This window comes from Sus scrofa, chromosome X, assembly GCF_054392235.1.
Source record: "Sus scrofa isolate SSC_HxYL_T2T_F1_AM1 chromosome X, Sscrofa_HxYL_maternal_Yorkshire_Landrace_v2.0, whole genome shotgun sequence".
In the NCBI taxonomy this organism is placed as follows: Eukaryota; Metazoa; Chordata; class Mammalia; order Artiodactyla; family Suidae; genus Sus; species Sus scrofa.
This window is the reverse complement of record NC_139401.1, coordinates 95,102,037-95,246,215: the sequence shown is the minus strand read 5'-3', so window position 1 is coordinate 95,246,215 and position 144,179 is coordinate 95,102,037. Positions and strand designations below refer to the sequence as shown.

The window sequence follows — 144,179 nt, the reverse complement described above, 5'->3', positions numbered from 1 at the left end:
ATATGGTGAAATGCTATAGATCACCAATTCCTGGAAAGCGGGAGGTGTGCCTCTTTCATTAAGAAGCCTATACTTTGCTATCACTGGGTTACCTTGCTTCACACAACTCTGGTACTGTGTATTTGGAATAAGTAAATGAGTAAATACACTTCTATGAGTCTGTGGCTTTTTTTTAAAGGATTTATGAAGGAACACACCACCCAAAGTTGGCGAAGACCTATCACACACTCAACTCTACCATCAAATGATTTTTTTAAGTCTCAGTTAAAATCACTTTTCTAAAATACAGGAAAGCAAAGAGCTAAAATTCTGCCAGAGTCAACCTTTAGGAAGGCACTTGCCTCTGTACTAAAATTTTCCATATCGTACACCTCATACCTTACAATTAACTTGAAATAAGTATCCCCTTAAGATCCATAGCTCGAATATTCTTTCATGCCTAAAAGCAGTGTCATGTTAACAAACAAAATCACTTGCAACTTGCCTCAGGAGATCTGGATGTAAATGATCACAGCATTTATGGCTAAGCCAAGCTGTGAGGTCCCTGTGCTTTTTCTTGCCCTCTCCCATCTGTTTGCCAAGAAGATATCACTTGTCTTTCGAGACTCAGCTCAAGGGTCGCAGCCCTCCATGAAGCCTTTCCTTTTTACAGACTTTCCCCCACTATCAGTAAATTTGTCCTGTGCTTCCCTCTACCCACCTCCCCTGCTGCGCTACTACAGACTTCAGGCCACTCTCTAGGAGCCCCATCACATTTGCCTGCGCATGCGCCTGTCTCCTCTGCCAAAGCTCACGCTGTATTTGTTTTTGTAGCTACTCCTCCTAGCTTGGTACCAGGCAACCCATAACCCCTCAGTACGGGTCCATATATTCGAATGTTTTCCTAATTATGCATTATATTCTCCCACTTGTCTGCTCTTTTCATTCTAGCCTTGTAAGTGATTCTACAGCTAAAATAATGAGCCAATCCTAGGACAGAAACTTGATTGTCCAGCAGAGGGAGCCCCAAAGCCCCAGTCAGTGCTGAGGTGGCCTAGCTGATTACCTCTCCAAACTGCAGCCTCGGCTTCAAGCTTTCCCAATGCCCTTTTTCCCCCTGCTCAGGAAAACGTGCCTGTTGGCAAGCCAGACCACGTAGGGACACAGATGGAAGGTGGAAATACAGAGCCAGTCACAGGGATCCTTCCGAAAAGAAAAGCTATGTGTTCAGTTTGGAATCTAAGAAGCTGAAAACAGCAGGCAGAGAGCAACATCAGCAACGAGCACTAAAAGAGACATCAACGTTCCAAGAATAAAAATTATCATTGTTCTTGTTGTTATAGATAACATGACTTGAACACATATTATGTGTCAGGCACTATGCTAAGGGTTTTGCCTATGATTTAACCATCAAATCAGCCTTAGAAAGTAGAGGCCACTATGATCTCCACTTCACAGATAAGGAACCTGAAGCTCAAAGAGGTTCATAGAACTTGCCTGTTTATCTTGATAGTAAGCAATGGAGCCAGGACTCAAACTCCAGTTTGTTTCGTGCAGAGTCCCAACAGGTATCAAGTGTGCTACACTGCCTTTTTTTTTTCTTTTTAGGGCCAAACCTGTGGTATATGGAGGTTCCCAGGCTAGGGGTCAGATCAGAGCTATAGCTGCTGGCCTCCGCTACAGCCACAGCAACACCAGATCCGAGCTGCTTCTGTGACCTACACCACAGATCATGGCAATGCTGGATCCTTAACCCACTGAGCAAGGCCAGGAATCAAACACATAGCATTCTCACAGATACCATGTTGGGTTCTTAACCAGCTGAGCCACAACAGGAACTCCTTTACTGCCTTCTGTAGGGAGAAACTGAAAGCCATAATTCAGGGAAGAAACTGAGACCAGGAAATGTGGTTAAATAGGAATCAAGAACATGGGTTGGGAGTTCTACTCTTGTGGCACAGCAGGTTAAAGATTCAGGTTGTCACTGCAGTGCCTTGGGTCACTGCTGCAGTGCAGGTCCAATCTCTGGCCTGGGAAGCTCCACATGCCACAGGCACAGCCAAAAAAAAAAAAAAGAGTTGATCAGTTGGATAGTTGGGACATTTTTTAGAAATGTATTCACTGTACCACTCAAAATTTATCTTTTTTTTTTTTTTTTGTCTTTGCCATTTCTTGGGCCGCTGCCTCGGCACATGGAGGTTCCCAGGCTAGGGGTCCAATCAGAGCTGTAGCCGCCGGCCTACACCACAGCCACAGCAACTTGGGATCCCAGCCATGTCTGCAACCTACACCACAGCTCACGGCAACGCCAGATCCTTAACCCACTGATCAGGGCCAGGGATCGAACCTGCAACCTCATGGTTCCTAGTCGGATTTGTTAACCACTGAGCCACGACGGGAACTCCAAAATTTATCTTTCATACCACTACTTGGTATGAGTTTATAAAGGGGAGAATTGTCTCCAGAGTGTTTAGAATAGAGCTTTGAGAGGATAGGACACCAGGCAGGTGTAAAGATCAGGAGGCGCCTTTAAGATGCCATGGGAGAAAACACCCTGAGTGAACAAGAAAGATCAGTAACAAGTCTTTTTGCTACTCAGAAGCTAAACCCAGGCCACCATCTCCCAATACCTGGATTCTGCCCAGAGGTCCCCATACTCAGCTGGCCCAGAGGGAAAGGTGTTGGAGGGGAAAGTGTTGCACTTGTAAATGCTTCCGTTTAAGACTTAGGGCATGAATGCTGGTGTTTTGCTATTGCCTTATGATACTGGGCACCTGTTTCACCTCTAAGGGTAGCCGTATTGCTGTACGTCTCACCCCAAGGAAGTCTGATTCCCATTCAGAAATTAACTCCTTCTGGAGGAAAAAGCCAACGAGGAGGACCCCATATGTGTCCAAGCAGAGCCCCCGTGGAGGCAGCTTGCGAGATTTGCACGCCCACGTGTGCAGACATGTGGCAACCCAGCAGAGTGGAAAGTTGCCAGTCAAAACATGTGCCAGCCCAACTGGGGTCACAAATGTTTTCGTGGATGGTATAACCTTCTGTCTCCGAGTGACTGGAGATGTGTCACAGGGGTACAAATTCCTGCCAAATGCCACTCTTCCCAAGCAGTGCCTGAGATAAAGTCTCCACAGCAAACCTTGCCTAGGAATGCCTATTCCAGGGGCCTCTCTGCCTGTCACTGGGGGTGAGAAAGAAGGGAGCTTGACCTTTGGACCTTCAGGCCAAGCCCACTGCTAGTGCTTGGAAGGCCAGTCTTGGCAAGAGTTTAACTAGCCCATCAAACCCGTGATCTCATGGATATTATAGGTTAGTACAAGGCTCCAGTTCAAAGGTGATTCCCAGAATTCCCATTGTGGCTCAGCAGGTTAATAACCCAACACAGTATCCGTGAGGGTCCAGGTTCGATCCCTGGCCTTGCTCAGTGGGTTAAGGATCAGGCATTACCACAAGCTGTGGCATCGGCCAGCAGCTGCAGCTCCAACTCGACCTCTAGCCTGGGAACTTCCATATGCTGCAGATTCAGCCGTAAAAACAAGGAAAAAAAAAAAAGACGATTCCCTTTGAAATTGATTTTTTAAAAATTCAGGAAATAATGGTATTGATGGTATTTGAAATAGCAAAAGTCCATGAAGGAGACCCTCACATAACCCATATTTAGGAACGCCACACTCTCAGAGGAGTGTTACAACAGTGGAAATCCCAGCCACTGGGGCAGGTCTGGTGGGGGAGGGGGGCACCTCTTGAGGAGCAGACCTCAGTTCTCACACCCTAGACTTCTCAGCAAGTGGTCCAGCCTGTCTAATGAAGGACACACCTTCGAAGCCAGAGAGAAGGAGGCTCATGCTTACTGGGGACTAGGGTCTGATTCTTGCCTCCCCATAGAAACCTGAGCAGGGCTTCAGGGCTGAGTCTCCACCAGCCCTCCCACCCCAGATAGGGTGATGGGTTTCACAAAAGCGTTGAAACAAACCTTGTATTTTTTGCTTTTCCTTTTCCATTTTCCCCCACCTTATCTATCCTATAAAAATCTCCACCGTTGTAAAGCTAACCAGATAGTTCATTTGAATTAGCACTAGGGAATTCCTGGATCATAGAGCACAAGTGCTTAAAATAAGTGAATTGCCTAGTTAGCTAAGGAAACGTTTTCTTTAATAGGATGGGTAAAAAAATACTGGTGAATGGGAAGAGGAGATGCTTCTTGCTCATCTCCCATACTTAACAGACTTGGGGGGGAAAGGGAGACAGAAACAAGAGGAATTACAGCCCCGAGATACAGACTAACTGTTCCCACTGGTGCCGAGGGTACAATGAACATGCTCCAGGGAACTCTGCCGGAACACCGGAAGCTTCCAGCTTATCTTAGCATGGCTTAGCCCACTGCAAGTCCCCTCCCACCACTACAGAAGTCCCCCAGAGTTGACATCATTCTAAAATGGTTCCAGATGAACCAATGTGTGCTTGGGGAATAGACCTGAGAACATATTCTTAAAGTCCCACACCTGTAATTCACCCCGCCTGGAACAAACCATCCACAGACCTCAGCTCAGGGCTCTGGCTCCTCCTTAGCAGGACCTTGTACTCAACTCATTGGAATACGAGGATAATTCCCAAATCTTTTCCCTTTGGGGTAAATAAGAGCATAGCTAAAATGAGTTATGGTTCTCATTTCTACCTTGCCTACACCCAAAACATCATCATCGCCAAAAGTATACTCTGCTTCAGGCATTTCTAATTTTTCCCCCCAGAAGTAAAAACTAGCTGTGTCCGTCCACCAAGCACATACAATGTAAGCAATAGATTCTAAAAAAGGGTGCACATACATTTTGAGTTCATCATCTGCATGCCTTTTTCATGTTCCTTTGCATCAACAATCATATAATCACTGCCCAGCCCTTGAGAAACCAGGTTATGAAACAATTTCCCCCTCAACCTCCACCTGAGGTAGGAGATATATAAGCCCCAGGCTGAGTAGCCACAGCTGGTCTCCTGCTGAAGCTTGGAGAAGGAATATCAGTGGGAGCACTGGGCCCTGACTGGGTGCATTTTTGTGGATTGCCCCACCCAACACATGTGCAGAGAAAGCCCTCAGTCCATTGGGAAGAACATGAGGGAGAAGACGCGAGCTGGAATCCATCTTGGCTGAGAGCTGAGTGCTCACACCAGGCTCAAATATGATTGGCCAGGAAAACTGCACCTATATGAGCAACCTAAGCCACCCCTATTGTGTGTAACTCGCTCTGAGCTCACCTGTGTGCTCTTTCACACATATTTTGCTTCTAATAAGTGCTATCTTTTTCACAATCTTTGTCTCTTTGCTGAATTCTTTCATCAAAGTCGGCAAGAACTGAGGTCCTTCTTCCAGCTTTTCGCCACCAGAATCACACCAATGAGCTCAGTGATAGGGACAGTAACTCTTCACAAATTATGGGGGCCCTAGAAGTTAAGTTTTCATATTTGAATACCAAGGTTATTCAGTCATTTCAATTCAAATGATATGAGGGAAAGTTTGAGTACAGATATAAATATCTAGAGTGTAATTTTCCCCTTAGCTTTTGACTCTATATTCAACAGCCTATTAGATACGACAGACATCTGGAAGGCCCTCTGACACCCCAAACCCACATCATCTGCAATCAAATCCATCCCCTTTCTCCAAAACTTGGTCCTTGCCATATTCTTCTCAGTAAGTGGTGCCATTTTCTGGCTCAAGTCAGAAACCCAGGAGTCATCCTTAACATTTGCCTCTTAATCTCTATATTCAGTGCATCAGTAAATTCTATTGCTTCCACCTTAAAAATAAAGCCCGGAGTTCCCGTTGTGACAGCAGTGGAAACAAATCCGACTGGTAGCCATGAGGTTGAGGGTTCCATCCCTGGCCTTGCTCAGTGTGTTATGGATCCAGTGCTGCTGTGAGCTGTGGTGTAGGTTGCAGATGCAGCTTGGATCCTGCATTGCTGTGGCTGTGGTGTAGGCCAGCTGCTGCAGCTCCGATTTGACCCCTAGCCTGGGAACCTCCAAATGTCGTGGGTGCAAACCTATAAAGCAAAAAAAAAATAAATAAATAAAAATAAAAAATAAAAATAAGCCCAAATCTAGTTTCTTCTCTCAACACCTGATCCAAGCTACCATCCTCTCTCACAGAATTGACTGCAAAGGGCTACTAATTGATCTCCCTGAATTGACAGGTTCCACCTTCAAGAATTCTTTCTCCATCCATCAGCCAGTGTGATATTCAGAAAACACATATCAAATCATATTACTACCCGATTTCAAACCCTTCAGTGAGAGACATATAGTGTTCATAAATTGGGAAGAATCAACATAGCAAAGATGCTAATCCTCCCCAAACTGATACAGGGGTTTAATGCAAGATCCTTACAAGATTTTTTCAAAACCTAGACAAGATTGTTCTAAAATTTACATGGAAAGCAAAGCAACTAGAATAGGTCAAACAATTTTGAAAACAAAGAATAAAGTGAAAAGAATCAATCCACTTGATTTCAAGACAGAATTAGAGTAATTAGTACGGTATGGTATTAGCAAAGGGACAAACATATAGATAAGGGAAACACAGAAGTAGGCCCACACAAAAATGCCCAATAGATTTTTGACAATTGTGCAAAAGAATTCAAATGGTGCCAGAGCAATTGAACATAATTGAACATTCATAGGCAAAAAGATAAACCTTGACTTCAGTCTCACCCCTTATATAAAAATGTACTCAAATGGATTACCAACTTAAATGTATATCATAAAACTATAAAAATTTTAGGACAAAAATAGGAGAAAGTCTTCAGGATCTTTGGCTAGGCAAAGAATTCTTAGACATTGTATGAGCCCCCCACAAATTGAAGAATTGGATCTCCTCGAAATTGAAAACTTTTAATTAGATTAAGGTGGTCAAAATGTGCATACTTCCAGTTATGAGATAAATAAGTAGTGGGGATGGAATGTACAACAGGATGACTACAGTTAACAGTGCTTCATGGTATCCTTTAAAAAATGTGAATCACTGTATTATAGTACACTTGTACATCAATTAGACTTCAATAAAAAAATTTTAACAGTGCCGCATAATATATTTTCAAGTTGCTAAGAGAGTAGATCCTAAAAGTTCTCATTAGAAGGGAAAAAATTTTAATTCTATGATAAAATGGATGTTAACTAAACATATTATGGTAATCGTTTCATAACATATGTACGTCAGTCACATCATTATGCTGTATGCCTTGAACTTATATAGGGCTATATGTCAATTACATTTCAACAAAACTGGAAAAAATAAATTTAAAAACTTTTGCTCTTGCAAAGACCCTGTTAAGAACATGAAAAGACAAACTATGAACTAGAAGAAGACATCTGCAAATCACATAACTGGTAAAAAAAAAAAAATCTAGAGTATAGATACATTACTCTCAAAACTCAACAGGAAAAGGAATTCCCATTGTGGTTAAGCAATAATGAATGTAATTGCTATCCATGAGGAGCAGGTTTGATCCCTGACCCCACTTAGTGGGTTAAGAATCTGGTGATGTGGTAAGCTGTGGTGTAAGTCACAGATGCGGCTCGGATCAGGCATTGCTGTGGCTGTGGTGTAGCCCGGCAGCTGCAGCTCCAATTTGACCGGTAGCCTGGGAACTTCCATATGCTGCAGGTGTGGCCCTAAAAGGCAAAAAAAAAAAAAAGGCAAAAGATATGCACAGACATGCACCACAGAGGATATAGAGATGGCAAATAAGCGCATTAAAAGACGTTCAATACCATCAACCAGTAGAAAAATTTTCTTGACGAGATATCAACAATGAGATATCACTACATACCTATCAGAATGGCTAAGAAAAAATGTTGGTGAGGATACAAAGAAAGACTATTAATGATATTGATAGGAATATAAACTTGTACAGCCACTCCAGAAAATTGTTTGGCAGTTTATTTTTAAAAAGCTAAATATATAACTGCCATAAGATCGGCTATCTCATACTTGGGCATTTCTAGCAATGAAATGAAGTTGATGTTCACATAAAAACCTGTACATGAATATTCATGGCAGCTTTTATTCACAATAACCAAAAACAACCCAAATATCAGTAACAGGTGATGGTTAAGCAACACTACTAACGAACAAAAAAGGAACAAACTGAATACAAGCAACAACCTGAAATAGATCTCAAGGGAGTTATGCTGAGTGAAGGAAAATAAGCCAGTTTCAAATGTTATGTACTATATGATTCCATTCACACAACATCCTCAAAGTGGCAAAATTATAGAGACAGACAATAGATCAGTGGGTATCACGAGTTAGGTAGGATACTATGAAGATAGTGATTCCAGGGAGCTTCTTTAAGGTGATGAAACTGCTCTGTATCCTGACAACTGTAATCATTACACAGGTCTACACATGTGATTAAATTACATAACCACACACCCCCACACACACACGCACATGCACATGCACACATCAGATTAAGTTTTGTTCTTGAATTAATGCAGAGGTCCTCAACCACAAGCAGTGTTGCCCACCTCCAGAGGACTTTTGGTAAAATATGGAAATATTTTTGGTTGTGGAAACTGAGGCAAGGGTTGCTACTGGCATCTAGTGGGTAGAGGTCAGGGACTCTGTGAGGCATCCTATGATGCATAGGACTGCACACACAAACACCCACAACAAAGAAGCCTTCAGTTCAAAATGACAACTGTGCCAAGTTTGAAAAGTGCAGAGTTAATAGTACTATACAAATATCAACTTTTCTGTGAGTTCCCATTATGGCTCAGCTACATGGTGTCCATGAGGATTCGAGTTGGATCCCTGGCCTCGCTCAACAGATTAAGGATTCGGCATCGCAAGCTGGGGCGTGTCACAGATGCGGCTCAGATCTAGCGTTGCTGTAGCTGTGGAGTGGGCCAGCAGCTGCAGCTCCGATTCAACCCCTAGACCAGGAACTTCCATACAAGGCAGGTACAGCCATAAAACGAAAAAAAAAAAAAAAAATATATATATATATATATATATATATATATATACCAATTTTTCTGGTTTTGACAAAGCATAGCAGTTATATAAGTTGTAATCATCGGGAAAAACTGGACAAAAGTTATAAAGGAACTCTCTGTATTAAATATTTGACGACTTCTCCTGAGTCAAGCTATTTCAGAATTAAAAGTTATGCAAATTAATGCTACTACTATGACTAATAATGATTCTCCAATGACTCCCCATTGTTCTATCTCCACCTCTTTTTTTTTTTTTGTCTTTTTGCTATTTTTTGGGCCGCTCCCGGGGCATATGGAGGTTCCCAGGCTAGGGGTTGAATCGGAGCTGTAGCTGCCAGCCTATGCTAGAGCCACAGCAACTCAGGATCGGAGCCAAGTCTGCGACCTACACCACAGCTCCCGGCAACACCAGGTCCTTAACCCACTGAGCAAGGCCAGGGATCGGACCCGCATCCTCATGGGTACTAGTCGGGTTCTTAACCCACTGAGCCACAACGGTAACTCTTCTCCACCTTTTATTAGCTGTGCAAACTTGGGCAACTCAAACTCTCTCATTATCATTTTTCTCATATATTATAAAGTGGAATTAATACTGCCATAAGAATTATGTAAACTGATGTTCATAAAAGTGCTCTTTAAATTAGGAAATTCTATCCAAATGTGAAGAACTATTATCACCTTTTAGCCCTGGCTCTCATGTCTCCCCTAGTTCATCTTCAGCCAAGTTGAACTTTAGCCAAACTCTTTCTGTGTCATCTTCATTTTCAGCTATCTGCCTAGACTTTCTCCCCCATCTCTGAACTCCACCCATTGAAACTCTTCCCACGAATAATTAATTCAAAAAAATCCACTGGTTATAAAATAGGGGGGAAAAGGAAAATCTTAAATGTTTAACATTTGAGAAAATGGCTAAGAAAATTGGTAATCTAGTATAGTGCCTGAAACCTATTCATTCATTCAACAAATATTTATTGAGTATCCAATACGTGTCAGACAATTATCTTGACCCTGAAATAAAAAGGTGTGTATGGTAAGCAATAAATATTGGTGGAATGATTGAGAGAACAGATGAATGAATAACAGATGATTTTTCTTGAAATTTAAAAAATTTTGAAGTGTAGGAAATATTGGTGATATAATGTTAGACAATTAAGATAAAATATCAGATAGTTAAATGGCATATAGAACTTGTAAAAAATATAGAAAAAAAGAAAATTGTTATGACCACCTCTGGATGATGAGTGAGGTCATGGGTGAGCTTATTTTATATTATTTTTGGTTTCTTTACATTTCCAAATTTATCATAGCAATCATTCACTACTTTTGTAATTAGAAAGAAAAAAGTATTTTTCCTGTTTCTTTATTAAAGTAGAATTGATTCACAGTGCTGTGCCAATTTCTACTGTACAGCAAAGTGACTCAATCATATATATATATGTATATAGTTTTTAATATACCTTCTTTTTTAATATTCTTTTCCATCATGGTCTATCCCAGGAGACTGGATATAGTTCCTTGTGTTACACAGTAGAACCTTATTGCTTATCCATTCTAAATGTAATAGTTTGCATCTACTAACCCCAAACTTCCAGTCCATTCCACTCCCTCCCCTTCCCCCTTGACAACCACAAGTCTGTTCTCCATGCCTGTGAGTCTGTTTCTGTTCTGTGGAAAGTTTAGATTCCACATATAAGTGATATCACATGGTATTTGTCTTTCTCTTTCTGACTTACTTCACTTAGTATGAGAATCTCAAGTTGCATCCATGTTGTTGCAAATGGCATCATTTTCTTCTTTTTATGGCTGAGTAGTATTCCATTGTGTTTATATACCACATCTTCTTAATCCATTAATCTGTCAATGGACATTTAGGTTGTTTCCATGTCTTGGCTATTGTGAATAGTGCTGCAATGAACATAGGGGTGCATGTAGAAAATAATGTTTATTTTGAAAAAAAAAAAGAACTCCCAGTGTTCTCTTGTGGCACCATGGGTTAAGGATCTGGCATTGTCACTGCTGTGTCTTGGGTCACTGCTATGGTGTCGATTTGATCCCTCGCCCGGCAACTTCCACATGCTGCAGACATGGTCAAAACAAAAAACAAAAACCTCCTAACCACATTTCAAGATTCATCTCCAATTTCACTTCTTCCATGTGTCCAGATTTGGACTGGACATAAACTCTCCCTCCTTTGAACTACCATAAGCTTGCTTTGCTCCTCTCTTGTGGCACATGCCTTGTTCAGCTTTATATTATTATATTAAAATCTCTTAGATATTTTCTTTCTCTCCTGGCCTTGCTCACCTCTGAGGTTCTTGTATACAGTACTTGGATACAGAGTCGGAATACACACACACAGAGAGAGAGAGAGAGAGAGAGAGAGAGAGATGAGGAAGGAAAAGGAGGCTAATAGTTAAGAAGGATAAAGGGACAGGACAGCAGAGCCTTCTCAAAACAGGCAGGAATTCCACAGGCCTCCCTAGACAGCGCTTCAGAGAGGAGAGTGTGATGCTGACTGGTTTCTCAAACCACACCTAAGACCATCATGTAAATCCTGGCCCTTTCCTAGGAAGAACTTTGCCACTTCAGGGTTTGTCTCTTGGGAATGTCCGATGAGCTGGGAGGAAAATGAGAGGATGGAGGCAACACTGGACAGGCTCAGTTAGTAAAAGTCTGCAGAGTCTGGGCCTTGGGTAAGTCAGGCCACCCCATTCAGATTCTCCATATTTGCCAGCCAATTAACAAATCCTTACTGAATGCCTACTGTGAACTCAGCATTCTTTGGGGAACACTAAGAAATCTGTGAAGTGTAAGGAGTTCACAATCTGATTGAAAAATTGAAACACATATCCATATCCATATACACCAACACATTCATGCATTCACACCTGCAGACATTTAAAGGTAACTCACACTCAGGTGATGTGTGATAAGAATAGTTCAGACAGCGAGTGCTGTAAAAGCTCAGAAGACAGTAAGAGTACTCTGGGCTGGAAAGGATGGGAAGACTTCCTCTAAGAGGTGGGAATTGAGGAGTTCCCTGGTGGCCTAGCAGTTAAGGATGCAGCATGGTCCCTGATGTAGCATGGGTTCAGTTCCTGGCCTGGGAACTTCCACATGCCACAGGCATGCCCAAAAATAAAAAAGAGGTGGGGAATGAGCTAGAACTTGAAATAGCTGAAATCCAGTGGTAGTGAGCATATGATATTTTTCTGTATCATAAAATAGACTGAAAGCAAATTAAGGATCAAAGTCATGAAAAGTTTCCCTCTGATGGACCACTATGCAACCATATAGAGCAGGCCTTTGGAGGTTTGAGCCCAGGCTGGCCTAGGCAGTGTAAAGAAATCCTTAGCTGTGGTGTCCCATCAATGATCAATGCTTATAGCCAGTCATTACATATATATAACTGAGTCACTTTACTGTACAGCAGAATTTAACACAACATTGTAAATCAACTATACTTCAATAAAATAAAATAAAGGCCTACTAAGGTTAAAAAAATAAAACAGCAGTCATTCTACAAGCTTTCTGGGAACATAGGCCAAAGAACTTGGGCAGAAATTAAAGAAATATCATGGAATTTTATCCTGCACTCCTGGTTACAACCAAAAGGCCCAGCCTCTGGACTAGAATTTCATGTGCAAAGGATTCCATTCCATTGAACAAAACTGAAGAGTACATGGTGTTCCGAGACAGGATAGGAAATGTAAAAAATCAATCACTTTTATTGCCACATAAAATTACCAGTAATAGCAGACATCTCCAGGCCATTTTTCCTTTCCTCCTGTCCTTTCTAAAAGCTAGGACTACATATGCAAATAGCCTCAATGAGTTTTCCTCTCACTTTGTCCGTGTACACACAGTCTCAAGAATCTGAAGGAATTACAGAGAATGGTGGTTTTCTTAAATGTAGGTATGAGAAGCTTGCATACACCTAATATCTCTAAGAAATCATGCCTATTCTTTTTTTTTTTTAAGCCAAAGTTTTGGCTTCTGACTTGAATGAATAACCTATTTATGATATATAATAAAAATTGACATCAGATCATTGGAATTTCAGAATTTCATCAAAAGCCACCCCACTTTTCCTGTCAGTCTTTCTGTGGCGGATTATCAAGGTGCACTGTAGAAACTTCTGGTCAAGGACTGAAAACATTTCAAATCCCTACCTAGAGACCCCTTGTAGAGAGAAGTAAGAAGGAGAACTATACACTGCTATGAATAGGCTCCTGTAGGCCTTAAGGAACAGAAAATCCCTCCACCTACTCTCACTGCTGGCCGCAGGCAGAACAAGGGACCCCCAGTTGCAGCAGAAACGTAATCTATGAATATGAAACTTCCATAATACTATTGTTCTCCTGAACGCAAGGGTCCTTAAAACTCATCCAGAGATTGCCTCGGTTTACAGACCAGAACAAACACTTCTGATCTTTATTTAAGGGTCATTAGTTCCTTCACAAAGGGATTTTTGCCTGGCAGAAGGACTTGCATGAGTAGAGTGGTTTAACATGGAACTTGGTTTTCAGGAGCACATACCTTGTGTCAGACATGCTAAACCTGCATCAGCCAGTCGGCCTTCAGCAAAGGGAGGGCAGGTGAGTGTGCCATCTTGGTGTGGTCATGCCAAAGCCACACCTAGGTCACCCCAAGCCTTTGTATGGGGACATGAGCTCCATATTATCCTGACATTTAGCTTGTGGAGGCTAATGCCTAATGCCTCCAGCTAAGAGAAATAAAATACTGATTCATGCTACAACATGAACTTAACATTATACCAAGTGAAAGACACAAAAGGCAACATATTGTATGATTCCATTTACATGACTTGTCCAGAATAGGCAAATAGAGAGAGACAGAAAGTAGATTCGTGGTTGCCAAGAGCTGGGGAAGGTGGAAACGGGGAGTGAGTGCGTAATGGGTACAAGTAACCTTTTTGAGTGATGAAAATGTTCTAGAACTAGATAGTGGTGATTGCACAGGATTATGGCTGTACTAAATGCCACTGAACTGTACACTCTTAAGATGGCTAGGATAGTAAATTTCACATCATGTATATTTTACCATGACTTTAAAAAGGAAAAATAACATCCTTTTTTTAGTTCCATTTCTAGCAATTCTATTTGTTTTCTTTCTGATATTTATTTCTATCTCCCCTGTGTTTTGTTTATAGCCGCTCATTTATTTAAACATGTTAAACAGATTTTTAAATAGTTTGCTTCTGGTAGGAAATCTTTGGAGATCTATATCTTTGATTATTGTTTGTGCTGATGGTGGCTTTTTAAAATATTGTCTGCCTGTTTGATTGGGCTTTATCTGTGAGAATCTTGTTCAAGTCTCCATTGGGATAAACTCTTTCAGAAAGGACAAGATTTGTTTCTGCCACATGTCTGGGTTTGCCGCTAAAAATGAATTGGGCTATGCTGATAGTATTCCTCTGAATGCCAGAACAACATGAGGGTAGGCTTGTGATTGCAAACATCAAAGGGCCCTAATAAGAAAGTGAAAAGAAAGTTTATGGAATGGAAAAAAATGTTTGCAAATCCTAAAGAGTCTAGTATCCATATATATAAAGAACTCTTGCAACTCTACAACAAAAAGACAAACACCTAGTTAAAAAATAGGCCAAAGATATGAATAGCCATTTCTCCAGAGAAGATACACAAATGACCAATAAACACATGAAAATATGCTCAACATCCTTAATCATTAGAAAAATGTAAATCAAAACCACAATGATACCACTTCACACCCACTACGATGGCTGTAATTTTTTAAAACCCTGAAAATAACAAGGGTTGGCAAGGATGTAGATAAATTGGAACCCTCGTGCATTGCTGGTAGGAATATAAAATAGTGCAGCTTCTGTGGAAAAGTTTGGTGGTGCCTTGAAAAGTTAAACATATGACCCAGTAGCCCCATTCCTAAATATATGTATTATTATTACTTGCTTTTTAGGGCTTTGGCATATGGAGGTTCCCAGGCTAGGGATCACATTGGAGCTACAGCTGCTGGCCTACAGCACAGCCACAGCAACACAAGATCCAAGCCTCATCTGGGACCTATAACACAGCTTACGGCAACATCGGATCCTTAACCCACTGAATGAGGCTAGGGATTGAACTCACAACCTCATGTTTACCAGTTGGATTCTTTTCCGCTGTGCCACAAGAATTCCTCCACTCCTAAATATATATACCAAAGAACTGAAAACAGATATTCAGGAGTTCCTTTCCTGACGCAGCAGAAACAAATCCGACTAGTGTCGATGAGGATGCAGGTTCGATCCCTGGCCTTGCTCAGTGGGTTAAGGATCCGACGTTGCCATGAGTTGTGGCGTGGGTCTCGGACGCCACTCGGATCCCCCGTTGCTGTGGCTGTGGCATAGGCTGGCAGCTGTAGCTCTGATTCGACCCCTAGCCTGCAAACTTCCATGTACCATGGGTGCAGCCCTAAAAAGCAAAAAATAAAAATAAAATAAAACAGATATTCAAACAAAATTTGTTCGTGAATATTCATAGCAATCAAAGCAGCCAAAAGGTGGAAACAACTCAAATGTACCTCAAGTGATGCAAATAGATAAACAAAATGTGGTCTATCTGTACAATGGAATACTATTCAGTCATAAAAATGAATGAGGTACTGATACATGGCATAACATATATAACCTCAAAAGGAAGATGCTAAGTGAAAGAAATCAGACACAAATGATCACATATTATAAGATCGCATTTGCATGCTATATCCAAAGCAGGAAAATCCATAGTATTTCATTTGAAAGTACATTAGTGTTTACCAGGGGCTGCAAGGGAGGACAGGGAAATGACTGCTAATGGGTATGGACTTTATAGGATGATGAAAATGTTCTTGAATTAGATAATAGCAATGGTTGCATGACATTGTGAATATACTAGAAACGACTGAATAGTATATTTAATTCTCCTAAAAAGTCATAACCTCGAAGTTTCCATGGTGGCTCAGAGGTAATGCACCCAACTAGTATCCATGAGGACTTGGTTTCAATCCCTGGCCTTGCTCAGTGGATTAAGGATCTGGCATTGCCGTGAGCTATGGTGTAGGTCATAGACGTGGCTCTTGGATCTGGTGTTGCTGTGGCTGTGGCGTAGGCCGGCAACTGCAGCTCCGATTTGACCTCTAGCCTGGGAACTTCCATATGCCGTGGGTGTGGTCCTAAAAAGACAAAAAAAGAATCATAACCTCAACAATTACTAAGAATGTTCTCTCTACAAAGCATCATTCTAAAAAGGTTCAAATCCAGGATCCAGCACTTCCTAGCTGGGTGCCTTTAGGCAAGTTACTTAACCTCTCTGTGATTCGACAACACCACCTGTAAAATGAGGGCCATAGAAGTATGCACCTCTATAGGGTTATTATGAGGATTAAATGAGTTAATAGTGTAAAGCACTTGGAACATTGCTTGGCACATAGTAAAAACTAACCAAGAGTTAGATATAGGCATACTTCTTTTTATTGTGCTTTGCAGATATTGCATTTTTACAAATTGAAACGGCATTGTCAGATGATGGTTAGCAATTTTTTTAGCAATAAAGTGCTTTTATTTATTTATTTTTTTGCTGCACCCCTCAGCATGTAGAAATTCCCAGGCTAGGGAGCGAACCTATGCCTCAGCAGTGACCCAAGCCACTGCAGTGACAACGCCAGATCCTTAACCCACTGAGCCATAAGATCTCCCAGCAATAAAGAACTTTTAAATTAAGGTATATGCATTGTTTTTTTGACCCAGTGCTGTTGCACACTTAATAGACTACAATATAGTGTAAGCATAACTTTTATATGCACTGGGAAACAAACGAACAAAAAATCCATGACTTTATTTCGTTATCTACTTTATTGAAATATATGGGACTGAACCCACAGTGTCTCCGAGGTATGCCTGTGTTGTGATCATTTCAATTAATCCTCTCAACAACCCCATGAAGTAGGTACTATTAGTTATTCCCATTTTACAGATGAGAAAACTAAGCCACAAGCAGAATAAGCAGCTCTCCAGGTTGGCCAGCTAGCATTTGGCAGGCAAAGCTAGGATTCAGACACCAGCAGTCTTGCTTCAGGGTCCCTGCTCTCAACTGTTGCCATGCTCCACCTCAAATAAATCTGGTATATCAAGCCCTGAATTTCACAGCTATTTTTGCCTAGGATGAGATTCAATTTGGTCTTTAAGGTTTTCAAAGTGTGAATCAATTCAAGTAAACATGTTAAAAAAAAATATTACCCCGGCTGGTACCCAGATATGGCAAAATATTCAGGGGCACATGAATGACTGAGGCCTTTGGAATGGATTGGCAATGAGATCCTGCTGTGCAGCACTGGGAACTATGTCTAGTCACTTATGACGGAGCATGATAATGTGAGAAAAAAGAATGTATACATGTATGTGTAACTGGGTCACCATGCTGTACAGTAGGAAAAAAAAATGTATTGGGGAAATTTAAAAAAAAAGAAAAAAAAGAAAACACCGGAGTAAACCGTAGAAATCTAAGATATGACAGAACTACCGGAGCTGTTACCAATGTACTAGGTAGGCTACTGTACACCAGAAGTAAAATCTGTATGTATCTCGCTCCAGGCCGTAACTGTTCACCAGGTATCTAGCAAAAGAGGGGGAGGCTTGCAGAACTCAGGGAAAGCCAGCTTGCCGAGGATACATCTTGATTAATGTCAGAGAGAGGTTGTGGGGGTGCCATCCCTTGACATCTATTTGAAAATGAATTGATCCAGCAGCCATCTATTACCTGGCTTCCTACCCGCCAGCCCCCTGAGGGAACATGAAGCACTGGAGATCACAGTGCCCAAAAATATTTTCATTTCTTTTGAAATTAAAAGAAAAAAAATAATATGATCCAGCCCCAATTAGATTCATCTTGATACCAACAGTTATAAAACATAATTTTACAAAAATTTATGAAGGGACCCAAGAAGGCAAAATGCCCAGGGCCCACAACTCTCCTAATGTGGCCTTAACACTAGGACGGGTCTCAGGACCTCTCCCTCCTGTGTCTTCAAGGAACCAGCTCAGCAGCCAGTGCAGGTAGCAACTGCTCCTCTCAGCATCCCCTCAGAGTTGAGCAAAACTGTAGAGACCACGTTTGAAAAATCCAACAGTCTTGGATCTCAAATCTCTGGCTTAGTGAGACTCAGCCGGGGCCTTGGTGCAAGGGGAAAGAGGCCTGGACCAGCACAAAAGAAGGAGACCCCTGGCACTCAGGATTTTTAAAGACTGCCCAAAAGCCGGCTGCCGCAAAATACCTTACCCCTCCACCACTCCTGCCTGGAATCGCACTCCCCCCCCCCCTTTTTTTTTTTTTTTTTTTTTTTTTTTTTTGCTGTTTAAGGCCTCACCAGGGGCATATGGAGGTTCCCAAGCTAGGGGTCTAATCAGAGTTACAGCTGCCAGCCTACACCACAGCCACCCGGGATCCCAGCAGCGTCTGGGATCTACACCACAGCTCACAGCCACACCAGATCCTTAATCCACTGAGCAAGGCCAGGGATCAAACCTGCAACCTCATGGTCTTAGTCGGATTCGTTTCTGCTGTGCCACAACAGGAACTCCAAACTGCACCATTTTCATTTATTTACTCCTTTGAAATAAGATGGCAAGCATACAACAAGAAGTGCACAGATTTTGCAGCCAAACTCGCTCGTATGCCCACGGTCAAGTTGCCTGTCTTCCTTGGGGCTCAGTTTTCTGTGTAAAAAAAATAGGGAAGTAATAATGGTGGTTGTAAAAGCAGGATAAGTTATGCCCAGTGTCAAGCAGAGGTCTCATTTTTAAAGTGATTCTTATACTAGGAAGGACGTTAAAACATCCTGGAACGCCTGTAAACCCCTCTTGGAGGAAGAACAAGAGTCTTCCTTCGTGGCCTCGCCCTTTTATTATTATTATTATTACTATTATTATTCTTATTTGACACATTGGTGAGGGAAATTCTATAAAAATGGAGGGAAAAGAGAGGAAGCGGTAGTGGGTAAGGAGGGAACTCTTTCCGGGTCTAGAGTACCCGCCCGGGAGTAAGGCTCACTTTGGGCACCTGCAGAGCTGGTGCAGTTAAGAGGCGCAGCAACCGAGCACAGCAAATGCTGCTGCACGCGCCTGGAGCTGAAGGAAGGGGCCCGTGCAGCACTGGCATCCTTGGATGCACAAAGCACTTGGCAGGTTTCTGCACTTGCAACTCTGACATGCGTTCATTCTCAAGAGGCACGTGGGGTTTCTTGCAGCATGCATCCGGACTCCTCTGCAAACCCAGTCGCAAACTCCAGTTCCCGGGATGCACGGTGGGATCTGATTTCAAAACACCCCGTGCTAACAGTCTCCGAGGCAATACTTTCATCGTAATCACTAGCGGATTTTGCGCGCGAATGGAACAAAATCCCACAGTCTATCCATTCCACCAAATTCTAGGAAGGGAGAGCCTTGCTCAGAGCCCAAAGCACAACAAACTAACTCTGCTTTGTCGTGCACGGTTGGTTGGGGGCTCGGCGCTTGCCCCAGTGTTATCTCTCTGCCTTTTCCTCTAAGGAAGCGAGGAACACGGCGACATTGGCGGACCGCGGAACATCGAGGGTTGGGCGGAGGAACATTGCCCAAGCACTTCTCCACGAGCTCCAGGATTTAGTGTGAAGTCTTGCCCCCTCCCCCACCCCAAAATAGCTTTCACAATCCAGCACAGCCCCTTGCTCCAATCAGACACTTCGTCCAAGTTGGAAGCAGTTAAACTACAAGTTGGAGTCACCGTTCCCCAGACAAGCGAGCACACTACCAGCACCAGTCTCAAACACACTCGCCCTATTTTATTTACACGCCCTGGCCGCGAGCGCGCCCCCACCAACTCCCACCGACCTCAATTGGAGGCAATGTGAACGCTAGTAGAGGGCGTCTAACAGACGCGAATGCGTAAACTTTGAACCTGCGGAAGGCAACCAACCCCGTATATAAGGCGCGCGAGCCTCCGAATACACGCCAGAAGAGGTTCCGGCTCCAGAAAAGCACCCCTCGTGGGCGCTGGTCCCAGCCAAAGGCCGGATCCCGGGATCGCCAAGACCCCGGGACAGAGTCTGCAGAAGCGCGACGTTTCATTGACAGCAGTCAGGGCATGGAGCACAGCCACCGCGGCACTGGCTACCACAGCCTGGGAGTCGACGAGGACAGAGAAGAACTGCATGGTCAGTGCCTAGACGGGGACAGGTGCTCTGGCAAATTCCAGAAAAAGAAATTTCCCTGGGAAGGGCGGGTGGACGGGACACTACACGCTTGTCGCAGCCCCGCCTCCAACACGGCCCCTGGCCCCCTCCAGCCCATGCACCGTGGGCTCCACCGCCCCGGTCTCTCTCCCTTTTGCTTTCCCCTTTTCCCAGATTTGAAGGCTACCATGACCGCGAAGGTTGTAAGCAGGGAAGAGGGGGGTACCGAACCTGAGCCCGGAGCAGCAGCAGCCGCAGACTACCTCGGCGCGGCAGAGCCCAACCTCCTGGACGACGAAAACCGTGAGGACGTCGGCCGGCTCGAGCCCCCGCAGCAGCTGCAGCTGGAGGAGCCAGCTCCCCCGGCCGCTGAGGGGCCACAGATCGTGGCGAGAAGGCGGCGCCGCTACCGTACTGTGTTCACCGAGTTGCAGCTACAGGAGCTGGAGATCGTCTTCCACCGCACTCAATACCCCGACGTGTTCGCGCGGTAAGCGGCGGGCTCCGGAGGCTCCCAGTTCTCCAGGGGCCCGTGCTTATCCCGAGGCTCTATCCCAGGATCCTCCCCCTCCTTTCCTGGCCAAAAGCCTCTTAGAAGGCTCGTGGGCGCCGTGGGCGCCGGGTCCGCCCCAGCTCTCTGGGGTTGGGGCACTGCGTACAGAGCTTGTGAGGGTGCAGGACAGGAGCGGGACTAGGGTGGAGCGAGCCAGGCGGGGCTTTAAAAGCCTGCTTTAAATGAAAATTTTGGTAATGTGTTCATTGTGGGGGGTTTGCATTCATTTTTTAATATTTTGACTATTGCATTGAAATATTCATCGTGATTACTCAGCTATTTTGCGCACGAGGCGAGCGCCACCCTAGTCTCGGTCCTGCCACGTGGAGCGCTGTTTCCAAGAGGCAGAGTTTTGGCCATTAAAATGCCAGCGACTCTTTCCCACCTCTCACCTTCCCTGAAACCCTTGGGATCCACAGCTTGCTAGGGAACGAAGGAATAGGCCTGTTCTGGCCCGGTAGGAATGGGGGAGCAGGACGAATCGGTGTGAGGTTTAGGGGCGCCCTTTCTGGTTCCGCTGTATTTAGCCTTCGCCCGCCAAAGAGCAGAAAAAATTTCCCTTGAGCACTTGGCCGACGTGGTTTTGGAGTGTCTCCTAGAGCATTCGCTTCTCCTTTTACAATGAATAGAAATACTCTGATTCAAAACACAGCTTTTTTTTTTTTTTTGGACGTTTTATTTATTTTTACAGAGGGATCTCCCAGGAAAAGATTTCCAGGGTAGTTCTCTGCTGTTCTACAAACGGGAAAATTGATTGAGTCATACATATCCGACTAACAGACACACTCTCAGGAATTTAAATATATATATTCGCTTTTTATATCTTACCTAAGAGATAAGTTGTTCATGAGAAAACCCTCCCTAAAGCAAACCTCAAGCTATGTTAGAGCGAACTACACTGGGAGCAGGGCGGGGGAATAAACATATAAATGATATGTTTTATACAAAATTCCAAATACTGAACATTTGCACTTCCCTCCCCCCCCACCCCCCTTAGAGAGGAGATTGCAGGTCGCCTGAATTTGACTGAAGCCAGAGTGCAGGTCAGTAAATCTTCATAAAGCGGTTGGCAGAGCAGCCATTCTAAAACATGCTTTAGGTTTTGTCCAGGAAATTCTCAAGTTGGAGCGTTCTGTTTGTTGTCTTTTCCATGTTTAGCAAGTAAGTTTTGAATATCGGACTCTTTAAGGGTGTAAAATGGAACAAGTAAGCGCAAGCTTATGCAAATTGCCGGTTACCAGAGGGAATATGATTTCTTAAAGGAAAAAAAATAAAGTACACACCTCTCTCCTCTCCTCCCCTCCCCTCTTCTCTTCTCTCTCTCTCTACCCTCTCCCTCTTTCTCTCTCTCTCCTCTCTCTCTCCAGACACACACACATTTTTTTCAATAAATGAAGTTCATCTCCTTCTAACACTGGCATCCTTTAAAAAGGATGTTAGTTGTTCCTAAAGGAATGTTTCTATGCGGAATCATTGGCTCAGTCCTACCTAGGAAGTATTTAAATCAATGCACTGAAGAGCTAGGTTATGAGAAGTTTCAACTATACTAAAATTATTTAAAATACCTAAAACCAGGCATAAACTCTTGGCTGAATGAGAACTTTTAAATATTTCGAATTTGGGGTATTTGGGAAGATATTAATTACTCATATACTCTATTCAAACATAGAACCTAGTACATGAGTAATTAATACATGTTTAGTTAAACTGAGACTGATGCAGGGGGGCGGGGGCAGTGGTGGCTTAAAAACCTAAATCCAGTTGCCTAATCCAGCCACTGTTTTTAAATGTTTGTAAAGCAGTGTAGAGAGTGGCAGCCTTAAATTTTGTTTTTTTGAAAGACTTTGATGTCAGTCTGAAAACAGCTAAAATACTGCATTTATGGTGGTGATGGGGAAAAATTTGCGAGCTTTGGAAAAATTATCCTTAAAAAAGTAAATCCAAAAAGAGAAAGAACAATTTTGAATAAAGTCCCACTGACCTAAGAAGGAGTGAAAGGTTAGAGAAGAATTGTATCCATTCAAGTATATGCATTGCAGGTGCCATACAAATTCAACTTTATGAAACTACCAAATGCATAAGTGAATATTCTCTTGAAGATTGTTTAACATTGTTTAACATCTAATATTTTTCTCTTGTCCTTTTTGGTGGTAATATTCTGAAACGGTGAGTTTTCTGGAATTCAGTTGCGAGGGTGCTCTCATTTCAGGCCACGTTCTCACCTGTGCTGATTTAAAATACTTTTTTCATTTATTCAGGCAGTGATTACAAATTTGTAGCTCATGGGATCAAAGAGTGACTATTTGAGGTCCTAGCACACCATAGTTACATGAAAGAAGTATTTGCCCCCTTTCAAAAAAAATGTGTACACACACACACACACACACACACACACACACACACGTATATGAGATGGCTTAATGGTCTTGCCCCATAATACATGTGTGAATTCAGTGCTGGAAAAGATGTCGTGCCCATCTGTTGTTGGTGTGTGGAATAGCAGACCACCAGACACTGGCATCCTAATGTCACAGGCTGGACCAACAGTCAGGGCTGGTCTCAGGCCAAGTCCTCTACTTTGTCAGACAGACAAGGTGAACCCAGAGGAAAAGAAAAGGTTTGCTAGATTGATTTTCCCCCTCCTTGGGTTTACATAGTCTTAATGGATTTCTGAAAGGAAAATGAGCCAGAAAGCACAAATAAGCAATAAAGACAATGTTCTCATCTACTTCCAAACACTATAGCATAAATTTCCCCAAGAAACTTAATAGATGATTCCTCTATCCATCTTTGGCATAGATGGATAGTAGATGTGTTTTATGAAACCTGTATTGGAAGTCCAGACCTAATACTGACCCATACCAAAATGTGCCATATGTGGGTTTGGGTTATGTTTAGGGAGGTTAAACCACAGGTACATATGAATCCCTCCAAAATGAGCTCTATTACAATAGCCTTCTTCCAATTATGTACCCATGCAGTAGAAGGACACCAAATCCTAAGGTGGGATAGAGAAAAGGTGGCTTCGGGTAGGCAGAGAGAAGATGCCTTTGTCTCACTTTAAACATGCAGTTTGGGAAAGTCCAAAAGGATTAAATACAATATAAAGCCCATAAACTAGTATGTTAAGAGCACACTGAAGTCTAACTGGCAGCTTTTTAGTTTTTTGCTTGCTAATAGTTGGCAAGCCTTTAGGGAGGAGCCTCTTCTGTGACCCCTGACCCCACAGGATTGAACATAATTGGACCTTCACGCTTTAGGAATAATTGATGGCATTGGAGTCTGGATAAGGAGTGGAGCTGGCAGGGTCTAGGGTGCCCTATCACTCTAGGTAGTGGTGGCTCCTTTCCAGGATCCTGAAACTGAAACTAGAGTCAAATGAGCTGACCTTGTCCTGAGCCCAAGAACATTTGAAGGGCAGGGCAGGTTGAAGCATGCAAAATTGACATTATCTGGGGGAAAGGATTTGGGGTTTAGTGAATTTGGATTTAGTTAAGCTAAACCTTCCTTAACGCTCATGGCTAAAATATCAAGGCAGTGCCTGGGGCTTCAGTAATCCTCATGTCGCAGTGAGTCAAGCCACAAAGTCCCCTATGATCGGGCCTCCCTTGACTTACCACCTGTTAAAAGTCTTGGGAGGTTTCAGAGAAAGAATGATCCGTTAAGCATCATTGAAAGAAACCTTCTGTCTTAAAGGTGCAACATGCCCCTATGGATTAGTCACTTCAAGTGGAAGATGGACTTTTCCAAGAGGCGATGGTTGCCCTCAGTGTGACTTCAATGGGGCCCACCTTTATCCCGTGCTCAGCTTCCCCCACAACCAGGATGACACTATCCCTGGTGAGAAGGGGGTGGAGGCAGCTGGACTGCTAATGGTCCAATGTTTCTTTCTTTCTTTTTTTTTTTTTTTTTTTTTTTTTACCTGCAGCATATGAAGGTTCCCAGGCTAGGGGTCCAATCGGAGCTACAGCTGCCTGCCTACACCACAGCCACAGCAACATCAGTCTGAGCCGCATCTGCGACCTACACCAGAGCTCACAGCAATGCCAGATCCTTAACCCACTGAGCAAGGCCAGGGATCAAACCCGTGTCCTCATGGATACTAGTCAGATTCGTTTCCACTGCGCCACGACAGGAACTCCCAGTCCAACATTTATTTATCCCTGTTCCCAGGCGTGGGCATTAACTGCAAGGACCCAGTGCCATTCATCAGTTAGACCCGCATCCAGGACTTGGCAAAAAAAAAAAAAAAAACATTAAGGAATACAAAAAAAAGGGGGCGGGACAAATCATTGTGCCAAAGTCTAGACTAGGCTTGGCTCACTAAGGATTAGTTGAGGGAGGAGATGTGCTGTTTACTTTCCTAAGATATTTTAGCAATAAGGAAACAGCTTCTCCTGCTGCAGTTTACAGTCTCAGTGGCAGACTTGCATGTTGTGTGTTCTCTTATGACATTCGCTGTGTAATATATGAAACCAATGTCTTTTTTCCTATGATTGTAGGTCTGGTTTCAGAACAGAAGGGCCAAGTGGAGAAGGCACCGTAGGGCACTCATGTTTGGAAATCTGGCCCCCGTTGCCTTGGGCCCCCCTGTGGGGATAATCTTTGAAGGGCCCTATCATGCCCTCCCTCTCCTAGAGCCTGCCTGGGGATGCATTCCTGTGGTGCCACAGCCAGTCATGCCACCCAGGCCCCTCCAGCCACTTGTGCTACCTGAGCCACGACCTCTGCCACTCAGGCCACAGCCTCTGCCACCCAGGCCACCCATGATGCCTGTGCCACCCCCACCACCTGTGCCTCCCTTTGCTCTGGCCCCTGTAGGTGTGGCGTGGGCCCCTGTCATCAACGGTCATTACGCAGGTCCCATTTTCTGAACACAGTGTGCATGGCATTTTTTCCCCATGTATCTTTCTGCCAGATATAAAATTGTGCACAGCACATCAAAGGAATTCATCCAAAACCTGTTAAATGAATTGAGTAAATGAACAAAATCAGCTCCTGTTGTTTGGGGAGGGCACATTGTAGTTTAAATAAAGACGCAAATTGACAACATATTGATTGGAGGTGTCCGATGGGATAAGTAGGGTATGCATGGGAATGGCTAAAGCAATGCAATTCAAACAGAATGTCGAACAAGCTTCCTTTCAGAATGTAATAGCTCTGAGTCACCGTAACAGGCCATGCACACAGTCCTCCAGGTGCCTGTGGTGGGTTGACGCTGACCACAGATTCTCCTCCCACCACCCTCATCTATACCCTGCCCTTTGGGGAGCACATGCATGGGTGGGATGGGAGGGGGTGGGTCTAAAGTGAGTGAGAGGACTGTATTTCCAGGTAGGGACATGAGGTCTTCAAGGAGCTCAACAGCCACGGACTCTTAAGGGAACCTTCCTAAGAGGCTGCTCACGGTTGCAAGGGAAGGTGGCAGCCAAATAGCCATTTCTATTCACTGCCTCCCATTTGGTGGAGGTTATGGGGAATAGGAACCATGCTGGCTTAAAGATACCAAAGGTGCCTCTCTTAAGGTCAGAAAAGAGTTCTTCAAAAAAAGAAAAACATGAGGTTGCAGATTCGATCCCTGGCCTCGCTCAGTGGGTTAAGGATCTGGCGTTGCCGTGAGCTCTGGTGTAGGTCACAGACACGGCTCAGATCTAGCATTGCTGTGGCTCTGGTGTAAGCCAGCAGCTGCAGCTCTGATTAGACCCCTAGCCTGGGAGCTTCCATATGACACGTGTGGCCCTAAATAAATAAAAATTTTTTAAAATCCATAAGATGCTTCCCTGAACACGGTTCCAGAATAAGCCCGCATTAAAAAAAGCAGGAGTTCCCATTATGGCCCAGCAGTAAGGAACACAACTAGTATCCATGAGGATGTGGGTTCAAACCCTGGCCCCACTCAGTGGGTTGACGATTTGGTGTTGCCGTGAGCTGTGGTGTAGGTTGCAGACATGGCTCGGATACCACGTTGCTGTGGCTGTGGCTGTGGCTGTGGTGTAGGCCAGCAGCTGTAGCTCTGATTCAAGCCCTAGCCTGGGAACTTACATATGCCATGGGTGCAGCCCTACAAACCAAAAAGGGTGTGGGGGGTAGGTGGGAGAAGGAGGCCAGGCCCACTCTTTTAAAAACATGACTTTCTTTTCGGTAGAACTTATGCTTTGGATCAATTGGTAGCAGTGTACAGTAATTTTATGAACACAGTCATGCTCTGAAATGATTCTGTACAGTGACACCAGAATTTCCTTTCACAGGAGGTGGGTTGGGGAGAAGGAAGCTTATGGAAGACAAGTTTTGCAGCAGTTCTGTGTTCCTAGTTTGAAGGGAAGCTTTAATTTCATGAGAAAGCATATAATTTGTGCGGTATTGGACAACACCACAAAAACATCCCTTCACACCCAGGGATGCCAAAAGTCAGTGAGATGGTTGTATCAAATGTGGGAGGTTAATGCTACTGCGGAGGTCCCAGCCCCTGCTGGGAGTGAGAGGCACCCAAGATGCACCTGTGCCTGCCCATTGCCAGCCTCACCCAGTAATTTCAAAACAACCATCTATATTTCCCATTTTGCCCTCTTCTTGCCAAGACATCAGGTTCCTCAATGCTTTAAGTCCTCTTGGAAATGCAAGGTCTGTACAAATCAAAGTTGCAGGACCCCATACAGCCTTTATACCCTGAGACTCAAAGTCAAACAGTACCCAGTGCACAAATCCCACAGTTAATTCTCAGATCCAGTCTGCCAAACACAGAACAGTTTTTTTTATCTCGGCTGCCTGGGAGAAGCAAAAAAGTAAATACCCTTTTCCATAAGTGGATGAGGTCTTCAAGAGACACACTACTTTTAAAACATATCTAGGAGTTCCTGCTGTAGCTCAGTGGATTAAGAAAATGACTAGTATCCATGAGGACAGATGCGATCACTGGCCTTGCTCAGTGGGTTAAGGATCAGGCATTCCTACAAGCTATAGTGTAGGTGGAAGATGCGACTGGGATCTGGTGTGGCTGTGGCTGTGGCATAAGCTGGCAGCTGCAGCTCTGATTCTACTCCTAGCCTGGGACTTCCATATGCCACAGGTGCAGCCCTAAAAGGGGGAAAAAAATACATACCTAATTCTTCCGGATGCCTGATGATTTAAGGGAGGATGGTAGGATGGAGACATAGGAAATATGCAAAACGTTTCTGCAGATAATAGGTTCCCCTGACTAGGTTTTAAAAGGAAGAGGTCTTTTATTTTTTTTAATTTGATTTTTTTTAAGGCCGCACCCACGGCATATGGAGGTTCCCAGGCTAGGGGTCTAATCGGAGCTGTAGTCGCCAGCCTACGATGGAGCCACAGCAACAAGGGATCCGAGCCACGTCTGTGACCTATACTATAGCTCATGGCAACACCAGATCCTTAACCCACTGAGCGAGGCCAGGGATGGAACCCGCAACTTCATGGTTCCTAGTCGGGTTCATTAACCACTGACCTACAATGGGAACTCCATAAAAGGAAGACATCTTTTAAAATAATCCCGTAAGAGTTCCCGCTGTAGTGCAATGGGATTGGCAGTGTCTCTGCAGCGCCAAGATGCAGGTTCAATCCCCGGGCAGGTGCAGTGGATTAAAAGTTTTGGCGTTGCCAGAGCTGCGTGTAGGTCGCAACTACGGCTGGGATCTGATGGCTGGCCCTGGAACTCCATGTGCCTCAGGGCAGCCAAAAAAATCTGCAAAATAATCCCACAAAGAGTATTCCTCTTAAAGTGCATTTCAAATATCCCTAAGGCATAGATCGGAAATAAATTATTCTAATATAGGGAAATTATTTTGATGTGTTAAAAACCATTAGAAATTGACTATGGGCAAATATATTTACCTGCGCTAGATGGTCTTTATAGATGGCAATTTTGGCTGACAAGTTTTAAAAACACAATCTCAGGAGAAGTACAGGAGCTTTAGCATTTTACAGTAATAATTCTCAATGTGCTCTCTCTAAAGTTGGTTTACATTGATGAACACGTGATCAAATAGTAGTTTTCATGGTCAAATTAAGCAGGGAGAAGTTGTGATGTATTTGGCGGTGGGTGGGGGGGAGAAAGCTTTTTTGATTAGAACCAGATTTATGTAACCTGGATCTTGTCTCAAACAAATCTAGTCAGAACCTGAGGTCTAACTTGGAAAAGTCTGAGAATCAAAATCCCAGCCATTATCTGGACTACAAGTACTTAGGAAAAAACTGATCTCAAAGAAGGTAGGGACTAGAAATAATTATTTAGTTGAGAACACAAGGCTCTTCCTTAAGAACAGCATGAAGAGTGAATTTTTACTTTTATTTTATTTTTATTTATTTTTTTATATTTTTGGCATATGGCATGTGGAATTTCCCAGGCCAGAGACTGAACTCAAGCCACAGTGGTGACAATGCTCAGTCCTTAACCACTAGGCCACCAGGGAACTCCAAAACTTTTAAGCAAGGAATTACATTACTGTAAATTTTTTTTTTGGCTGTGCCCAACATGTGGAAGTTCCTGGGCTAGGGATCAAGCCCATGCCACAGCAGTAACCAGAGCCACAGCAGTGACAATGCTGATCCTTAACCCACTGAGCCGCCAGAGAACTCTTGTAAATGTACTTTTCTAATGGGAAAAGAGTTTGATCTGATTTTTTTTTAAAAAAAGAACAATCAGACATTTTCCTGAATTCTGAATGTAAGGTATTATGTCTAAGGGTGGCCATGCTCTGAGCATACACAGGTGTACTCTTTTCCCACCCAGACATTTGGTGCTGGTGTGACTCTTAGAATTGATGAAAACCTGAAAGTAAAATAATGGTGTGAAATACCAGAGCACTTTCCTGTATTTCCTGATGGGTAAATCCTACCTTGTCTAATTTTGAGTCCTGTAGCCCAGGGCCTCCTGTTGATAGGGGTGGGGGCATTGGTATAGAGTGGTACATAGATAGGGGTTCTTAAACCTTGAGTGGATGCTTGCCGGAGGCAAACCATGTCATAACATAACCTGCACCACAAACCCTTCTTCCTAAGTACACTGCACAAAATAATCATTCAGGGATTCATTTGAGGCTTTCCTGATGCTCCTTCCCAATCAGGTGAGGTAACAGAACGTCCCCAAAGAGAAAAATCCCTTGCTTCAGACAGCTCTTCTTCTTAGCAGGCATGTTCTCATTTTCCTTGAATGTATTTCCACACAAGACCACATTAGCCTGGTAAATAAGACAGTCGTTCATGAGCCCTGCAGTGAAAGGACGGCGACAACAGGGAACCCATCCCCTCCTGTCATGCCACTCTTCCAAGCCGAGTGCCTTTCTTCTTCTGAGGGACACTGGGCTTAGAGGAAGAGACCTTGGTGTTCTGTCTGAATTGGAGGGTGCTGTCACAGTCATCCAGTCCTCTCCTTCATTTTGCAGATGAGGAAACCCAGGCCCAGAGAACTGGAGTGGCCCACACCCTGGGTGGCATGCACAGTTCATCCTGGAGAAGGCTAGCCCAGGGGTAGCCCACACCAGCCCAGGTTCAACTCCTCTGTGCTTATCACCTCCATCTGCCCAGAACTCTTTCCTTCAAGGGGCTACAAACTCAAGGCTCCTTCCCAAGTCTCGGCACTGGGCCATTTTACCTCTAGGAAAAGTAAGCAACGTCCCCTGAAGGCATGCAGTATCCTAGTGTCCACTCTTGAACACTGAACAGCAGGGGTTTGAGAGAGTGATGCAGGCTGTACCCTCCTCACAAAAAGCCAAGTGTGCTTCCACTACAATAACCCTCGTTTCCCTCAATCCCCTGGCAAAGCTGTGCCTGCCAACTGGCAGCCCAACCCATAGGCCACAGCCAGCTCTGGGCTTGTGTTGAATTAACTTTTTTTGTAAAGTAGGCTAATAGTTTGGAAACTGTCATTATGCAATTAGTATTCATTTTGAAATGTGGTTATTTATGCTCTGCCTTGATCAATGTCGCACTCTCTCCTTCTCAGATGTCATGGCAAGGCTGTGAGGCAGGGACCCAAAGCGCCATGGTGTAAATTTAATTTTCAAATGCACCCCAATGGCCTGTATGCCTCCCCATGCAAAGTGTGGCTCTTAAGGAGTCTGTCTGGATTCCGAACATTTACATGCAAATATTTTTAGGCTCTGGGAATACAAAGGGCTCCTTCTGAAAGCACACTCTGTTGTGCTTTACAAACAAGGGGACACAAGTGATTGAAGAGGCGGCATACAGTCATGGGCAGCATAATTGATACACCTGGACCCTTCTGAAACACAGCTCCCCCTCCCCCGCCACCCCAAAAAAACTAGGGCCTCTCTGAGAACTGTAGAGCTGGAACACGATTTTCTATTCTTGGCCCAAGGATCTTGGTTTAGGAGGGAAAAAAGAGTAGAGACCAAGGAATAGTCCGACCGGCTCCCCTTGAACAAGGGAGACAAAGAGATGAAGCAAAAGATGTTTTGAAATGAGGAGTGGAAAAAAGAGGCCTTGGTGACCCAGGGAAGAAAGAAATCCATGTCCATGGCTGGGCCCTGAGCTGTTGCTGGGGCTGGGGAATAGGGAACTGGGGAGTAAGTGAGCACTGGCAGCTGGGTAGTGGCTCTGGGAGGTCGCCAGTGGGGCACAAGGAGGTGGCCTGGCCATCTGGGCTTTACACAAAAAAGAAGAAAGGAAAAACAGAACTCAGGTTAATATGTGCATCAGTCCCTAATATCTCTTTGCATAGTCCTCTTCACAAGGTAAAGCAAGAGGGGCTCCTCTTTCTCTTTTCCTCTCATCTCTACATTCCTTGAACTCGAATCATCACTTCAAGGGGGTCTCGCCAGGACTGAAATGTTCATGAGGCAAGAGGGAAAGTCAGGACCAAGAGGGAGCCCCAGCACCTCAAAAACAAAACAAAACCAAAAAACCACCCAGGGTAGTTCTGTCTTCATTTAATCCTGAAGGAATTTCCAAGGATGTCCAAAGACTTCCATGAGCCCACCTACAATGTCAAAACCTCAGTTCCAATAGGGGAATCAGATAGAATATTGCAGGATTGTTGCTCATTCTTCTGTTATTTGTTTAACCTAAAGGCTTAGACTTCAGGCATCCCCATGGCCAAATATGTTCTTGCATTAGGCGAACACATCCTACAGCCTCATAACTCTCTCTGCTTACACTCTGTTTAAGCGGGTGACCGGTCCATTCATTCCAAACAGAAAGGAAGGAAGCTGGTTACCAGCTGCGATCCTAGGAAACATGTGGGATGTGAAGAGATGAGAAAGTTGTCTTCACAAGTCATGAGGTCGAGGATCAAGTATAACAAGCAAAGTCAAGGCCAGAAACAAATGTCCTTTAACCTCATGCTAAAGCCTGGCCCTACCCCTCCTTATTTCCTCCCCTGTGAATCAGGAGAAAGTTTCAATCCACTGACAAAATTCAAATGGTATTTTTAATAAGCTCTATTAATACCTCCTTTCATACACCATTATCTCAATTAAATAGCATCCCATTTGAAGGGAACTTTAGTTTATCAGGACTGTATATTTATTACAAGAAAAAGCAAATCCTCAGGAAAGTCTTTTTACCCTCTTTTCCCCTTTTTTTAAAAGTGTTTGTTGGAGTTCCCTGATGGCATTGTAGGTTAAGGATCCAGCGTTGTCACTCTGTGGTTCTAGTTACAGCTGTGGCATGGGTTTGATTCCTGGCCTGGGAATTTCTGCATCCCATGGGTCCAGCCAAAAAAAAAGGTGGTTTTTTAAATTTTAATTTTTCTGGTTTTCTTCCCCTCTGTTGCTTCCATCGGATTGTGCTTTGTATAACCATTTAGAGGTAGTTCTGGGGGTCAGCCCACATTCAGTCTAATTGCCTACATCTCTTCCAGTTACTGTCTCAGCAAGAAAATTTGATCTCCAGAACGAGGAGTCTGTGACACTGCACCCTCACAGCGGATCCCTAGAACAGGCCACGCTCATTTCTGACCCTACACCCTTGCTTGTACTGTTCCTGTGCCCCTTTCTCATGCTGCTGAATCATTCAGTGCTTACTTGCTTCTCATTTGCCTTTTTCTCCTGCAGTCACTGCTCCCCCCTTTTCCAGACAAGCCTACCCACCTGTTGCTTCCCTTCCCTAAGTTCCTTTAGGCTTGAAGTATGGATCACCCTTTTGACAAGACCCTCCATAGCTCTGGCAACTTGCTGAAACTTAATCATTTCATAGATTCAATTCTTATAGCCTTTACCTGCACAGCAAGAACTGGACATTTCTGCCTATTGTCTTGTTCCCACATTGCACCGAGGATGTTGCTTTACATTTAACAATAAAAAATATTGATAACTGGCAACAGCTAAAATTTCCCAAGGGCTTATGATGTGCTGAATATTGTCCTGAGCAATATTCATGGATTGCGATGATAACTATTCTACAGATGAGGAAACTAAGACACAAAGGAGGAGTGTTCATTGTGGCTCAGTGGGTAAAGACACCTGACATGGTGTCTATGAGGTTGTGGGTTCGATCCCTGACCTCTCTCACTGGGTTAAGGATCCGGTGTTGCTGCAAGCTGCAGCATAGGTCACAAATGCAGCTTGGATCTGGCATTGCTAAGGCTGTGACAAAGGCCTGTAGATGCAGCTCAGATTCGATCCCTGGCTGGGGAACTTCCATATGTCACAGGTGTGGCCATAAAAAGAGAAAAAATAAAAATAAAAATTTAAATGACATAAAGAGGTTAAGTAACCTGCCCTGAATCGTACAGCTGATAAGTGACTATAATAGAAAATTCAAACCAAAGTCTTTGTCACTTTGATGTATACATAATCATTGAAGAAAACACTGAATTTTTTTCCTGGATTCTTTTTTGTTTTTGTTTTTTTTAAGGTCCTGCAGCATTTGGAAATTACCAGGCTAGGGGTGAAATCCGAGCTACAACTGCCGGCCTACACCACAGCCAAAGCACCACAGAATCCAAACCGTGTCCACAGTTCTTGGCAACACCGGATCCTTAACCCACTAAGTGAGTCCTGGGATCAAACCTGAAACCTCATGGGTACTAGTTGCATTCATAGCCTGCTGAGTCACAAGGGAAACTTGTATTTCCTGGATTCTTTAAATATAAGAGGAAAATGGACTAATGAATGTCTTCACAATTTTTTCAATAAAAAAGATGGAAATGCACAAAACATAGGTTTCTTGTTAAACTTCAGTTCATCAAAAAGTTCCACTAAGAAGAATAACCCCATTTCTTGGGCACTCTGATGTGTTAAGGATTTGCTTTCACATAACTTCATGCAGTATTTCTGGATAAAAATCATTATGTATCAGAGTGGGTTAGGGATCCAGTGTTGCTGTGAGCTCTGGTGTAGGTCGCTGACTCAACTCGGATACTGCGTTGCTATCTATGGCTGTGGCTAGGCAGGCAGCGGCAGCTCCCATTGGATCCCTACCCTGGGAACTTCCATATGCCGCAGGTATGACTGTAAAAAGAGAAAGAAAAAAAAAGAATGACCCCCACCAGCTGCTGAGTTACTCCAATTGAGGTCAAATGAGAAACAATTGTGCATTTACGGCAGAACTTTTCCAACGTGAAATTCCAATTGGCTAACCCAAGGAAATATTTCATAAATCTAGTGGCCAAATATCATCAAACTCCTTCCTATAGAAAACATGAGCAAATCCTCATCAGAAAAGAAAGCCTGGTGAGCCAGAGACTGGCAAAGCCAGTGTGCCAGGAGAGTGTCCTGGCTCACAAGTCTGTATTGACTGAGAAGTATTCAGGAAGGAATTTTTTTTTTATTTGTCCTTTTGCCTTTTCTTTTTTTATTTTTTATTTTTATTTTTTTATTTTTTTGTCTTTTTGTTGTTGTTGCTATTTCTTTAGCCGCTCCCGCGGCATATGGAGGTTCCCAGGCTAGGGGTTGAATCGGAGCTGTAGCCACCGGCCTACGCCAGAGCCACAGCAACGCGGGATCCGAGCCGCGTCTGCAACCTACACCACAGCTCACGGCAACGCCGGATCGTTAACCCACTGAGCAAGGGCAGGGACCGAACCCGCAACCTCATGGTTCCTAGTCGGATCCGTTAACCACTGCGCCACGACGGGAACTTTTTTTAAGGCACTTTTTTTAAGTCCTTTCAAAAACAGATTAGTGATTAAAAACTTTGTCTTGCAATCGCTTAATCAGTGGCATAATTGGACCCACGAGTTCAAAAGGACATAGACTACAACAAGTTGCCCCCCTTCCACCCACAGCTGCCCCGCCCCCAAGTCCCACCCTTAGAATCTTGCCTTGGGCTCTGGGTGCCAGCCTTGGCCGCTAGAGGGTCTCAGATCGCAGTGGTTTAACTTCAGCGGAAAAGGGATCGGTGTAGCAATGGTGTAAATGAAAACGATTCCTTCCTCTCAGCTGAGCTGAGCTTCCACTGGAACCGCCCTCAGCAAGCACGGCTCCGCCAGTCGCCCGAGCCCTCCCGCCTGTGCACTCAGGTATCCCATTGCTTCCCATTCGAGAAGCACAGGCTGCTCCCAGGAAACCCGGGTAAGAGGAGGGCGGGCGAGGCGAGGGAGGGGGTGTTCCCTCTAGGACTAACGCTTGTATTGACTAACCTTGGGGCGCATAGACCAACCACTTTTGTTTGCAAAGTTGCGATTTATAGGCAATCAATACGGACGACCAGCCTGCGTTCAAGCCACAGGGTTTTACCCCCACTGAAAACGTTCTTAGAAATTTCCCCCAATTCCCAACCCAAGTCGCAAAACTTTTCTAAATTTAGCTCTTGAATCTCACCCTGTGACCAGTTGTTTCTACATAGAGGATATCCGATAGTGTGGTCAGTTTTTTTTTTTTTTCTTCTTCTTCTTAACATCATTTCATAAATATTTTTCCACATTTAATCATATTCTTCACATTGATCATTTTAATGTTTGCATTCATGTACTGGAATTTGCATATAGTTTTTTTTCCTGGTAGATAATGGGCAATTGAGAGCTATTTGTTGGATTAATAAACATCTTTGTGTGCATAGGTAGATACGGACATAGAGGTTTTTTCCTTCTACATTATTTCCTCAGGCTAAATTTCTGGACCTGGAATACATTCGTCAGAGGGTAAGAATTTTTTTCTTTCCTCTAGTTACATATTGCTGCAGAAGGAGTTTTGGTTAAAAACACAAGGTTCAGGAGTTCCTTCGTAGCTCAGTGGGTTAGGGATCCCGAGTTGTCACTTCTGTGGCTAGGGTTTAATCCCTGGCCTGGGAACTTCAGCATGCTGTGGGTGAGGCAAAAACGAAAACGCAACACAGCACTGGGTTTGGACTTCATCAAAGTTTGACTAAGCTGGTTCTGCCTATACTAGCTATGTGAGGGTGGACTAGTTACCTCACGTCTCTGAGTCACAGTTTTCTCCATTATTCAAGGGGAGAAACGATAGTCCCCTAGAGCAGAAATGTTATGAGGTAGGTGGGTGGGCTACTGTGGTTTTTATGATCACTACTTCCAACATATGTATTTCCCCTAGCCTCACAAATATTGGGTTTTAATCTTTGAAAACACGTTTTTGATTGATTCAATAGTTACAAAACGTAATTTTTGGTATTTGTAATTCCTTGTCCCATAAACTGGTTTACCTGTTTTTCAGGTATTGATTTATATTCTATGTGCTTTTTGTTCTGCACATGGTCTGTCCTCTTCCCCACAGTTGGGATTATACTTTATCGAATAATTGTGCTTATGGAGAGCTGTCTATTCCGTTCTTTAGATTTGATCCTGCTTGATTTTAACTCAGTGAAAATCCCAGCTGAGCTCACTTGTGACCTATAGTAGATGTGTAGTTCTAAGTTCATTTTTCCCACATTGCTATCCAGTTGTTCCGAAGTCCTTACTTAACATCAAGCATTTTGCTCATTGTTTTATGATCGCATATTTGACATCTATCAATGTTATATATGCTAAAAGCTACTGCCAACCTCCCTCCTCTGTTCCACTGATAGATATTTCACTTTTGATCCAGTATTCCAGTCTTAAAGATTACTGCTTTGTAGCTTGGTTTAACTTGTAGTGAGATAAATGTTTACTTATTACTTTGTAGACTATTTTTTGTTTTCTTGCTCATTTCCCCCTTTTGATTGAAATTGTGTTAAAGTTAGAAAATCATTGGGAACGAATTGTCATATTTACAAATATCCTGTCTTCCCATTCAAAAGCAGGTTTATAGCAGGCCATTTTACCAAAAAAAAAAAATCTGAATCCTACATATTTCTGTCAGTAACACTGAAGTTTCACAACTGTCCCTAATCTATTCTACTTTTAGTAAGAGGGTCCAATTCCCTTTCTAACATTCAGCATCCGTGGTAAGAAGAATAATACCTCCTCCAAAAGAGGCTATGTCCTATTCCCTGGAACTTGTGAACATGCTACATTACATGCCGAAAAAGAATTACCATAGAAGATAGAATTAAGGTTGTTAAGCAGCTGACTTTAAAATAGGGAGGTGGGAGTTTCACGGTAGCTCAGCAGTAACTAACCCAACTACTAGCCATGAGGATGCGGGTTTGATCTCTGGCCTCGCTCAATGAGTTAAGGATCTGGTGTTGCTGTGAGTTGTGCTGTAGGTTGCAGATGCAGCTTGGATCTGGTGTTACTGCAGCTGTGGCATAAACTGGCAGCTGCGGCTCTGATTCGATCTCTAGCCTGGGAACTTCTGTATGCCTTGAGTGTGGCCCTAAAAAGATAAATAAATTAATTAATTAATTAATCCATACATACATACATAAATACATAAATAAAATGGGGAAACGATCTGGATTATTAGGGTGGATCCAGTGTAGGTACAGGGGCCCTTAAAAGTAAAAGAGGGAGGCAAAAGAGTAGGTCAAAGTGATAAGATGTGATCCGATTTGTAAAATTTTCACACCATCCCAAGACTTTCTCAAACATATGTCTTCTTTTATTCTTTTTGTGGCTGCAATGCAGCAAATGGAAATTCCTGGAGCTGGGGTCAAATTAGAACTGCAGCTGGCAGCCTATGGCACAGACACAGCAACACTGAATCCGAGCTGCTTCTGTGTCCTGCACAGCCGCAGCTTGCAGCGACGGCAAACACAGGATCCTTAACCCACTGAGCCAGGCCAGGGACTGAACCTGCATCCTCACGGACACTATGTCATGTTCTTAACCTACTGAGCCACAACGGGAACTCCTTAAACATATATCTTTCCCTGAAACTCCAGAAAAGATTTCCTAGAATCACTTAGCACTAGTTTTCTTTTTTTTTTCTTTTTTGTCTTTTTGTCCTCTTTAGGGCCACACCCGCGGCATATGGAAGTTCCCAGGCTAGGGGTCTTATTGGAGCTACAGCTGCTGGCCTACGCCACAGCCACAGCAACACCAGATCCTAGCCGAATTTGCAACCTACACCACAGCTCATGGCAACACCAGATCCTTAACCAACTGAGCAAGGCCAGGGATCGAACCTGAAACCTCATGGTTCCTAGTCGGATTCGTTTCCGCTGTGCCATGACGGGAACTCCCGGCACTAGTTTTCAAGTATCCGAAAACTTTTCTTAAGGAGTTCCCATCGTGACTCAGCAGAAACAAATCTGACTAGCATCCATCAGGACACAGGTTTAATCCCTGGCCTCGCTCAGTGGATTAAGGATCCTGCGTTGCTGTGGCTGTGGTATGGGCCAGAGGCTACAGCTCCGATTGGACCCCTAGCCTGGGGACCTCTATATGCTGTGGGTGAGGCCCTAAAAAGACAAAAAAGAACCACTTTTCTTAGGATGAAAAGACAAAAGGCCATGCAGCTTGTGGCAGACCGGATTAGGAATTTCCATACCAAACCTACTGTGCTTTTGACAATTAAAATCTTTAGATGTAGAATGCCCGTTCATTTCAAAGTATAAAGTATACTTTCCTTTTATTTCACATATACAAATGTATGGAGACACTAATCATGGACCACATATTGCTGGGATAACATATGATGGGACTAAATCTAAGAGGCTGGTTAGAAAGGGAATAAAATTTCCCTTCATTGGGACACATTGGTGAATATAGCACTATTATAAATCATCCCCCCTTTGGTAGCTTTCATTTATTGAGCCTTTACTCTGTGCCAAGTGATGTGCTGGATCATTAAAATGGAGGATCTTATTTGATCATCCCATTAATCCTAAGAGTTAAGTATTAATACTTCCATTTAAAAATGAGGAAGTTGTTGCCCACAGTCACAAAGTGAATAAAAGCTAGGATTTGAAGTCAAGTCTGTCTGACTCCAAAGCCCTTGCTTGGTCAAGTTTAAAACAGTGGTAAAGGAGTTCCCGTCGTGGGTCAGTGGTTAACGAATCCGACTAGGAACGAAGAGGTTGCAGGTTCGATCCCTGGCCTTGCTCAGTGGGTTAAGGATCAGGCGTTGCTGTGAGCAGTGGTGTAGGTCACAGACGCAGCTCGGATCCTGCGTTGCTGTAGCTGTAGTGTAGGCCAGCAGCTACAGCTCCGATTGGACCCCTAGCCTGGGAACCTCCATATGCCGCAGGTGCGGCCCTAGAAAAGGAAAAAAAAAAAAAAAGACAAAAACACACACACACACAAAAAGTGGTAAAGCATGGAGATGCTAGTGTTAGAGTGATCTGGCTTCCAGTCCTAACCCTGGCAGTTGTTTGTTCCAGCTGTTTTTTCCTGGGAAAGTTACCTAACCTCTATGCCTTCAGCATTCTTCTCTGTGAGACTGGAATAATAAGAGAACTGATGCAAGGAATAAATAATATATGTACTTAGCACAACCTTTAGCCAAAGAGTAAGCACTCAGGAAAGGGTCACTATCACTCTACACTGTCTCCTATCATCATACTATAACCTGCCGTGTCACCTTTCATATGCGGCACAACAGAAAGAGCCTGACTAGGTAGGAGTCAGGTGTTCTGGGTTCTGGTGACAGCTCTATTACCATCTCTGTAATCTGAACAAGCCACTTAATCCACCGTATGTATATTGTTTCATACAGAATTGTAAGAGCAAAACTCTGCCCCATGTACACAAAGTTGTTCTAGGTATCGAGTGAAATTAAATATATTTTTTTGAAAATCAGAAATGTATAAAAGGATAAAGATATTACACAGACTTAAGGAATCATTCCATCAGTTACCTTCTAGAGATCAGAATATCCTATTCATATTTCTACTCCCGTCCCGCTTTCCTGGACCAACCCTTCTCATTCTTATTTCTCCTCAAAGAAAGAGAAAGGAAATCAGATGGAGTGAATAACATGGAGAAGAAATAAAAAAGTTAGAGTGGATATTAGATAATAATAAAGAATTGGTTGGGAGTTCCCATTGTGGCTCAGTGGGTTAAGAACCTGACTAGTAACCATGACAATGCGGGTTCGATACCTGGTCTCACTCAGTGGGTTAAGGATCCGGCGTGGCTGTGGTGTAGGCCGGCAGCTGCAGTTCCAATTGGACTCCTAGCCTGGGAACTTCCATAGGCTGTAGGTGTGGACCTTAAAAGCAAAAAAAAAAAAAAAAAAAAAAGAATTTGTCATGTTTTGTCTGCGAGAGTAATACCATAGTTCTGTTTATAAAAAGGGTCTATTTTCTAGAGACACATATTGACATATTTACTGATAAGATGATATGATGTCTGGATTTGCTTCAGAATAATCCAGGGGTGGAGGAGTAGGGGTGTAGTGGAATAGGTGAGGGCATTGGTGTAACAAGATTGGCTATGAATGACAATTATTAATACTGGATGGTGTGTGCGTGGGGGTTCATCTTGTGATTACCTCTACTTTTGTATACACTTGACTTTTTTCCATAATAAAACTTGAAAAGAAATTAAGGGTTGCATGCCCCCATGCCTAAAGAGCCAGGCAGGTAACATAAATGAAGGAAGCAAAACAGGTGGGAACTGGGAAAGAACATGTCCCATCCAAAGGGGACGGCCACACTCAGCTCCAGCTGACTGTTGCTGGATGGGAATGCAGGGCTTGGCTGCCAGATTTCCCAGGTTTTCAAGAAATGCCAAAAATAAAAAGTTGTAATGAAATCTTCCAATCTCAGAATGTTTGTAACTCATTTAAATATGTTTTATAGACACTATGCTGGCCAACTAAAACATGTCCGAGGAACAAGTCTAAAGATAAGAAATGTGGGAGTTCTTGTGGTGGCTCAGTGGGTTAAAGAACCCGACTAGTATCCATGAGGCTGCAGGTTCGATCCCTGGCCTCACTCAGTGGGTTAAGAATCTGGCATTGCCGTGAGCTGTGGTGTAGGTCGAAGACTCAGCTCGGATCCCGCATTGCTGTGGCTGTGGCATAGGCAGGCAGCTGCTGTTCCAATTGAACCCCTAGCCTGGGAACTTCCGTATGTTTCAGGTGAGTCCCAAAAAGACAAAAAGAAAGAAAAAAAGAAAAGAAATGTGATGGCGGCTTATACCTCAGTAGTAACAATGGCATTGGTGAGAAGTGGTCAGATTCTGGATGAATTTTACAGATAGAGCCAACAGAGTTTGCTGATAGATTGAGAGAAAATTGTGAACTAAAGATTCAGGGATGTCGTCAAAGATGATTCTATCTAGTGCAGCTTCATTTTCTAGTTCACTTCTGCTATTTTTGTGTGTGACATTTCTTGTTTTATTAGCCTAAATTTTTTAATAGTTATTTCTCCAATACAATTTTTCTACCTTACAGCACAGTGACCCAGTTATACATACATGTACACATTCTATTTTCTCACATTATCATGCTCCATCATAAGTGACTAGACATAGTTCCTAGTCAGCAGAAGGAAGAAAATCTGCTATTTTTTTTATTATTACTTGCCTTCTACTCTCTTTAGTTTTATTAGCTTGTTCTGTCTCTGAATTATACACTTAGTGAAATAATTTTAAGCTTTTCTTCTTTTTAATATAAGCATTTAAGGCATTAATTTCCTGAGAGTAATATTTAGTTGCACACCTTGAGTTTTGATGCATACCATTCTCTTCCAATCAGTTGTGGTTTTTAGTTTCAGAATTTCTTCACTGACATGAGTTGCATAAAAGTGCATTTTCCACCTTTGAAACATGTTTTTTTCCCTAATCATCTTTTTTTTTTAATTTTCTTAATTTATCTACATTGTGGTCAAAGTGATCTGAAGAAGATATTTTTAAAAAATTCTTCAAAGGAATTTTTTAAGTTTTTATTTATATTATAGTTGATTTACAGTGTTGTGTCAATTTCTGTTGTACAGCATATCGACCCATTCACACACACACACACACATATATATATATATATATATATACACATTCTTTTTCTCACACTGTCTGGTATATGGTCCAATTTCATGAAAATGTTGTGTTGGGGAGTTCCTGTTGTGGCTCAGCAGGTTAAGAATCCGACTAGTATGCACGAAGCTGTGGGTTCAATCCCTGGCCTCGCTCAGTGGCTTAAGGCTCTGGCATTGCCATAAGCTGCAGCGTAGATCACAGACGCGAACTGCAAAGCAAAAGAGAAATTCATTTTATTTACCCCATCATTTTTTACTAAACTTGGGAGATATTTTGTTTGCCTCTGGTTCTTGATCTCTAAAATGGGTCCAGGAGTTCCCATTGTGGCTCAGCAGTAACTAACCAGACTAGTATTCATGAGGACTCGGGTTTGACTCCTGGCCTCGCTCAATGGGTTAAGGATCCGGCGTTTACATAAGCTGCAGGGTAGGTCGAAGATGTGACTTGGATCCCTCCTTGCTTTGGCTGTGGTGTAGGCTGACAGCTGCAGCTCCAATTCAACCCCTAGCCCGGGGACTTCCATATGCTGCAGGTGCAGCCCTAATAAGGAAATTAAAATTAAAAGATTAAAAAATGTTATGTTGGCTTGCTGAAAATTCTGTAATAATTTGGCATAGCGTTCTATATATTCCATTAGGTTAAGCTTGGTAATTGTGTTGTTCAAATCTATATCCTTATTAAATTTTTATCTGCCTGGCCTAAAAACTACCGAGATAAAATTGTTTAAAACTCCCACTATGGTGTTAATTTGTCAGTATGTCCTTATAGTTCTGTAAATTTTGCCTTATGTATTTTGAAGCTATATTGTTGGGCATATTCAAAATTAGAATTTCTGTAGTCTTATCATGACTTGAAACTTGTAACATGACTTAGTGACCGCTTTGTTTGTAGTAATGATATTTGCCCTCAAGCCTATCTTTTTTTTTAATTAAAATTTTTTTTTAATTTTTTTGCTTTTTAGGGCCAACCTGAGGCATATGGAGGTTCCAAGGCTAGGGGTCTAATCAGAGCTACAGCTGCCAACCTACACCACAGCCACAGCAACGCCAGATCTGAGCCGAGTCTTAAACCTATACCACAGCTCACGGCAACACTGGATCCTTAACTCACCGAGCAAGGCCAGGGATCAGACCCGCAACATCATGGTTCCTAGTCGGATTCATTTCCACTGCGCCATGATGGGAACTCCCAAGTCTATCTTCTTAATACAGCTATATCATCTTTCTTTTGATTAGTATTTGTCCGATATCGCTCCTATTGTTTGACTTTCAACCTTTGTGGGTCTTCATGTCATAGACACATCTGTTGTAAAGAGCACTTGGATTATCTTTAAAAACCTGGTCACGCTTTTTTTTTTTTTTTTTTTTTTTTTTTTTTTTTTTTTTTTTGCTTTTTAAGGCTGCCCTGGCGGCATATGAAAGTTCCCAGGCTAGGGGTCGAATCAGACCTACAGCTGCCAGCCACATCCACAGCAATGCAGGATCCAAACTGTGTCTGCGAACTACACCGCAGCTCACAGCGACCCCAGATCACTGACTCACTGATGGAGGCCATGGATCAAACCCACATCCTCATGGATATGAGTCGGATTCATTTCCACTGTGCCACTATGGGAGCTCCCTGTCTTTTAGCATCAGTTGTTTTGTTATTTAAAATATGGTTCAATTTCTTTCAGCCATTTTGTGATTTCCTTATGTACTATTTTCTCTTTGTTTTTTTCTTGCCTTCTTCCATATTAAAGTTTATTTTTTCTTACTCTATTTTTTCTCTTTACAGATTTTAAGTTATAGCCTATGTTCTTATTTTTAGTAGTTATCTTTAAAATTCAAATTTAATTTGTAGTCTATACAACGTCCTTAAAATGTTTTGACTCTGATTATGTCCTGCTAACTTAAATGCTAATTTTAAAGCATTTTATTGAAATATAACATACTTACAGAACATTGCACGTTACGTACAGCTCACCAAATTTCTACAAACTGAACACATTATTTTTTTTTTCTTTTTAGTGCTTCACTTGTAGCATATGGAAGTTCCCAGGTTAGGGGTCAAATCAGAGCTGCAGCTGCTGGCCGACGGCAGAGCCACTGCAACACTGGATCCAAGCTTCATCTGTGACCCATGCTTTAGCTTGTGGCAACCCACTGAGTGAAGCCAGGGATCAAATCCCCATCATCATGGATACTAGTTGGGTTCCCAACCTGCCAAGCCACCACGGGGACTCCTGAACACATTCACTAATCAGCACTGTATCAAGAAACAGAATATTCATTACCAGTACCCCAGAAGGCCTCCTCAGATACTCTCCTAGTCATTACGGGCATCCCAGACCGTAAGGGTAACCACTATCCGAGCTCTAGCCATAAGTTATTTTCACCTGTATTTCGGCCACTATACAGATAGTCTGTACTCCTTTGTATTTGGTTTATTTTGATCAACATCATGTTTGCAAAATTAATCCATATTGTGGTTATAATTATAGATCATTTATGATCAAGATTGCATAGTATTTTTTTTTTCTTTTTAGGGTCACACCTTTCTATAGGGTATATATTTAAGAGTGGAATTGCAGATTAAGGTAGGATACTGCCAAATAATTTTGCAGAGTTCTAGTTTCTCTACCCTTCACCCATACTTGGATATGTGCTGTTTGTAATCTCTTTCAGTTTTGGCTTTTTAACCCCACAAAGTAGATATTATTTTCTATTGTTAATATTTTAGATTTATCAGTATGTTTTCCTTTTGGAGCTTCACCATTCTTTATTCCACTTTTTTGGGGATAACTGACACACAGTGAAATGCACAGATCTTAAGCATAGTTACCCTTTCTTCTTGAATATCAGACCTCCTTTTGGGATTATTTTTCTTTTTCCTAAAGCAGTTCATTTAGAAACTTAGAGAGTCTGTTGGTAATCTCTGCTTTTTATTTTTAAAATGCTTTTATATGGTCCTCATACTTTAAAACTTTTAATTATTAAAAATTCAAACATATTTAAAATCAAGAGAATATAATTAACTCCCATGTACCTCCCGCCTAGCTTCAACAATTATCCAATCATGCCAACTTTCTTTCATCTTTACCCCCACTTGGATTATTTTGAAGGAAATTCCAGATATATCATTTCAGCCATACATATGTCAATATTTATCTCTAAAACATAAACAATTTAAAAATTAAAAATAACCTGGAGTTCCCTTCGTGGCTCAGCGGAAACAAATCTGACTAGCATCTGTGAGGATGCAGGTTTGACCCCTGGCCTTGCTCAGTGAGTTAAGGATCTGGCAATGCCCTGAGCTATGATGTAGGTCACAGACGTGGCTTGGATCTGGTGTTGCTGTGGCTGTGGTGTAGACCAGTGGCTACAGCTCTGATCTAACCCCTAGCCTGGGAACCTCCATATGCCATAGGTGAGGCCCTAAAAAGACAAAAAAAAAAAATTGAAGATAACCACAATATCATTATCATGCTAGGAAAAATCAATTCTTTGATACTTGAGATCATTGAATATTCAGTGTTATATGTTCGTATTTCTCATGTCTTTTAATTGATAAGATTCTTCCTCCATCTTTTTTTCCTTGCAATTTTTTGTTCAGGAAATTGGGTTGTTTGTCCTGTTGTGTTTCCCTGAGTATGGATTTTGCAAATTGTATCCTTTTGGTTTCATCTGAGTTCATCCGAACGCAAACCAACTAGCTATGTACAATCCTGAACCAAAGAACACACTTATATAAACTGGGCCATCAAAATTTACACTTTATTTCTTCTAAAGTTATGTAAACAATGATGTCATAACTCCATACAATGTGAAGTGCTAGGTAATCAAGCACCCCCCGTGTGTCTATTTATTCTTTTTTATAGTGTTTTACATGTATATCAAATAGTGACTTAACTAACAAAATTTAACAAGAAGATCAGATATCAGAGGAGATCGGGTGCATTAGGGTGGTATGGACATAGATGAGATGGTCAGTATCAGAACTGGCAGACAATTCTAAAAGTGAGGATAACTTTAACTACTTTTTTTAACGTGTCATTTCTTAAAAATTTAAATATAGTTGATTTACAATGTTGGGCTAATTTCTGCTATACAGCAGTAAACCAGGATAATATTAAGAAATGTGTTAACATGGGGAAAGGTAGATGGAAAGTGAAAATTTTAACTTAAAAACATATTTCTTTCAAAAATCAAGTAGAAGCTAGGTGTCAAAACCCCTCTTCTATAAATTATGGTGTTTTTAAATTATATAATAAAGTATTAACTTAATCTGAATTCTTTGGAGAGGTTTTAAACAAATACTCAATGTAAATAAATCCTTTTAATAGCTCTTATTTAAATATACTCATAGAATGCTGATGACAAGGCAGTGTTCTTAATGCACATAACATAAATGCAGTTAATACCACTAAGCAAACAAGACATATTTGTTATCCTGTGATCATAGATGAGTCACTAAGTAGAATAATTAATCACAAATAAGTAGGCTCACTGACAGTTCTTCCCTTGCAAGGCAGTTAGAAACTCTAAATTTATAAGCTATGAGTTTATTCTAGCTATAAACAGACACAAGTGTCAGAGTATTCAGGAAATTTGTGTGCAGTTAACCTAAAATGATGACCATCTTATATTTTGGCATATCTTTATCATATAGGGGATTGGGCAAATATATAAAGTGAAACCAAATATCTACAGATAATTTTTTTTTTGTCCTTTTGCCTTTTCTAGGGCCGATCCCGCGGCATATGGAGGTTCCCAGGTTAGGGGTCGAATCGGAGCTGTAGCCACTGGCCTACGCCACAGCCACAACAACGCGGGATCCGAGCTGCATCTTCGACCTATACCACAGCTCACGGCAACGCCGGATCCTTAACCCACTGAGCAAGGCCAGGGATTGAACCCGCAACCTCATGGTTCCTAGCCGGATTTGTTAACCACTGAGCCACGATGGGAACTCCTCTACAGATAATTTTGAAGAATGTAATACTATGAACTATTTTAATGGAATAAAATTTAAAAATAAGATAATTTCAATAACAGGTCACTGCAACATCAAAGAATAAATTATCTTAATTTCATCAACCTGTAAAATGGCTTTGCTTCATTTTGCAATGACTAGAACTTGTAACTTTAATAAGTAGTATTATCATGATCTTAAATCATGTTGGAAGGAACAGGGCTTTACAAAGAGACAAACAATATTCGTGATTTCAACAAATGTTCTCTTTCATGGAGTTCCCATCGTGGCTCAGAGTAAATGAATATAACTAGCATCCATGAGGATGCAGGATCAATCCCTGGCCTCGCTCAGTGAGTTAGGGATCCAGTGTTTTGCCTTGAGCTGTGGTGTAGGTCACAGACATGGCTCAGATCTGGAGTTGCTGTGGCTGTGACGTAGGCCAGCAGCTACAGCTCCAATTCGACCTCTAGCCTGGGAACCTCCATATGCTGAGGATGCAGCCCTAAAAAGACAAAAAATATATAAATATATTCTCTTTCAAAAGCAGGGGAAAATGAACAGTGGCGCTTGGATTTTGTAAGTGACTCTATTTGATTTGAAATCTCCATTAATCTCAGATTAACAGAACTATTATTTATATTATTGTTATTATTGTCTTTTGAGGGCTGCACCTGCAGCATATAGAAGTTCCCAGGCTAGGGGTTGAATCAGAGCTGTAGCTGCCAGCCTACACCATAGCTGCAGCAACACAGGATCCGCGCTGCATCTGCGACCTACCAAAGTTCATGGCAACACTGGATCCTTAACCCACTGAGCAAGGCCAGGGATCGAGTCCACGTCCTCACGGATACTGGTCAGGTTCATTCCCACTGCACCACCACTTGAACTCCATATATTAAATTAGCAAAGTTCTTTGCACATGTGCAAGTAACCATGGGGCTATAAAAATGAAAACAAGGACTGGTGGGGGAGACAAATAAATCCTGCTAGCTGTAAGGAAGAATGGCATACAGGCTAAAGCTCCCTTAGAATACTTCTTTCCTACTTTCCTGGCATTAAAAAAAAAAAGCTCTCCTTTAATGAAATGCATCTTGGCTCCCACTCTAAAAACCAAAGCAACATAATGTAAGCTGTGTGAACGCAGAGACTGTATCTGCTTATTTACCACTTATTTGCTAGTGCTTAATACAGTGCCTAGCATACAGGAGGCATCCAGCAGATATTGCTGAATCCATAGATGAGGAAGCAGCAGCTGAGTTTTCCTTTGCAACATTAACAAGGATGAAACAGGAAGTCATTCCGCTGTGTATTTAGTAAATAACGTATTTGTTATCTATTGCTGCCTAACAAATTACCCCAAAATTTAGCAGCTTAAAACAACACGCATTTATTATCTCATAGTTTCTGTGGGTCAGGAAGCTGGACATGACTTAGGTGCTTGAGATTAGGCTCTCTCACAAGGCTGCAGTTGTTCTCGAGGCGCCACTGGAAAGGATCCACTTCCTAGCTCACTCACAATGGTTGGCAGGATTCAGTTCCTCGTGGGCATTTTTACCAAGGCCTCAGTCCCTTGGTTCCTTACTATGAGGGCCTCTCTGCAGAGCATGTCACAGGATGGCAGCTTGCTTCATCAGCATGAGCAACCAAGAGGACAGGAGAAATTACAAGACAGACAGATGTCAGTCTTCTGTAAACTAATCACAGACGTGACATCTTACCCCTTTTGCTGTATTCTGTCACTTAAAGCAAGTCACTAGGTCCAGCCCACATCAAGGGAAGGGTATAACACAAAGCAGTGAATCGCTGTGATCTTTGGGGGTCACATCAGAATGTTGAGTAGACTGGCTGATTTGAGTGTAGGATAAATGAAGAAACTGCACAGAAGATGAAGCTGGAAAGTAGACTGAGGTCAGGCCAACCATGGAGGGGTCAGGCCATCTCTCCAGGAGGTAGAGATGTCTGAACTTTGTTCTGATGCTCACTACTCAAAATGTAGTTCATGTTATCAGCAGCATGCATATCACACCTAAATATTTGCTAGAAAGACAGAACCTCAGGCTCTTACCACAGACCCATGGGATCAGAGTCTGCCATTGTAACAAGATCCTATGTACATTAAAGTTTTTTAAATGCTGCTCTTGTTACTGAGGAGGAGAAAACAGCTTTTGTAAAGACTGAAACATGAAAGGAAAAGGAGGAATGAATCAAAGATGACTACATGTTTTGAGAACACAAGATTATTAGGAGATTTATAGAAGACTACAGTTGACCCTCAGTATCTGTGGTTCCCATACTTCATTCTGCATTAGAATCACCTGAGGAGCTTTTACAAAGAGGTGCCCAGCTCCTTGGAGAAATGCTGATTCTAGGGCTGGAGCATCTTGTAGAAAAATAAAGTGCTGAAAATACAAAAGGATATGGGTAGCTCAAAGGGGAACTGGAGCTAACCTCTTAAGAGTTCCCAACATCCAAAGCTGTAAATATTTGAGCATCTAAATAAATAACATATTACTAGGTCATAACCCAAAGTAAAAAATAAATATCCATTAATTCATAACTGATATAAATGACTGAATACATAAATAAATGGAGAGGTCAATTTTCCATAGAGAATTCCTAGTAATATATGCAGATATTTCACTCTCCAGGAGGTAAAACCCGTTTGCCCTCTGCCACTGAGTGTGAGCTGAACTGAGTGACTTGCTTCAAGAAAAAAAAAAAAAAAAGAGAATGAGAAGTTTCTGAAAAAATAGTAGCTTTGCAATTAAGAGCCTGGGAAACACTGATAAATTTAGCCTGACTAGTGTTAATTTATGCTGACAGTATGTACTCTTCAAGATGATGTGATGAGAATGGTACCTCACTTTTGTGGTAATCCTCCCCAAATCTCAAAACCCCAGTCTAACCATGAGAAAAACCCAAACTGAGGATGACATTCTATAAAATACCTCACCAATTCTCCTTATATTCATCAAGAGAATGAAAAACCAGTAAAGACAGAAACTCAGACCAGGGGAAGCTAAGGGGACATGATGATTCAGTGCAATGAAGACTCCTGGACTGGATTCTGGAAGATAAAAGACATTAGTGTCAAAACTAGTGAAATCTGAATAATGAATGATGAAATAACTTTGAGTATAGCTGTAGTTTAGGTAATAGTTATGTACCAATGTTAATTTCTTAATTTTGACAAATGTACCATAATTAAGATATTAACTTTAGGGCACTGGGTAACAGGTTTACAGGAACTTTGTACTATTTTTACAACTTTTCTATAAACCTAAAATGATTCCCAAATAAAATGTTCATTATAAAACAGACATCCAGGCCTCACGTCTGAGATTCTAATTTGTCTGGGTAAGTGAGGGGGAGTGATGGTTAACCATCATTATTTTCTAGAAATTCCCCAGATGATTCTATTGTTCAGCAGGGTAGAAAATTATTATATTAGTGGTTCTCAAACTCAGGTGTGCATCAGAATCCTCGGGGGGTGGAGGGCTTGCCAGGCCCCCACCCTGAGTTTGTGATTTATAGTAGGTCTGGGGGTGGGGCCTGAGAATTGCACCTCTCACAAGTTGTCAAGTGATATGATTTTGCTGGTGTGGGCTCCACACTTTAACCACTGCTGTATACCAGCATCCTATGGTGATTTTTCTCAAAACACTATGAAAAGTAACAGCATGATACAAAGCAGTGTGATTCAATATAAAGAACACTAGTCTTCAGCTCAAGAGACTTGAATTCTAGTCCTCAATTTGTCATCATTCAACTATAGGACCTAGATGAAGCACTTAATACCTCTCTTAGCCTCAAGCTTCTCATTTGTAAAATAGACTGGTTAATTGACCATTAAATCAAAAGAAAAATCTCTTTCAGTTTTTCAGATTGCCATCCAGTTCTGTTATCTCAGATTTGATAAGCAATTCCAAGATGTCTAACCCAGTATTTCTAAAATATTAGTGGAAAGAGTTCCCGCCGTGGCTCAGTGGTTAACAAACCTGACTGGTATCCATGAGGACTCAGGTTCGATCCCTTGCCTTGCTCAGGGGGTTAAGGATCTGGCATTGCAGTAAGCTATGGTGTAGGTCACAGATGTGGCTCAGATCCCCGAGTTCCTGTGGCTGTGGCCAGCAGCTGCAGCTCCAATTCAACCCCTAGCCTGGGAACTTCCATATGCCACAGGTGCAGCTGTTAAAAATAAATAAACAAAATCCAGGAGTTCCCATTGTGGCTCAGCGGTAATGAACCCGACTAGTAACCATGAGGAGGTGGGTTTGATCCCTGGCCTTGCTCAGTGGGTTAAGGACCTGGCGTGGCCGTGAGCTGTGGTGTAGTTCGAAAACTCGGCTCGGATCTGGTGTTGCTGTGGCATAGGCAGGCAGTTGTAGCTCAGATTAGACTCCTAGCCTGGGAACCTCCATATGCCGCAGGTGCGGCCCTAAAAAGACAAAAGATAAAAAAAGTGTTTTTTAAAAAACATTAGTGGAAGATTTTTCTCTAAAATACATGCTACAATCATGAAGTAACGAAGATAATTTAATCAATAAGGCAGAGCTAATACATCCAAATTAATAACATCCTCATTTCATGTCATCACCATACACCTCATCCAAATATGTCACTGCCCAAAATATTTCTGAAACTCCTCTAATATACATCAAAGCTAGTTTTTAGGCCATACAAGAAAAACAGTCTTACTACTTTTAAAATCACACCTCAATGACTAAAAGCCAGCTTTCTCACCCACATTAGCCACCAGACAGCCCTTCAAATGACCCTTGGTTATTTCTAAATTCCAAAATTGCTCTAAAAGAACAGTCTTAGCCATTAGGGGGAAGAAAATTTATTTAAGAATTTGATAAAAGATATGCAGACCTCCCCAGAAAAATACATCAGCATGCAAAATAATTTTAATCCGTAGACTCTTAGAAACTCCCAATCTGGGGAGATAAAAGATTTACCACTACTAGGAAAATCCAAATGTTCCAAAAAGACTCAGAAGGAATCATCTGGAGCCAACTCATCTGAAAGAAACAAATGCACAATATGAAAAGCACTGGACTTGGGCTGTGAATAAGGCACCTCAAGATATGGCTTCTGACATGGCTGTCACTGACCAGTTTGGAGCCAAGAAGTCACTTTCCTCTTAGTGTCAATTTCTACATTTGCAAAATGGAGGAGAAAAGGGGATTGAGCTACATCAATGGTTCTCCATGTGTTCATTGGCCCAGCATCAATATCACCTAGGAACTCAATAAAAATGCCTACTGAATCAGAAACTCTAGGAGTGGGGCCTGGCCATCTGTATTTTAACAAGCCCTCCAGGGGATTCTGATGACACTCAAGTTTGAGAACCACCAAGCTAAATGATCCCTAAAGTCCCTTATACTCTAAAATTCTACAAATTTATTTGGAAAATATAAACTTCAGTAAGTGAAAATACAAAATCAAAACCAACAGTGTCAGTCACATCTGTTTAAAAAGATTCAACTATACTTCATTTTAAAAAAGAAGAGGTTGGAGTTCCCTTTGTGGCTCACTGGTTAACAAATGTGACTAGGATCCATGAGGATGCAGGTTCAATCCCTGGCCTCCCTCAGTGGGTTAAGGATCCAGCATTACCGTGAGCTGTGGTGTAGGTCGCAGATGCGGCTCAGATCTGACATTGCTGTGGTGCGGGCCGGCGGCTGCAGCTCCAATTCAAACCCCTAGCCTGGGAACTTCCATATGCCACAGGTGCAGCCATAAAAAACAAAAAAGTAAAAAATAAATACATTTAAAAAGAGGTTTTCTAAAATTAATTTCTAAGGGATAAAAGGCTAAGAATCTCTACCTTATGTCTCCCACAGTACCCTTACATAATTCTTTACAAATACCAGGTATTCATATCCTTACCATGTGGTACAATTTTGGCTGAAAAAAAACTTCTTTGACCCAGAGGTAGGTGAGACAGAAAATACCTGGTTCAATTTATTTGAACAGTTAGTTCCTTCCCTTCTGCCTGCTATCCAAATTATTCCATGGCTTTATTCACAAAGTAGCAAGAAAACAACTGGGATTTGTTTTTACCTAAAAGCAACAGACATCTCATTTTCACTGAAAATTTCCTCAAGATACAGTATCAGGACTTATCAAGCAATAAAAATAATTATTCTACCTTAGTGCTAACTAAAGCAGGATTAGTTTGAAATTAATAAGACTGGGGTTCCCATCGTGGCTCAGCAGAAATGAATCTGACTAGCATCCATAAGGACGCAGGTTCGATCCCTGGCCTCGCTCAGTGGGTTAAGGATCTGGCATTGCCATGAGCTGTAGTGTAGGTCGCAGACGCAGCTCGGATCTGACATTGCTGGGGCTGTGGTGGAGGCAGGCAGCTGCAGCTCCAATTCAACTCCTAGCCTGGCAACCTCCATATACTGCGGGTGTGGCCCTAAAAAGACAAAAAAAAAAAAAAAAAAAAAAACAAATTAATAAGACCAATGGCTATGGTTTTGATTTCAAACAAGCCAGATAATTGATAAGGAATTATTTTTATTGAGGTATGATATCACAGTTTTGTATATAATAGAAGTACCGTTTTTTTTTTTTTTTTAAGAAATCTGATATATAATCTTTAAAAATGTCACCTGTGAGCTTTAGTATCACTGGGTGTTGCAGTAAGGTGAGTGGATGGGAGGATAAAAGAAATAAGATTGGCCATGAGAGAAGAGTTGAAGTAGATATGGTTATGTGGGTATTAATTTTACTGTCCTACTTGAAAATTTTTAAAAGACAAAGCAGAAAAATATATCAATTCAATTATCTCCTGGTTTTGAGAAAAAAGAATAAGCATGTAACAGAGGATCCTGGCAACCAAATGAATAAACTGGAATGTTAAAAATGATATTTACCCATTATAAGGGGAAGTAACACTGTACCTAAATTAGTATCTATCAACCTATTACTAAGAAACACAGATAATAGAAACATCCCACTTGTCAGACTCAAATAACAGTGACTCCATTAAGGCTCTCACAGCACAAGAATAAAGAAATACTCTGAGGGGTGATTCTGAAACTCATACTTCCACTTATTTATAAGCAGGTTTTTTTTTTTAATGGAGTGTTTAAAAGTTTACATCCAAGTATTATCACTTAAAATTGATTTTGCATCAGGGAAGGATGAACTGAGAAAACTCCATGGCAGTACTCTTTGCAACAATAAAAACAGAAATTGGCACCCAATTTCCACATTATTCAAACATTAGGTCACATTCGTAGTAAAATGAAATAGTCAACATTTGAGAAATTTCTCCACTGAGATAGTGGCTTTAGTGAAGTAAAAAATTCACTCTCCTTCCCATACCAATCACTCCTAACAAGGTAACTGTGGGCAGCAGTTTTGAGTCACTGATTACTGTCGACTGGTAAAATAATGATAGTGGTCACTACATAAAACATCAAATCTCTAGACTAGTACTATTCACAAGAACTTTCTGTGATGATGGAAATGTTCTGTATCCTGTATTTTCCAATACAGAAGCCTCCTGCTATATGCTACTAGTAGCACTTGAAGTGGTGCTAATGGCACCGAGGAATTAAATTTTAATTTGAATTCATCTAAATAGGTACATGTGGCTAGTGGTTACCATAATGAACAGCATATACAGCTCTAGAGTACCTAAGGGAAGAAAAACACACACACTTATGTATATGTTTCACTCAATATCTAACTCACATTTATTAAAAATTGAAGATTACAGAAAAGCAGGAATAATATTGGCTTTATTAAACAAGCTCAATTAACCTACCTTTGACTAATAAATCAAAGTATTTAATATCACAAAAGGAATTTTGAGCATGAGGTCAGTTCCAACCTCTGAAATTAAAAACAAAAGAAAAGCAGCTAGGACAGTTTCTGAAGGAGAGAGCAACCACAGACCTCCCTCTAGTGGCAAGAGATAAAGTTGCTGCTGAAAAGTTAAATTGCTGCTGTACCTATACATAAAACTGCTCACAGACATTTCTTTTATATAATTACAACTGAAAAACTCTAGAACAATATGTAAGGAAAATTATATTTTTTAAACAAGGATTTGACCTAATTTTCATTTAACTATGAAAGCTGAACTCTCCAGAAATCTGATCTTTCCAGGAAAAAAAAATAATGATTTGACAATGACATTTGGGAAATTGGGGCTTTCACAAAGCAAAAGTTTATAGAGGCTTAACCAAACTGTGAGCAAAAGAAAAGAGAGCAGTTCTTCTCTGTTGATAAATGTTCTGGGATGGGACATGAAAAGGAGTGGATTCAGAAGTATAAAGTAGTAAGCAGCAGTGGGTTTGTAAAAATTCATGGTACATCAAAAGAGACAATTTAAAATATTACAAGCTCTTAATAATGAAAACACTTTTCATTCTTAAAATGAGTTTCAAAAGACAGCTCTGCCACATTGCCATTTTAATTACAAGCATACATACTCATTTAGATTTAACTATTGAACTACTTACTCTCAAGTACAAGAAGGAACTCAAAATAGAAATGACTTGTGTTACAGCTATTGTTTTTCCCTCACGGCTTCAGGAAAAACAGCTTTTATATACACTGTAGTAAGTACAGAATGTACAGAAGACAGTTATATATACAAAAGTGCATTAATATAGTAATACATTTAGCAGAAATACAGGAAAAAAATCCTGGTTAACAATCTGATACATTACAGTATTTAAGACTACTTGAAGATTCTCCAAACCAGTCAACTTCCTACTTGCTTTGGTTATGATATTGATGCTACATAACTAACCTTTGAAACTAAAAAAAACAAAAACAAAAACAAAAAAACACAAATTTTTAACCATCTGTGAAATGTTTTACATATAATTAATAGCTTTTGACAACAGTTCTATAAAACTCCCAATGTAAAGATTTAGAATGGATAATAGCTGTATCTAAATTAGAATGATCAAAGAGGAAATTAAATTGATCCACTACAGGAACAGACATGGTCTGCTCCATTCCTAAAAGCCTCTGCTAGATAACCTAACCCCAAAGTCTCAACTTAAATCCAAGTTGGTCAGCTACTATTTAAAGAGCAAGCAGCTCCACAAAACAAGCCATGGCTTCAGGCCACTGTTCCTTAGAACAATTCAGAATAGGTAAGTGTTAACTTGTCATTTATACATATTAATTCTACAACTACCTTTATATAGTCAAAATGCATATGTATAATTAGAGCAATTCTCCCCTTTTGTACCCCCATCCCTCACCACAAAAAAAGAACACAGATTTTCACAGGTTCCACTGACCACAAAGATGTAACAAAGAAATCTGACAATAAAAGCGTTACATATTGAAATCAGAGAAGACCAAATCAGTTTTTCCAAGTTCAGTATGAATATCGAATTAAAAATTAATTTACCATTATGTGATCTAGATTAAAACATTAATAACCTTGATTTAAATTATAATTATGAGGGGGGCTGAAAAACAATTTTAATATTATAAAAAATATAAAAATAAAATTTTAGTGAGTCAACCCAAATCTTCGGCTATACCATGCAATTTCCTTACTCTTAACAGCCAGTTACTTAGAGGAATTTTCAGAGTTCCTTCTAAGCCTTTTGGAATAAGTAAGTTATTTCCAAAAAAATAAGAATTAAGCATATCTAAGGAGCTATATTTCAGATACTTTGCTGACAGGGATGCCTAGATCTAAATACCTTTCGGATGCTTCTCGCCCACTTAGCATAATTTCATTGTAAAGATAAAATTTATCTTACTTTGTCAGACTTAAAATGAATCCAAAGTTACCACAGTACATGTGTATACAAATACTTATTTTCTACCTAATAGTCGTTTTAAAGATTAAGTTTACCTGTAAGTTTAGACATGTTGAATGTCAGTGTGTTCAACATCAATACTACGATTTGAAAATAGCTGGAAAATTCCTGTCAACCATCTCAAACTATAAACTAACTTCAAGTAATCCCCTTCCCAATTCTGAGCAAACATTTTTCTTATAGATAGAAGTGCTAAAAGGTAATCTGTTAAAGGGAAGGGACATGTTTGGCTATCACACGAATGAATACAAAAGAATCTCTATAAAGTTAACTAGAGAATCAACTTGCCATATAATCTCTGTTCTTGAAGTATTTCTGCCTTGAAAATTCTCTCTCCAGAGTTATCTGGGTTTAAAAAGTATTCTGGTTTATGACATTTTTCAGGGAAAAAATAAAAGGAAAACATTAAGCTATAATTTAGATAAAACTTCAGTATTCTTCAGTGACCTAACTGGGCCAAGAATAAAGTTACACAAATGAAATTTAAGATGTGAAGTTTTTTGTTTTGCTATACACTCTATTATTCATTGATTGGTTCGATTTAATGCCTTTACTTACTGATATCCAACAGCAGGGGCATTTTATAGAAACGAATTACAACATTTACATTTGAGTTTGGAAAAGCCTGACACTGATGAAAAGTATAGAGTTCACCTTTAAGGCACATGAGGCTATAAAGAGTAAGCCACAAACAGAGAACTGCTAGAGAATCCTGGAAACAAGACGTCTATATTTGTCATGTACTAACATTTTTGGCTTGAATATGAAGACATTTGATTTAAGTTTCACAATTTTTAAAGCTAATCAGAACCTGGATACTTTTGTAAGTAGTTTTTTGAATTTTTTCCTTCGTGAGGGTTTTTCGTACTTTTAAGAGCTGAATAAAATGAGATGTTCACTGTATCCATAGTCATCAAATTGCAAGCATGTTTCTGGGATTAATTTAGCAATATTTAGTTAGTAACCAAAAGGACTGACAAGATGGGCAAAACTGCCACAGCCTAACTAAAAATGAAACAAATCTCAAGGGAAAAAAAAAGTGTTATTTTACTCTCAGTCCTTCTTGGGACAGCATGAATTAGCCCCTTACACTCTATTATACATTAGACTACATGGCCTGACTTTAATTCAGTTGCAAAACTGTAGATAAACACGTACCATTTTGTTTAAACTCAAGGTTCACACTTTTAAAAACTGGGATAGGGACTGACAGACCTCTATAAGATCCCTTTTTCCCAGTTTTGTTGAGATAATTGACATACATATAAGATTTCTAATAAAATGTTTCTGGATGAATCTGAGGGAATTTTATCATGCCCTCAGTTAACAAGGCTTATTTTTAACAGGAAAGACTCATTTGCTCCAATGTCAATTCTCTACAGATAAGAACTGACACTGGAACAAATAAGTCTCATTTCTTTTTTTTTTAATGGCCAAACTTGCAGCATATGGAAGTTCCCAGGCTAGGGGTTGAATCAGAGCTGCAGCTGAGGCCTACACCACAGCCACAGCAACACCGGATCTGAGCTGCACCTGTGACCTAGGCTGCAGCTGTGGCAATGCCAGATCCTTAACCCACTGAGCAGAAGGCCAGGGATTGAACCTGCATCCTCACAGAGAAAAGGTAGGGTCCTTAACCCACTGAGCCACAAAGGGAACTCCAAGTCTCACATTTTTATAATTTGTTAGGGTTTGTATTTAAAAAGTAAAAAATATTGAGTTGGATTTGTTTTAAATGAACTCAGAAAAGAGACCAGACTGTATTACCTATTCTAAGAAAGAAGTAATTCAAACTTGATCTACATGAGACATTAAAACCAAAAATAAAAAAAATAGCGCATTAACAAAGATAAGAGAATTTTTTGTCTTTTGCTATTAGGTTTTTTTTTTTTTTTTTTGCGGCGGGGGGATAGAAGACTTTGTAATCTCCCTCTTTGATCATAAGAAACCCAAGTTATTTAAATTTTTTAATTTTCTTTCAATCTCTTCTGAGCCAACTTAATGAGCTATCTCTAATTTACTGTACCATAAAGACAGTGCATCCAGATTTACCAAAATTTCATGGCACACTTTACTATAAACACTCAAACCGTTATAAACTTTAAAGATTGGCTTTGTGGCACTTTGGTAAGCTTGATCAATAGTGATTTAAGTTAAATCTAGGGTGATAAGACTGCGTGACTATTGGGAGAGTAGAGGAATTGGTCTTATTACATCATGACCCTGTTTAGGATTTTTTTACTAACCACTGTCAAGTAAGTTATCACCAAGTATTTAATAGATAAATGCTGCTCTATGGTCTCCAAAAGTGGCCTGTTTCCCTTGAAGAGTAGGTAAAGAGAACAGGCAATCATTCTCTGGAATTTTGCTGTTGCTAAGAGCAGGTAGAGAATTCAGCTGTATTTGCTTTTCTCTCCATTTACTCTTCCTAGATTTTGAAGGGAAAACACAACGAGGTGGACCCCTTCCATCTTCCTCAGAGTATTTTGGGATCTTTCCCAAAGCTCTCTTTGGGCCTTCTAAGCTAGTTAGGAGCACCAAAGAGGGGGTAAGAGGAAAGTAAGAAGGACTACTCCAACTGATAACCATATACACATATATACTTTAAAAATTTTTAAAGTATGAATTTAGTAGTCTTCGAAATGTTACAATCATACCACAGACCTCAGCAAAGCTGCAATGTATCAATTTCTTTCCCTCAGTTTCAATTCTTTAACCTTAGAAACCAAAATGGAATCAAAATTTCAAAACACATGATTGTAAGCAAAGGTTAAGCCTTTATATCAAATGAGAATTAAGAGTTTAAGTTATTCATCTTTTTAACAATTGATATGATACAATGTGAAAAAAAGTAGCAATCTATCAACATCTGACTCCAGAGTTTAAAAAAATATTGATTGCAACTCCTCCTACAAAAGCATGATTACCTCCCAAGTTTCCATAATAAAAAGAAAATTATGAAAGTCACAAAGCAGCTTGATTGTCAGTAGTATCAGTTTCCATTTTCTTTAACCCATGTGAATGTTTAAAGATGTGTGGGAAAATAAAAGGAATCACACTACTTCTAATGTTCATGATGACAAACTCCATGAAAATACTTTAAAAGACTCCATGATTTCACATTTAAAATTAGAGTTCTATTAGTAGCCAAGAAGCTAAATTTTTTTTTTCTGCATCTCACTGCTCAGTGTACATCTAGCGATTTATTGAGTTTAGCAGAACTGTAAGGGTTTTCTTTAGTTAATTTTGAACAATAACCTATTCACATGCCAAAAGCTGTTATAGCAATTATTTTAAAATTAGAGCTGTGCTGAAAATAAAAAGACCTACAGAAAGAACTTAATAGAGATATCTTCTGCCTTTAAGACAATTTCACAGCCTAGAATTTCAAAAAGCAGTGGAAAAGCAGAATTGGTTGTTCTGCTTAATTGATTTCTCCATTTGAATGTTAATCAACATAGTATCAAGTCTAAAATTCAGCTACTAGTAACATTTTCTCAGTAGTCATCACTTACAGAAAAGATTCTGAATTCACATAAAGTGAAAAACAAAACAAAGATATTAGGGCCTTTTTTTTACACTTTTGAGTTAATAATGAATGAAAACAGATAGAACTAAACTTAATGAAGGCACTATTGTAAACAGCAATCCACACTTCACCTCCACAACTGCAAAAAAAGATGTCCACTAGAAATTTAGAATTACACTATGGCCCTTTAAAAAAACTAAGTAATTGTAACATTAAGAAGGAAACTGAATAATGATCTCCACACATGTATACTGACATAATACACTATTTGTCAGCAATACCTTGAAATCTTCTAAACTGTAAAAGTACTAGTCTGAAAAAGCCCATTTAACCACCCTAAAGTTTAAATAGTTAAAACATTTACTAAATCAGTGGTTCTTAAAACTAGAGTGTGTGGCAGAATAATCTGGTGCCTGTTAAAACACAATGCTAGGCCTCTCCGCCAGAATTTCTGATTCACTAGGTCTTGGGGTGGGGCCCAAGAATATGCATTCCTAACAACTTCTCAGGTGATGCTGAAGCGGCTGACTCAAGGACCAGCTGCTGAGAACCACTGACCTAAATTATTAAAGGTACATAAGCACAGCTCTAACCAAAAGTTTGGTCAAGATGCATGTAAACAAATAAGGATAGAATACTTTAATGCTTAGAAAGAACACTGATAAAGTCACCCTTATTACATCAGAACATCTACATCTGCTTCATGGTCTTCCTCAGTCACTTTCAAGGACAGCACTTCTTCATTAAGGAAGAGCCCACTGAGCCTCTCCTTCCGAGCCTGCCTTTGCTCTTTCAGCTGCCTCTTGCGTAAGGCCTTCTGCTGTAACTTCCGCTGCTTGGATCGCTTCTGTCAAAATAAAAATTTCTAAATCAGTAAAGTTCAGTTCAGGCATATCCACCCCAAAGTATTTTATGGATCAAATTCTACACTTTCAGATTAGGAATGTTCAAATTCCTCTGCAGTACATCCTGGTTCCAGTAAGTGAGCCAAAAGCTTAGACTTGAAAATGATTCAAGATTCTATATATATATGGTATTTGATGAGTGACTCTTCTGAGAGGGAAGGGTTGAACCTTGATCATCTGACCAATTATGGATAACCAATCATTTTCTAAGACTTTTTAAATATCAAATTAAGGCACACTGGTGTCAGTGCAGGGTAATAAACATGTAGTGAACAAATGTAGAGAACTCTGCCAAAATCTCTAGTACTTATGCTTTTAAAGGGGCCTTGCATCCAAAAGCACTAGCAATTTTATAATGGCTAGGAAAGAACCATGTCTTTTTCATATTAAGCAAATACCATCTTAAAAGCCCATTAGAAATTCAGTGGGTACTCTATTCCTCGTCACTGGTGAATGGATGCCAAAAATGAATGACCACATATCCAGAGGAAACCCTTGGCAACCAAGAAAACTGGCTATGTTTCTGCTACTTCGGTAAGAACCAGGGAAGGAATCACTATCTATCTTCTAGTCACCACTGGGTTCCCAAAGAGTTATAGAGATACTCTTATCATATCCATATGTTGGCTCTAGACTGTGGCCACTGCAAAGAACCAAACTCCCCTGCTAAGCATCACAGAACCATTCCCTATACACTTAAACTTCCTATTTTTTAATGTTCCCAATAATATCACACAGAATTTTTTCAACTGTGAAAAGAATAGACAGAAATGAGAGAAAGCATTATTACATTTTAAAACGAGTTAAGAAGAAACATTCAAGATTAAAACATTAAGAAAACACTTACACACAAAAGACATATACGGAACATTTTTAGGAGCGAATAGACAGCAACATCAGCAACATAGTAAGATCCGCTCAATAGTAAGTTGCAGTCAGTATTGCAATCTTGAGACTCACTCATTATTTCCATCAATTTATCTTACTTAAAACAGACACAAAAATCAGATAAAATTGAAGGTGATATGGCTGTGGGTCAAAACAGCTTTTCAAAGCACTCAGCCTAGAGGGCTTTGTTCAATAGCAGAGAATCCTGCTTGTTCAATTAAAACCAAAACCCACAGGCATCTAGACAGCAGGATAATTTTAACTCTCCAAGAAATTTATATGAAGGAATACTAATGTTAATATTGAAAGGTAAAGTTTTGTATTGATTAGACGTTTTACTTTTGAATCCCGAATCCGCTCTGCTGCACTTGCAGACAAGTTGCTGTCACTGTGTGCTCGACTCATGTTGGCACTGGAGTTTGAAGCAGAGTTTCCAACACTGGACCCACTGCTGCTTGCAGAACTGACCATGCTGGCACTGCTGCTGCTGGCACTGGCACTGGCACCGCTCACTCCACTGGTGCTTGCGCAGCTGAAGTTGCTTCTCTTCCAGGCCTCTCTTGCAGGCCGTAGGCGAGGGCTATGCTCCTTGATATAGTTTCTGACCTTGGAAAGGACAGACAGAAACTGGTTAGTGTTGTTCCCTAATGTTCTGCCCTCAAAATACTGGAGGAAAGAAGAATACTGTACATATATTAAAGATTGTCAAAACTGCTACAGATGTACACAGGCAGAATATAAAGACTCTCTAAATGAACAAACAAGTACCAGAAAAATTGACAATTTTCAAAATTCTAGAATACAGATTATGAAGCTAGATTTTTTTAAAGGAAATAAAGTATAATCAGTAAGTGGAAGGCCACTAGTCTTCAGAATTTAGGATTTTAAGAAAATACCACTCAAAAACAGAAACTAACAATAAAAATAGATGAGATAAGGTATTTTTTTAAGGCCACCACTTAAGTTGATTTAAGTAAATTGCTGATTACATCTAAGATTAAGGTGTTTCTCAGATCTTAACTAGGGGCCCACAGTACCTGTCTTCAAATGCAAGGAATCAATTTACCATACTAATGAAAAATGGGCTGGAATGTAGAAAATTATAGTATGTCTGTTGAGAGAAATACCAAAATGAGAGAAATTTTTCACAAATGATAAATGCAAAAAAATTGTAAAAACCAAAACCAAAGTAGAATATTCAGCTATGTACCAGAGAAAAAGACTATATTTAGAAAATACTAGAAATGTGTATTTCAGAATAGCAGAAGAAAAATCAGCCAGGCTCAATTACTCCATAAGCCTACTTAAATTCCCCAGCTCAGATGTTCACTCAAGCACAGCTCTCAAAAATCAGTATTTTGATTCTGTCAATTGGTCTTTTTTAAGCTGAGTTAGAATAAATCTATACCTTAGCATAAACACCCCTTAAATTGTGAAATTATGTTTCAAAATCTACACAACTAAAAAGCAGGTTTTAGATGCCCATGATCTCAGAAAGGTACTGCTAGGTGAGATGTACATAGAACATCTTAAAACCACATGTTCTAATATTCACAGCAGTGATTTTGACCTTAATTATCTATGTATTTACATTTCACAGCAGTGATTTTGACCTTAATTATCTATGTATTTACATTTCACAGCAGTGATTTTGACCTTAATTATCTATGTATTTACATATGACTATTCAAGTATACATGGCATAAAACAATGGTATTTTCAATAGCTGTACAATCTGTATTTTCTTTACATACCTGCTTCAGTTTTTCATCTGTGAGACAGTTAAGTTCAATAATAAACTCACTGTCTGTAGGGGAGATTTGAGCAGAAGGATCAATTATTTTAATAATATCAAGTTGCTCCCGAAGACCCATCTCAGTACTGACTTTACGACTCAGATACTCAATATATTCCACCTATATGATGAAAAATTATAATAAATAAGATCAATGCCAAAACCTTTCATCTTTTAGTGAGTAATTTACAATGTTTTAAATATCAGAAGCACTTAATATTGTATTTGTTCCCTGCAAAACAATTAAAGCTCAAATTCATATTTACCAAGCAATCCAAATTTATCCAGTAGCTTTAAACAGGCAATAAATCAAGCTTCATATATTTTCCACCTATAATTAAGAATGGTGAGGAGTTCCTGTCATGGCTCAACGGTAACGAACCTGCCTAGTATCCATGAGGATGCAGGTTCAATCCCTGGCCTCACTCAGTGGGTTAAGGATCTGGCGTTGCCGTGACCTGTGGTGTAGGTCACAGGCATAGCTCGGATCCAGCGTTGCTATGGCTGTGGCATAGGCTGGCAGCTATATAGCTCTGATTCCACCCCTAGCCTGGGAACTTCCATATGCCAGAGGTGCAGCCCTAAAAAGACCAAAAACAAACAAAGAAAAAAGAATGTCAAGATCTCTACCTGCTCATCGTTTGTCATTGCACTCCAAGGAAGTTCATCTAAATTCCGGTGCTTGTTTTTCTTTTTAGGAAGCAGGCACGGTGAACTTGGAATACTGGGTATGACATCAGAAAGTACATCACTTCCACTGGCAATGTCACTGCCTGGTAACTTTATAAAAATAAAGAGAAGGGGGTAGGGAAAGTGAAATTTTTAAAAAGTAAAATTTAATGCCACAACATGTTTCGTATTTATTAAAAATTAATAAAAGGCTAATGCCAAATACAGAAGACATTAACTCTGATCCACTCCTATTTTAGACAAAGTAACAACATCAACATGATCTTTGTATATATAGTCACTCACTCAATGAGAGGTATTTTCCAAAAGCTTAAAATCACAATCAAGACTTGTTAAAATGCTAACTTAAGAGTCAATCATCATTAAGGTTTTAAATTCGTAATGCGAATGTACACTAAGGCTAACACAGCATAATGAACATGGAGCTCCTGTCTCCATCTCAGGAGACTTGAGTGATTTGCCACTACCTGGCTTTTTGTCATACACTGTGCTAGACATACTGCCAATATAAGGACAAATAAATCATGGCCCCTGTCAAGTCAGTATTAATAACCTCAAGACAATTAAAATAATTTAAAATATGTTGTTAATATAAAGAAAAACACATAAGGACCAGAAGTATTATTTAAAAAAAACTAGAAAAAATGGTAAGAGACAACATGTCAATAAGGGAGAAAGCAAGCAAGCCTATCACACAAAAAAATCAAATCAGCAAAAAGATGTGCTATAGTTTTATACTGCCTATTAAAAGCCAGTTAGAATGGATTTAATTTTTTATAGCTTTATTGAGTTATAACTGATATACAAAGGACCGTACATACTTCATATATACAATTTGATGACTTTGGATACACGCATACACCTGTGAAACCATCACCACAATGAAGGTAATAAACATATTCTTTGCCAGGATGGATTTAATTTTAAGTCATTCATAAAAAAAATAAAATATTTTCTTCTACAAGGAGTACATAACAATTTTCAAAAATAACGCTTTTTTTTTGTCTTTTTTTTTTTTTTTTTTTTTTTTTTTTGCTATTTCTTGGGCCGCTCCCGCGGCATATGGAGGTTCCCAGGCTAGGGGTCCAATCGGAGCTGTAGCCACCCGCCCATGCCAGAGCCACAGCAACGCGGGATCCGAGCCGCGTCTGCAACCCACACCACAGCTCACGGCAACGCCCGATCATTAGCCCACTGAGCAAGGGCAGGGACCGAACCCGCAATCTCATGGTTCCTAGTTGGATTCATTAACCACTGCACCACGACGGGAACTCTGCTTTTGTTTTTACAAGGTACAAAACAGTACCTTTTATGTTGTTTTGGTTCTACTGACTTTGCAATTATATCTGAACTCTAGATGATTACTAGGTTTTTGAAGTTACCAAAAAAGAAAAGCCATTTTAGCCATGAAGATTATTGCAATCACATGTACTTGGTCTCCTATTGTATCCATAGCACTATGATAGGTATAAGGATTTCAAAGGAGTATAAGTCATGGTCCTTACACAAGAACTTTATATTCTTTTTTTTTTTTTTTTGTCTTTCTGTCTTTTCTAGGGCCACTCCTGCAGCATATGGAGGTTCCCAGGCTAGGGGTTTAATCGGAGCTGTAGCCACTGGCCTATGCCAGAGCCACAGCAATGCGGGATCCGAGCCGCGTCTGCAACCTACACCACAGCTCACGGCAACGCCAGATCCTTAACCCAATAAGCAAGGCCAGGGATCGAACCCGCCAACTCATGGTTCCTAGTCAGATTCGTTAACCACTGAGCCACGACGGGAACGCCAAGAACTTTATATTCTACTTGGAAAGATAATACAATAGCACAAACCTGTAATTAAACAACATAGCAAATAATGAATACAGGTTGGAGATGACAAGGCACCAATGGAAATACCTAGCAGTGAGTTAAAGTTGCAAGATTAAACCTTAGAGAACTACAAAGGGGTGGGCACTGGGGAGTCAACTGCATTAGAAGAGATGACTGAAGCCACAAAATGGGGTTGATCACTATGCAAAGTGACCATGTTTAGACTGAAGTTATCTAAATCAGCTATTACTATTAAAACCTGCATTTTCATTTTGACAGTCATTGATGAATCCAAGTGCATATGTGACATCCAACAATCTGTATTATTTCCTTTAAAATCACATTAACTAACACTGCTTGAATTGTTCACCCTTAGCCCAAATGTCATCTAGTCAACGTCATGAAAGAATGATTGCCAAATGCACACATATGAAGGCGATCTCTTTTCCAGCCTTTAATGTCAATAAAATACTTTGCTATTTTCCCTTTGAAAAACTTCAAATCACAACATTACTAATGTTAAAGATCTCCCTGGGGTTCCTATAACATAACAAGATACTCCTTACCAGATGAAAGGCCTCACCTTACTGCAAGCTCCCTTGATAAATTAAGTAGAGAAAGGAACTCTCAAAATATCTATACTCTCAATATTTAAGAAAAAACTTCATTTAAATCTTTAGGGAATATCTGCTAAATGCCATACTATATGTTAAGCACTTTAATTCCAGCCTTTAATTGTTTATGTGTTTGTTGGGAGATGGGTGGTAAAAAAAACAGGCAATTAACAGTTCTTTGGCTATATTTTCCCTGGGGAGAAGTTAAAAGATACCAAACAGTTCAAATCCCAGTCCCACTGCTCACTAGCCATGTGATCTTGTGGAATTTAGCTTGCTTCTTTGAGCCTCAGAATCTTCAGTAAGTTACTGTCATCCATCTCAAAGGACTGTTGAGATATTTAAATGAGGTAACGTCTGGCACACAGGTGACACACAATAAATTGACGTATGTCCCTTTTTCTATATTTTGCCATGGCTTTATACCTTTAAAAAAGGTATCATAAACCCTTAGAGAATACTACATGTTGCTAAAGCAGCTGGGTTAAGTTTCATAAGGAATGATGGCATGGGGAAAAGGAAGAGGCATTCAGGTAAGGAGAATACACACTACTTTATAAAACAGATAATTAACAAAAACCTATTGTATAGTACAGGGAAATCTATTCAGTAGTTTGTAAAATCTATATGGGAAAAGAGAATGGAGATACATGCACACACACACACACACACACAAAATCTATAAAACTGATTCACTTTGCTGTACATCTGAAACCAACAAAACATTTTAAGTCAACTAAACTCCAATACAATAAAATAAAAAAACAAAAACCTAGAGGTGGAGGGAAAAAACCTAGGATGAGGTTAAGGAAACCAATATAATTAAAACAGAAAATCAATGCTAGGAATTTGAAAGCTTAATAAAAAAAAAAAAAAAAGAACTGTTACATGATATGAAGTAGTAGACCAAAAACATTTTCTAAGTAGAAGTAATGATGAAACTGGTCTTGAGGGAAGATGAATTAAAAAGCAGTATGGGGGAGTTCCCTGGTAGGCTAATGGTCAGGGGTCTGGTGTTGTCACTGCTGTGGCTGCCGTTCAATTCTGGCCTAGGAATTTCATGCCTTGGGCCAAAAAAATAAAAACAAACCAAAAAACCCCAAAAGAAACAAACAAAAAATAAAAAAATCAGTATGGGGACAAAATAGTGAGGAAAGACCAGAATTAGGAAGCTCTTGTTGTGATCTAGGCCTGGACTAAGAGAAGCGGAAATGGAAAGAATAATGAGAATAGATAAGGAAAATTTCAAATGAAGTACAATTTACAAGACTGTATGGATATGGATAACAGTCAAATGACCATATGTCATTTGACCATAACCCATCTAGGTTAACATACAAGCCCTGAAGACTTCACTTTCTATAGCAAGAGACCTGAAGCAATGTTCTATAGTTCTAGCCCAACACCTCATTTTACAAATAAGGGAAAAATGATATCCAGGGAGGGTCACATGGTTACAGGCAGCATCCAAAGCAGAAAACAAATCCAATCCACATAGTCCAGAACTATGTTAGGCCGTCTTGCCCTCCACGTAGTTTGGAATGAGAGAAGAACGCAATTTGGAAAATGGAGAGTTTGTAGTGATAATGAGAAAAGCACAAGTGTCCTATAAAATGACAATAGTCATTTTTCAATACACCAGAAGACATGTCACAAAGCAGTGTTTTTTTTTTTTTCCCCATGAAAACACTAATTTGAAGTTACATTACTGATCAACGATTCAGCATCAGATAATGGGTTAGCATTAAATAATAAGGTCATTCAAGTGGAAATGCCAAGTAGTCAATTGGAGATATTGGATTAGAGCTGCAGATGTACAGGAGAATTAATTATATGGGCTCCTGTGTATTTATTAGACCAGTGATTTTCCATTTTATAACTGATAATATATTTCAGGATAAAAATGCTTAATAATTCTCCTCTCATATTTTTCATGGACAACAATATTTGCTATATTTATATTATAATCAGTAATTGTGCAAGTAAGGAGAATTAAATCAAACCTCTGCCATATTTTCTGCAGTATGCAGCAAAATTTTATGAGAAAGCTCATTTCTATAACAGCTGATGTGCAATTTCAAATTGCACCTCTAGGTTTCATGCATGACAGCTGAATTACTCACTCTTTAAATTTTCTATGCTTTCCTGCTCAACAATAAAATAATTTCTCAGGCTCTAAGACTAGTCAAATATATCTTTAATAATAAAAGGACTTCAAGCAAAGGAAACTATCAGCAAAGCAAAATGCTTTGATGCTACTTCAAATGCTAAAATGCTATTTCATTCCAAGGTTAAAATCCTGCCTTATCAAGTAGTTAGCATTTCTTTTCCCAGAGAATATATGAATCATTTATATTTACTTTAGTAGTAACCAAAACATCTGTTTAAAAGAAAGATTTAAACAGATACATATTTTAATCACAACAGAGATAATGTGAATTTTTAAACTATAGTCAACAATTTTTAGCCTGTATTAATTCTAACACATAATTTGTAATTACCTTCTGGGATAATTTACTGTTCATCATTATGATACCCCACGAAGACAAGAGAGCATTTGAAACCTTTCAGCATATTTAAATAGCAAATATCCATGGTAACAGAGTACCCACACTCCAATTTCAGAAGTGGGAAAACACATTACTAAGGCAGGCCTTATTTTTGTTTCAATGTTGTAGTCAGTCATGTGCATTAATGGTGAGTGTTTGGGGATAGTTTTCCACTCTACACATAAAATGAGTGAAGAAGTCAGCAATTAAAGTTAAAAACCGCCTGCCACTTTGCAACACTATAAGAACTCTAAATAAGTCACATGAAATAAGCAGAAAAAAATATTTCTCAGAATGAGCAGAACTCCATCTGATTACACTTTATTAAGAATCCTTATAGTCTGATTTTAAATACAAAATGTGAACTTTAAAATAGGCACTGAAGAATAAAAAGGTACCCACACAAAGATGCTCACTGCTGTGTTATATATAATAGAAAAAAATTAAACAGATGTAAATAGGGGAATGTTTTCATAGGTTCTGGAACATCTAGTACCAGGAATATTATATACTCATTAAATGAGTAATTTGAAGGTCATGAAAAAGTTTATATGTTAAATGAGGAAATTTTATTATACTGTCTTATCCAGAAGAAAAGGGAACACTGACTCATTCTATGAGGCCAAAATGATACTACAATATCACAAGAAAGGAAAATTACAGACCAATATCCCTTATGAATACAGATGCAAAAGTCCTCAACAAAATACTAATAAGCCAAATCCAGCAGCACATTAAAAAGATTATATACCATGACCAATTAGGATTAATCCCAGGAATACAAGGGTGGGTCAACATACAAAAATCAATCAATGTAATTCATCATACTAATAGAATGAAGGAAAGAAACTGCATGATCATCTCAACAAATGCAGAAAAAGCATTTGACAAAAGCTAACACCCTTTCAGATAAAAATGTTGAACAAAGCAGAAATAAAAGGGAAATGCCTTTATATGATAATCAAGGGCGTTTATGAATAATCTACAGCTAACACACTCAATGGTGAAAGACTGAAAGCTTCTCCCCCAAGATCAGGAAAAGAAAAACAAGGATGCCTGCTTTTGGCACTTCTATTCCACACTGTACTGGAAATCTAGTCAGGGCAACTGAGCAAGGAAAAAAAAACTATTCAGATCGGAAAGGAAGAAGGAAAACTACCTCTATTCACTAATGACATAATCTGGAGTTCCTGTCATGGCGCAGTGATTAATGAATCCAACTAGGAACCATGAGGTTGAGGGTTCGATCCCTGGCCTTGCTCAGTGGGTTAAGGGATCCAGCGTTGCCGTGAGCTGTAGTGTAGGCTGCAAACGTGGCTTAGATCCCACGTTGCTGTGGCTCTGGCGTAGGCCGGTGGCTACAGCTCCAATTCAACCTCTAGCCTGGGAACCTCCATATGCTGCAGGAGCAGCCCTAGAAAAGGCAAAAAAGACAATGAATGAATGAATGATATAATCTTAAATATAGAAATCCCCAAAGAATCTACACAGAAAAAAGAATCTATTTGGAGTTCCCGTTGTGGCGCAGTGGTTAACGAATCCAACTAGGAACCATGAGGTTGAGGGTTTGATCCCTGGCCTTGCTCATTGGGTTAAGGATCAGGCGTTGCCGTGAGCTATGGTGTAGGTTGCAGACGTGGCTCAGATCCTGCATTGTTGTGGCTCTGGCATAGGCCAGAGGCTACAGCTCCAATTAGACCCCTAGTCTGGGAACCTCCATATGCCGTGGAAACGGCCCTAGAAACGGCAAAAAAAAAAGAAAGAAAAAATCTATGAAAGCTTATAATAAAGGAGTTCAGCAAAGTTGCAGGATATAAAATCATTATATGAAACAACTGTATTTCTATACACTAGCAATGGATAATCCAAAAATGAAATTAAGAAAATAAATCCATTTACAGCTGTATCAAGAGAATAAAATGTTTAGGAATTAAACTGAACCAAGGAGCTATAATACTTAAACACTGAAAACTATAAAACAACATTAAAAGAAATTAAAGAAGGCCTAAATAAATAAAGACATTCCATCCCATGTTCATGGACTGGAATATTTAATAATCCTAAGATAGCAATATTCCCCAAATTCATCTATAGATTCAACGCAATCCCCATCAAAATTTCAACTACCCTTTTTGCAGAAATGGACAACCTGATTCTAAAAATGAGGCCCTCAAATAGCCAAAACAATCTTGATAAAGAAGAACAAAGTCGGAGGGTTCACACTTCCTGATTTCAAATATTACTACAAAGCTAGAATAAACAAAACATAAGGATATCCTGCCCTAAGGATACACATATGTATCTATGGAATAGAACTGAGAGTCCAGAACTAAACCTACACATGTCTATGACCAATTCATTTCCACAAGTGTACTGAGACTGTTAGATGAGGAAAAAAATATAGCTTTTCAACAAGTGGTGTTGGGACGACTGGATATCTTCATGCAAAAAGAATGAATTTAGGTTCCTACCTTATACCATGTACAAAAAGTAACTCAAAAGGGTCAAAGACCTAGATGTAGGAAAATAAACTCTAAAACGCTAAGAGGGAAACAGATGAAAAACTACATGACCCTGGATCAAGCAATGGTTTTTAAAATATGACATTATAGGCAAAACATTGCAAGAAAAAAAATCATTTGGACGTCTTGAAAATTGAAACTTCTGTGTATTAAAGGATACTATCAAGTGAACAGGCACTATCAGTGAAAAGACAAATGGGAAGTGTTTTTCCAAATCACATATATGATAAGAGTCTAGTAGCCATCATATTTAAAGCATTCTTATAATTAAACAATAAAAGACAATTCAAAAATGAATAGAGGATTTGAATAGACATTTTCCCAAAAAAGATATGCAAATGGACATGAAAAGAGGATCAACATCGTTAGTCACTAGGGAAATGCAAATCAAAACCACAATGAATTATCACTTTACACATGATAGGATGGCTATAATAAAAAAGACAATGATGTGGAGAAGCTGGAACTTTGATATATTGCTCGTGGAAATGTAAAATGGTACAGCCACTTTGGCACTTCCTCAAAAATTAAACGTAAAGTTCTCACATGACCCAGAAACTCCAGTGTATATAATAATATACATCCATATGAAAACCTACCTGATTGTTAATAGCAGTATTATTTGTAACAGCCCCCAAATGAATACAAACCCATCAGCTGATGAATGAATAAATAAAATGTGATTTTTCCATAAAATAGAATATTCAACCATTAAAAAATTGCTATGGACTAAATGTTTGTCACCCCCCAAATCCACATCTTAAATCCCCAATCCCCAGTGTGATGATATTTGGACATGGGGTTCTGGGAGGTAACTAGGTTTATATGAAGTATGAGAGTAGAACCTCCATGATTGGACTGATGACCGTATAAGCAGACCAAGAGACCAGAGGTCACTGCCTCCTCTCTATGTGAGCATACAGCAAAAGGCAGCCATTTGCCAACCAGGAAGAGGGTACACACCACAACCTGAGCAGGATGGCATTGTGATCTTGGACTTTTGGGGTCCAGAACTGTGATAAATAAGTGTTTGTTGCTTAAACCACCCGGTCTATAGTATTTGTTATGGCAGCTTAAGCTGACTTAAGATAGGAATGAAATACTGTTACATGCTATAACATGGAGGAACCTTAAAGACATTATGCTAGGTGAAAGACTCCAGCCACAAAAGGCCACATATTATATGAGTACATTTATATGAAATGTTCAGAAAGGCAAATCCATAAAGTAAATTAGTGGTTGCCAGGTGATGGGGATGGGGGGACTGGTACTATCTGCTAACTGATATGGGTTTCTTTTGGAATGGTAGAAATGTCCTGGAATTAGATAGTGGTGTTGGCTGTACAACACTGTAAGTATATTAAAAATTACTGAATTACACATATTGAAATTATTAAAATGGTGCACTTTATCTCAACTTAAAAATTTTTTGATAATTTTTATCTAAATCCTATTTATAACTATATATGAAATAGAAGCATTTGAAATAATATAAAATATAAAAATAGAGGGATTATTTTTTCCACTTTAAAAACCTCTTAATTTTCAGTATAGCATTGTTTATAACAAGAAAAAACTGAAACCAATCTAAATATTCATTATAGGGAATTAATTAAGTTATGATGCAACTATCACAAAGAATGGGATGTATTAGTTGAAAAAAAACAGAGGGCCAAACAGTGGTTGAAGTATGTTCCCATTTTTGTGTCTTTTTAATACTGTGCAAACCTACTTTATCTGCACAAGCTCTTACCAATGGTAATCACAGCAGAGTGGGACTTGGAGATTTATTTTTAATTTGTGTCATTCTGTATTGTTTGATATTTTAATAAAAAATGAAATAAAATATTTGATTCCTCTTTTAGAAAACAACTTCAAATATTTAGATGGTTTTCAAACATAGTAGGTATTCAAGTATTGGTTGAATACAACAGTTACTGTATATTTTTGTATACAGTAACAGTTACTGTATATTTTAGCTTCAAATGCTGTTTTCCTTTACAATCAGAAAACGGATGTTGCAATAACATGATCTTTATTTTCTGAAAGACTGTCTGGAAATGCTGCCTTATAATGAGTGCAACTTGCCACAAATCCATTTTACGTGGTATACATGCCACGGAAGAAAAAAAAACTGGGTGAAAAATATCTCTACATGTGAAGAGAATAAGATTATAAAATGAGAAATTATATTTCCGATCATAATGAAAAATTATTTATGATAACAGTGGTTTGTGATCTTAGATGTATAATGTGACCCTGTGTAAAGGTATATGCTTATAAGAACATGAAGGCTATTTATTAGTGAAGAGTAAATTTGATTGGATTCATGAACAAAAAGGTACTGATGATATGAAACAGCAACTTTATACAAGTACTAAATTACATGAAAATGTACAAAAGGTATCTATAGCATGAGAAGCCTTAAGAGGTTCATTAGCAAAAATAAAAGATACATATTTCGTATAACTCTTAATGCTGTCAGAGAATCTCTTGGACTAGCTAAACACTAGAGAAATTTACGTTGAGGGAGATGAAAACACCAAAACAGAAATTCATATTTCTACTTATGGAGTAACAATGGCAATATAAGGAAAACAAAAACACCTACCTGCCATTCAAATTCGCTATCTGACCAATCCCAGTATGTGCTAATAGAAGAAGAGACATCACTGCAGACACTCCCCTCAGGGAATAAATCAAAAGATGTGAAGTCTTGGTCATCTAATAGGGAATAGCAATCATCTTGATCTCCAACAGAAACCGATGAAAACAGCTCCTCACTGCATTCTGAGCTGGCCACACTTGTTCCACAGGAAGTTAAGTTCCACCTTAAAAGCAACACACAAAATAAATCACAATGAAAACTACAAAATACACGATTTTAAGATACTGATAGGATATTTATGACATTTATAGGAATATGAGTATATTTTTAGATATGATAATGATATTGTGATTATTTTCAAAAGAGCCCTTATTTTTAAGGATATATACTAAAATATTTATGCATAAAATATGTCCGCAATTTGCCTTAAAATAATAAGAGGTTGAGGAATCAGTAGGGGTATAGATAAAGCACAGTGATGTATTAATTGTTGAAGCTGCATGATGGGTATATGGGGTTCATTACACTATTCTCTACTTTTATATTTGCATATTTGACTGACTGAAGCCAGACTGAGTTCAAATTCTTGCTCTTTCACTTACTTGCTGTTTGATCTTAAGCAAAACACACCCTCTCTAAGCCTGAGTCCTCATCTTTTTCCCCCCCCTTTTTCAGCCACAGCCTTGGCATATGGAAGTACCTAGGGCCAAAAATCAAATCCAAACTGGAGCTCTGACCTACACCACAGCTGCAGCAATGCTGGATCCTTATTTAACCCACCATGCCAGGTCAGGAGCCGGGATCGAACCAGTGCCTCCACAGAGACAAGCCAGATCATGAACCCACTGCACCACAGTGGGAACTCCATGGGACCTCAGCTTTAAAATGCAGTTACTGTGAACATTATATGAGAATGCATGAAGATTCAGCAGATATAAAATGTGCTCAATACATGACAGCTATTATTATCATTAAAGGAAGAGGGTAGCCATTGCAAAGCAGAGCAAAGCACCAACAAAGTACACAGGGCAGAAGCTCAAAATGTTTCTTATATTTAAATAACTTCTACATATCATTGATATGCAGGATCATTGCAAAGATGTTGGAAAAAAGGAGTGTGATAAAGAAGATTAAAATGACCACAAATTTCACTAACCAGCAGTAACTAATCTATAATATTTTGGTACTTTTTTCTACATGCATATATTTATTTTTTCACAGAATCAGCATTCTGTGTGTATACATATATATGAAATACACATAATATATTTTAGCCTCCTGCTTTTATTCATCTAACATTATATACTGAACATTTACCCAAGTATATTACTTGAGAACATTTTAACGCTTGTATAGTATTCCATTGATTAAATGTATCATAATATATTTAACATTATTCCTTCAATAACATATACTTAGTCTATTTCCAATTTTGGGGGTATTACAAATAATAATGAGATGAACCTTTCTGTTTATAATTATTGATCCAAACATATAATCTCTCAGGACAGATTACTTGAAAGTAAATTACTGAGTCAAAGAATATGAACATTTCTAAGAGTGATGGTATACTTAACCCAAGTACCTTTCTAAAAGGCTGCACCAATTTATACTCCCCAAAGCAGTATATAAAAGTGTTCATTTCACTACACCTTAAAAGCACTGGCATTTTCATTAAATTTTTTTTTTTACCTATCTGATAGGAGAAAAACACTTTTATACCAATTTCATTTTCTTTGATTACTGGCAAAAACAAAATTAAAAATATGTATTAGCTATTTTGCTATAGCATTTTATGATGTGTTAATATTTTCCTTGTTGATTTTATAAGAGTTCTTTGTCTATTAAGAATATTAACATTTTATCTGTATTACTTGTTGCAGGGTTATATATTTTTCTTTTTTTTTTGGTCTTGAAATCTACAAATCTGTCTTCTTTTATAAATTTCCACTAGCGTGATATTATTAACAAGATAATCTTCATTGCTTTGGCAGTAGCCTAGAGAATTAATCCTTAAAGAATGATTTAGTATGCCCAACACTAATAAGGTACTGAAATAATGACTTCCTGAAGAAAAGCCTGTTATTTACCTATTATTAGGTTGTTTCTCATCCTTCATTAAATCCAGGTTTTTCTTGAATTGCTTGTTTCATTTTCTAACTTCCCTTCTTATTTTATATAGCTAATCTTAATTCCAAAGTTCTTGCTTTACAAAATTTGGCAACCTGACAATTTTATGGCACCTTTTACCTTTGTGCTAAAGGTAGAGTATTTTAAAGCATTGAAACGCACACACACTCTAAACTACTATAGTTCAGTACATATAAAAGTAGATGTCAACAAACTTTACAAAAAGGAAAAAAATCTAAAACTCATCTGAAGCATCTTAGAATACCTGTAATATTACTTAGTTTCATCACATGCTTGCTAGGTAAGCAGTATCCTTGTTTTTAAAAAATCAACAAACTTAGTTGAATTAACCAAATTGCCTAGGTCATGCAATAAGGCAATATAAAGCTGTGAATAGCAATTACAAGTTCTGTGCTTTCACACACAGAACATTTAGTCAGTATCTTCAATGTGCCAAATCCTGTGTCATGTACCAGAAAAAGCATTTAATGAGAATTTCTTTTCAGCTTCCAAAAATTCAGTAGAAACGTGCTTCTTTTTCATGAGTAATGATGACTCTTTTTAAAAGAACTACGCCATATTTAACAATCTAATGATTAAATCACTGACAAAGGAATCAGGAATATGCTTCGTTTTGTGTTCTTACCTTAGGGCAAAATCAGGATGTTCCTCAGCTTTCCAAATATATAACTTTATAACAGATATAACAAGGTTCTGGGCACTCTTAGAAGCCTTAGCTCTTTGTTCTTTTTTCTTCTTTTTAAAAATTAACAACAGCAAGGAAACTGGCCTCATGCTTGAAACAATCATTTACAAAATAGAAAAACTTTTAGAGTTAAAAAATTCTGTAATAGAATTTTTTCTAATAAGCAAATTTTTTATCATTATTGTAAGACAACATGGATTAAAAACAAAGTAGGAAGTGCTTTCACCCACTGCTGGTGGGAACGTTAAACTGGCATTGGCACAATCTTTCTGAAAAGCAATTTAGTAGTTTTTGTATAAAGAGCTTTAAAAAGGTTCATGCCTTTGGATCCAGTAATTGCCTTTCTAAGAATCTATTCCTTTCCCCAAATAGAAATTTGGGAAAAAGATGTATGTACAAACATGTCTAAACAATACTGCAATAGCAAAAAAAAAAAAAAAAAAAAAAAAGGGAAAGCAAATGCCCCAGAACATTGGGAATAATTAAATGATATATCAATATTTGAATAATGGTGTTTTTAGAATCATTAAAAAGTAATATTTTCAGATTACTGAAAAATCATACTTTTCAGACTACTGAAAAAGAAAATATAATATAACTGCAAATAACTTGGTCACAAATTATACAGAGACTGATCTTGACTTTTAAAATTATATATGTGTGTAGAAAGAGCTTTAAAAGTAACATCAAAATATTGACAGCTGTTATCTTCAGTGAAAAAGATCATAAGTAGTCTTTATAGTTTTGTATATGCCCACAGTTTTCTATAGTGAACTTTTACAATAGAGATTTAAGTGGGTTTTTGTTTTTGTTTTGGCCACATCTATAGCATTTGGAAGTTCCTGGGCCAAGGATCTAACTTGAGCCATGGCAACGACAACCCCAAATCCTTAACTGCTAGGCCGCCAGGGAACTCCCTAAGTGGTTCTTTTAGGCTGTTCTGTTGGTTTCAAATGTGTTATGCAAGACCACTGTATATGTATGCTCATCACTGAATTCTTCAAATTTACAAAAGCTGTACATCTTATTCCACTAAGAGAAAACTACCTAACATTAAGATCCTAGCTATAACCATGAAATTATTCAGAGAAGACTTTCCATATCTTAAAAGAAAAATGTTGAAAAGAATCCACAAAATGGGGTTTAACTCAAGAACTAGGCTTGCTGCCCAAATTTTAATTAAAAAAAAAAAAAAGAAGGCCAAGAACATTTATCTGCAAGGCTTTTCAGCAAGAATACACAGATGAAGGGCTTTCGAAGGTATTTTCATAAAATTAATAAAAGCATGTGCACACTTATACACTCTTCTGCAGCCCTTTCTCTCTCAGGTAGACCTAACCATCCTACCCCTCAGGATGAGAATCCAGGCAATGAGCACTGTGGAATAAAGTCCTACAGTCAAGTTAATGAAAGCAATTCCAAATCCATGCCATTCATTCTCAGGTAACAGTCCCCTATTATCACTTGTAATTCATCACTGACTCCCTGCCAGAATCCCCATACAGCCACCCTGACCTCTGCTACTCCTCTGGAGCCCAACTGACCATCAAGGCCCCAAATTAGAGAGCAGACACAACCCCCCTATGCCATTCAAATTTCCAACTCTCTTCCCAGAGACCTCAATTGTCTTGGGATCATTACATCCCTCTTACCCCTCTACAGTCTGGGAAGTAAACAACATTCCAGGTCATTTCTAAGGCTAATTCTTTCATTTGGGCTTCTGAGTAAATGCCATCCATTTCCTGTCATCCCCCCTGCTCTGTGGGGACTGCTTTTCTGTGAGCTGCTTCTATGATGCTAAAATATCTGGAGTTCCCTTCGTGGTGCAGTGGTTAATGAATCCGACTAGGAACCATGAGGTTGCGGGTTCGGAACCTGCCCTTGCTCAGTGGGTTAATGATCCGGTGTTGCCATGAGCTGTGGTGTAGGTTGCAGACGCAGCTCGGATCCAGCGTTGCTGTGGCTCTGGCATAGGCCAGTGGCTGCAGCTCCCATTCAACCCCTAGCCTGGGAACTTCCATATGCCGCGGGAGCGGCCCAAGAAATAGCAAAAAAAAAAAAAAAAAAATGACAAAAAAAAAAAAAAAGCTTAAAATATCTATTCTTGGGAAATAAAAACTCAACAAGGCAAAAAAAAAAAAAAATGAAGAGGCCTTCACTTTTTTTTTTCAAATTACCACATCTCTCCTTCCTTTCCCTACTAAATTTATTGAAATGTTTCTTCTATTCTCTCAACCTTCGTAACCCACAGTTCTGCTTCTACCACACTACTGGTATTTCTGATTATCCCCAAATCTAGAGATGTAGCCAGGACAGTTCTCCAAAGCCTGATCCCCATTCTCAATTTGTCACAGGTCCCCAAACCAAATTTCCCCTCCCTCAGTAACCTATCTCACTTCATGAAACATGGTTCTTCTACCTGCAACTCACAGCTCTTCCGCACCTCTAATTCTCTATCAAGATAGGAAAACTGTGGGTGGAACAAAAAGCGCATGGTAGTCTTGGGCTTTTTGTAGTTAATGGTGATTGAAAATGGGGCTTGGAAGTCACAAAACTGAGTAACTGTTTCATACAATATGCAGTTCATTTTGTATCCTGCCAATAGGGTGTACAAAAGTGAGGTACTGTCCTCCCACATGCTTTTCACAATTGTTCAGTGTCAAAGTACTGATGTACTCATGAAAGATAAAGAGAACACACTGAGTAGTTCATATTAACTTCCATTATCTCACAACTTAATTATAGGACCTACTAATATCATTATACATTTTTCAACTTGCTAAATGATATCCTTTTTTATGACAGTGGAGGTTACAGTGGACAATGCTAAGAGAAAACCCACAATTATATCAGAAAAACCCTGTCTCTGATGAACCAAAAGAGCCTTAAAATATATATATATATATATTCCATATTGATGTTTCTGTTAACAATAATTAAATTTTTTGGCTTATTGAAATTTATTTTACCCCTCCCCCAAATTCTATACAAATCCAACTTGGTCATAAAACCCTAAAAGATACTCCTAGAAAAGTGTGAATTCTTATGAAGCTGGCTATGTTCATGTAATTTATTTTCTATTGAACCTAGACGGGTGACACACCAATCTACATCACCAATCTGGGTGATTCTAATCTGAACACAACACGAACATTCAAATTTAGGGATCGTAAGTAACAGTGCCTTCACTTTTGTATATGGAATGGGTGATCAATGGGGACCTGCTGTATAGCACAGGGAAATCTACTTAATGTTCTGTGATAACCTGTTTGGGAATGGATATGTGTCTATGTATGGCTGAATCACTTTGCTGCACAAAAGAAATTAACACAACATTGTAAGTCAACTATACGTCAATAAAACTAAATTTTAAAAAAAGCAAGAGTGCCTTGACTCTCTTGGTTAATGAAGACTGCATATACAGCCCAGAGACCAGTATATGAGCAGTCAAAAAACTCATCATCATAAGCACCTTATCAACGGTATTATTTAAACAATCTTCACAGTTTTGTTACCAGGCAACAAGGAAGAAGCAAAACAAAAGGTAAATCAAGTACCTACCCTCTGACAAGCTTTCTACTTTCAATGAAAACTTGTTTTATAATGATTAAACCCAAGGCAGGATATCAGTACTCTGCTATTCAGATCCGACTGTTGCTTGATTTGGCAAATGATGCGATGTGAAGAAAAAACTGACACATACAACTCCAAAATAAAAGAACTCCCTAATCTAAACTTTGCCCATATACATGATTTAGCTGTCTGCTTCTTCCTGAAAAGGAATGACTGGAAGCATATGGTCTTCTCAAACGCCATCTTGAGAGGGGGTAAGAAGGCAGAACATTCCAGAAGGAGGAAAGATTTAAAAAGCAAAGTAGCCTAGGGAAGAAACATCATCTTCCGTAAGTATTGTTAATTCTGCTTCCCATAATCTCTGCTGAAAAGGGTACAGAGCAGGACACATCAGACCTCCAAGCCTTGTGAAAAGCTTGAAGGAGAGGGAGGTTTTTAAAAAAGCAGGCAGTAACTAGAAAAAATAATGCTTAACTTGGGAAAACTAGGGCTGAACAGGAACCTCCCCCTCTATCTTCACCACCTCATTTTGGAAAAACAACCTTGACCGCACCAAGGTTTGTGAGAAAAGGGTTAGAAAAACACAAGGAAAAATGGGGAGGAGGAGAGAGAACAGGACAAGCTGTAAGATATGTATTTATTCGCCTTGCTTCACCCCCCATCCCCCCCACATATTTTGGCAGTGCTTACCCTCAGCCTGTCCCCACTCCCTTGCCCTCATCGTCAGAGCAGGCTATTTCTGCGAACATTAACTTCCCTGTGTTTATTTACCCCAATGCTGCAAAACCTAAATATCAAATATGTGCATAAGTATTCTTTTATTTCCCAATTCCAACTATCTTAAGCACACTTGATTTCATCAATACATTGTGTTCATGTTATAGTCACATCACGGGTTAGAAAAGCTTCTGTGAGTTAGTCTAAGAAACTATAACAACCATTTATAACACTGGAGCCATTAGTTCTGTTCCAAGTTTCATCACTGGCTTCAAAGAAGTAATCCTGGCTTTGCCTAACTCGGTTTTATGACCTTGAACTCAGTCTTTTCTTTCTGGGCCTCAGTTCCCTCATTTTTGCAATGAGGATTTGGAATAGTTGTAAGAAATTTACTATCACTTCCGTTTTAAATGTTTTATAGTGACGCTCTCTATGATTACAGTCTTGCTTCCAGACTGTAACTTCCTTTTAGGTAAGAATCATATTTTATATATTCCCTCTACTTGGTTTGGTATAAACTCAGTAAATCTGTAGACTGATTTAAGGGGTGGGGGAGGGGGCATGCAAAAGACATTAGAATGTGGAGGGATTTGTTCATGGTCATTTTGTAAACTGGATCAGAAATCAGAACTAGACTCCTTAACTCAATTCCAGTATTTTCTATAGCTTAATTCCTCTTCTCCTCCCTCCTCCCTTGTTCTCCACACAACCTCCCAGGCGTGTGTGTGTGTGTGTGTGTGTGTGTGTGTGTGTGTGTGTATAATATGCACCTATATTACGGTTTGAGGCTATGTGTAAAAAATCTTCAAATCCCTCACATTTGACACACATTTAAATGTCTGCATGAGAGAATTCTCCAGAACACTGTACCTTCCAATAAAAACCAGTTAGGGGATGCATCCTCTGAATAAATCTGTATAAACAAGCCCATCCTAAGCTTCGCTCCATCCCTCCACTGGGGGAGCAAACCAAAGGATATGCTTCAGGAAGGAATCTTCCAGATTTAAGCTTATACATCTTGGCAGAGCCCAAAGCGCTAGGGCAAAGAGTTCATAGAGGAGAGGAAAAAAAGAGTCGTCAGGTTTCCTAGAGCTTCACTAAAAAATGGGGGGGGGGGCTATGAGAAATAGGGCTATGAGACAGGTTAAAAATTGCGAAATGGAAGATTCTAGCTTTTAAAAATGCCACCTCTCAGAAGATCCCTGCATTGATTCTAAGCCATCCGAAACCCACTCTATACGTACCGGAAATGGAAGGGGTTAAACTTTTGCGGATTGATGGAAACAGGGAAGCATCTAAAAATCCAGGGTGGGGGCCTGAGATCCTCAGGGTCCAGATGGAGCGGGAAGGGGGCGGGAGATGTCGCTGGGTCAGAAGATGAATAGGGGGGTAAAGAGAGAGTAAAATGCCGGCCAAAAGGAAAATCGGAGGGCAGAGGTGAAAGAGGGAGAGGGAAGGAGCCCGGGAATGAGCGCAGGGCGGAGGAAGGTGGGGGAGGGGACGACTGGAAGCGCAGACCCGAGGCGGAGGGCCAGGATGGGGGACACCCGGGAGGCAGGGGTGTGGGCCATCAGCCCCTGGCCCCGGCGGAGCTTCGTACCTGTTGGTGTGGAAGCGGTGGAGAGGGTCCGTGCGATGGCAAGAGGAGAGCTGGCAGCCGAAGTCGCTGATGTCCAGGCAGCCCGGCTCCTCGCTCGGGCAGGTGCCCACCCCGCGAGGGGGTCCCAGAAGCGGGAAGGGCTCCTCGGGGGTTAGAAACTTCTCATACGACGTGGTGGCTGACGCCTCGTCGGACATGGTTGGAGATGGCCTGGCTCGGGCTCCTACTCTGGCCACGGGCTGCTCCCGCGCCTGTCCCTGCCCCCACTCTAACCTGTCGGCAGTCGCCGCTGCGCCGGGGTGTGCCCGCTGCAGCTCACTGGCAGGCTGCGCGCCGCGGCCCACCGCTGCCCCGGGAGTGCCAGGCGGCACGTAGGGGCTGCTCGACGCCACAGGGGCCCGCCGGCCACCCAGTCAGCGCCTCGGTGGCCTCTGCAGCCGCCTCAGCCGTCGCCGTCGCCGCCGCCGCCGCCGCCCGACCCAACCCAGTCAGCGCAGGGCCGCGCCGCGCCGCGCCGCGCCGCGCCGCCGCGCCGCCGCCGCCGCCGCCGCCGCCGCCCGGCCCGCCCACTGCGCTCGCAGCTCGCGACTGCTGCAGTCCGCCAGGCGCCCGCAGGGAGGGGAAGGGCGGCGAGAAGCTGCTCCCTGTGCCCCCTGCTGGCGCGGAGGAGGAACTGAATCTCGGTTCGCCGCAGCCCGCGCCTCCCGCCCAGCCCCGCCCCGCTCCACGCGTCAAATCAGGGATTCTAGGCGCTGGAAGGGCCCGGTGCCGCAGGCCAACCTCCACCCCCGCTTTCTCACCCTCGGCCGATTACTAAGCAGCAAGCCGCAGCCCTGAGAAAAGGGACTTGGCCAAGGTCATACTGAGGGTGCGTGAGAAAGAATTCGGAGGCTCTGGTTCCCAGCGCACTCGATCACCCCGTCCCAATTCAACAAGTATTTCTTGAGCTCCTGCGGGGTGTGTGCCCAGCACTGTGCAGTGAGCTGCAGGGGAAGTAAGCCAAGTAGGAAAAATAGTCCCCGCTTCACCCTTGATCACCTAACCCAGAGAACTCTGCGCAACAGACACCAGGCTGCTTAGAGTTGCTGGACACGTAGTGCTCTTTTGTGCTCTGTGCTCTTGTTCGCATTATGTATTCTGCTTGGAATGTCCTGCCATTTCTCCACTGCTAATCCTTAAAGCCCCAGCTCAAACGTTACCTCCTCTGTGAAGCCTTCCCTGACTCCCAAATGAGACAGGCATTCCTGCCAATGATCTCATAGAAGATATATTATGATATACATGTTCAACTTAAATCAACTTATAGGTGTTACATGCTTTTCTTCCTATCCCTTTCTCTTTTCTCCGTCTTCTGACAAGTGGTTCTAGATCTTTCTTGGAAGATAAGTTTTTGAAAAATAAGTCGGAGGAAAACGCAAGATTGCCAACTACTTATTTTGCCAAATAAAGACAATTTTTTAAACTTACTACTATTTTATAAAAGGAAACACATTCTCATATAAAATGATAAGGTCATAGTCCCTCAATAAAAACATTAAGTATACTTAGCTTTATGGCAAAACATTACAATCAACCTTGAGGGAAGCACAGATCTGAAGTAAGTGGAAAGGAAGAAGAGAGAACGTAGCAGGAAGAGGAGGATAAAGGGGGTTGGGAGAAGTGGAGAGTTGTCACAGGAGCCTCAGTCTTAAACTCTGTGCCTTGTCCTATTTATTCAACCTATAAGGAAAACAACTCCTTAACCACTCCTTAAAATTTATATATTGTCTTGCTTCAGTTATTTGGTTACTCTAAATGTTGAGTATGTCTGTCTTCTTTCATTTAATTTAAAGATCGTGGAAGTGAGAGTAATGATGGTTTTGACCAGTGGTTCACAATGCTCCAATGCCCAAAGGCCTGGGACAAGTGAGAAAGAATAGGCCATAGCTTAGTCCCCACAAACAAGAGATCTTATTGTCCAAATGAAGCAAGAGTCAAGTGCTGCATTATAAATACAGGTACTCAGGTAATAGCACCAGAAAGTATTAAGAAGAAGCTGGCAAAAATCATCAAACTTAAACAAATCTTTTTTACACACACTATACAAGGACAGTGTTTTTCCAACTGGAATCCAATGACAGTCTGAGCTTTTTTACAAGTATGTTTTACATTCAGTTTTAAGCATATTTCTGTAGTATCTGGATCATTGAATGATAACTGCCACATAATTATGACTTTTTTGAGTCTGTTTTTAAAACCAAGTTGGCACAAGGTAATACTACTTTAATTGTCATGAGCTAGTGAGAAAACAAATGAGGTGAACCTCCTACTTCATGGCTTGCTGTACAAATGAAGATTTTTCTAGTAGTTTGAAAATGGAAAGTGATGGGAAAGGAGAGTCCTCACAAGGAATACAAACAAACATGTTGGAGGTCAAGAGCATATTCAGGTTTCTAAAGGCAGTTTTGTCTCAACCAACAGCATATATCACATTAAATTAACTTTTTAATTTGTGCATAACTTGTAAATTTACTTTGAATTTGCATAGGAGCTTTATGAAGAGCAGAGTCCATATTTAGTTTTATGTTTGTTTATACTTAAGAGATAGTATTACAAAAGGAATTCACATAAATGATTGGGTCTGAGAGAATGTTTTTCTTTTAAAAGGATTCCCTTGAGTATATTTTTCAGCTGAGAAATAGAGATATAGCTAATGACAGAAGTACATAGAGAATGTGTACTATGCATGTAATGTTTATTTTAATATATGGTAATGATGTTCTAGTCCATATTTACCAAGTTCTTAGTCACTGGGAGTTGATGACTATTATGTATCCTCCCTTCTTCCCCTACTTCGATTTGCTTGGTTTATCCCTTGGGTGTACCTAGTCTGAATGCATTTACCCAATTCATCCCTCCCTCCTGTTATAATTGAAATGGAATAATTCTAATATGTATATATTAATTCTCGACCTTTGAGGATCTGGGCCTGGAAGGCAACCCTGGGGTGACCTACCTTCCTCCAGTGCATAACTTATCACCCAGAGAGATGATGGACTGCAAGAGGGTTGTGAAGAGACTGAATGGGACTGAGAATTGCCAACCAGTCTTTATCATTTTGGTTACTATTGGAGAGAAATGTATTGAACTTGACCCAATGAGCTATGATCTAACACTTATAATTTTTTCATGTGTTTGATGGATGCAGAGTATGTATGTATATGTATCTACATCTATATCCTCATCTATATCTAGATATATTGAATAATATGTTGTATATATAAAATCAGATCCCCAAATATCACCAGTACAACCTGCTGATAAAACGAACACTGAGTGTACTTATCACAGCAAGAGAGAACATCTACTCCACAAAGATTTGGCAGCATTTCAAAGGGAAGAGGTAAGACTAGAATTCAATAACATTGGAAGTTTGGTTTAAAGTAGAGATTTCAGTGTGGAGACTCCATTAGGATTGAGTAAGAATCATGATACAACACTCCAGGAGTGATGGAGCAGCAAGGCAAGAATTGAGGTAAAAAATCCAGAGAATCTTAGGGTGCAAACTTCGTTGATGCTTTCAACTGAAGCACTGGTAGGTCTTTTGGGAAATTCTTATGAAGGGCATATGATCTGTGTCTAGACTAATTTTTTTTGCATGTGGATATCCAGTTGTTCCAGCATCATCTGTTGAAAAGAGTACCTTTTTCTCCATTGTATTACCTTTACACCTTTGTCAAAGATTATTTTATGTGGGTCTATATTGGGACTTCTTATGCTGTTCCACTGATCTATTTGTCTATTATTTTGCCAATATCACACTGTTTTGATTACTGTAGCTTTTTTTTCTTTTTAGGGCCACAGGTGTGGCATATGGAAGTTTCCAGGCTGGGTTGAATCAGAACTACAGCTGCTGGCCCACACCACAGCCACAGCAACGCAGGATCCCTGACCCACTGAGTGAAGCCAGGGATGGAACCTGCATCCTCATGGATACTACTCAGGTTCGTTCCCACTGCACCACAGTGGGAACTTCCTGATTACTGTAGCTTTTATAGTAGGTCTTCAAGTCTGGTAGTATCAGTTCTCTGTTCTTTTTCAACATTGTTTGGGCTATTCTGGGTCTTTTGACTCTATATATAAACTTTAGAATCAGTTTATCAATATCCACAAAATAATTTTTTGGGATTTTGACTGAAATTGAATTGAATCTATAGATCAAGTTAGGAAGAACTAGCATCTTGACAATACTGAGTTTTCCTTCCATGAACATGGAATATCTCTCCATGTTCTTTAATTAGAATTTTATAGTTTTACATATATATATGTGTACATATATATGGAACTAAGAATATATATGTATGTATATTCCTGGCCTCGCTTATATATTTATATATATATATATATATACACATATATATATATATATATATATATATATGGAACTAAGAATATATATGTATGTGTGTATATATATATATATTCTTAGTTAGATTTACACCTAAGTATTTTATTTTGGAGGTACCAATGTAAATAATGTTGTGTGTTTAATTTCAAATTCCACTTGTCCGTTGCTGGTATATAGGAAAGTAATTCACTTTTGGATATTAACCCTGTATCCTGCCAATGTTCTTATGATGAGCAATCAAGCCATTTGCCTGGGCAGAACAGCCCTGAAAATAAAGAGATGCTCATGATGACAAAGTAATAACAAAGTTATATTAACAGAGACAGTAAAGCCTAGATCTAGTTCTCAGAGTCCAGGCTGAGTATGGGGCTAGACAGTTTGGGTTCCTAGTTTTCCTTGAATAGACCATGAATATCTAAGGTGTAATCATTCTGGATTTTCACTGTTGTTTGAGCTGTCACAGTCATATATCAAGTTTCTGTCTACGGTTGTTCCAATCTCCAAATTTCCCACAGTGATTGTTTAAACCTCTGTAGCAGGTTTTTCTGCTCCTTCTGCTATCTAGCCATTTGTGAGATTGTTTGACAGAACAACAACCATGATGAAGATCATATATCTGAAACTGCAAAACAAACAATACTAAATACTGAAAGAAGGATTATGATCAGAGTTTGTACGTCTGACTATGATCAGGGTTTGTGGTTCACTTCTCAGCCAGGAACCGAGAGTGTCTATATTAAACCAAGGGAATATATCCCATCCCCGATGTGAAGAGTCTGCCGAACCAGCCATGAGGTCAGTCTTCAAACTACCTAAATTCTGATTACTTGGTTTACTTCCTGGAGACCTCTCAGAGATAATCTGCATGGGTCTAAGCACAAGATTCTATTGCTAAAATAATCTCCCTCAAGGAGCCAATCTTCTATGGCAACTCAATTCTCAACCATCACCTGCTCAATTTCATGAACTTCTGGGGCAAGAAGTTCTATCATCTTAGTGGCTGTATTAGTTTCCTAAGGCTGCTATAACAAATTGTCACAAACTTGGTAGTTAAAACAACAGAATTTTATTCTTGTACAGTTCTGAAGGCTATAAATTTGAAATCTAGCAGGACCATACTCACTCCAGAGGGTCTAGGAGAGAAGTGGTTCCTTGCTTCTTTCGGCTTCTGTAGCTGCCCTGGCATTCATGGGCTTATAGCCAGATTTCCTCAACATCTGCCTTCATCTTCACATTGCATTCTTTGTGTGTCCGTCAAATCTTCCTCTGCCTTGGAGTTCCCATTGTGCCTCAGTGGTAACAAACTTGACTAGCATCCATGAAGACTCAAGTTTGATCACTCAGTGGGTTAAGGATCTGGCATTGCCATGAGCTGTGGTGTAGGTGTTGCAGACATGGATTGGATCTAGCATTGCTGGCTGTGGCATAGGTCAGCAGCTGCAGCTCCGATTCAACCCCTAGTCTGGGAACTTCCATATGCTGCAAGTGCAGCCCTAAAAAGCAAAATAGAATAGAATAGAATAGAATATCTTCCTCTGCCTCACTTTTATAAGGACACTTGTCTTTAGATTTAGGACCCACCCAGATAATCCAGGATAAGATCCTCCTCTCAAAATCCTTAACTTAATCACATTTTTTATACAGTAATATTCAGAGATTTCAGGGATTAAAAAGTGGAAACATCTTTCAGGGGCTACCATTCAGCCCACTGCAGAGGCATTGTCTAAATCACTTGATATTCTCTGAACCACAGCATGTAAGATTTGCTCTACTTTCTGGTCCTTTTATAAAGCATGAAATTAAGAGGCCTGAGAAGGGGGGGAAATCCAGAATTCCCCCAAAGTAGTTAGGGTTTCAGTTCTCTAATTGGAGCCCCCTCCCTTTTTTCCTTTCTTGAATTAAATTATCTGCTTTATCCTTTTTCCTAGAGGACAAATCAGTGGGCCAAAATGTATGATATCAGAGACAATCCCAATAATACAACTAATTTCCAAAGTTTTAGACAAAATATCTATAAGGATAATGATTGCACCTACTTTCAAGAAAGACAGTAAACAGACATCTGATTTACCAAAAAAAAAGCGATGGACATAATTTTATGGAGGAAAAGTTATAAGATATAATAGAGGTATAATGTACATTCTATACCATAAATATACAAAACATACAGGAACAATATATTGACAGAGTATCAAGAATACTAACTAAAGAGATTCAGTAAGTCTGGAGCAGGTACCAAAAACACCCTACATATTTTAATGGAACTCCATAGGTTAAGTCTGATGTGCATCCTCACTTAAAAACTACTGGCTTTGAAGATGCTAGATTCAAAATAATAGGAAGTAAGGTTGTGGCCAAGTAAAGGTTTAAAATAATCACTGAAGTTATAACTGTTAACGCTATACTGATACTGCCTAATATTCTCAGCCAAAGCACCATCAGGACTCTGATAATAGAAATATCATGGAGACCAAGGGCACTGAGAAATCTCTAGGTACTTCACACTTAGCATACAATTCCTGAAATTTTCATATTAATATATTTTCCATACAAATTTAACCTGGGGAAGGCTGAGCATCTCTTCTCATTAGACAACTCTTCCCATGCATTTCATCAATAGTAACACTGAATAAACATAATAGCTTCTAGCACCCCTCTTTTTTCTAAGGTAAAAGAACTTTTTTTTTTTTTTTTTTTGCTTTTTAGGGCCACGCCTGTGGCATATGGAAGTTCCCAGGCTAGGTGTTGAATCAGAGGTACACTTGCCAGCTTATACCACAGCCACAGCAATGCAGGATCTGAGCTGCATCTGCAACCTACACCACAGCTCACGGCAACGCCAGATCCTTAACCCACTGAGCGAGGCCAGGGATCAAACCCGTGTCCTCATGGATACAGTTGGGCTCATTACCACTGAGCCATGATAGGAACTCCCAAGAACAAGTCTTTTTGATTGTCCAGGGGCCCTCTAGAAAATGTCAAAGATAACTTTAGATGCAAGTTATTTTATTTCATTTTACATTTAGGATTCAAACTTAGGAAAGAAACAAAATCAAAAGTTGTCAGGAGATTTGGATACTTAGGATAGTTGGTGAAAAGAAACAGTATTTGGCTCTTCATATGAAAGGGACAACGAAGAATTTAAAAACAAACATAGGAGGTAACATGATTATTAAGAACCTTAGCTCTTTCATAAGTGAGGAAGCTTTGTTTTCTTAAATAATCAAGGACATGATAAAGTCAACACAAAGCATATAAAACTATTCTGGTAAAACAGGAAATCTTTTTTTATCTAGGCAGATTACACAGAATATCCCTTCATATAGTAGGTAAAGGACATAAACAGTTAGTGTCTTGAACTACGCTAGGCCCTGGAAATACAAAATAAATGAGACATACTCTAAATCTTCCAAGATTTTACAATCCAGGTAAGGAAACAGATATGATTTTTTAAGTGAAAAACCATGACAGATTGCTAATTGTCTATCACATATCCTTTCTCCCCCATTCTTTCTAAGTGATAAAACATGATTTTTTAGGTAGTTTTATACCCAAATGGGGAAAAATGTAATTTCTCAGTTTTCTTTTCAGTTGGGGTGCCCAGATGACTAAATATAGGTCAATGGTATATAGGTGGAAGTTGTTGGGTGGGGCTTCCTAGAAAGCTTCCTAATTTTATCCATGTGTATGTGTGTGTGCACATATAGGCACTGGGGTGGGGGAGGAGTGAGTGCTTATGAAGCTGCTAAGCCAGGATGCCATTTTGCATTGCCTTTTTACTCATTTTTGCCTAGGACATGGATAAGATGGTTGGAGCTATAGCAAACATATTGTTACATTGAGAAAACTTTGAGTTAGGAAGACAGAGTTTGAGCTTAGAAAAGATAGCAGAAAGATGAAAGGAGCTGCTATAATAATATTGACCTGCCTACTTTTGGATTTCTTTTATGTTATAGAGAAATAATGGGCCTCTTAATGACAGGCAAACACAACTGCTAACTGATGCAACATATAATTATAATATAGTGAGATGCACCGTCTAAAAGAGGTATGTATAAAGACATATGAGTGCACATTTAAGGAAAGGGTTAATTCTGCTTAGGAAAAGGGAGACTAGGAAGGGCTTCACAGAGGGAGTGACAAATGGCCTGGGACTTTAGAATATGAGTATCTGTCCACTAGGCTGAGAAAAATAGGCATTTTGAATCAGTGACACTGAAATTCCATATCATTTCTGAGGTGAAACTGGTGAATGTTGAAAGATAGATGAAAGACTTATGTTTTTTATTAGAAATGGATGATGTAATAATAATCATATTCAATCATGGAAACTCTTAAGTGTTCATAGCCAGAAAAGTATTGAGAAATACCAACAGAGGGTACTATAATAATAAAATTTACATATCTGCCCTCATATAATTTTCTTATTTCTGAAAAGTAAATAAGATATATTATTCCCCTGTATAATTCTATCCATCTCAACGTTTAGGTACTTAAAAAAATTTTTTTAGCTTTTTTTTGGGGGGCTGTACCTGCAGCATATGGAGGTTCCCAAGCTAGGGGTGGAATCAGAACCACAGACAGCAACTCAGGATCCAAGCCACATCTGCAACCTACACCACAGTTCACAGCAATGCTAGATCCTTAACCCACTGAGCAAGGCCAGGGATCAAAACCACATCCTCATGGACACTATGTAGGGTTCTTAAGCTGCTGAGCCACAACAAGAACTCCAATGATATTTTCTTCTTATGAAAACAGAGAATGCTTATTTCAGTTACCAAATAAAAAGCAACCACTTAAAAGACCCTCCATAACCTGATTTTTTTTTGAGGGAGGATATGATCAATATATTTTATAAAAATTAAAATAACATATAATATACAAATGAATACATGTAAATAAATAAAATGGAACTAATTATGAGAGGTTACACTAAAAGGAATATACTCAAATATACACAGAAATAAGTTTTCAGATATCTTTGAGTCTTAATTTAGATGGGAACTAATTGAGAGGATAATCCCAGTGAAAATAATTGTCTTGGCACCTTTTTTTTTCTTTTTAGGGCCAAACCCGCAGCATATGGAAGTTTCCAGGTTAGAAGTTGAATTGGAGCTACAGCTGCTGGCCTACACCACAGCCACAGCAATGCAGGATCCAAGCCACATCTGCAACCTAAACCACAGCTAACTTGCAATGCCAGATCCCCAACCCACTAACTGAGGCCTGGGATCAAAATGGCATCCTCAAGGACACTAGTCAGATTCATTTCTGCTGGGCCACAATGGGAACTCCTTAGAACTTTTGTTTTAAGCCAGAAGAGTGAATTTAGTTAACTGTTTTGGTATGGGTGGCTTTACAAGGGATGTATAATAGGATATTTGTGTTGGAGGGAAAAAAAAACAAATGAGATACCAGAAGTTATGGATTTTGTATCCTTGCAAATTTAAATTAAAAACTCTGGTCATTTTCAACCTGAACACTATTCAATCAATACCTATATACTTCTACAATACTATGATCAAGGTTTATAATGATGATCCCAATATGTCTTCTGATTCATAGCAGAATTTTAAAATTAGGATATATTTTCATTATTTGCCAACTGGTAGTCTGGTCTGCTTTTTAACACTTCTAGATTAATTAGAGCATCCTTATCAGGTATATGACATTGGGCTTGTTCTTTGGCTGAATTCAGCAACAAAGTTAACAGAAATGAAACAACCAGTAGCTAATAAATAAATTTAAGCTTCATGATATTAGAACAAGAATATTTATCACAAAATAATTATAATCTAACCAAATTTTTAAGAAATGTCATATAGCTTTTTCTAATAATTATGAGATTTTTTTCACATTCTATAGTGAAAAAAATTACAATGAAGCATGATTGAATCTACCATCACTTCTAATTTGATAGAATGTGGCCTGTTAGAGTCAACGAGACAAGTGATGTTAGAAATAGGTTAGATCTCATTTTCATTTAAGTTAGGTCATGCATCCAAGTTTAACTTGAGGCTCTCTATTCAGTTGCAGCTTAACACACCCCTGGCTTCCCTAGAGATGGTTATAACTGTTCTGCCTACAAAGGGGGGCCTACAGAGGGCCTTGTTTACTTAGTCCTCCAATAAACATGAGATAAGAATGAGTCAGTAAAGGGAACTCCCCTACACTGTTGGTGGGAACATAAATTGGAGCAGCCACTGTTGAAAACAGTATGGAAGTTCCTTAAAAAGAATGCTAAAAATAGAGTTGCCATATGATCCAGCAATCCTGGGCATATACCTGAGAAAACTCTAATTCAAAAAGATATATGTACCCCAATGTTCATAGCAGCAGTATTCACAATAGCCAAGACATGGAAAAAACCTAAATGTCCACTGACAGAGGAATAGATAAAGAATAGATATGTATGTGGTACATAGATAGATATAGATATAGATAGATATATACATATACACACATATGGTGTATATATATCATATATACATATATATGTATGCGCACACACATATATGGAATACTACTTAACCATAAAAAAGAATGAAATACTGCCATTTGCAGCAACATGGATGCAACCCGAGATTCTCATCTTAAGTGAAGTAAATCAAAGACAAATATATGATATCACTTATATGTGGAATCTAAAATACAATACAAATGAACTTCTTTACAAAACAGAAACCGACTCACAGATTTTGGGGAAAAAAAACCTATGGTTATCAAAAAGGAAAAAGGGGGTGGATGAGGGATAAATTAGGATGAGTCTTGGGGAGGGTAACCTGAAATAGAGCCTGAGGTTGGAGGGGGTTCTTCATATGATTTATTGAGGGAGTGCACTCAAGTGCAGAAGAGGGATAGAAGCAGGATAGGGCAGGGAGAAAAACTTAAGCCAACTGGAGACCACTTTAAGCCAGCCTGACCTCACAAAGAGTGCTGGGGTATATTATGCACCACAGAATTGGTCTACCTTGAGGCAAGGTGGCTGGTATTATGTACCCTCATCATCAGTCACTGACTGCAGCTTGCAGGAGTGGGGGAGTGGGGGTATTGTAGAGTACTGAAGCTCTTACTCTGCAGAGTGCAATTCTTCAGAAAATGAAGCAGCTGTAGTTAGCTGCTAACACCTACAGCTGCTGGGGGATGGGTCCACCTGCCTTGTAAAGGGGGCCCGAACTGGTCACCAGCAGTGTGTGTACATTGCAGTATAGAAACACTGTTATGGGAGTTCCTGCTGTGGTGCAATGCGATTGGCAGCATCTTGGGAGTGCTTGGATGCAGGTTTGTTCCCTGGCTCAGCACAGTGGGTTATGGATCTGGTGTTGCCGCAGCTGCCACTCAGATCTGATCCCTGGCCTGGGAACTCCGTGTGCTTGCGAGTGGCCAAAAATGAAAAAAAAAAAAAAAGGAAAAAAGAAAAAAGAAACAATGTCATGTGTGTCAGGACCCCAGATGAGCCCTTAAGAAAATGCCGGGGAAGGGGAAGAGGAGTGGGATGGACAGGGAGTTCGGGGTAAGTAGATGTAAACTTATATTTGGAATGGATAAGCAATGGGGTCCTACTGGGAACTATGTCCAACCTCTTGAGTCTCAAAACATGATGGAAGTTAGTATGAAAAAAAAAAGAATGTACATATATGTATGTCTGAGTCACTTTGCTGTACAACAGAAATTGAAAGAACACTGTAAATCAACTATAACAAAAATTTTTTAAAAATTAAAACTAAAATAAAAGATACTTACAAAATTAAAAATACATATATAATGGAAAGATACCACAGAAGCACTGCAGAACTTGAACACAAATATGTATGACGTTGTTTCTAAAACTATGAGAACTGGGATGAGACGCTGGGAACAACCTCTCTTTTTAACACTGGGTTTAGGAATATCCTCTCACCTTACCTATTCCCTTTGCTAAGCAGTAGCAGCTGGTGGTGGCTTCTGTGATCAGAGCAAAATGCCCAGCAGTGAAAGAACTGGATTGGTTAGGAGAATTTAAAGCAGATGAAGTCTCTGTAATGTGGATACAGGGTTTAGGGTGAAAGGAGCTGTAACCAGCAGAGTCTCTTGCTTGTATCTGAGATCTGCACCCAACCTCTCTGCTTTGTTGATTTCTACTGGCCCTTGGGACATCATTGTTGGCTTGTTTTCCTTCTGTGAAACACTTTTGCTTTGAACCAGGATTTTCATCTTTTCTGGCATCTGGAACTGGACTTTTGACAGCTTTATCCCTATGCTGACATTTTCTAATAGTTTGACACTAGAAATATGGGGGAAATTAAATTAAAAGCTTTCTCATGCTACCTCTCTCCTTTAAAAAAAAAAAAAAAACGAAAAAACTTAGCCACTTAGCCACTTTAAGTAGAAGACCAAGCCCAGACATGCATGCTATTATTGTTGGGTATTGGGGGGAAAAAAGACAAGTTGATTCTTCTGCAATTCAAGCCCAAAGGCTTTGCTGGGCGTGCAGGGGAATGAGTTCTGAAGTTCCAAAAGAGAGTAAAGAAGGTCGGGTAGCTACAAGAGTGGTATGGGGGTGGAGAGAAAACAATATTTGGTCTACTTTCAGCATACTTGGGGACTTACCTTCTGCTTCCCCAGTTCCTTTGCCATCACCAGTCTTTCTCCTAAAAAAAAAAAAAAAAAAAAAAAAAAAAAAAAAAAAAAAACACCGTGGACTGCCTGAAAATAAGTTGGGAAGTGGGACTGAGTGGATATGGAGCAAGAATAACAAGACCTGGGTACTGTAGGCTGTGATTTTGAAAGGAATTCCTTTTTGTTTAATCTGGGAAAGAGATTTTCTTGCGCTCTTGGGCTGAGAAAGAAATAAATACCTGATTCTACTGGCTGCTAATATAGAAATAACTACCACTTTGGCTGGAGTCAGAATAGTACATTAAAGAGTCTCTTGGTGTTGTCCTAAAACAAGCAAAATCTTTGTTAATATCCAAGCTTTACAGATTGATGGGATGAGGTGGGGATCGTTCACCTTTTATCTCCAGTGGCCTTAGGCAGTATGGGCAGCAATGGGGCCTATGTGACACAGTGTAGCACAATAATTGAGCTAGGTATGACTTACTATTTTAGTCATCTTCTTTGCTGCCAGCCTTCAAGGGAGAGACTCTTGCTTTATTGCCTACTGTCCTTCTACCTCTAAAGAGAACGGAGCCTTCCTGACCTGCATGGATACTGAAGCAACTCTTAAGGAACAGAAGAGCACTTGAAATTAATTTATGGCCATTTTCTCAGTGATATTTGAGAAGGGGCAAGACATATCTGAGTTTAAGTCTTGGGCTCTATTTGTTACTAGCTCTGTGGCAGTGGGCAAGTTATTGAGTTACCTGCTATCTCACTGGCCTGAATTTTCTAAGTTGCTTAGAAAAAAAGAGGAGAGAGAGAGATGACTTATAACTACCACCAATAATTGTGAGGATTAAATGGGTGTAAAGCACTTAACACAGTACCTGGTCCATAGATGCTCAAATATTAACCATGATTATCACTTAATATTTATCAGCTGGAAGGTCTTAGTGGAGAAAACATCTCTATCAAAGTCAATAATTACGGAGTTCCCATCGTGGCACAGTGGTTAACGAATCCAACTAGGAACCATGAGGTTGTGGGTTCGATCCCTGCCCTTGCTCAGTGGGTCGCAGACACGGCTGGGATCCTGCGTTGCTGTGGCTCTGGCGTAGGCCGGCGGATACAGCTCCGATTGGACCCCTAGCCTGGGAACCTCCATATGCCGGAGGAGTGGCCCAAGAAATGGCAAAAAGACAAAATAAATAAATAAATTTATTTTAAAAAAGTCAATAATTATAACTTCTATTTCAATATACTGCTTAACTCTATACTAGGCAATGTTCTAGGTGCTGCTTGCATGTGAACTTTTAAAATTCTCACTACCACTCTAGAGATACATCTTACTGTCATACCCATTCTACACTTGAGAAAGCCAAGGAATAGCATGTTCAAATCCCTTGCCCAAGATTCCACAGTTGGTTAGTGGAAGAGTGGAGATAAACCCAGAAAGTCAGGTTTACTAAGTCTGTGCCCTTAACCACTGAGGTATGTGATTTTTTTAAATTTATTTTTTTGTCTTTTGTCCCTTTAGGGCCACACCCGCGGCATATGGAGGTTCCCAGGCTAGGGGTCTAATTGGAGCTGTAGCTGCCGGCCTACCCCACAGCTCACGGCAATGCCGGATCCTTAACCCACTGAGCGAGGCCAGGGAACGAACCCACAACCTCATGGTTCCTAGTCGGATTTGTTTCCCCTGCGCCAGAACAGGAACTCCAGTATGTGATTAAATAGACAAGAACCAAAAGGAGATGGGTAATGGAGGGTAGAAAAAGCATGGGTTTAAGGTGAACAGTCAGAAACCAAATTTAGAGTCTGGCTTGGTCCGGAAGCTTAAAGGCATCATTATGAACTGTTCATGCTGTCAACAAGTTAAGCTCCTATTTAAAAATGAGTTGGTAAGCTTACAAGTCAACTTACAAGCCAGTTGAGAAAATGTTCAATAGATAATTACAACTAAGAGGAAAGGCCTAATATTTTATGTCTTTTACCAGGTAAAGGTCCGCCAACTCCCAACCGAGCAATCTGCATGCCAGGGGGCGTTGATGGTCCAATGAATATGGACGTGAAAGGGTTAAGGTCAGAGTCTCGGGGTGCTGCGAGCGGAGGCGAAGAGGACTGTGGGAGTTCCGTCGTACGTGGCCCCAGGGGCGCCTGGGAAATATCCTGTGCGCGTCTCTATTATGATCGAGTGTAAATGAGGGCCGCCGGCAGGCTGGAAACTAGCTACTGCGGTCGCAGTTGCTCTCTGAAGCCGCAAGGTAGGGGCGATCGGCTGCCGCTGCCAGGAGAGCGGACGATGCGGAGGTTTGTAACACTGTTCTGGGCTGAAGGCGTAGGCACGGCCTGCCTGCAGCCGCGCTGGGTTAGAGAACGAAAGTGAGAGGGCGTGAGGAGTGGGGGGAACTGACAGACTGACGGACCCAGCGGCGAGAATTGATGGCGTGTGTGTCGGAAGCGGGCGGGTAACTGTAGGTGTTGAGATGTGTGACTCTTCTGCATAGTGTTTGGGGATGGAAGAGGCGGCAAGCAGATGAATGGAGGGTAAAATCAGCAGGATGAAAAAGTGTTGTCGGCTGGGCACCAGCACATGTGAATCGTACCTATACAGGATGACTCTCCTTCCCCCTCCCCCACCCCGCGTCATGTTCCCTGGCCAGGAGTTGAACCCGCGCCGCAGCAGCGACCGGAAGCGCCGCAAAGACAGCGCCGGATCCCCAGCCTGCGCCACAAGCGAACTCCCAGGATGATTTTATTAGGCCCCTGATTTCAGATTCAATTTTTAATGAGTTGACTCCCTTTAACAGATAGCAACTACTTGCTCTGTGTTGGGTACTGGACTAGAGGCTCTATGAGGAGAAAAATTAACCTTTATTCTTGATAGTTACAGCATGTCAGTTACTATATGTATTTGGAGGCAGGCAATTATAATACAAGGATATAGACATAGATGCATCTCATTTTTTAAAAACCTCCTGAGGGTGCCATTTGGAATAACCTTTGATGTAGTGATTTGACATATATTTTGAAGGTAAAATAAGCAAGGAAAACTATGTGCAGTTTTCTCTCGGCATGCTCCCTTCCTTTTTAGCTCAGGTGAAGCTACCTAGAGAACTGAGTTGGACTTAAAGCCCAAACTAGTTTATTCCCAGTGAGAGCATTTGCCCATCACAGTGGCACTTCCAGGACTCCTGATGGAAAGTCATTCTTACCCAAGAGCAAGACCTCCCCTTGCATGCATAGCCTGCAGGTTCTAGGTAGGCCTATAGTGCAGGAGTCAAGGGCTCTCTGGCTTAAGCATTTGAAACACTGCTGTGTTGGCTCTTTGGTTTTCTAGCAAACTCAGTTCATAGCAGGGACTTGTGCATTTACCTGGAATCCTAAGCAATAAAAAATTTTAAATCATCAAACCTGCTGCTTTGTTTACCAGAGAAATAGCAGTATAGAAGACAGTCTAAGTGTTTCTCAAACTTTCCTGTGCATCAGAATCAGCAGCCGGGGGAGGTGGGGGCGGGGGGAGGGGGGACTTCTTAAAACACAGATTGCTGGGTTCCACCACAGAGTTGCTGATTCAGTGGTTCTGGGGTAGACCCACAGATTTACATTTCTAACAAGTTTCCAGAAGATGCCAATACTGTTGATTCTGGACTGCACTTGGAGAACTACTGATCTAAACAGAACTGAGATTAGTAAACCAGAAAGGACATCTCTAGGGAATACTAGGCACACTCCCACAGGTTAGACAAGTCTAAATTAAGTCACAGTAGATATGAAATAACATGGATGTGTTTTTGTTGTTCATTTGTATATTTTGAATGGAGGAGCAAAGATGAATCTTCCTGAACTAAAAGTAAGGTTTGCACCAGTTTTTCTTCACTCATAGAGTTCAGCATTCCTTAAATTGTTTAAAAAACAAAGTAGTTATTTTCTTTTCAGATCCCTTTCTGAGTTATATTCAAGTAACTAGTTATTTACAGAGCTCATACCTCCACTTGTATCATCACCAAAAAAATGAGGTGTTCCTAAATTCTGGTAGTAAATTGTGTTTGAAGTTACAAAATGAAAAGGTAATTGGAACAATCAACACAGAAGGATTAGTATAAGGAGCCAGAATTGAGATGGTGTGATGAGTAGTTTTATTTTTTTTCACCCGCAATGAAACCCCTCCCTCTTCAGAAGGAATAATCAGTTTATTTACTTTAGAGCACAGAGGGAACCAAAAATCTTACTGTGTCAGAGAATAACGTGAAACCTTCCTTTTGGGATTGGCCTAAACAGCCTATATCCCCAGTTCTGCATACCCTCCAAACCCTCCCACAAGCCTGAAAAAGACCAGGACACATTTTCAGAAATGTCACTAATCAGTCTAGACACATCAGTGCTGGATTCCACATCTCCCCCCCAGGCCAGTTACAAAACAAAATGAATAAAATACCCAAACCAAAAGTGCAGACACATAAAACATACACAAAAGAGTCCAAATAACCTGGCCTAAGTTTACTGTGAATCTTTTCAGGGGTAAGCAAAATGCTAGGAAGATCAGTGCCGTAGATGTTTCAGAAATCTAAGGGTCTGTGATAGTCACATTTCAAGGAAATCAGCAGGACACTATAGGGGAGGAAAACGTTTAACCCAACCCTCTTAGGGTTCCTGGCTGGGTCTGAAAATGCAACTGACAAAGTCAGGTTAACAGGAGAGAAGTGTGCAAGTGTATTTAATGGAAGTTTTATGTGACACAAGGCCCATCATAGGGAAATGAAGACCCAAAGAAACAGCTGAGCATTTTATGCTAGGTTTGACGAAGAGTGGGAAGTCATGGAGAAATATGACAAAGAGTATGAAGGAAGTGTAGTCAACTGGGGGAGACTTTCTCTGTGTCTCTTTGTATTTGGAGATAAAGATGTTCCTTTCCTCTAGATATAGGGAGGGGACCTCACATGAGGGTTTTATGACCTGTTTCAGAGGAGAAGAGTTATGAGAGGTCAGCTGATCTTCCTGCTTCTGCCATTTACTCAAACTCTTTCAGCTTTAAAATATTCAGTACGCCGGAGTTCCCGTCGTGGCTCAGCAGTATCTAGTATCCATGAGGACTCGGGTTCAATCCCTGGCTTTGCTCAGTGGGTTAAGGATCCAATGTTGCCATAAGCTGTGGTGTAGACTATAGACGCAGCTCAGATCTGGCGTTGCTGTGGCTCTGGCCAGCAGCTACAGCTCTGATTCTATCCCTAGCTTGGGAACTTCCATATGCCATGAGTGAGCCCCTAAAAAGACAAAAAAAAAAAAAATTCAGTATGTCATGGTGCCATATTTTGGGGTAGCATGTTTTAAACCCCATCAATAGTCACACACATGACTTTTGAGTATTAATTACGTTTCACATATGGTAGGTGAGCCTCTCATTTATCCTTATGCACTGATTCCTTCCCGCCTCACCAGTCCTCATCTCTGCCTAGTTTGTACTTAGTCTTATAGACAATATAATTTTCTATGAGATGTGAAGAAATAAAAGGAAATGAAACAAACATATGTTAGTTTCAACTATGCATCCCTGAGTCCTAAGTGATTCCTAGGTAGGAATGACTCTAATTTTGTTGCTTGAACACTGAATAGCTTATGGACTCTGAGAGCAAACAGATAGATGCTAAAGAGAATTTGGGGCCATGTGTGTCAGAGCAACAAACACATGATTACTCCAGAATTCTTTAGACAGGATTGGTTCCAATTCAGATTTCCTGCTTGTTACAGCTGACTCCTTAAACAACTTTATTTTTTTTTTCCTTTTTTAGCTGCCCTGCAGCATACGGAGTTCCAGGGCCAAGAGATCAGATTGGAGCCGCAGTTGCAACAGCAGATCCTTAACCCACTGTGCCAGCCCGAGGATCAAACCTGTGTTCCAGCACCCCAGAGACTCCACCAAGCAGAACAACAGGAACATCATCCCTAAACAACTTTAAATCAGTGTGTATCTCTAACTTGAAGTGGCGTAAGGTTTCAGGTCACACAGATAACCACAAGGCTATGGATGTCATTATTTTGTTTGGAATGGTTTTTCAGAAGATCAGGGTTCTTGCATCAAGTGTAATGTAGAGAAGAGAAGGGTAACTATCATAATTAATGTATGTTATTTCTTTGCAAAATAAGATTAAACTGAAGAACTCACTAGGAAGAGGAGGCAGATATGTATTTTGTAATCTGGAGTCTGCAACTGATGAGCCAGTTGCTGGGTGTACAACTATTGCTTTTCCCACAGCAGAGGCCTAAACACCCGTATGCCTGCGTCCAGGTTGCCCTTAGGTCCTGTGACCTGTTGGTAACAGGGTAGCTATTGCTGCTGTTTATTATGATAACTTTCCTGTACTTGTTAAGGTGATGAAAAAACCCTGACAACCTAATCTTATATAAATATATATTTTTGAACTATAGGAACGTTTTAACAGCTTCTGGAGATATAAGGAATTCATATAATTGAATGTATGAATGCCAAAACTGCATGTAAAAGAGCCAAATCCAACCTCTTCTTCAAAGCTGGAGGTCAGGACATTGGAAATGGCCTTGTCTGAAATGTGTTCTCTAATTTCAAGGTGCTTCAAGGAGTTGTCAGTGCCCTCCAGCCAATAGACCACCAGGAACATAACCTGTGGTTGAACAAGTCAGGTTGATTACTCAGTGTGTCAAGGGAGAATGCCCACCATGGGGAACTTGTGGAACATTTCAGAGAGTATAAGAAAGGATTTATTATAGGATTTGGACTTGCTTTCCATGGTTTGGGGGAGGATTTAAGGAAGTAAGGCTTCACTCTGGATTGGATTCTGTTAGGAAGTAACAGACTCTACATAAGACTAATTCCATGATTGGATATCTTAATGAATTTTTTCTAGCAGGATACACTAGAAGGAGACTAGTTGGTAAAGTAGCAGCAATCACTATTAGCCAGGATAGGAGGATGTCTGATCATTTTTTGGTTTGGTCAAAGTTCATTGTTTTGTCTCTTTTCAGAAATGATTATGCAGTGGTCCTGCTTTTGTCACAGAGGGCCCCTGTCTGATGTGGAGGGTCTGTGAAATTGTTTATGTTCATCAGGAGAACACCAAGGCCTAGTAGCTGTAAGGGCCAGGCCAACTCCCATACATTGGTGGTTGCTTTTCTCCTCAGAGAGATCAGTGCCAGGTCCAGCAGCCTGTAGGAGACCAATTTCCCTTTCTGCCAGGAGCATATATAGCAGAGAAATAGATGTAAACAGGAGAGATTGGGGGCTGCATGTGGATAAAAGCATCTGGTTACCCTCTAACAGAACTTGGGAGCATCAGTGAAAAATAGAAGTCCCCGTGGTTGTTTTCCTGTTAAAAAAGCGATAGGACTATACTTGAGCAAGACAAGTGGATAGGAGAATGTAGCAGATTGTGTTTTTCAAAGATGGCCACAATAGTATCTCTCATCCCACACTCTCTTCTGTAATGTGACCTTACCATCCTTCCATTGAGAAGTAGAATTGATGTCCCCCCTGCTTTGAATCTGGGCAGACTTTGATTGTTGGAGTCATTAGAATAGGGAGAAATCAGACTCTCTGACTTCTGAGGCTAGACCATAAGAGGCAGTGCAGCTTTTGCCTTATTTGCGGGGACCTTGACCTTTAGGGTCCTGAGCTTCCACTTAAGAAGTCTAACTACCTTGAGGCTGCCATGCTTTGAGAAAGCCCAGGCCCATATCAAGGCCAACTGTAGGTCCTGTGGTCAGCAGCCCCAGTTGACATCCTACCTAATAGCCGGCATCAACCAGGAGACCTATGAATGAAGACACCTCTAGATGATTAAAGCCTGCTTTGCTGTGGCTCTGGCATAGGCCAGTGGCTATAGCTCTGATTTGACCCCTAGCCTGGGAACCTCCATATGCCGTGGGTGTGGCCCCAGAAAAGACAAAAATAAAATAAAATAAAAATAAATGTTGTGTTTATTTCTGTCGTTATTATTATTAAAATTGTTGAATGGTCTTGGCACCCTTGTTGAAAATCAGTCACCATAAAGGTCTGAGCTTATTTCTGGAATCTATCTGATCTGTATATTTATCCTCTGCCAGTACCAGTCTTAATTACTGTAGCTTTGGGATAATTTTTGAAAACGTGAACTGTGAGCCCTCTTTATTCTTTTTTTTCAAGATTGTTTTGGCTGTTTTGGGTTCTTTGCATTTCCATGTAAATTTTAGGATCATCTCATCCATTTCTGTAAGACAGCTAGGATCTTTATGGGGGTTATGCTGAATCTGTAGATTGATTTGCCGAGTATTGCCATATTAACAATATTAAGTCTTCTGATCCATGGGCATGGGATTCTTTATATTTACTTCAACCTTGTTTTGTAGTTTTCAGTATACAGGTCTTACACTTCTTTTGTTAAATTAATTCTGAAGCAATTTTTTTGCTATTATAAATGGAGTCTTTTTTTTATTAATTTCCTATTTGGAGTGTTCATTTGCTAGTGTATAGAAATGTAGTTGCTTTTTGTATGTTGACCTGTAACCTTGCTGAATTTATTATTTGTAATAGTATTTTTGTGACTCCTTAGGATTTTACATGTAAAAGATCATGCCTCCTACAAAGAGAGAGTTTCATCTCTTCCTCTCCTTCATAACCAAAGGATAAGTAGCGTTTACCCTCCTCTACATCATTGTATGAGGTTGAAGGAAAACACTATATTATTTCCAATGACACATATGAAATTTTATTCTTTTAAGCTGGCAGAAAATGGTTCACTTTTCAAGCTTCCATATGAGTCTATATTTTACACACAGGAGTAGCTCTTGCTGGCTAAGTCATTCAGTCTGTAAGTTAGAATAGAAGTTCTAGTACTATTATTGGAATTGTGTAATCAGTGGGCCTTCAAAGATATTGGTTCCAAATGTTAAGTACAACCACCAACTGACCTCATGATTATGGGCCAAGTACAGAATATCTCAGTCTCTTGTTTCATAAAAATTCATGTGAATTTGCTGTATGGCTTTTTCAGTGTGTTCCAGCCCTACAGAACTCCCCCATTGGAATCTCGATCCTCCTCCTCCTATTGGTTCTGCTTATTCCCTCTGTACAGTCTTCTTTGAGAAGTATTCCTGTCCATTCACACATACCCCAATCTTTTCTAACACTCAAGGCCCCAAATCAGTGCCACTTGTTTGGAAACCTAGATCTGTTGTCCTCTTCATCGCTCTTCCCTGTTTCTCTTTTCTGTCACCTTCACTTTTACATTATAGTTACCTGGGCATCTGCTTGGCCTTCTTACTAGTCTGTGAGCCCCTGGAAAACAGTCCATATAAGAATGATGGGTGGGGTTCCCCACAGCTCCAAGATGAGTGTTTTATTCATCTTCAGGATCCATAGAGAGGACCCCTGAGCCTTTCCAACATAGATACTCTTTATTTTTTTCTCCCTTCATTGTCCTGGCTAAAACCACCAACACAGTGTTGAATAGAGGTGGCAAGAATGGAAATTCTTGTCTTGTTTCTGGTCTTATGACGTGTGTGAATTCCTTTATTACTTTGAGTTTATCTTTCTTGGAATTTGTTGAGCTTCCTGGATTTATAGATTAATGTTTTCATCAAATTTGGAGAATTTCAGGCATGTTTTCTTCAAATATACTTTCTGTCCCTTCCTTCTCCTTTCCTTCTGGGGCCCATTATGGGTACATTGGTGTGCTCAATGGTCTCCCATAGATATCTGAAGCTCTGCATTTTTCTTCATTCTTTTTTTTTTTTTTTTCTGTTCCTTAGTCTGGCCAGTCTCAATTGACCTGTCTTCAATTTTGATGATTCTTTCTTTTTTTTTTTTTTTTTGTCTTTTTTTTGCTATTTCTTGGGCCGCTCCCTCAGCATATGGAGGTTCCCAGGCTAGGTGTCGAATCGGAGCTGTAGCCACCAGCTTACGCCAGAGCCACAGCAACGCGGGATCCGAGCCGCGTCTGCAACCTACACCACAGCTCACGGCAACGCCAGATTGTTAACCCACTGAGCAAGGCCAGGGACCGAACCCACAACCTCATGGTTCCTAGTCGGAACCTCATGGTTCCTAGTCGGAACCTCATGGTTCCTAGTCGGAACCTCATGGTTCCTAGTCGGAACCTCATGGTTCCTAGTCGGAACCTCATGGTTCCTAGTCGGAACCTCATGGTTCCTAGTCGGAACCTCATGGTTCCTAGTCGGAACCTCATGGTTCCTAGTCGGAACCTCATGGTTCCTAGTCGGAACCTCATGGTTCCTAGTCGGAACCTCATGGTTCCTAGTCGGAACCTCATGGTTCCTAGTCGGAACCTCATGGTTCCTAGTCGGAACCTCATGGTTCCTAGTCGGAACCTCATGGTTCCTAGTCGGAACCTCATGGTTCCTAGTCGGAACCTCATGGTTCCTAGTCGGAACCTCATGGTTCCTAGTCGGAACCTCATGGTTCCTAGTCGGAACCTCATGGTTCCTAGTCGGAACCTCATGGTTCCTAGTCGGAACCTCATGGTTCCTAGTCGGAACCTCATGGTTCCTAGTCGGATTCGTTAACCACTGCGCCACGATGGGAACTCCCTGATGATTCTTTCTTCTGCCAGTTCATATTTGCTGTTGAGCCCCTCCAGTAAATATTTCATTTTATTTATTATACTTTTCAAGTCCAGAATTTCTTTTTGACTCTTCTTAATAACTTCTCTTTATCTATATTCTCTATATGGTGAAGCATCTTTATCATACTATGTCTTTCCACATGGTTTGCTTTAATGAGTTCTTTGACATATTTATATATAGGTTATTTGAAACCTTTGTCTAGTAAGTCTGATGTCTCATCTTCCTCAGGGACAGTTTCTATTGACTGTTTTTTTTTTTTCCCTTCCTGTATTTAGGCCATACTTTGTTCCTTTTTTTCTTTTTTTTTTCTTTTTTTCTTTTTTTTTCCTGGCCGCACCTGCAGCATGTGGAAGTTCCTCGGCCAGGAATTGGACCCATGCTGCAGTTGCAGTCTGCACCACAGCTGTGACAAAACCAGATCCTTAACCCACTGCACCACAAGGGAACTCCCCCCTTCCTTTCCTTTCTTTGGCATGTCTCATAATTTTTTTTGTTTAAAAGTGGACATTTTAAATAATGTGGCAACTCACATTAACATGGCTGGGGTTTGTTGTTGTTGCTGTTTTTATTGTTGCTATTTATTCAGTGTCTTTCTTGGACTAATTTTGTAAAATCTGTATTTCCTGTTGTGTGCAGCCACTGAGGTCTTGCCCAATGTCATCACTAAGCTTGTAGCTTAGCTGTCAGCTAATAATTGGTCAGATGTTTCCTAAAATGTCTTGAATCAGTAACCCTCCTACCTTTTGCAGAAGTGCTCTGTGTGTATTGTGGTATGCTGTCAGTGCTCTGGTAGGCAGTGCTCGATTCTGCCTTAGTCTTCACTTCCTGTTTTTATAGACTCTCAAGGTTAGCCAGAGGTGAGAGATGAGAACCTTCTAATTTCTTTCCTGGGCATGTGCACAGCCCTGCACATGTGTTTACTTTAAGATCCTCAGAAATATATCAGAGCTATTCAGAGATCTTTTTGGACATCTGATTCCCAGGATCTTGCTTTTAAGTTTTTTGGTCAGTCTCGTCTTTTTTCCCCAACAGATGGCCTAGGCAGCTGTGATGTTAAACAATTGCCACTGACTGTATTTGGCAAATGCCCTGTAGATAGGGCTTTTCCCACTATCGCACGTCCTGCTGAGTCATAGCAAATAACTATAAGCCATGTGAAGTAGGCTTTTTCAGGGACCTGACAGGTCGCATAGTGATAGTGCTCAGAGGATGGAGTTTTTGAGGAACTCCAGGCTGTTCTATCCCTGTTAGTCATGGTGATGGTTAGGCAGCTGGCTTTCATGGCATTTTACCATGAGTGTGAGGCTGCTGGTTTTCAAGGCTCCCACTGATCAGGAGGGAGGGTGATTCAAATAGGGCAAGTTAAAAGGCCCCAAAGATCAGGGTTCTTAGCAAGATTCAGCCATTTTCTTTCTTTCTTTTTTTTTTTTTTTTTTTTTTTTAGGGCTGCATGTGTAGCATATGGAAGTTCCCAGGCCAGGAGTTGAATCGGAGCTGCAGCTGCTGGCCTATGCCACAGACACCTGAAAACCTGGAGGTATATTTGAGCCAAACTTATCCAAATCCCCTTTACAGTTCAGTGTATCCCACAGAAATTTTATTGGGCTTGGACCTTTCCTTTAGAAGGAATTTGGGAGAGAATGATATTACAAAGTGGGAGATGGGGGGAGATCCCACTGTCAAACAGTAGGTTAAGAATCCAACTGCAGTGGCTTGGGTCACTGTGGGAGAGTGGGTTCAGTCGCCAGCCAGGTGCAGTGGGTTAAAGGATCTGGTGTTGCTGCAGCTGTGGCTCAGATTCAGTCCCTGGCCTGGGAACTTCCATATGCCATGAGTGGGGCCATAAAAATAAAAAAGAAGGAAGTTCTGTTGTGGCTTTGTGATAATGAACCAGCGGCAACAGCTCCGATTCAACCCCTAGCCTTGGAACTTACATATGCTGTGGGTGCAGCCCTAAAAAGAACAAAAAATATTAAAAAAAAAAAGAGGGAGGCAGTATATCATAGTGGTCAAGAACTCAGATTCTGATGTCAGGCTACTTAAGTTCAAATCCTTTCTTTCTGTTTATGTGCTTATTAGTTGTATAATCCTGGGCAATTTAACCTCTCTGGCCCTATTATCTTTATCCATGAAATGGGAATACCTTCCTGCATCACAGGTTTGGTGTGAAGATTAAATGGGATCAATAGTGTAAAGTACAATGCCTTGCACAGAGTAAGTGCTTACCAAAAGTCAGCCATGTATTTTTTCTTTCAGTTTTGAGATATAGTTGACATCCAGCACTGTATAAGTTTAAGGTATACAGTATAATGATTTGATTTACATATATCATGAATAAGTTTATAAACAATAAGTTTAATGAACATCCATCATCTCATATAGATACAGAATTAAAGAAACAGAAAAAAATGTTTTATTGTGATGAGAACACTTAGGATTTAGTCTCTTGACAACTTTCATATGTAATATGAGGCAGTGTTAATTATATTTATCATGTTGTACTTTACATCCCTAAGGCAGCCATATTTTTATGAGTCCAGCCAGGAATCCAGGTACTAAATGCACAAAGCTGGAAACCAGGTAGGTATGGTCATAATTGAAATTGTTTATGAATGCTTCCTTCAATTGCTTTGTTTGTTTCTGTACAGTTCACCTTTAGAATTTGGTAGCATCTTCTTGAAAAGACCAGCATGTTTCCATCATGTTAGGAAGAATTGTATGAAGTGGTTTTTGTTTATGTTTGAGTTAGAACATTAAATGGAGAATGCTCACTTTGGGGGTAGAGGATGCAGGGCTGCAACAGAGGCAGAGATTCCACAGTGAGAAACCCCAGGACCTAGATGAGATTCATAGGGATGGAGTCAAGTTCTTGATTAGTTTAACCTCCTATGAGGAGAATCTCCTACCTGAGCTTTTCTCTCCTTGGGTTTCGGAGGTCCAAGGTTTTTATTTATTCAATCCTCATACAGGCATTGGGTGAGGGGAGCAGTAGTACTTTTTTTAAACTAGGGCATGGGCTCTGGAGCCAGGTCGGGCTTAAATTTGAGCCCTAACATTTCCTAGCTCTGTGACCTTGGGCAATTTACCTAACCTGCAGGATCATAGTATCTGTCTCACAGGATTATTATCAAAGTTAAGTGACCTAATACATGTATGTATAAAGGACTTAAACAAGTTCCTGGCATACATTAAATGCTCAACAAAGATTAACTACTTTTAAAAAAACATTTGTTTTTAATTTTTATTCTTTTGAGGTGTAGTTGATTTATAATACTATGTACATTTTCAGGTGTAGAAGATGATAGTGATTCACAATTTTTAAAAGTTATACCACATTTATAGTTACTATAAAATATTGCTATATTCCTCTTGCTGTAAAACATATCCTGTAGTCTATTTATTTAGCTTATTTATTTTATACATAGCAGTTTGGACCTCTTTATCTCTTGCCCCTATTTTGCTCCTCCTCCCTTCCCTCTCACCACTGGTAACCACTAGTTTGTTCCCTATGTCTTTGAGACTTAAAAAAGAATGAAATTTTGCCATTTGTAACAACATGGATGCACGTGGAGGGTATTATGCTAGGTGAAAGTCAAACAGAGAAAGACAAATACTATATAATATCACATATATGTGCAACTAAAAAATAAAACAGGAGTTCCCATAGTGGCTCGGTGGTTAACGAACTCAACTAGCATTCATGAGGATGTGGGTTCTATCCCTGGGCTTGCTCAGTGGGTTAAGGATCTGGTGTTGCCATGAGCTGTGGTATACATTGCAGATGCGGCTCAGATCCTGTGTTGCTATGGCTGTGATGTAGGCCAGCAGCTGCAGCTCCAATTCAACCCCTAGCCTGGGAACCTCCATATGCCACAAGTGCAACCCTAAAAAAATGACAAAAAGACAAAAAAAGTAATAATAATAAAATAAAAAATAAAACAAACTGGTGGATATAATATAACTACTTTTATAGTGGGGGAAAGTGATTATTTTAATTCTCTGTTTACATGTTTAACTCTGTTTATATGCTCAATTAGTTTTGTTCACCATTGTGTCTCCCATGCCTAAATAAGTTGGTTAGATGAATAAATGCTCACCCATCCTAATACAGTGAGAGGTGCTTGAGTACAAAGTACTTTGTTGGACACGAGGGATATGATATGTTATGCTTAACTTTGAGCGGTTCAGGAAATATTTGGTTGAAGGGGCTTTCCCTTCCAGAATTTTCAGTATAGTCAGAACTATGAGAGCTACCTGCGTCCGAGAACTCGGTAAAGCGATGCTAGAGAGCCACCAGGTGGCAGTACCACACAGGGACTCAAGCAGCAGAGGAAAAGATGAGCTCTTTCCAGCCAAGGGATCATGTTCTGGTCTGGAGCAGTTTTTCTCTCCTCTCCACAGAAATTCAAGCTGTGATTTCTTCCTCTTTGTTCTGCTGATCTTGGAGCACTACCCTACTCAAGGCTACTTGGGAGCCACTTGGTGCTCTAGCTGCTCTGTCTTTACAAGTCAGAAGAGAGAAACAATATTGAGAATGTTTCCAGTTCTTCAGATATTGGACTTCTGGGAGTTCCTGTCGTGGCTCAGCAGAAACAAATCTGAGTAGCATCCATGAGGACGCAGGTTCGATCCCTGGCCTTGCTCAGTGGGTTAAGGATCCGGCATTGCCGTGAGCTGTAGTGTAGGTTGCAGACGCGGCTCAGATCCTGTGTTGCTGTGGCTGTGGTGTAGGCCGGCGGCTACAGCTCCAATTAGAACCCTAGCCTGGGAACCTCCATATGCTGCAGGTGCAGCCCTAAAAAGACAAAAAACAAAACAAAGCAAAACAAACAAACAAACAGATATTGGGCTTCTAACTCCCATACCACTGACCTGTCTCTCCTGTTGTGCCCTGGATAGAATTAAAAGGATGAGAGGGAAGCAAAACTAACATTTTTTGACACAGCAGGCACAATATCAGAAGTTTTATATAATCACATCATTGAATTGTCCCAGAACCATGAGAGATTTTGTCATTTTTATCCATTATCTTGCTTTAGCAATTATTAACATACTCACAGCCAGTCTTGTTTCAGCTAGAACCCCTACCTAACACCACTAGATTATGTTATGGTAAATCCCAGATAATTTTTAATTGCATAATTCAATTTTTAAATACTTCCTCACATACCTGTAGAAGATGACTTTTAAACACACCACAGTACCATTATAACACTTTAAAAACCCCAAGCAGGAGTTCCCGTCGTGGCGCAGTGGTTAACGAATCCGACTAGGAACCATGAGGTTGCGGGTTCGGTCCCTGCCCTTGCTCAGTGGGTTAACGATCCGGCGTTGCCGTGAGCTGTGGTGTAGGTTGCAGACGCGGCTCGGATCCTGCGTTGCTGTGCCTCTGGTGTAGGCCGGTGGCTACAGCTCCGATTCAACCCCTAGCCTGGGAACCTCCATATGCCGCGGGAGCCGCCCAAGAAATAGCAACAACAACAACAAAAAAAGACCAAAAGACAAAAAAAAAAAAAAAAAAAAAAAAAAACCCCAAGCAATAATACTATAACATTATCAAATATATACCTGGTGTTCAAATTTTCCTTATTATCTCATTTTAAAAATTGCGTTTGGTTAATTCAAATCAGGATTGGAAGAAAGTTCATAGATTTAATTCATTTGATACATGAGCTATGAGCCATTTTACATAGAAACTGAGGGTCAGAGAAGATCATCTGTTCAGTACTTAAAAACAGTTTTCTGGAGTTGCTGTCGTAGCTCAGTGGAAACAAATCTGACTAGCATCCATGAGGACGTAGGTTCAATCCCTGGCCTCGCTCAGTGGGTTAAGGATCCGGCATTGCTATGAGTTGTGGTGTAAGTTGCAGACGCAGCTCAGATGCTGTGTTGCTGTGGCTCTGGCATAGGCTGGCGGCTACAGCTGTGATTACACCCCTAGCCTGGGAACCGCCATGTGCCGTGGGTGTGGCCCCCAAAAAAATTCTATTGAATTAGACCTGGTACCAAATGTCAGGGATAGAAAGATTAGGAAGACCTAGGTCTCTGCTTCAAGGAACTCAATCTTATGCTCCTGTAATGCTCTGTGAATATATCTATCATAGGACTTAATAGATTATGTCATTAGTATGTGGTTATATATCTGTCTTCCCAGATAGGTGGCAAATTCCTTAAAAGGTAGGGGCCAGTTCATGGTTAACATTATATTCCTAATACTTAGCATAGTTCCTGGTACAGAGTAAGTATTTTTTTTTTTTGTCTTTTTTAAAAATCTTTTTTTTTTTAGGGCTGCACCCACAGCATATGGAGATTCCCAGGCTAGGGATCTAATCGGAGCTGTAGCCGCCAGCCTACGCCAGAGACACAGCAATACAGGATCCGGGCCATGTCTGAGACCTACACCACAGCTCACAGCAACACTGGATCCCAACCTACTAAGCAAGGCCAGGGATTGAACCTGCAACCTCATGGTTCCTAGTCGGATTCATTTCCACTGTGCCACAATGAGAACTCCTAGATTAGGTATTTAACAACTATGGGGAAGGGAATAATTTTTTTTGTCTTTTTTTAGTGCTGTACCCGTGGCATATGGAGGTTCCCAGGCTATGGGTCCAATCAGAGCTACAGCTGCTGGCCAACACCACAGCCACAGCAATGCCAGATCCAAACTGCGTCTGTGACCTACACCACAGCTCAGGGGAATGAAGGATCCTTAACCCACTGAGTAAGGCCAGGGATTGAACCTACAACCTCATGGTTCCTAGTTGGATTCGTTAACCACTGAGCCATGATGGGAACTCCCAGGAAAGGAAAAATTTTGTCTGACCAGGCAGTGGGAACCAGTGAAGTGTTTCAAGCCAGGCTGGGCAGTGACATGATTATCATTGTAGGTAGGTGATGCATGTCATCATTTGGATGGGAGGCATGGCAGACTGGAAGGAGAGAAGAGACTATTGCTGAATTCAAGCCAGAGAGGATGAGAGCCGGACAATAGCAGCGAGTATGAAGAGGAGGAAACAGACTGAAGAGTTAACTGAGGATATGAATTCGGCAGTATTTGGTAGAGAATGAAAAGTTCCAGGTTTCTGGCTTGGGTAGTGGTGGTACCACCAATAAATTAAAGAGAGAAGCGAGTTTGGGGTGGGAAATTCGTTTGTTTTGGACCTGCTAAGGTGTGTCTGTATGATCTTCAGGAGGCACTATCCATGAGGATGTGTGAGACCAGAGCCCAGGCAGGAGGTCAGGAGTGAAGATCAGGGGATCACAGCATGTAGGTAGAGCTTGAAAGCCTGGCGGTGGATGCCATCACTCAGGACAGGACCTGCAGTGAAACAGGGAGTGGACTAAGTGACACTTACCAAGGGAGTAGAGAATGAGAAGCCCGTGAGAAAGATGAAAAAGGAATAGCTGCAGAGACTGGAAGAAAATTGGGGAATATGGTGCCCAGAGAGGATAAGTGTTCAGGAGGCAGTGTGTGGGAGTAGTTGACATGCTTGAGGCAGGTAGGGAGGTGGTGGTGGTGGAGAGCTCAGTATTGAGGCTTCGGTGTTGTCAGTGGTGGAGGAGTGGCAGCAAGTGAGCCTAAAAAGGCCAGTTGGGCCCTCGTTCGAAAGGACTTTTGTCACTTGCCTATGGAGTTAAGATTTCATTATATAGATAATGGGGAGTCATCAAGGGGTTTCAGAAAGGACTGACTTGGTCAAATCGGGATGTTCTAGAAAGATCAGACTGAGGCATCGAGGAGGATGCTATGGAGATAACAGCACTGGACGCAGGGCTTCTTGGGGTGGAACATAGTGGCACTTGGGCTGTGGCTGTATGGACTGTCTTCCAGAATCTTTAGTAGGTGAAACTGGCAGGCATTGAAAACGGTAGCTGGAGTTCTCATTGTGGCTAAACGGTAATGAACCCAACTAGTATCCATGAGGATGATGAGACCAGAGACGTGAATACCAATAGGAATCTATAGCTCATCCTGCATGCTGACTGCAGTCTCGTCTTCAGACAAGCTTCCTCCCTGTAGTTGTAAAAGGGCCACCAGCAGTTCCCATCCACACATCTTTAAATGGTGCCACAAAAGTGGGACACAATATTTTCCCCCATTTGGAGTTACCATCATGGCTCAGTGGTTAATGAACCCGAGTAGCATCCATGAGGACCCGGGTTCAATCCCCAGCATCACTCAGTGGGTTAAGGATCTGGCATTTCCATGAGCTATGGTGTAGGTCACAGACGCAGCTTGGATCCTGCATTGCTGGGGCTCTGGAGTAGGAAGGCGGCTACAGCTCCGATTGGACCCCTAGCCTGGGAACCTCCATATGCTGTGGGTGCAGCCCTAAAAAGACACAAAAAAAAAATTTCCCCCCATTTAAGTTGTTTTTTTTAAAAAATTAAAAGAAAGATTCTGACTGTTGTGATCTGGATCAGATGTTCATATATAAGCCAATCAAATGAATGGTGACTAGGGAGATGAGAGGGTACTAGGAAGTCCCCACTAGAACTGCATGGCTGGACAAGAGAGGAGTAGCACTCCTAAGAAACAGGGTTTTCTTTTCAAGGAAAGGGAAAGACTCTGGATAAACAAATAAAAATCTAACAGGGTTCTTGTATTCTCTGCCTCCACTGGTGGTACTACATCTTTACCTGGATGGAATGCAACTGGTCACTATTCATTATGAGCATATTTTCCTTTATATCCTTGGGCATAGGTATAATAGCTGCTTAAAAACACCTATCTGCTAATTCCAACATCTAGGTCAACTTGGGGGTCAGTCTTAATTGATTACCTATTTTCTTCATTATGGGTCACATTTTTCTGTTTCCAATATGTCCAATCATTTGGATTTGTCAGAGGACATGTTGTAGAGACTCTGGATTTCACTGTGTCCCTCTGAAGGGTATTGATTTTTTTTTGTTTTAGATGGTAGTTAACTTGACAGAACTCAAATTTCATATTTAGTTTCCCCTGCAATAAGCAGCAGCTAAAATTTCTATTCAGTTCTTTTAGCTTTATCTGAGCTATTTTGAGACTGCCCTGTACATGCACAGTTTAGAAGTTGGACAGAGATTTAGGCAGAGTTACTACACATAATTTAGGGCTCAACCCGTCAAGATCCCTCCATTCCAGTATTTTACCTCCAGAGGCTCCAGATACTAAAACCTTTTATCCTTTGGTAAAGACTCAGTTTTACTCACCTAACAGTCACTAATTGGAGCCTGCTCTGTGACCAAAAGCCTGAAAAATTGGGAATCTCACCTAAATCTAATCCTATCCTTTAGGTATAGATTCTCTTCCAGTTTCTTCTTTCTTCAGGTTGTTTGTCAATACTTTCAGGTAATTGTATTTTAGTATTTTGTCCAGAGTATATCTGAAGGAAAGGTGGGCTCTATAGAAGCTACCTGGTAATTTACTGGAAGCCAGAACCTACTGTGTAACCTGTTGTCAATGTAGCAAGAATGTTCTAGTGGGGTAGTAAGAAATTATACCCAAATTATATCTGGATGTTAGCTGTCAGTAATGTGGCTTTAAAAAGGCAGTTTTTATAACCAGATAAGCTAAGCATGATAAAGTTTCAGGGTGACAGGTTTTCAGGTATTAGAAGCTTGATAAGCCCCCACTTAGGCTCTGCCATAAACTGAAATAACTTCACTCTGGACAGGCAGAGTCCTACTGCCACCAATTTGAGTGCCTCTTCCGATGAGATTCACTCTTTAAATATCCCCTATCCTAATATCTCCTGGTCACCTCTGCTCTTAAAAGTATTATCTGAGGTTATGGTAGTAAATATAACTTCTATACAATTTGTAGATCAGAATGAGAAGCCAAGACACCCCCCAGCCCCATCTCCTGCCAAACCTAGCATCTGGGATGGAGAAGAGTGGATAAATTGAAAAGCTTTTTAGCCAATTGAATGGTCAGGGATTGTTGATAAAGTATATAAGGGGGAATTAGAGAGATGGGAGAGCTAAGGGTGACTTCCAGGTTTCTGCCTTGGGCGTCTCACAGGATTGTCAGTATAAAATCGAGAATATAAGAATGAGTGAGTTTAAGGGGGAAGATGAATTCAGCTTTGGCCATGTTTGAGGTACCTGTCGGAGTACATAAGAGTCTGGAGGACTGGAGAGAGATCTGGGATGAAGATGTGTGTTGGGGAATCATCAGTCACTCAGTGATAGATGAGGCCTTAGGCCTAGATGATATAACCAGATAGCATGTGCTGGGTGAGAAGAGAACTGATAACAAAGCCCAGCATTTAAGAGGAGAGCGTAAGAAATGAGTCACTTTAGGAGACTGAGAAACAGCCAGAATCATTAAAAGCATACAGGAAAGTTGGTATACAAGAGCCAGGGAAGGAAAATTTCATGAAGTTAGTGGTCCAGTTAGTATGTCAAGTTCAGCAGAAAAATCAATCTAAGCAAGTACCAAAAAGCATGCATTGGATTTAACAACTAAGAGGTCTTTACCTTAGAGATTGTGATTTCAGTGGGATGGCAAGGAGTGTTGCCAGACTGTAGTTTGAGGAGTGCACAGGGGTGGTAGACTCTTAACATGTATTTCCTGTTAACCATTCCTCTCAGTAATCATACCCCTGTACTGTGCCCTAGTCTTGAATCTGGTGGGCTCTGTAAATAAGTTTAACTGATAGAATGCAGGGAGGTGATGCTGCTTAACTTACAAGGGTACGTCATAAGAAGCCTTGTGGTTTTTGCCTTGGTCTTTTAGATCCCTGAGCAATCATCTAAGAAGTCTGATCACCTGAATAGACCACATGGAGAGACTGTGGGAGCACATGAAGAGAGGTGGGCAGGGGGAACCCAGCTGCATCCAACAATCCAGAAATCCCTAACAAGATGCTAGACATGAAGGAAACCATCTTGGATCCACCAGATCAACCTAGCCACCAGCTGGATACCACTGAGAGATGCCAGTGGAGCAGAATTGTCCAATAAGCCTTGCCCAAATTTCTCACCCACACAATTATGAGTATAATAAAATGATTATTGTTTTCAGCCCCAAGTTTTGCAGTGGCTTATTACATAGCTGTGTGTAACAGGAACATTGGGCATTCAAGGGATAGAGATTGTAAATGCATGTTGTACTTGAATAAGCTTGGGAAGGGAGAGATCAGATGGCAGCTGGAAGGTCTCATAAAATTGTTGGAGGATATTTTTAAAGATGGCAGAGACTTGAACATGTTCACATGCTGGTGGGAAGGAGCTAGAAGAAAGAAGGTTGAAGATACAGAAGAGAGGGGAGGTGGCTGATGGATGGGGTTTCTGAGAAGGAAAGGGATGAGCTCCAGAGCTCCAGTTAAGAAGCTGATCTTGGATTCAGGGAGGCAAGATGGCGGAAGAGTAGGGGGACATGCTCGCCTGCTCCCACAAACACAACAACAAAAAAACCCCGCATCTACAGGTTAAACGACTCACACAGAACATCAATCAATCGCTGGCAGAACCTAAACGCCAATAACAGCAAGAATCTTGTGACATAACTGGGTAAAACAAGAGAAAAGAGAGTGAGAGAAGGTGAATCCAAACTGGATGGGCGCCCCCGAAAGGGAACTGTGGAGGAGAAAGAGATCCCACACCCTGGAAAGTCACCTACTCATCGGAAAGATCAACCAAATCAGCGAATCTCCACATGCAGAGAAGAGCGCAGCAGTTAAGTCAGAGTACTGAAAAGCAGAGCGAGAACCAAACAGATCATCTGAACTACTGGCACAGTCACCAAAAATTGAGTCACTTGGGTGGGGGCTGGGCACCAAGACCTCGGCTCTGGAGGTTAGTACCCCGGGAACAGGACGGGGCTGGGGTGGGCAGAGTGGAGACTGCTTGGGGGGGGGGGGTCCTAGGAACTGGTCTGTCAGGTTTGACAGGGCAGTCTTTGGGGGGAGGGGTCTAAAAACTGGTCTGTCAGGTTTGACAGGGCAGAGACTGCCTGGGAAACTAGAAAGCAGAGTGTTGCGGGAGGAGGGAGCAATACGCTAAGGGCTGGGAAATGGAAAGCCACATCAGAGGGGACCTGGGAGAAGAGCTGGATTTGCAGGAGAGACAAGGTGCCAGTGTTGGGGAGGGGAGAGAAGAAGGGGTGGGCCCCCATAGAATACTCCCCACACCACAGCGAGCTCACTGGCCTGCCAGCTATCAGAAAGCTATGCTTCCCAGTACATCTCCCCTCCCCCTACCCCGCACAAATGCGCTGGACCTGGGGCTGCCTGCCATCCCAGAGGGCTGGCCTCAATAATTGCCGGAAGCCTACCACCCCAGGGGCTTTCCCTGCCCTGGCCTGCTTGCCCTCTGGAGGGGCTACACCCCGCGGAGCAGCACCAAACACCGCCAGCCCCCAGGAAAAGGCCTGCAGCCTAGAAAAGCTAGAACAAGCTTGGCCGCGTTGTGAAAAATCTGCCTACATTCTCAGGCAGTCCTTCCGAGTCGGGCTGCCCTGGGGAAGAGCCTCTTGGGTTCTCAGCAGCCCAGCTAGCTGCTATAGCCCTTGGGGGCTGCTGCACTCCCAAGGAACAGCTGCCCAGTACCACCAGCCCCCTGAAAGAGCCCCACAGCCCAAAAACACCAGAGCAAGCTCTGCCTGGTTGAGTGAAATCTGCTTCCATCGTGGTGTGGAACTCCCAGTCCTGTCTGCCTTCAGGAAGTCCTCCTTGCTTCAGAGAGACCCTGTCAGCCCCACCCACCCTCTGGAAAAGCCACGCTGCCTCAAAGAAGACTGACCAACAATGCCAGCCCTCAGGAAACATTCCACAGCAGTGACAAGGCAAATACTGCCCAGCCACGGCGAGTACAACTCCACCAGGAAAAAGAAAGCAACAAGCAAGGTGAAGAAGCTGAGAAACCATCCCCAGTTAAACCAACAGGAGAACTCACCTAAAGCAGTCAAAAATGAAACAGACCTCTGCAGCCTGACAGACCTGGAGTTCAAAAGAGAAATAGTGAAAATACTGAAGGAATTAAGAGACGATATGAACAGTAATGCCGACACCCTCAAAAAGGAACTAGAAAATATAAGGAGGAGCCAAGAAAAAGTAGAACATTCATTTGCAGAGATACAAACTGAACTAAGGGCAGTAAAAACCAGAATGAATAATGCAGAAGAACGAATTAGTGATGTGGAAGATAGAATAATGGAAATCACCTAATCAGGTCAGCAGACAGAAAACCAAATGAAAAAACATGAAAGCAATATAAGAGACCTATGGGATAATATAAAGCGGGCCAATCTACGCATAATAGGAATTCCAGGAGTAGAAAAAGATAAGGGGATGGAAAATATATTTGAAGTAAATTATCGCTGGAAACTTTGCAAATCTAAAGGATACTGAGTTCAAGATACAGGAAGCACAGAGGGCCCCAAAAAAGTTGAACCCAAATAGACCCACACTGAGACACATTATAATAAAAATGGCAAAAATTAGTGATAAAGAGAGGATCCTAAAGGCAGCAAGAGAAAAGCAGAATGTTACCTACAAGGGAAACCCCATAAGGCTATCAGCTGATTTCTCTACAGAAACACTACAGGCCAGGAGGGAGTGGCAAGAGATATTTAAAGTGCTAAAAGGAAAAAATATGCAACCTAGAATACTCTATCCAGCAAGAATATCATTTAAAATGGAGGGGAAATAAAAATTTTTTCCCACAAGCAAAAGCTAAAAGAACACAGCAATACAAAACCCAGGCTAAAAGAAATACTGAAAGGGATTCTCTAAACCAAAAAGAAAGGAAGAAAAGAAAGGGAGGGGGAAAAAAAAGAGGAAGAACTAGGATTGAGGAAACCACAATCAGAGAGCTGTCACTCAAATAAGCCAGCATACAGATTTAATCATGAACATGCTTCAAACAAAATAAAATTAAAAAGAAAAAAAAGAGTCATCAAAATCATAAAATGGGGACAAGGGAAGTAAGGAAATAAATAGACCCTTTTTGTTTGTTTGTTTGTATGTTTCTCTTCTTAATTTTAGTATAGTAATGAAGTCTTCGAACCTACAGGGCCATCAGGCCAAAACACACAATTATAGGAAGGGGTTAGCATACTTTAAAAACAGGGCAACCACAAGCCAAAACCAAACATTGCGTTCGCAAAAAATGAAAAAAGCCCCACTCAAACAGAAAATAATTGGAGACCATCCAACCAAAAAAAAGAAAGGAAGAATGGAGAACCATAGAATCAACTGGAACACGAGGTTTAAAATGGCAATAAATAATCATCTATCAATTATCACTTTAAATGTCAATGGACTGAATGCTCCAATCAAAAGACACAGAGTGGCTGAGTGGATAAGAAGGCAAAAACCTTCAATATGCTGCCTACAAGAAACTCACCTTAGGACAAAGGACACATATAGATTGAAAGTGAAAGGGTGGGGAAAAATATTTCACGCCAATAGACATGACAGGCAAGCAGGAGTTGCAATACTCATATCAGACAAAATAGACTTTAAAACAAAAGACATAAAGAAAGACAAAGAAGGACACTATCCAAGGAGAGGATGTTACTATCGTCAACATATATGCCCCAAATATAGGAGCACCCAGATACATATGACAAATATTAACAGACATAAAGGGAGAAATTGATGAGAATACAATCATAGTAGGAGATTTTAGTACCCCACTCACACCAATGGACAGATCCTCTAGACAGAAAACCAATAAAACAACAGAGATCTTGAAGGAAACAATAGAAAAGTTAGACTTAATTGATATCTTCAGGACACTACATCCAAAAAAAGCAGAATACACATTCTTCTCAAGTGCACATGGAACATTCTCAAGAATCGACCACATATTGGGACACAAAGCTAACCTCAATAAATTTAGGAGCATAGAAATTATCTCAAGTATCTTCTCTGACCACAATGCCATGAAATTAGAAATCAACCATGGGAAAAGGAAAGAGAAAAAACCTACTATATGGAGACTAAACAACATGCTACTAAAAAACCAATGGGTCAATAAGGAAATCAAGAAGGAAATTAAAAACTACCTTGAAACAAATGATAATGAAGACACAACCTCTCAAAATCTATGGGATACTGCAAAAGCAGTGTTCAGAGGGAAATTTATAGCGATACAGGCCTTTCTCAAAAAAGAAGATCCCAAATGGACAACTTAACCCTCCACCTAAACGAACTAGAAAAAGAAGAACAAAAAAGACCTAAAGTCAGCAGAAGGAAGGAAATTATAAAGATCAAAGAAGAAATCAATAAAATAGAGATTCAAAAAACAATAGAAAAAATAAATAAAAAATGAATAAAACTAAGAGCTGGTTCTTTGAAAAGGTAAACAAAATTGACAAACCCCAGGATAGACTCACTAAAAAGAGGAGAGAAAGAACTCAAATGAACAAAATTAAAAATGAAAAAGAAGAAATCACAATGGATACTGTGGAAATACAAAAAACCATAAGAGAATACTATGAACAACTATATGGCAACAAATTTGACAATCTGGAAGAAATGGACAATTTTCTAGAATCTTACAGCCTGCCAAATCTGAATCAAGAAGAAACAGACCAATTGAACAGACTGATCACTAGAAATGAAATTGAAGAGGTCATAAAAACACTCCCTACAAGTAAAAGTCCAGGACCAGATGGCTCCACAGCTGAATTCTATCAAACATACAAAGAGAATCTGGCGCCCATTCTCCTTAAACTTTTTCAGAAGGTTGAAGAAGGAATACTCCCAAAGACATTCTATGATGCCAACATCACCCTCATTCCAAAACCAAAGATACCACCAAAAAAGAAAACTATCGGCCAATATCTTTGATGAATATAGCTGCAAAAATTCTCAACAAAATCTTAGCCAACCGAATCCAACAACATATAAAAAAGATCATACACCATGACCAGGTAGGGTTCATCTCAGGTTCACAAGGATGGTTCAACATATGTAAATCAATCAATGTCATACACCACATTAACAAAAAAAAAGTCAAAAATCATATGATCATCTCAATAGATGCAGAAAAAGCATCTGACAAATTCCAACTTCTATTCATGATCAAGACCCTCGCCAAAGTGGGTATAGAGGGAACATTCCTGAATATAATCAAAGCCATTTATGATAAACCCACAGCAAATATAATCCTCAATGGGGAAAAACTGAAAGCCTTCTCACTCAAATCTGGAACAAGACAGGGATGCCCACTCTCACCACTGCTCTTCAACATAGTTTTGGAAGTCCTAGCCACAGCAATTAGACAAACAAAAGAAATAAAAGGCATCCACATAGGAAGAGAAGAGATAAAACTGTCACTGTATGCAGATGACATGATACTACACATAGAAAACCCTAAGGACTCAACCCCAAAACTACTTGAACTGATTAATAAATTCAGCAAAGTAGCAGGATATAAGATTAACATTCAGAGGTCAGTCGCATTTCTGTATATCAGCAATGAAATATTAGAAAAGGAATACAAAAATACGATACCTTCTAAAATTGCACCCCACAAAATCAAATACCTTGGAATACACCTGACCAAGGAGGTAAAGGACTTATATGCCGAGAACTATAAAACTTTAATCAAATAAATTAAAGAAGATATAAAGAAATGGAAAGATATTCCATGTTCATGGATTGGAAAAATCAACATTGTAAAAATGGCCATACTACTCAAAGCAATCTACAGAGTCAATGCAATCCCTATCAAATTACCCATGACATTTTTCACAGAACTAGAACAAACAATCCAAACATTTATATGGAACCACAAAAGACCCAGAATTGCCAAAGCAATCCTGAGAAACAAAAACCAAGCAGGAGGCATAACTCTCCCAGACTTCAAGCAATACTACAAAGCCACAGTCATCAAAACAGTGTGGTACTGGTACCAAAACAGACAGACAGACCAATGGAACAGAATAGAGAATCCGGAAATAAACCCTGACACCTATGGTCCATCAATCTTTGACAAGGGAGGCAAGAACATCAAATGAGAAAAAGAAAGTCTATTCAGCAAGCATTGCTGGGAAACCTGGACAGCTGCATGCAAAGCAATGAAACTACAACACACCCTCACACCATGCACAAAAATAAACTCAAAATGGCTGAAAGACTTAAGTAGAAGAGAAGACACCATCAAACTCTTAGAAGAAAACATAGGCAAAACACTCTCTGACATCAACCTTATGAATATATTCTCAGGTCAGTCTCCCAAAACAACAGAAATAAGAGCAAAAATGAACCAATGGGACCTAATCAAACTGACAAGCTTTTGCACAGCAAAGGAAACCCAAAAGAAAACAAAAAGCCAACTTACAGAATGGGAGAAAATAGTTTCAAATGATGCAACGGACAAGGGCTTAATCTCTAGAATAAATAAGCAACTTATACAACTCAACAGCAAAAAAAGCCAATCAACCAATAGAAAAATGGGCAAAAGAGCTGAATAGACTGTTCTCCAAGGAAGATATGCAGATGGCCAGCAAACACCTGAAAAAATGCTCAATGTCACTGATTATAAGAGAAATGCAAATCAAAACTACCATGAGATACCACCTCACACCAGTCAGAATGGTCATCATTAATAAGTACACAAACAACAAGTGCTGGAGGAGCTGTGGAGAAAAGGGAACCCTCCTGCACTGCTGGTGGGCATGTAAACTGGTACAGCCACTATGGAGAACAGTTTGGAGATACCTTAGAAATCTATACATAGAACTTCCATATGACCCCGCAATCCCACTCTTGGGCATCTATCCGGACAAAACTCTACTTAAAAGAGACACATGCACCCGCATGTTCATTGCAGCACTATTCACAATAGCCAGGACATGGAAACAACCCAAATGTCCATCGACAGATGATTGGATTCGGAAGAGGTGGTATATATACACAATGGAATACTACTCAGCCATAAAAAGGAATGACATAATGCCATTTGCAGCAACATGGATGGAACTAGAGAATCTCATCCTGAGTGAAATGAGCCAGAAAGACAAAGACAAATACCATATGATATCACTTATAACTGGAATCTAATATCCAGCACAAATGAATATCTTCACAGAAATGAAAATCATGGATTTTGAGAATAGACTTGTGGCTGCCTGATGGGAGGGGGAGGGAGTGGCAGTGATCGGTAGCTTGGGGTTATCAGATACAACTTGGAATAGATTTACAAGGAGATCCTGCTGAGTAGCATTGAGAACTTTGTCTTGATACTCATATTGCAACAGAACGAAGGGTGGGGAAAAAAAAGTATACATGTAAGAGTAACTTGATCCCCATGCTGTACAGTGGGAAAAAATAAATTAAAAAAAAAAGAAGCTGATCTTGGACATAAGGATAGTGGGGCACTTCAGCCTTTAAAATAGGAGATAAGTGCTCTCCTCTGGATCTTTAAAGATGTCAAGCTTTCCCATGTACTGGACTTGAGAGAATATATGAAGGTTAGTTGAACAATAATAATCTCCCAAGAATTGTTTGACTGAGGTACTTTTTCTGGCTCATTCATTTATCCCAGACCAGGAAGTGATTAGAATTCACATCCTTAGTTCTGTCTTTTCCTTTGATAACTAAGAGTTTATTCTGTCTATTGAGAATGTTGGGAGCAGGAATAGGTAACAGGCTTAAGGATGGTGATAAAGATTGGAAGAGCTGTTGTGAGAAGTAAGAGCAGGAACTGACTAAAGTTTTGTGGGAGAATTTCCAGGCAGTATTTGATTAAAAACCACAAAAATGAGACAGTACTGATCATTATACCTATGCTATTTTTTTTATCAGTTCTTAGAAGCCATGGCAGAAGATAGAAAAGATAATACTTGCATGGATTCAGAGCTGATGTCTTGGGGGCAATGTTTGATGAGAATATTGGTCAGAAAGTTTGAAGCAGTTTGTAAGATAGAGTAAAAAACAAGGAAATGGGAAGCCATATTGATGAAAATGGAGGGATCATGGAGGTCTTGATAAAGTTGAAGAGTTACTGCAGTGGGAATAAGAGAGAATATGATCTGGAGAGACAAAGGTAGACTAAAGTTCATTGTTTCATGGATAAAGAATTCTAGGTGAGGAGTTCCTGCTGTGGCACAGTGGGTCAGGGATCCAGCATTGTCTCTGTGGTGGCGCTGGTTTGATCCCCACCTGGAACAGAGGGTTAAAGATCCAGTGTTGCTGCAGCTGTGGTGTAGGTTGCAGCTGCATCTTAGATTCAGTCCCTGGCCTCGGAACGTTTATATGCAACAGGTGTGGCAAAAAAAAATTCTAGGTGAACACAAAGTTCAGGGTATTTCCATGGAAGAAGGTCAGTAGAGACAAGATGATCAAAGGAATATAAGGCTGGTGTGTTAGATGAGTTAAAACCTGGAACTTTAATCACTTTAGATAATGGAAAAACTTTGGGGTGGAAAAGAAGAAATTAATTGAGATGCCATATCCCTCAATGAATATAAGAGAGTGAACAGGGTTCAGAAGCCAATACAGCAAGAAGGTCGTGATGTACCTTACAGAGGAAATTCGTGCATTAGATAAGCTTCATTGAGGCATGAGTTACAGTGTTGTTGGCTGGGAGTTCAATTTATTGGCTTTATACAGTGCATCCAAAAAAAGGAAGAGGAAATTTGCCAATCTATATGTGTTGCCACTCCAGAAAACACTAAAATACCATCTATGTGTGACGCAAGCTATGAAAAAGATGGAGAAGTAGCTAAATTTGTGGATTTATAAGATAACCAAATTTTATAAAACACAGTAAACAACAATGTTGTGAGGCCAAGAGCCAAAGAAATGTAAGGTCATGTTACCTGGATTAGGAAAATGATAGACCCTTCTCGTTATTATAAATATTAGGAGTTCCCTGGTGGTGCAGCAGGTTAAGGATACAGCATTGTCACTGCTATGGTGCAGGTTCACTCCTTGGCCTGGGAACTTCCACATGCTCTGGGTGCAGCCAAAAAAAAAAAAAAAAAAAAAAGAAAACAAAACAGGAAAGAAATACTGCATATAATTCATTATTTTAAGAAATATAAAATAAGGTGTCAAAACAGAAACACAAGTGAAACAAGGTTATATGTTGATTGCTTGCTGAGAATGTGACCAGGAGTTTGCAGGAACCTCACCCTGTATGTCCACTAGGAGCAGTGGCTCTGCATTTGCTAAGCCACTGCTCAAGGTAATTTTATCAAACGTAACTACTACATGTAACAAGGATTGTCATGTATGTGTGTGTGTGTGCCTGTGGGTCTGTGTTTTGGAGTATTTTATTGCAAATTTCAGGCATCCTAACATTTCCTTTGTAAATATTTCAGTGTGTATCCCTAGCACAGAGGTTCTCCAAGTGTGGTCTGGGGACCCTGGGGACACCTGACACCTGAGACTTATACAAAGTGTCTGGGAAATCCTCCTTTTTTCCCCACTACATATCTCTGTAAAGTTAGATTTTCTTCAACTAAAATAACTACAACCATATCACAAGGCTGAAAAGCAAATATGAGACTCTAGTTGTCTTGTATTAAGGCAGACAGTACAGAGATTTTCAAAAATATAAAATATTTCTAAATTAGTTTTTATTTTGGAAAATAGTTATTTAAATAAAATATATTAATATTGGTAGACTTATTGTAATTTTTATTTATTTATTTATTTATTTTTTGTCTTTTTGCCATTTCTTGGGCTGCTCCCGCACATATGGAGGTTCCCAGGCTAGGGGCCGAATCGGAGCTGTAGCTGCCAGCCTACGCCAGAGCCATAGCAACGCGGGATCCGAGCTGCGTCTGCGACCCACACCACAGCTCACAGCAACGCCGGATCATTAACCCACTGAGCAAGGGCAGGGATTGAACCCGCAACCACATGGTTCCTAGTCGGATTCATTAACCGCTGCGCCACGACGGGAACTCCAGTAATTTTTAATGAATTAATATTTTTAGATATTTTTAGGGGTTTTGTTTCGCCACCTCCACAGCATGTGGAGTTCCCAGGCCAGGGGTCATATCTGAGCTGCAGTTGTAACCTGTGCTGCAGCTGAGGCAATGCCCAATCCTTAATGCACTGTGCCAGGCTGGGAATTGAACCTGCACGCCAGTACTCCAGATGCCATACCAATCCCATTGTGCCACAAAGGGAACTCCTAGTTTTGATTTTGAACACAGAAAATACTGGTATATATATAACCTACATGAACAAAAGCTCTTTAGTAAGGGTCTAAAAATATTAATTTTTTTACTGTGTCCCTGTAATTTTACTTTAAACTATGTTATTAAAAAGCTGCCAAAATCTTAAAAAGAAGTACTAGTGCACTTCCTTGGAGTACTTTTTTGCAAGACTTGCCAAAAGTAGGAGGAATTTTTAAACTACTCCAGCTATGCATGCAAAGGAACTAGCACAGAATGATTCTAGTAACTAAAGTCATCAAGGCTACTTTTTGTAACTCTGGAATTCCACCAAGCTTCTCCCAATGGTAGTATCTTATGTAATTGTAGTGAAATATTAAGTCCAAGAAATTGATATTTGGTACAATATTGTTAGCTGGACTACAGACCTTATTTATTTTCGTGCATGTGTGTAGCCCTACACAGGTTTATATATATGTAGATTTGTGTAACCACCCCCATAGTCAAGATATAAAACTGTTCAGTTACCTCAAAAGTGATCCCTTGTGCTACCCCTTTATGTTCTCAGCTCCCTGCTCCATCCTTACGCCCCGACAACTATTAACCTCCTCTCAATCTCTATAGGTTTTGGCATTTTGAAAATGTTGTATAAATGGAATTCTATAATATGTAAACTTTAGGGATTGACTTTCTTCACTAATTGAAATGTTCTTGAGGTCCATCCTAATTTCTGTGTGTATCAAGTGTTTGTTCCTTTTTATTGCTGAGTAGTATTCCACTGGATGAAAGTACCAGGTTTATTTATCTAACCACTAAGTGAAAGACATTTGGGCTGTTTCCTGCTTTGGCTATTATGAATAAAGATGCTATGAATATTCATGTATAGGTTTTTGTGTGAACATGGTTTCATTTCTCTGGGATAAATGCCCAAGAGTGTACTTGGCCTGAAGTCTGAGCAAGTTATGCCTCCTGCTTGGTTTCTGTTTCTCAGGATAGCTTTGGCAATTCTGGTCTTTTATGGTTCCATATAAATTTTTGGATTGTTTGTTCTAGTTCTGTGAAAAATGACATGGGTAATTTGATAGTGATTGTATTGAATCTGTAGACTGCTTTAGGGTGTATGGCCATTTTTACAATATTAATTTTTACAACCCAGGAGCATGGAATATCTTTCCATTTCTTTGCATTCTCTTTAATTTCCTTGATTAATGTTTTATAGTTATCAGCATATAAGTCTTTCACCTCCTTGGTCATGTTTACTCCCGGGTATTTAATTTTTTGGTTGTGATTTTAAAAGGTATTATATTTTTGTATTCCTTTTCTAATATTTTATTGTTAGTATATAGAAATGTGACTGATTTCTGAATGTTGATCTTATATCCTGCTACTTTGCTGAAACTGTTGATCAGTTCAAGTAGTTTTGTGTTGAGTCCTTAGGGTTTTCTATATAGAATATCATGTCATCTGCACAGAATGACAATTTTATCTCTTCTCTTCCAATTTGGATACATTTTATTTCTTTTGTTTGTCTGATTGCTATGGCTAGGACTTCCAGTACTATGCTGACTAACAGTGGTGAGAGTGGGCATCCTTGTCTTGTTCCAGATTTTAGTGGAGAAGGCTTTCAGCTTTTCTCCATTGAATATTATATTTGCTGTGGGTTTGTCATAAATGGCTTTTATTATGTTAAGGTATGTTCCCTCTATACTCACTTTGGTAAGAGTTTTGATCATGAATGGGTGTTGGATTTTGTCAAATGCTTTTTCTGCATGTTGAAATGATCATGTGGTTTTTTACTTTTCTTTTGTTAATATGGTTTATGAAGTTGATTTATTTGCATATGTTGAACCATCCTTGTGAACCTGGGATGAATCCCACTTGGTCATGGTGTATGATCTTTTTTATATGTTGATGGATTCGGTTGGCTAAAATTTTTGTTGAGAATTTTTACATCTATATTCATCAAAAATATTGGCCTATACTTTTTTGGTAGTTTCTTTGTCTGGCTTTGGTATTAGGCTGATGGTGGCTTCATAGAATGTCTTTGGGAGTGTACCTTCTTCTTCAACCTTTTGGAAAAGTTTAAGGAGGATGGGTATAAGTTCCTCTTCGTATGTTTGATAGAATTCACCTGTGAAGCCATCTGGTCTTGGACTTTTGTTTGTAGGGAGTGCTCTTATTACATACTCACTTTCATTTCTAGTGATCACTCTGTTCAATTGATCTATTCATGATTCAGTTTTGGGGGGCTGTAACTCTTTAGAAAGTTGTCAATTTCTTCTAGGTTGTCAAATTTGTTGACACATAATTGTTCATAGTATTCTCTTATGGTTTTTTGTATTTCTGCAGTATCCATTGTGATTTCTCTTTTTCATTTCTTATTTTGTTTATTCAGGTTTTTTCTCTCCTCTTCTTGGTGAGTCTGGCCAGAGGCTTCTCAATTTTGTTTACCTTTTCCAAGAACCAGCTCTTGGTTTTATTTATTTTTTCTATTGTTTTTTAAATCTCTATTTTATTGATTTCCTCTCTGATCTTTAAGATTTCCTTCCTGTTGCTGACTTTAGGTTTTCTTTCTTTTTCTTTTTCTAATTCATTTAGGTTGTGGGTTAAGTTGTCAATTTGAGATTTTTCTTCTTTTTGAGGAAGGCCTATGTTGCTATGAATATCCCTTTGAGCACTGCTTTTGCAACATCCCATAATTTTGGATGGTGTGTCTTCATTATCATTTGTCTTGAGTTGTTTTTTAATTTCCTTTTTGATTTCTTCATTGACCCATTGGTTTTTTTTTATTTTTTTAACAGTTAAAACACCATTTTTATTTTTAAATATAAAGCATATGTGCAATAGGAAATTCACATTAATTATCAATTGTTTTCTTTTTTCTTTAGTTTTTCATTTTTTATATATATATAATTTTTTTTATTTTCCCACTGTACAGCAAGGGGGTCAGGTTATCCTTACATGTATACATTACAATTACATTTTCCCCCCACCCTTTGTTCTGTTGCAACATGAGTATCTAGACAAGACCCATTGGTTTTTTAGTAGCATGTTGTTTACTCTCCATGTAGTTAGTTTTATCTTGTTTCTTTTCCCATGTTTGATTTCTAGTCTCATGCCATTGTGGTCAGAGAAGATACTTGAAACAATTTCTATACTCTTAAATTCATTGAAGTTAGTTTTGCACTCCTGTATGTGATCAATCCTTGAGAATATTCCATGTGCACTTGAGAAGAATGTACATTCTGACTTTTTTGGATGTAATGTCCTGGAAATGTCAATTAAGTCTAACTTTTCTATTGTCTCACCTAGAATCTCTGTTGCCTTACTGATTTTCTGTTTAAAGGATCTGTCCATTGATGTGATACGGTGTTAAAGTTTCCTACTATGATTGTATTCACATCAATTTCTATTTTTATGTCTGTTAGTGTTTGTTGTAGGTATCTGGATGCTGCTATATTAGGGGCATATATATATTGATGATTGGAATGACCTCTTCTTGAATGGATCCTTGTACCATTAAATAGTGTCCTACTTTGTCTTTCTTTATCGCCCTCCTTTTAAAGTCTGTTTTGTCTTATGTGAGTATTGCAACTCCTGCTTTCCTGTTTTGTCCATTGGCATGAAATACCCTTTCCCCCCCCCCACTCTCAATCTATATATGTCCTTTGCCCTAAGGTGAGTCTTATAGACAGAGATTGTAGGTTTTTGCTTTTTTTTTTTTTTTTGGTATTTTAATCTTTTTTAGGGCCGCACCAGTGGCATATGGAGGTTCCCAGGCTGGGGTCTAATCAGAGGTACAGCTGCCAGCCTACGCTAGAGCCACAGCAACACCAGATCCGAGCTGTGTCTGCAACCTACACCACAGCTCACAGAGATGCCAGATCCTTAACCCACTGAGTGAGGCCAGGAATAGAACCCACAACTTCATGGTTCCTAGTCAGATTTGTTTCCGCTGTGCCATGGTGGGAACTCCCAGTTTTTGCTTTTGTATCCAATCTGCCCCTCTGTGTCTTTTGATTGGAGCATTCAGTCCATTGACATTTAAAGTAATTATTGATAAAAATGTATTTATTGCCAGAGTTCCCGTGTGGCTCAGTGGTTAATGAATCCGACTAGGAACCATGAGGTTGTGGATTCGATCCCTGACCTTGCTCACTGGGTTGAGGATGTGGCATTGCCGTGAGCTGTGGTGTAGGTTGCAGATGCGGCTCAGATCCCGCCTTGCTGTGGCTCTGGTGTAGGCCGGCGGCTACAGCTCTGATTAGACCCCTAGCCTGGGAACCTCCATTTGCCATGGGAAGCAGCCTAAGAAATGGCAAAAAGACATACAAAAAATGTATTTATTGCCATTTTAAACCTTGTTTTCCAGTTGATTCTATGTTTATCCTTTGTCCCTTTCTTTTTTTAGTTGGATGGTTTCCATTTATTTTATTCTTGTGTCCTTTTTAGTTTTTGTGAATGCAATGTTTGGTTTTGATTTGTAGTTGCCCTGTTTTTTTAAGTATGTTAACCCCTTCCTGAATCTGCTTGCTTTAGCCTGATAATCATGTAGGCTCAAACACATTATTAAAAAAAGAGTCCAGATTTTCTTACTTTCCTTCCCCACATTCTACGATTTTGAAGTCCTTTTTAAACATGTTCACGTTTGTCTTTTGCTGTGCCTTGTGTTTATCATTGCTCTTACAGTAGGTTTTTTTTTTTTTTTCTACTTTAGCTCTGTATGCTGGCTTATTTAAGTTATTGCTTTCCAATTGTAGTTTCCTCCATCCTATTTCTTATTACTTTTTTATTATTTAGAGAAGCTTTTTCAGTATTTCTTTTAGAATGTGTTTAGTAGTGCTGTACTCTTTTGGCTTTTGTTTGTTGGAGAAATTCTTTATTTCCCCTTCTATTTTAAATGATATTCTTGCTGGATAGAGTATTCTATGCTGCAGTTTTTTTTTCCTTTCAGAACTTTGAGTATATCATGCCACTCCCCTCTGGCCTGTATTGTTTCTTTAGAGAAATCAGCTGATAGCCTTATGGGGTTTCCCTTATAATTAAGTTTGTTTTTCTCTTGCTGCCTTTAGAGTCCTCTTTTTATCTTTAACTTTTGCCATTTTTATTATAATATGTCTTGGTGTGGGCCTATTTAGGTTCAACTTGTTCAGAGCCCTCTGTGCTTCCTGTATCTTGATATCAATTTCTTTTAGATTTGGAAAGTTTTCAGACATAATTTATTCAAATATATTTTCAATCCCCCTTTCCTTTTCTTCTTCTGGAATTCCTGTTATGCCTAGATTGGTCTGCTTTATATTATCCCATATATCTCTTATATTGCTTTCATGTTTTTTCATTTGGTTTTCTGTCTGCTGTCCTGATTGGGTGATCTCCATTATTCTATCTTCCAAGCCACTAATTCGTTCCTCTGCCTTATTCATTCTGCTCTTTAGTGCCTTTAGCTCAGTTTGTGTCTTTATAAATGAATATTCTAATTTTTCTTGGTACTTCCTTATATTTTCTAGTTTCTTTCTAAAACAATCTGCATTATTGTTCATATCTGCTTTTAATTCCTTGATATTCAGCCTTAATTTCTTCATTATTTTCACTACCTCTCTTTGAACTCAGTGTCTGTTAGACTGCAGAGGTCTTTTTCATTTTTTGCTGCTTCAGGTGAATTCTCCTGTTCTTTTAACTGGGAATAATTCCTGAGCTTCCTCATCTTGCTTATATTTTTCTTTTTCTGTGAGTTTAGGGAAGCCAAATTGTAGTTTTGGAGGGCTACTTCTGTGCAAGAGCACCCCTTTGTACTTTGTGGAAGGTTACTATTTATTTTTGGTGTGGGATTTTGGATATTTGCTGTCTCTTTCTTCAGTGTGAGCAGGCTGTTATCCCCAGGGTGCTGAGTGTGTTTCCAGGGAGAATGAGGCAATAGGTAGGGCTAGTAGTCAGTGCCTTGTTGCTGGGTTTTTTTTTTTTTTAATCTTTCTGTCTTTTTAGGGTTGCACCCATTCCATATGGAGGTTCCCAGGCGAGGGGCCCAATCAGAGTGGTAGGCACCAGCCTACACCAGGGCCACAATAATGTGGTATCTGAGCCACATCTGCGACCTACACCACAGCTCATGGCAATGCCAGATCCCTAACTGAGCAAGGCCAGGGATCAAACCTGTGTCCTCATGGATGCCCGTAAGGTTTGTTAACCACTGAGCCATGATGGGAACTCCTGGTTGCTGGGTTCTTAACAGTAGCAAGGACCTTCAGGAAGGTGGCACAGGCTACTCCTAGTTGCGGGGCCCTGGGAAGTGGTAATTAGTCTTAGGTGGATTTAGGCAGTGCCCAGAGCAGTTGTCGGTGGCAGCAGCAGAGTGTGTGAGTTCCCAGGGGAGTGATTGCAACAACAGGTGGTGTTTGGTCACAATGCCCTCCTCTATGGTGCACTCTGAGGTGATTGGGGCCAAAAGTTGTGCCTGTTCACAGACCCCTAGTGGTGGCGGGCCACACCCACCTCTGGAGTCAGTGATAACTGTGGTGGTTTGCCCCCACCACCTGTAGACCACTCAAGAAGCACCCCATCCCTCTTAGCCCATGCAGTAGTTGCTGCACAGTCTGCTCCCTGTTGTAGGATCCTGGGAAGGGACAGTGGTCAAGCATGTGGGTGCTGCCTGGAGTGTTTGGCAGTGGCAGCAACAGGGCGGGTGTGTTCCCAGGGGTGTGAGAGCAATAACAGGTGGTGTTCAGTCACAATACCCTGTGGTGCTTTCTGAGGTGATTGGGACCACAAGTGGTGCCTGTTCATGGACCCCTGGGGGTGGTGGGCCACCCCACCTCTGGAGTCAGAGATAACTGCAGTGGTTTGCCCCCACTGTGTAGATCATTCAAGAAGCACCCCTTCCTGCTTAGCCCACACAAGAGGTGCTCCACAGCGTGTTCCTAGTTGTGGAGTCCTGGGAAGGGACCATGATCAAGAGTCTAGGCACTGACCAAAACTTTTGGCATTGGCAGGAGCAGTGTGTGTGAGTTCCCAGGGTAGTGAGAGCAACAACAGGTGGTGTTTGGTTGCAATGCCCTCTTCTGTGGTGCCCTCTGAGGTGATTGGGGCCACAAGTGGTGCCTGTTCATGGATCCCGAGTGGCGGCAGGCCACACCCACCTCTGGAGTCAGAGATAACTGCAGTGGTTGCCCCTGCCACCTGTAGACCACACAAGAAGCAACCCATCACACTTAGCCCCCCATTGCCCTTAGCCCACACAAGAGGTTCCCTGCCACCCATAGCCCACAGAAGAAGCACCTGGTCTCCCGTAGCTGGAGCAAGTGGCCTCTCCACCTGTAGCCTGCACCAGAGGCTCCCCACCCTCTGAGAGCCCTCACTTGCTCAGGGAGATTCCTAGAGTTCTCAACCCCTCCTCCTCTCACCCTCCCCAACAATGGTGCCTTGCTTCTCCTGAGGGCCCAGACCTCTTCCCAGGTTCCCTCTGCCATGGCCTTCCGCTCCCCAGCCCATGGCACACCACTCCCTAGCCCCTCAGGCTGTCCCTACACAATGAACCCTAGTCCTCCTCTCCTAGAAACTGACCTCCAGAGCCTGTGTCTCAGCACCCAGCACCTGTCCCTAAGCATCTCAGGCTGTGGTGTCTGGGGCTGTGGAGCAGATGATCTGTGCAGTTTTCTGCTTTGCCCTCCTCAGTCCAGCTGCTGCATTTTTCTCAGCGTCTTTGAGGTCTGTCCATCTTGGCTGATCTCCCTGTCTGTTAGGTGTCTCCCCAGGGTATGGGTTCCTTTTCTCTTTCACCGCTCCCTCTCATGAATTCTCGTCCAGACCTGATTCCCTTTTTCTCTCTCTATCTTTTTTCTTTTGTTCTACCCAGTTATGTCGAGGGTTTCTTGCCCTTTTTGGAGCTTTAAGTTCTTCTGCAAACATTCAGTAGATGTTCTGTGTGAATCGTTCTACATGTAGATTTTTTTTTTTAAGTCTCTGTGGGATAAGGTGAGTGCCACGTCTTACTCCTCCACCATCTTGATCCTTCCCAGGTTCAGATACTTCTATTGAATTTTTACACCTTCCTTATTTATTTAAAAAATTATTGGTGTATAATTGACTTACCATATTGTATTAGTTTCAGGTATACAGCAAAATGAATCAGTCATACATATACATATATCCCTTCTTTTTCCCATACAGGTTATTGCATACTATTGAGTAGATTTCCCTGTGCTCTACAGTAGGTCCTTGTTAATTATTTTATATATAGTAGTTACACCTTTTTTCTTCTAATGAATTTTTAACACCTTTGTCAAAAATCAGTTGAGTGTATTTGTGTTGGTCTCTTTCTGGGTTCTCTATTTGTTTCCTCTGGTCTGTGTCTCTCATTCCTCTAATATCACACTGTCTTAATTTACTGCCTTATCATTGGATAGAGTGACTCTCCCTGGTTTATTTTATTTTTATCTCAAAATTGTTTTAACTACCATAGTTACCTTGTTTTCCTCACAAATTATAGAATAAGCTTGTCTGTATTTATGAAAAATCTTGCTGGGGTTGTGATGCTAATTCATGTAAACCTAGAGATTGCTTTGAGGAGACTTGAGATCTTTATGGTACTGAGTCTTCCACTCAACGAACACTGCATGTCTTTCCATTCATTTATATCATTGCTTTCTTGCTTTCATCATTTGACAGGAAGGGATACACCTATGAACCGAGAAGATTGGTAGATTCGCAGTGGCTTTATCTTACTCTGTGAACTCTATAGCCTTAGCTGCCCACTTTGTGGTGACAGCTCCCTCATAAGGTCATTGTGAAGATTTAGAGAGACATTATATGTCTGAGTCCTGCCTCTGACATGTTTATTTTCCTCCTTGTTATTCCTCTTTAGCTTTTGGGTCTTTCAACTCCTATCTGAGAACCCACATGCAGTGGGACTGACTTCCAAGGGATTGTTGTGAGGAAGTGATATGAGAATTCAAGTAAAGCACTGAAGAGACTGCCTGACACAGAGTAGGGGCACCATAAGCAGTGCATGTATTACTATCATTATATGAATGTAGGGAGATAAAACTATCATTTCTTCCTTTCCCTGAAAGAAACTGTTGACAGAAATCAAGAATCTGGTCCAAAGACCCGCCAGCATGAGGCAGGTAGCAGGATCTTGCTGAAGGTTTGGGACAGTGGAGAAAGTTCATCCCAACACAGCAGAGGACATGAAAAACAATCTCAGAGCCAAGGGCCTGCTCTGTCCCAACTTTTACATAAAAGAATAAGAAAACATATGTTTGTGTTTGTGTCAGAGCAGATATGGAAGAACATACCCCAGACTGGGCTGTGGAGAATTGGGGTAACTTTCACTTTCACTTTGTTCCTTTCTATGTTTGAAAACCATTTGTTTCATTTTAATTGAGCATGTGCTACACTAAACAAGGGTAAATTATTTTGTAAAAGACCTACCAATGAACAAATTAACCAATCAGCAAATCACACATAAGCATCTCAAGGCATTTTCATTCAAACTTTTCTTCCATTCAGCCTCCTGCCTGACACTTGGGCTCCCTCACCTTCTTGGCTTAGCCCTCTCTCATCCTCCAGAGTTCCTTCTGCAGTTACCCTTCTGCAGAGAAGCTTAGCTGCTATCTCTCGTTAGATGCAAGCCATCTCAGCTGGGTCCAGAGGGCCTCACTCATCTCCCAAGCTGAATGAGCATCCCTGCAGGTATGTTCCAAAGCAAAGACAGCTCCTGTTCTGAGAGGAATTATTTGGTTAGCTCCTCAAGGATTTTTCTTCTCTCCCCCTTCATATGGGTAAAGTAGCCTAAGGCTACTGAGTTTAATGAAATTCCCTGTGAGGCGGCTGAGAGGGAACGCTAAGGTAATCCATCCACAACCCTATTCAGAAAGTTCAAAGAGAAGTGTTTGGTGCAGTTATGAGGTATTCTGCAGTACAGTGTTTAAAATGCACCAGGCGCTCTTAAGAAGCTTCACAAAGGCTAACACATTTAACTTTCACCACAACCTCATGAGGGACTTCCTGTTATTACTCCAGTTTGCTAAGGAGGAAGTTGATGCACAGAGAAGTTACCTGCTATGCACAAGTTCACACAGCTTGTAAGGAGAGGAGCCAGGATTTCAAGAATGCCCAAATTATGTCCCTCCTCTCTTTGTCCAATAGCCCAACTCCTCCATACACAACTTTACTGGCCACTTTCTTACACAAAGTACAGTATTCAGCTTGCAATCATAATATCACTTCTTGAAGAGCTCAGCCAGTACCCAACTCCCAAAAGCCAGATTGAAGAATGTGATTTATTTGGTACATTGTAGCAGCATGTCCTGCTTGAAATTAAATTTGTGATTGCCTTCTTTTTCATCCACATGTTACTGAAGGTAGTTGTGTCCTCATAAAAGGATGATTTAGGGTAGCTAAACAAAGGGGGTGCTATAGTCTCATTTCAGGAAATGCAAATGAGATCAACCTTTTTTTAGTTGAGTACCTCAAGATACAGTGTTAGGCTAGGGTTAAGGTATAATCGCTGGGACTGTGGATCTAAAAGTTTACAGAAGGCTCTGACCATCTTGAGCCTAAATTCTGCCATTGCTCTTCCACCAGAGAAGTGCCTGTATCTGCTGGAAACACATAAAAAATCATGTAGAACTGAGTGAAAGAGTTGATTTTCAGCCAAACTTGTAAAATGCACTTCAAACATTATTCAAAAGTAAATTTAAGGCCAAAGTGTGTGTATTTAAAATGAAGAAAGACTGAAAAATATATGCAGCAAATATCCAAAATGATAAGGTAGAATGGAACATCCGATAAAGAGTAGAAATCAATGAAGTAGAAAACAAACAATAGAAAAGTCAGTTAAACCAAAAGTAAATTTGTCCAAAAGACTAGTAAAAAAAGAGAAATAAGAAAAAAATGAATGTGTTCTAAATGCTACTGGATTGTACACTTAAAATGGTGAATGTTATGTTATATGAATTTTGTCCCAACAAAAATATTTGGAATGGCAAAGGGGAGATATAACTATGGACAGAATACAGAAGAATCATATCATATGACATGATGTTTAGTAATTGCTTTAAAGTACTCCATTAAAAAGTAAGGATTATAGATGAAACAAGATACCCAAAATGTTGATAATTCCTTAAAAAAAATTTTTTTTTTTGTCTTTTAGGGCCGCACCAGAGGTATATGGAGATTCCCTGGCTAGGGGTCAAATCGGAGCTGTGGCCACTGGCCTATGCCAGAGCCACAGCAATACGGGATCTGAACCACGTCTACAACCTACAGCACAGCTCACAGCAACGCCAGATCCTTAACCCACTGAGTGAGACCAGGGATCGAACCCACGTCCCCATGAATGCTAATCGGGTTCATTAACCACTGAGCCATGATGGGAACTCCAACTCTTTTTTTTAAAAAAATGCATGGCATGTAGAAATTGGGCCAGGGATTGAACCTGCACCTCCACAGCGACCTGAGCTGCTGCAGTTGGATTCTTAACCCACTGTACCACAGCAGGAACTCCAAAATGTTGATAGTTCTTGAAGCTGGGTGATGAGAACATGGGGGTTCATTATACTGTTCTCAATAGTTTTCTGTGTGTTCGAAAAGTTCCATTAAAAAGTTAAAGTACAACTCCCCAAATCTTTTGAAAATGTAGGTAATTTGGGGATTTCTTAGAGCAGAATCGACCTTTAAATATTGCACACTAAAGTCTATAGGAGTTCAGGGTTAGAGAGTATTACAGTCACATTAAGAAATGGGAAAGGGGAGTTCCCGTCATGGCTTAGCAGAAATGAATCTGAGTAGCATCCATGGGGACGTGGGTTCAATCCCTGGCCTCGCTCAGTGGGTTAAGGATCCAGTGTGCTGAGCTGTGGTGTAGGTTCCAGACATGGCTCGGATCTGGCATTGCTGTGGCTATGGCATAGGCCAGCGGCTACAGCTTTGATTGGACCCCTAGACTGGGAACTTCCATATGCTGCGAGTGTGGCCCAAAAGAAGAAATAAAAAAGAGAGATGGAGAAGGGTCCTGAATGTGGGCCAGTGCTACCAAAGTAAGTCATGCCACAGGCCACCTTTGCCTTGAGTTCAAGCGGAACATGTTCCTTCATTCAGGAACTGTCTTTAGATGTATTCTCAGGAAGTATTGGTCACATGTGCAAATCTGTATGTGAATGCGGATGCTCTTCTCATCAGGTTTGTAATAGGGAAGCACTGGAAATAATGATGTATAAGGAGGCTGTTTTAATAAATTATGGTTATAAGTAAATAATTGAATATAATGCAGATATGAGAAATAATCTATTTAAACACCTTGGACCTCAGTTTCCTTGTTTGTAAATGGAGAAAACCAAAGGAGGATAGAAAAAAAGGGGTTGTGCTCCTCAACTTTTTTTATGAGGCCAGCAAGTCCTTGATAACAAAATCTGACAAGGATATTATGAGAAAGGAATATTACATGCTAATATCATTTATGGACATAGATATAAAAATCCTAAAAAATACTAAAAATTTGAATCCAGTAAAGCAGGAAAAATACTAAAATTTAACAGTTTTAATAATCAGGACCAAATTGGGCTTACCAGGAATCCCTGGTTGTTTTAGTACTAGAAAACCAAGCAGTGTAATTTAACATTTTAAGAGGTTAAATTTTAAGAGAAAAAAAAGATCATCTTAAGAGATAAAGAAAAATGCATTCAATAATATTCAACATCCATTGAAGATTATTTTATTTTACTTTATTTTATTTTTATTTTATTTTATTTTATTTTTTGTTTTTTGTTTTTTAGGGCTGCACCCATGGCATATGGAGGTTCCCAGGCTAGGGGTCTAATTGGAGCTACAGCTGCCGGCCTAAGCCAGAGCCACAGCAATGCCAGATCTTAGCCATGTTTGTGACCTACACCACAGCTCATGGCAACACCAGATCCTTAACTCACTGAGCGAGGCCAGGGATCAAACCTGCAACCTCATGGTTCCTAGTCAGAATTGTTTCTGCTGTGCCACGACGGGAAGGCCCATTGGAGATTTTTAAAACTTTTAGTAAATTAGGAATGGAAGGAAACATCTTTAATCTGATAAATGATATATCAAAACCCTGTAGTCAATGTCTTCCTTAGTGTTGAATTGTTGAAAGTATTGAGTTCAGGAATAAGATAAGGATAGTCCCTTACCACTTCTTATACTCTAGGTCCCAGCCAGTACAGTAAAGCAGGAAAAAGAAATGAAATGAATATGAATTGGAAAAGAAGAAATAAAAGAGTTAACATTTGCAGATGATGTGCTTGTGTATGCAGAAAATTCTACAAATAAAAATTTATCATCAAGAGAGATTAGCAAAATCAATATACAAAATCAATATCAAAAGACCAGTTATATTTCTATATATCATCAACAAGCACTAGAAAATGAAAAGTTTTGCCTATTTTTTTTATGGCTGCACCCATGGCATATAGAAGTTCCTGGGTCAGAGATTGAATCCAAGCTGCAACCCATGCCACAGCAGCAGCAACTGCACTAGATCCTTTAACCCACTGCACCGGGGATTGAACCTACACCTCTGCAGCAATGGAGCTGCTGCAGTAGGATTCTTAACATACTGCACCACAGCTGGAACTCCTATAAAATGAAATTTAAACAAATAGAACATTTACAATAGCATATTAAAATCACATATCTTGATCTAAATTTAATAAAAGATGTGGTAAAACTCATAAAAGATGTGATAAAAGCCATAATGTAATTATAAAATAATCATAAATAATAAAATAATGAACGTGATAGCCATAACAATGAGAATGGCTTCCTTTAGGGGAAGGAAAGAGGTTGTGATTGAGCAGAGGTTCACAGGGATTTCAGGAGTTCTGGCAAAGTTCTACTTCTTGATCTTTGTGATGTTTTACTTTATAATAATTTGTTAAGGTGTATGTATATTTACATTTTATGCATTTTTTCTTTTTTCCCCTTAAATAAGAATGTTTTAAAACCTGGAGATAATATTAGGATCTATCTCAGGGTTTATTGTGAGAATCAAATGAAACCATGTAGAACTCTTAGAATATGCCTGGTACTTTTATAAGACCTTAATAAATGTTAACTATCTACAATAAACGTTTGCTGTTATTATTGTTTTTCTGATTTGGTGCTAATATTTTTCAGCTTGCTATTTGTCTTCTATAATGCTATCTTTTGAACTATTGGTCTTTCCTTTGTAATTTCTGTCATCACTCTTAACCATAGAACGGCTTCTCCAGTCCAGAGATTGAATAAATGTTTATTTTCTTGCAGTTTTGAAAGGAGTTGATTTTGGACATTTGATTCTTTTTATTCCTTTCATAACAACAATCTATTATTTAAAAATTAGTATACACTGGCATAAAATATACATTTATTTCTCAGATTGATCTGGAATTCATATTTAATATCATTGGAGAAAATAAACTAATCTTTTTTCCCATCAGGTAATGAAGTCATTCCTCCCCCCCAGCCCCTCTATCTGAACAATTCATCCGTCCTCCACTGACTTCTGAGGCTTTCTCCTTTCGCATATGTTAAATTTACTACCGTTTACACCAAAAACTAAAAATGGAATATGGTAATGCAACTGAAGGAGGGGGAGGGGATGGTTGCCAGCAGCTGCAACCCAGAGGGAAAGAAAAAGAAAGGTAGAAAAACCTCTTTTCTATCAAAGAAGTGTTCCTTAAAGATTCCATCCTTGTGTGTGACACACAAGCCACTTACTCTTATGACCTTTGGCTAATCACTTCGTGTGCATAGAGCCCAGTTTCCTTATGTGTCATGTGCAGATAGTGACAGCACCTACATCATAGGGTGTGGTACCCAAGAGCTAACCTAAATGAGGAGCACAAACTTTGGAGTCAGTCAGCCAGGAGTCTCATCCCGGCTCCACCACTAACTAGCTGCATGACTCCAGGTCATTTCCTAACTTTCCAGCCCATCTCCTTATCTGCAATATGTGACAATTAATAGTAATTAAATTAATGTCAACAGTAAATTAGACATTATCTTCTGAGGTTGCTCTGAGAATTAAAGTGCTATACTGCATTTAAAGGGCTTAGCACAAGGGTGCCTGGCACAAAATAAGCTTTCAATAAATCACAGTTGTTGTGATTTAAATTTTTATCACTATCTTTGTGGAGTGATCAGGAAGAGAAAGGATTCAGGAAAGGAGACTGAGAAGTAGGCACCACTGAAAAGATCTCTGAGGGGAAAGGATGAGACAGGGTTGTCATGGAAACCAAGAGAAGACTGTATTTAAAAGGAGGGAGATGATGTAAAAGAAGGTCATTCAAAGGCTAGTTTCTCCTGACAAAAAGACCCATTTCATCTCTTAATGCCTAATGAGACTGAAGGGAGAAAGGAAGAAAACCCATAATCATAAATGAAGGCTAGCAGACACAAAATTCTCTGAAAGCTTTCTTTTCTCGGTCTCATCTGAATGCCCAGGTCTCCTGTGTCTTCCAAATGGGTAAAATACATATTTACCAAATAAAGGAAAAGTCAATATCACATAAAGTGAAATAAAGTATCAGGTTTGCATCATTTTGGTGAAATGGAAATTTAGACAATTTCAGGGAAGAGGATGGGGGAGGGAAGAAAAAAGGATGAATTGGAAGCTTTCAAAGCAGTGGTATCTTCTGAACCTCCAAGCTAAATCCACTGAAAAGGAGGGTGCCAGTAAGTGTAGCATTTACTTCTTTTTCTTTTTTGAAAAATGTTATGGCCACACCTGCTGTGGCGTATGGAAGTTCCTGGGCCAGGGATTGAATCCAAACCATAGCTGCAACGTATGCCACAGCTGTGGCAATGCTGGATTCTTTTAACCCACTGTGCCGGGTTGGGGATGGAACCCTCACCTCCATAGCAACCGCAGCCACTGCTGTCAAATTCTTAACCCACCGTGACACCATGGGAACTCTCTTTTCCTTTTTCACTGTACCTGGTCCCAGAAAGAAACTATGACAGCATAAACTTTATTTGGGTAAATTGTTCAACAAATGTTTATAAAAATTAAGAAAAGGTGGGCAGAAAGAAGAGTGATATTCTAATTCAGAATATAAGTGGGCAGATCTCCTCCAAGGGTAAATTTAGAGACAGGTACATTGGACCAAGGAGCTATAAACCTTCAAGAGTCAGGGAATATTGGGCGCCCCTGTGGCTTGGGGGCC

The 144,179-nt window shown here is 40.4% G+C and overlaps 2 protein-coding genes and 1 long non-coding RNA gene across 7 annotated transcripts; 2 read left to right on the top strand and 1 right to left on the bottom strand.

The window, feature by feature from the left end:
* Nucleotides 1-19,974: 19,974 nt before the first annotated feature.
* Nucleotides 19,975-25,801, top strand: ESX1 (ESX homeobox 1). The gene is made up of 4 exons (XM_021079859.2): nucleotides 19,975-20,178; nucleotides 20,371-20,686; nucleotides 21,747-21,792; nucleotides 25,252-25,801. Exons 1-4 carry the CDS (start codon nucleotides 20,109-20,111, stop codon nucleotides 25,621-25,623), a joined length of 804 nt encoding a protein of 267 aa, XP_020935518.2. The 5' UTR covers nucleotides 19,975-20,108; the 3' UTR covers nucleotides 25,624-25,801.
* A 28,811-nt stretch (nucleotides 25,802-54,612) lies between these two features.
* FAM199X (family with sequence similarity 199, X-linked) lies at nucleotides 54,613-98,405 on the bottom strand. 3 transcript variants are annotated; one of them, XM_085006959.1, is made up of 7 exons: nucleotides 98,342-98,405; nucleotides 96,357-96,397; nucleotides 74,655-74,874; nucleotides 64,488-64,637; nucleotides 63,817-63,978; nucleotides 62,402-62,668; nucleotides 54,613-61,116 (listed from the first exon to the last, which is right to left on the bottom strand). In XM_085006959.1, the coding sequence occupies exons 4-7, from the start codon at nucleotides 64,503-64,505 to the stop codon at nucleotides 60,946-60,948; spliced, it is 618 nt and encodes a 205-aa protein (XP_084863085.1). In that variant the 5' UTR covers nucleotides 64,506-64,637; nucleotides 74,655-74,874; nucleotides 96,357-96,397; nucleotides 98,342-98,405; the 3' UTR covers nucleotides 54,613-60,945. The 3 variants fall into 3 exon arrangements, with proteins under 3 accessions (XP_084863085.1, XP_003135323.1, XP_005673842.1); XM_003135275.7 differs by lacking the exons at nucleotides 96,357-96,397; nucleotides 98,342-98,405 and adding an exon at nucleotides 83,378-83,853; XM_005673785.4 differs by lacking the exons at nucleotides 96,357-96,397; nucleotides 98,342-98,405 and adding an exon at nucleotides 83,378-83,853 and having other exon boundaries at nucleotides 62,531-62,668.
* Nucleotides 98,406-98,496: 91 nt separating this feature from the next.
* Nucleotides 98,497-117,957, top strand: LOC100739062 (uncharacterized). 3 transcript variants are annotated; one of them, XR_014834828.1, is made up of 4 exons: nucleotides 98,497-98,657; nucleotides 102,137-102,308; nucleotides 111,342-111,563; nucleotides 117,664-117,957. It is a non-coding gene; the product is annotated as an uncharacterized LOC100739062 (long non-coding RNA). The 3 variants fall into 3 exon arrangements; XR_014834829.1 differs by lacking the exon at nucleotides 111,342-111,563; XR_002340852.2 differs by lacking the exons at nucleotides 102,137-102,308; nucleotides 111,342-111,563.
* Nucleotides 117,958-144,179: the final 26,222 nt, after the last annotated feature.

Coding starts and splice junctions, on each gene's coding strand:
- ESX1 (XM_021079859.2), top strand. CDS start 20,109: ATGGAGCACAGCCACCGCGGCACTGGCTACCACAGCCTGGGAGTCGAC. Junction 20,687..21,746: donor TACCCCGACGTGTTCGCGCG/GTAAGCGGCGGG, acceptor CACCCCCCTTAG/AGAGGAGATTGCAGGTCGCC. Junction 21,793..25,251: donor TGACTGAAGCCAGAGTGCAG/GTCAGTAAATCT, acceptor CTATGATTGTAG/GTCTGGTTTCAGAACAGAAG.
- FAM199X (XM_003135275.7), bottom strand. CDS start 83,574: ATGTCCGACGAGGCGTCAGCCACCACGTCGTATGAGAAGTTTCTAACC. Junction 64,638..74,654: donor ATAGCGAATTTGAATGGCAG/GTAGGTGTTTTT, acceptor ATTTTTATAAAG/TTACCAGGCAGTGACATTGC. Junction 63,979..64,487: donor CAATGACAAACGATGAGCAG/GTAGAGATCTTG, acceptor TTCATCATATAG/GTGGAATATATTGAGTATCT.